This window comes from Blennius ocellaris, assembly GCF_963422515.1.
Source record: "Blennius ocellaris genome assembly, chromosome: 2".
Taxonomy (NCBI): Eukaryota; Metazoa; Chordata; class Actinopteri; order Blenniiformes; family Blenniidae; genus Blennius; species Blennius ocellaris.
The window spans coordinates 16,845,054-16,968,725 of record NC_137651.1 but is presented as its reverse complement, the minus strand read 5'-3'; the positions used below and the strand labels follow the sequence as shown (position 1 = coordinate 16,968,725).

The window sequence follows — 123,672 nt, the reverse complement described above, 5'->3', positions numbered from 1 at the left end:
TTTTTTTTTTAATGATATACAACAGGGTTCTTGAAATTTTAGGATCAAAATTGACATTTCAACAAATATTTCACTAAATAAAATTTATCTTGGACATGTTAAACCTTGAACATAAAGCAAAGAAAGATGATAAGCTTCAAAAGTAGTTTTTGCTATTCATATCAAAGCTGTAGTTTGGGTTGGAATCATAAATTGAAATACCGGCTAGCACAACAGGCCTATCTAAGTCACCTAGAAATGACTGCCTGCTACTGGAGTGCTTGGTGCTCTCACCTCACTGTAAAAAATATCCATCCATCCATCTTCTATACCGCTTATTCCTGTATAGAACCGTGGGCCGCTAGAGCCAATCCCATTTACTTTTGTGTTTGTCCTGTGATGGACTGGGGACCCGTCCAGGGCGACCATCGCACACAGTGTGCCGGGACTGGCTTCACTACCGTGCTATAAGATGGATGGATGGATGGATGATTCTCTATGTTTCGAGAGGTCAACAGTAGGATGTCGACGCCTTGCTCCCACTCAGTGTCTTTGTCCTTGTAAGGGTGAAACCCATCAGTCATAATCAGCTTCTTCACAAACTGCTGCCTTTCAGCAGGGTTCAGTGTTTGACAATAGTCTAGCATACATAAATGATAAACTGTCTCGAATAACTCATTTGAAATAAAGATCACTGATAAAACAGCTGCTAATTACGTTAGTCTTACAATATGGCGACACTTTTTTTTTTTTTTTACTTGCAATAGTAGTGCTTGGATTTCTTCTCATGGCTCAAAAAGATGTTTGACTTACTCAGTCAATCTAAATTTCCCATATGTGTGAACGTGTGTGACTGTCACTCAGGCAACATATCACCTGGCTTAAATTTAACCCTCCAAACAGTGTATAAGATGGTATGAAATGACTCAAACAAATAGAATAAAAATTAGGCAAATTATGAACAGCCGTTTTTGTAATAAATATAACTTAGAACCTTGGATGTTTTCCTCAGTTATTCGTGTACATTTTTAAAACGTTTTTGAAATTTCATTACCCATGCCTCGATACTCATAAAATATACAAATAGTGAATTTCTCTTGGAGATCATTAAAGTATTTATCTATCTATCTATCTATCTAAATAGCAGCTGTAATCAGCTTTTGATTCTTCTAGCTTAACATAAATGTGGAAGGCTACATCCAATCAGTTGTCATTTTAAGAGGGGCTCACCTTTTTGGCCTTGTGTGAGACATGTGTCAGCAGCACCGCTTCTCTCAACTGCAAGTGCGACACGATTCTGAGCAGGATGTCTTCGTGTAAATGATCTGGTGTTTTCCAGGACCCACTGACTGAACAGGTCGAAAAGACAAGGCAGGCAGGCTTTGTATCAGATTCTCTCATAAGAATGCAAAAAGCTACAATGTCTTGTGACTCTTGATGGATATAGAATCAGAAAAACGAAGAACAGGGCTGCAGTATTGCCTAATGGTTTGATCACCAGATGGATACACCAGACCAGTTTTACCATTATAACGGTATCTGAGTTCTTTAGTTGGAGACAATCATAGACGTTTACATCCTTGAATGAAGACAGGATTACATTACACTTTCATCCATATTTTCTTAATCCTGGTGTGCAAAATAAGAACTCATTCAAAATAAGAACGTTGACTACAATGTTATCCTACAATGAGTAGTACTCGTATCATTGTTTATAAGATAATAGACCCAATGTTGTGTTTATTCTGCAGCCATAGCAGACAATTCTACGAGCAAACAGTGACTGGACACATTAGCATTTGGTCTCACAACTCACGGCTAACACAAGTTAACTTAATCTTATGTTTACTTTATTTTATATTTAAAAAATGTTAAGACATTAATGAGATCACAATTACCTTGTGAGGTGAACCACCAGAGCAGGATGGATGAATGTGAGTGGTGCTTTAGTCAGTGGGCTGCTCTTCATTGCTGGCAGGTGAGAGCTGAGCAGAAAATCGTCCTCTCTTCTTCCTCCTCTTCTAGTTCTTCCATCAATGATGAATAAAATCGCAGATGCACAATATTTTACCCCTATTTCTTCGTTGCTTTGTGTTGACTCTGGGTTAAACCAGATGATGTGCAAGGATTTTGCCCCAACCAGTGATGGTCAGAATGTCACACGTGTCAATTCAGTTGAAACCAGAAAAATACTGTAAACTACCGTGAGATGTTACGGTAGCTTGCTGTAAAAAATGTTTTATTGAAAACCATTCAAATGTACAGTATAAAATTGTATTTACATAAAAAGGCATTTTACTGTACAAACGATGCCGTATCTTAACAGCAATTTGTTACAGTGTATGTGTGTGTGTTTCCTCTCGGTGCACATGGTTTCCTCAAACAGTCAAAAAACGTGCATGCGAGGTTATCTGGTGACCCTAAATTGCCCCTCGGTGTGAATGTGAGTGTGTATAGTTATCTTTGTATTTGTCCTGTGGACTGTCGACCTTTCCAGGGTTTATCTTGCCATCGCCTCGATTGGCTCCATCAAGTTGTAACATTGAACAGTATCAAGTGTTAGAAAGCATGGATGGATGAATCAATCTCAATTCAATTCAAGATTATTGTCATATTATGCGCATCAGAATTTTTATTGTACAGGAGAAGCATGTTCTCTGATGTGCATATGACAATAAACTTGAAGTCACAGTTTAGGTTAGGTTTCACATAGTGTGTTTTATATGGGAAAACATTGCATTTCACCTGTTTTTTTAAATATTTTTTTTTTATCTGGAGTTGGAAGAGGTCATCTGGTGGAAGAAGGCAAGGACGCCATTTTGGACGCAGGGGCTGTAACCATGACAACGGGAAAAGCCACTAAACCAAAGCACTTGGCCCACAGCAGAGGGATTCCGGTGACTACTTTGTTACACCTTCATGGTAATAATAGACATAAGGTCACGTCTCTTTTACTCTATAGATGTTTATTTGTTTTTTGTTTTTATGTCTGTATATTAAAATGAGGGGGGGGGGGGGGGGGTCACGACCCAGCGGATTGATATTTAATCATTTGTGACAGGCCAACCTTACCAATGATTTCAGTGCTGCGGCGATTGTCTGCGTTTGCACAGAAATGTTTCTTCTTTTTTTTTTTTTTGTACGATGGAATTGTGCACAAAGCTAAGAATCGAGCCTCGTCGCAGCTCCCGCTGACTGAAAAAAGGAAACAAAACAAAAAAACAAGCTGATGCAAAAAAAAAAAGAAAAAAAGAAACAAAGTAGTCCCCCAGCGGATGAATCACGCGGATGTATATTGCAGTTATAGGCCCCTCAGCTGATGTGAAACTAGCAGGGTTTAGAGAGAGAAAAGAGGAGCTGGTGCACTGTCTGTTACAACTACAACACTGGAACAAATAGGTAACAAATATTATGCCAAAGCTTAGAAATGCTCACTGACAACTCAGCCAACTGTCTATTATAGTCTCGAAGTTAATCAGTGTCGAAATATATGCGAGGAATTGTGATTGTATGTGTCGAAAATCTTGTCGAATCCCGTTGTTGCTTTCCTGTTTTTTTGTGTCTAAAAGGTATCAGAGGCCATTTCTTTTTTTTCCTCTGTACTGCTAAGCTAGCGTTAACATGCTAGCTACTAGCTAAACAACTTGGTGAAATGTTCGCTGTATTTGACAAAAAAAAAAATCAGAAAATAGCATTAAAGACTCCGAATGAGTAAGTGGAAACAAAATGTGGAGAGCTCGTTCCATCCTGCCAAGCTGGCAAAAGCTTTTAGCCAGCGACAACAAGGCTGGCTAGTGGTAATTAGCTCGCATGCCAAGGTTAGCTGGTAATAGCTAGAACGCTCTTGTTTGATTTAACGTCAGCTGCGTGACTTGTCCTGCGGAAGCTAATTCCTTGTTGATACGGCCAGTGGTTTTACCGTCAGCCGGACAACTCTTTCCATCAGTAAGAAGAAGATTTAGCTACTCGTACGGGTATCGACGACGTGTTTATTTTTGTCAGCTTAAAGTGTTTGCGGTCATTGCAGAGCCGTTCGCTGTATAACTTGGCTAAACTAGCACTTAGCTTGCTAACGATTGCTCCGTTCCTCTACGTTTGACCTAGATAGTCACCGTGAAGAGGCTATTGAGATTTATTCGGCATCTTTTATGACTCGACGAGCCTGGGCCGTGTGTTTTTATGCGGACGTTTGTTCGCCACTAACTTGTTCCTGTCGGCTATCTGAAGCTAAATCGCTGGCTAGCGCTTGAGTGAGACGCAGGCATTTGGCCTGAAGTGAGCTTAGAAAACATTGATCCTCACGGTTCGGTAACGTTAGGTTAGCTGTACTTTGGTCCACCAGCGGTCGCGTTGACAGTTGCTTAGAGAGCTGCCGTGTCTGCGTCGGTACCTGCCGACTTGACAGCTGTGTATTTCGGATTGGATCGGGCCATCACACAGTATTTATTAGAGAGGTGAGCTAACTTACGTGCGAAACATGTACGTATATTTTTAAGACCCGGACTGTCAGCCAGATACATTCCAGATTTCCATGGCAGTCAGGACACACAGTTAACCAGTGGCTGGTTTACGGGTAGGTTGCTAGTTTTATTTAATCAACGACTGGTCCAGTCGATGCTGCCATTTTCGATATGTAACTAATCACAAGTGAATGTGATCGTTTGTTTTCCAGTTAGGAGGCCGTATTTGCCATTTTGTACCACATCTTCTCATTGTAAGGGTTCGTACGCTGTGTGAATTTGGAGGTTGGTTTCGTTGCTACCTCGCTAAATAGGTTGTCACACCGGTAAGCCAACTACGCATTTCCATTGAGCTATCGCTACGGTCGCTCGCGTTAAGCGTTACCATCCTCTGAAACTGCGTTTTCTCACAATTAGCTCCCACATACAGCAGCTACAAGGTTCGTATTTAGGTTGTGTCAGTATTCAATGAAGCTATGTTCGTGACTGGGCTACTGTCAAAATGCACGGGGCTGGCTAGGAGTAGCTAAACATGCTAACGTCGGTCTGTGGCGGTAGACAACTACGTCAGAAATACAGGCCTCTCTGAAACAGGGGCAACAAAATTAGATCCAGTCGTGGCCGTGTGTCGTGGTGTTGTGGAGAAAAACAAACGTATCTGCGGCCGTTTGCGCTCGATTGGTACTGGATGTGCTTAACAGCTCGCGTCATACACTGAGTGTGATGCACCAGTTGTCAGGACAGACGAATAACAAAGACGAGGATGCACTGTCAGTGCAGGCCTAACATGGCCCTGTGAGCTGGACAAGTGTGGCGTATTTTTGTCATCAATATTCACGATATCGCCGTTTAAATCCCGATCAGATCAGCCAATCGGTGATTTTTATTTTGTTCACAAGGTGAAGTGTCGAGATTGCAATATATTGGTCTTGTGTAATAAATTATTTAACCAGGCTATTTAAATGAGTTTTCACCACATCACCAATTGCTAATGTCACTAATTCACTAGTTGCATAAAGCTGATGCCATCCTGTGTATTCCTCCCCCCTTTTCACCAGCCTGGTCGGACCTGTTTCTTTTTTCTTTTTTTTTTTTTTAAAATTCAAGAATATCTTCTGGTTTTAAAGATTTTTAGGCATGTAAAGGTAATCTTATATTTTGGGGTTGTTTCCCTTTGTTTCCTTTGGTATGTTTAATCTGCTTTCCCTTTTGTTGTTGTAAACTTGGATATACTTTTCTAATTAATTGTAGTATGTTCAAAATTATGAACGTCTATTTAGTAGACAAATCAGTTCGTGCTTGATCATGTAAATTGTATTTTGGTATACCGTTTGAACCTATGGACAATCATCTTCTTGTGGATGACAACAATAACAAGATTACTTTTGCATTTGGTCAAAACTCTTCTTTGCTCCCCTTCTCTTTGATTCCAGTGAATGGTAGTGTCTAGAAAGGGTATGTCCCTTCAGGAGAGAGGTGCCAATGTCCAACCGGCCTAATTCCAATCCAGGGGGGTCACTGCGACGTTCACAGAGGAACACTGCTGCAGCCCAGCCACAAGACCACACAGTCACGGAAAGGTGAGTCCAGTTCTGCATTAACCAAACTTGAGTTCATTAGAGCATGTGGGGTAAATCATTATTCAGGCTTTTCATCAAATGAGTGTAAAATAATTATTTAGTGGACTTAAGTTTGTACTGAGTTCATTTGGAGGGCTGTACATCTGATAAAGTTCAATTCTAATGTATCTTATGTTTACCGCAATAACCAAGAGAGTAGCTTATCTATTGTTCTTTTAACATTGTTAAAGAACAAATAGTAATGAGGTGGGTTGAAACTGTTGATGGTGCTGCTCTGTAGGTGTTAATGATCACTGGATATGTAGATTTTATCAAGCAAAGTGATGGGAGGGGGGGGGGCGGGGGTTGTTCAACTCTTTCATGTGGCTTGATTACTGAAACCCGCACTGTTCCTTGCTCTTTAATTTCCAACCTTACAGGTTGCAGTCAGAGCAGGTTAAACATAAAGCAAATTCCCCTCCTGAAAGTAGAAGACCTAATTCTAAAGCTCCCAAAGCCACAGCCAGCTCAGCCACTGGCCAGTCCAGAGGGCACAGCTCAAGAAGGTATCCCCATTTTCTAGTTGTACGGTGTGTGTGTTTGTGTGAATGTGAAAGGTTACTTTTTCACATTTGTGTAATTGCAGTCACTGGTGTTGAGGACTTTACTAGTTTCAAACATGTCCTGATTGTTGTTTCCTGTTCCTTCCTGACAGAAGTGGTCTCACTCTGTCCGTGGCTTCACTTGTGCTGCAAGACGAGTCTGAGGCTGCAGGAACATCCGAGCAAGCCCGACCGGGACACCAGTCCAAGAGCGAAGGCACTCGAGGGTTGAAGCGAAGCGAAGCTCCCGACCAAATCAGCACCTTTGGACCCACCCCAGCAAAGAAGCCCAAATCACTCCCACCATCCCGCGACAATACCTCAGAGACCAAGAAAACCCCAGCCAAGTCCAAGAAGCGGTCCCTTGCTTCAGAAGCGCCTCTGCCGTCGGGGCGAGGGCAGAGTAAGAAGAGCGTGGCCGCTGGGACCTCATCAGTACAGAAACGGAAGAAGGTGGACTCTCTGGCTGGTCTTAGTAGCACCGCTGGGTCCCTCCCCAATCATACCGAGGGCAGAACTGCAAAACTCACCAAGCTGGCGTCTAAATCGGCCGCCTCAGCCAAAGCTGGGTGTAGCAACGTGACAGACTCCTCCTCCTCAGCCTCCACTTCGTCGTCCTCCTCCGCCACAGGCACCAACAGCGCCGCCACGCAGGGCGCCCGAGTCAAACAGGGAAAAGACCAGACCAAGGCCCGCCGCTCTCGCTCAGCGTCTAGCCCCTCCCCACGCCGCAGCACACGGGACAAGGAGCAGGCCAAAGCCGCCAGCTCTTCAAAGTTTGAGTGGCCAGCTCGCTTCAACCCCAAAGTCAACCTGCCAAAACCCAAACTGTCCCTGCCCGGATCCTCCAAGACTGAAAGCTCCAAACCCGGGCCATCAGGATTACAAGCTAAACTAGCAAGTGAGTCACTTTCTGTCAAGTCAACTGTTCACGTGGTTTCTTCACAAATGGTTTTTATTGAATGGAAAGGTTACATTGACCACATTAATGTCTTCCTGGGAATTTGCTGTTAATCATGTTCAAACATTGGGGGTTTGAACAGTGCCGGCTTGCAGAGTGTCAGCAAATTCTTCTCATGTGCTGGGTTGGAGCTTCTATCGCTGCGATTAAATGTCACAGCACCGGTGATCCAAGTGGCATCACAGCATCAGTTACAAAACCTCACTGCACTGCCGAAGCAGATGTGTTTGCAACCGTCACCAGCTACAGCACAACGTAGCGCTCAATCGTTATAAAAACTCCATATAGATTAATCAGATCGAGTATTTCACAAAGACTTTCTTCAGACATGTGTGCAGCTCACACTCTGTGCCCGTCTCACACATAAATACGGTGAGTGTCACTTTAACACAGTACGTACACAGCCCTATGTTTTGCCTGGAATATCCAGTTCACATGTGAAAGATCCTCCTGAGCAGGCTCACATTTCACACTAGAGGACGAGCAGTCCCACCCCGGAGAAGAGCTCCAAACACAAATACTACCAGGAAAACGCAGGATGTCAACTGGATGTTTTCAAGAGACTCCAGTCACAGAGCAAATCAGCCTTTTATAGTGCTTCTATAGTCTTGTCACTATTGATTTAAGAATGTAGTCATGATTGTGTTTCTGCTTATAGTGTGATAGCACAGGTTTGAACTGTTTTCAGTGTGGTGTTATATGTTTGGATCATCTTAACAAGGTTTTACAGTTAATTCTGTAAGCATTTTTTATTGCAAGTTTGGATTGATATTAGCAGCGGTTTGCCTTTGTTACAAAGTGAATTTAAGAGATAACTTGAGGTACTATTTTACATTTTTAAAGGCCAACTTGTTAGATGTTACAGAATTTATTGACATGAGTAAAACATTTTAGATTAATTACATTTTCAGTGTAAAACCTGTTGAAGTTGGTTCCCTTAGATTGTGTTTTCCATGTGAGTTAGTCTTTGTCTCCAAATCTATCCGTTGTACATGTTTCAGTTGTTGGTGAGACCAAGCAAAATTGACAGAGGTTCGAGAGGAGAGCGCTTTGCAAAAGGTTTTGGCTGTTCTTCTCTGCAAACATCCTGGAAGTCAAACCTGCACAGTGGCTGTTTTTATTAAAAAAAATCGCTTACTTTTTTATGGCTCCGTCTTATTGACAAATCGGTAGAAGCGGTTCCAAATGTCATGATCTATAATGAGAGAGAAATATTCTATACTTGAGTACCCAGTCGCTTTGATCTGTCGATATTGTACTTGTTTGTACCATACTGACTCAAAAAAGCTTAGATCAGCCATGCTTCAGCTCTAATGTATTACGATTACCACATTGAATGAAATACAAGAAATCCATCCCATTTTTTTTCCCTGATAAATTCACCAACCCACACCATGTGCAATTAACAGTAAATGAAACGGGAACATTTAACCAGGAGCACAATCAGTTATCAATATTTGGAATCACAGCCATGAAGAGTTAAAACTTAATGACATTTAAAGATGGTCTTACACACACGTGTGACAGTAGCATTGGGGGGGGGGGGGGGGGGGGGGGGTGTGGAAGCTGCTCAGGTCAGTATGGGGTCAGGCTGTCCTCGCCAGGTGGCAGGGTAGTAACTGGTGGGACCGGTGCCACAGGCCCGGCCCCTCCTGTCGTGTGTCAGCCCACCAGCTGACCACCGGTATGTTTGAGGGCAGGGAAGGACTCGTAAGCCACGAGTGTCCAAACCAACCACCATCATCACTCTTATAGAACCTACATCTGACCAACCTCTACATACACTATTGCTCTCCGCTGGAATGGTGAGTGGACACTGACAAAAGGTGTTGCATGTGATCCAACACTTGTCATTCATTCACTCAGCTTTGATTAGTAGCACAGATACTAATCAAAATTAAGAAAAGGATTGTGTGTGTGTACTGACTGACGCGACTGTTTTTAAGGTAAATATTTGGTCTGGTGTAATTCAAGATCAAGTAGGAAATGCGGGACAGAGAGAAGTTTTATGTAGATTGTTCTTGTATATTTGTTTGTTTCAGTTGATCAGTTTTTTTTAATGTTTATTTTTGTACTACTGAATTATGAGTTGCAGATCCAACATGAAGGTTGTCCTGTCATGGAGCCATGGTTGTGTTGCTATAAATACCCATCCGGTCAGTTGTACAGAGCTCTGAGCAGTCAACACCAGAGCCTTCACTGTATGCTGAAGTCAAACTTTGGAACCAGTGTTCAGCATCAGTCCGTCCTCTGTACCTCTTTCTTTCCTATTTCAACTAACCTTTTGAGGGGAAAATACAAACATCCAATCATTTAGTGTACGGTTGAGTTCATTCCTCCAGTTTACCTGATCATGGTGCTCAGGTGGGGTTAGTGGAAAAAAAAGTTGCATATCATTTGACATTTAAATCAATACAAATATCTTGCTGTTTTTGATTTGTATTGTATTAAGTACATCAAGTAGTCTGGAGAATTTGATACCAGCATGAGTTGGCTTGAGGTTCCTATGCTCCTTTTTCCACTGCAGGTTTGAGGAAATCCACTAAGAAGCGTAGCGAGTCTCCTCCAGCAGAGCTCCCCAGTTTTCGGCGGAGCACACGCCAGAAGACCACGGGCTCCTGTGCCAGCACCAGGTACAGATCACTATTATGAGCTTTTCTTTAAAATCAGAAATGATCAGAAACTTTCGGTTACTGGGATGGCCACTGTGTCGTCTCTGTGTTTGGTCAGAGCAGGTGAACTCAATAATGTAGCAATGTAGCACCGAAATGTTTTCTACGGCAGTCAATTAATGGAAATTTTTGTGTGATTGAGGATTTCTTTCATATTTAAAATTTCGTCTTTTGAATGGGACATTATTTTAAAGTCTTTTGCTCTCCCAACATGCTTTGTCAGTGCAAGGTGGTGTTTATGGATTGTCTTCATTACAAGGTTTTAGAATAAATATTTCAAAGATTTTTTTATTGCGTGCATGGATAGAAATAATTTTTCTATGGCCGTGTACAAATGAGATTCAAAAATGCTTTAGTTGCCCCCTGATCTTTGAAGTTTCCACAGAAAAAGGCTTCGACAACGGTATCGGTAAATAAGTGTTGTGGTCCATGCATTTGGAGAAGAAATTCGTTGTAGTGCAAACGGAATGAAACGGACTCCTGTTGGCTTCCTCTCAATGCTCGGCTTAACGGCAAACTACAGCTACTTTTGGTGCCACAGCAGCTTTTGAAAAACTTCACGTTAATGACCAACTGGTTTAAGTTGCAAGACGCATGCATGGAGCAGTGGGAATTGAACATCTGTGCGTTCACGGGTACCACGTAGTGACAAAATGACTATTTCCCATGAAGAAGAAGTGGAATCGCCTGGACCCAGTTGACATGTTAACAAACCATGTTGATCTGCTGCCACCCAAATATTAGTTTTATGCTCGCATGTTAACATGGAGTTAAAAGTCTGACAGCCCTAAGGTTTTTTCTTTCTTTCGTGGAGTGACACCATTATAGTGCAAATAATAATTTGTAATTTTTTATTTTTTTATTTTTTATTTTTTTTACAAGTTCACATCATCCGTGTGCGACAATATAATATAACATCTGTTTGTATTCCTGTTCCAGTCGGCGGGGCTCAGGCCTGGGCAAGCGCGGGGCAGCCGACGCTCGCCGACAGGAGAAAATGGCCGACTCTGACAACAACCAAGACGGGGCCAACTCATCAGCGGCTCGCACTGATGAGGCTTCACAAGGAGCTTCAGGTACTTCTAATACCTCACTTATGTTTGTATAATCCACGCCCCAGATGATGAGAATGGTAGTAAATTAGGGCTCGGCTGAAAATGACCACAGATCGGTTAAATTATAAGGTTTGAGCCTCAGTGGAGTCACTTGTGTCCAGTTAGATTTGCGTTCAAGCAGGTAATGTGTTTAAGCAAATCTGATTGAGCCAAGCTGCAGGTGTACCTTACAGTCCCAAAAGTCATTTGAACACACACACTACGTGAACACACACACTACTCTGAAGCTACACTTGGAATGAGCAGTGACTTATATTATCTGTAGAATGATGAATCTGATCATATTTTCCATCACGAAACTGTGAAGTCCGCTCAGTTAAAGTCTTTCCTGATCACATGGAACGTTTCCAATTTGACAGTTGTTCTTTTCTTGTCCGTTTCTAGCTTCAAGCTCAGTTGCTGGAGCCGTGGGGATGACCACCTCCGGAGAGAGCGAGTCTGATGACTCTGAAATGGGAAGACTTCAAGGTATGTTTGAACAAACTCTTAGGTTTGTATTTACTTGATTGCAGCTCAGAGAGTATATTCCCCAAGAGGTGTCCCGCAGAAGAATGATAAACCATCCACAATTACTTTTCTCCATTACTGTTTCATGAAGGCCAGGCCCGGCTGAGAAGGAGTGACCTGTCATGGTGCTTTCAACTTACTTCACTAATAATGATAATAATAATAATGCATTGGTTTTATATAGCTCTTTTCTTGACACTCAAAGACTCTTTACATTGCGTTATTCATTCACTTGATACTCAACTTTTGGGATTCAGTATCTTGTCTATGGACACTTCGGCATGTAGATAAGCAGAAATGGGAGACCCATGATGTAAAATGGAAACAAGAGCCATGTCTCAAAATTGAACCTCTCTGTATCACTTGTAAGGAAACACAAACTGGCCCCAAACAGATTTCTCAAATCTGCAATTAGCCAACAATGGACCACTTGAATTTGTATCAGCTTTTATATGAACCAAGTAGTGAAGTTGTAAGTGGTTTTATATGCTTATTTATTCACCTTCCTCTTTGAAAAGATTTAAAAAGAGACAAAAAAAACATCTCTGTCCTTGTGTGGCAGCAGTTGGATGCACCAGTGACGTTCAGGCTGGAACGAAACATGCTGCGATTGAAATCAAAGGTTAAATCAGATATCTGGTTTTGACACTGTTTCATGACTTTGATGCAGTCAAAAAATTCCATTTACACTATCTGAATGCAATCAAAAAAGCGGTGTGTGAGGAGCTGGAAGACCAGTGTCAAAATGGCATCTTGAACCCAGTTTTGGTTAAACGCTGGACTTTCAGTATCTTTGCAGTATAATATGGACAACATGCTGATCCATAGGCAATAAATGACACACTGAAGCTGTCCTCTCCAACTGAGTCAGCTTGTTTGCCTCCTGGCTGCACACCACTGTTGATTGCCATACTATTGAGAAAATAAGCCTAAAGCTGCCGGCAATCGACCTTAATTGTGTCACAATCCGTATTGACATTATTATTTTTCACAGTCCTACTTTTCATGGATGAATGGACGTTCTTCTGTTTGACTGTGGAAATGGTGATGATTCAAGCAGTGGCGCTGCTCAGATCTTTTGCCTGCATGCATACCGAGCCACGTGTGGTATGATAAAGGATGTGCCTTTGCCTGTACAGAGTTGAATGTTGGAATCCAGCAGGTCAGAGGCAATAGGCACCATACCAAGAGATTTCAACACCATCACAGCCACAACTCATTTAACTTTTTTTTGAATAATTTAATGAAAGAAGTTCCATGAAAATAACAGCATTCAGTAAAATAAACCCAAGTTAAATAACTTGATGATTTGTATACCTTTTAAATCCTTGTCACCATTAAGTTCTTCCAAAAGCCTTTTTTCCATTAAATGTAACGTCAAAATTTTTTTAACGGTAACAAAGAAGATGTTTTATTTTTAGAAAAACAAAATGTAAAGGCCTCTTTGGCTGCCTGGCTAACTGCAGACAGGAAATCACAATGGAAACGTATTCCCCTCTGCTTTCGTGGCGCTGGATCACAGATAACGTGATCGAGAAAAACTGGAAAGTCTCGCTTTATCCATGTTTTGTGAACCACCCCAAACAGCTGCTCACAAGCCTGTTTGTTTGTAGCCCTCCTCGAAGCACGAGGTCTCCCTCCACATCTCTTTGGACCCCTCGGACCGAGGATGTCGCAACTGTTTCACCGGACCATAGGCAGCGGAGCCAGTGAGTTCACTTCTGTGACTCTTCCAGAAATGTGGCATTCAGCGTCATATCAATGGAAAGTGAGGGCACCAAACATCCCACCTGTGTTTCCAGGCTCCAAGGCTCAGCAGCTCCTGCAGGGCCTCCAGGCTACAGGCGATGAATCTCAGCAGCTCCAAGCTGCCATTGAGATGTGCCAGCTGCTGGTGATGGGCAATGAGGAGACACTCGGGGGATTCCCGGTTAAGAGCGTGGTGCCCGCTCTGGTAAGTCTTGTCCTCGGACATTATTCAGGATTGTCTTCCTTATTATCACTGTATGGAAATGCCTTCAGTCAGTAGAATAAGACATTTTGTTGAATGACTGCTGATCAGATTGCTTTTCTTCCGCAGATTACACTGTTACAAATGGAGCATAATTTCGACATTGTGAGTATGATGAACTTTTCGTGATCTTTTTGGGACGCTGGTTCTTTGCTTCTTTTCTAATGTATGTCGATGTCTTTGCTCTCAGATGAATCATGCCTCACGTGCACTCACTTACATGATGGAGGCCCTCCCTCGATCGTCTGCTGTTGTGGTTGATGCTATTCCTGTCTTCCTGGACAAGGTGAAAAACGACACTCTATTTGTCCCCAAATCACTTGCCAAATTTTCTATAGTGGCCTTCCGATATGCTAATCTTTCGCTCCCGGTTCTCGACTGCAGCTTAAGGTGATCCAGTTCATTGACGTCGCAGAGCAGGCCCTAACAGCCTTGGAGATGTTGTCAAGGCGACACAGCAAAGCCATTTTGCAGGCCGTAAGTGTTGCACTCTTGTCTTTTCTGTTGTACCCTTAAAATTGCCCTCCGTCTCCTCTGACCACAGTCGTACACCCATGTAACGTGAACATGTTGTCCCTCACAGGGTGGGCTTGCAGACTGCCTCGTCTACCTGGAATTTTTTAGCATCAATGCTCAGAGGAACGCTTTGGCCATTGCAGCCAACTGCTGCCAAAGCATTACTCCAGACGAGTTCCACTTTGTGGCATATTCTCTGCCACTTTTGACTCAGAGGCTCACGCACCAGGTATGTTATTCAGCATAACGGTAAACCTGCAAAATGTGACTTGATGTGAACAGTGTTTATTTTTTCCAGCAACAAATTCAACACAACAGGAATTTAATTGGCAACATTAAGCGCAATGAACATTTTTTATTGTCATGGTAGTTTGAACTTTTTTTAAATGTCTTTTCAAAGAACTAGCAAATAAAACTAGTTTGCAGCAGATATTTTCTTATAAATTAGGATATACATTTGATATGAATTTTGTGACAAATGCGTGCCACACCAGTTGTCTGATATTGTTGGTCTATTAAGCTAATACTGCAGGAATTTTTACAACTGAAAAATGAATTTGCAAACTTGTATTTCTGTGTGCTGTTGCAGAAGCTGCGTGAAAATGAGAACTACTTTTCATCAATGGGAGCATTTTTGTACCAAAGACATGGTCTCATACTCAACTAATTTCTGCGGTTTCATTTTTTTGGAGATCAGCTATTCGATCATGCTGGAATGCTGTCTATAGTTTTTAGTTACTTGTTCTCTTAATGTGAAGGCTATACGATGTTACTCTGAGTACCACAAACTACATTTGCACAACTGTAGTTCGTTCAGCATCGCATTGGACACACCGAAATATATTTGCACCACTCTTTCAGAAAAATAATCATCCCACGTTCACAACAATTTTTACTAGTTTTTGCCACATTTTCCATTAAAATAAGATTGCTCTTTTGTATTTTAACTCTGGGGAAACATGTTGGGGAAACTCTGAGTTGGTCTCTTCTTACTTTCTTCTGTGCCAGGATAAAAAGTCCGTGGAAAGCACCTGCCTCTGTTTTGCCAGGCTCGTGGACAACTTTCAACATGAAGAGGTCCATACCCAATCCATCAAACACATCTTCTCACACCGTCCCTGCAGATTTCATTACTCGGTTTGCTTTCACAACCCCGGTTAACGTCCTTCATGTGTCTGTGACGATCTGTACAGAACCTGCTACAGGAGGTGGCGTCACGGGACCTTTTGACCAACATTCAGCAGCTGCTGGTAGTCACCCCACCTGTGCTCAGCTCAGGGATGTTCATCATGGTTGTGCGCATGTTTTCGCTCATGTGCTCCAACTGCCCATGCCTGGCTGTCCAGCTCATGAAGCAGAGTGAGTCATATCACACACACCTCTCACATTTATTCCAAGATTATTCCATTCTCAATACTTTGTTCCAGCCAGAAGTTTTATTTTCAGGAGTCAAGCTTATTTATTTTCGATTGTTGTATTGTAAAGGAAACGCTTCCTCGAGGCTAGCTTTGTTTAATTCACCTTTAGATTCACCAGAGCCGTCTGGTTAACGCCTATTAAAAATCTTTGGATTTCCTTTATTCACCATGCTGGTTTATCTGAATGGTTATTCGTGTTGCGCTAGTTTCAGTTTCCACTCTTGATGGCCCAGTGCAGCAGCTCAGAGGCTAAGCATGGACTATGTAGGGAGACAAAGAAAAACCTGTGGGGCATACAGATGCTCCACAGAGAGAACAACAGTTTTGAAAGTATGGGATCCCTACAAGCTAAATGGAAAAGAAAAAAAAAAATGCGTAACTGACATTCCTCAGCATCACATCCTCCCCGCAGACATCACACTTTTTATTCATGGTGGAAGGTTAGGAGGTATGCAGCTTGTCTCTTGTGTTTTGAACCGAGTCGGGCATTATAAGCTTAGACACGTTCCAAAAAGTGTTCTAAGTGGGCCTGTTTTGGTGTGAAAATGAAATTAAAGGATGCACTTGGCAAGATATTGGTTATTATGTAGTTACTTGTTAAATGTGAAAACGGCAAGAGAAGTTTTATAATTGTTGCTGTCAGCACTTTGCTGTTGCTGCTTCTGTTGTGACGTGTTTAAATGCCACGTGTTATTGCAATTTAAGCAATGAAAACGTACTTGGAAAAATGGTGACGTCATCCCCCCCCCCCCCTACATGGACTGTATGGATAAACACGGTCACTTTTGTCCTACAATACTTCGAAAGTGTAATTTCTTGAATAATGAGGTTTTTCACTTTGCATTCAGTCCTTTCTGGCGTTTTGTTTGTATGACGGGTGTATTGGATATTTTGGGTGTAGAAATCTCCTCTCAAAAGTAACTCCTGTAACGTTTGTTTCTTAACAGACATAGCAGAAACTCTGCGCTTCCTCTTGTGTGGGGCATCAAATGGCAGCTGCCAGGAGCAGATTGAACTTGTACCCCGAAGTCCTCAGGAGCTTTACGAACTGACATCCCTCATTTGGTAACATCTGTTTGCTACAGTCACACTTGGCTTCTGTGACCATAATTTTTTTCTTTTTGATCAACTCCAGGCTTAATCATTTGAATATAACAGTGAACGAAAATATATAATTTGTTTCTTTAGTGTATGTTGTACTTTGGTGAGCTTATTATGCAGCAACATCTGTCTCAAGTTATTAATTTCCATCTCCAGTGAGCTGATGCCATGCCTGCCGAGAGAGGGCATCTTCGCAGTTGACATAATGCTGAAAAAGGGCAGCGCTCAAACAACAGAGGGAGCTATCTGGCAGTGGCGGGATGACCGGGGACTGTGGCATCCTTACAATCGCATTGACAGCCGCATTATTGAGGTATGAATGTCTTGACTTGTGTTTCATTGACGTACATCGTTGGCCTACATTATGCGTGACATTGTGTGGCCTTGTTCTGCAGACGGCTCACCAGAACGGGGAAGATGAGATCAGCTTGTCAACCCTGGGTCGTGTATACACAATTGACTTCAACTCTATGCAGCAGATCAATGAGGACACAGGAACAGCACGCGGAATCCAGAGGAAGCCTAATCCTCTCGCAAACCCCAACACAGGTGACACACTTGCTTGGAATGAGCGATGTGTTTTATCACTTTCCCTGGAAATCGAAATAGATGGACGTGTTTTGATGCTGCTCCTCCTGACCTTTGTGTGGTTCTGGTATCTGTAATGAATAAATAAACTCACCTCATCATTGTGAATTTCCAGGGAGTCATCAAGAAGTTCGTCGAGAAGATGCACGAGCCCAGTTAATGAAGGAGGACCCTGAGCTGGCAAAGTGCTTTATCAAAACTCTGTTTGGGGTCTTGTATGAGGTGTACAGCTCCTCAGCTGGCCCTGCTGTCAGACACAAGTGCCTTAGAGCCATCCTCAGGATCATCTACTTTGCGGATGCAGAGCTGCTGAAGGATGTGCTGAGGAACCATGCTGTGTCCAGGTAAGAGATGACACCCAGCAGGCTCTCGGTAATTTCAAGAAAGTGCTCTTGTTGGTATTGGAGTGAAAGGTAATCCATGTGTTTGTCTCGTTCTTCAGTCACATTGCCTCCATGCTGTCCAGCCAGGATCTGAAGATTGTAGTGGGTTCTCTGCAAATGGCTGAGATTCTCATGCAGAAGTTGCCTGACGTCTTCAGTGTTTATTTCAGGAGAGAAGGTATTGTTGGTTTATGTGGGGAAAAACTCCATTCACATCTGCTTCTGCTGACCACAACAATTTCAGCAGTTGAAAATGTACAACAAAAGTCACACCAGAGCAATTGCCCTGATACTTCTTTCGTGAGACACAGTTTGATACTTGTCCTATCGTCAGAGCTCTGTGGTGATACCGGTCGTTGTTGTTTCACTTCTAGGTGTAATGCATCAGGTGAAGAACCTGGCGGAGTCTGAAAGCTTTCTTGTCACCAGTCCACCAAAGGCTTGTCCAAGTGGTACTGCCAGTCTCTGCACAACCACCATCAGCACTGCATCCACCACCTCTGCTAATAATGCAACTCCTGACCTGGGCTCACCCAGCTTCCAGCACAGCATGGACGACTCACTGGACCTCAGTCCACAGGGGTGAGTCCGAGGCCTTTGGTGCTTTGGTTTGGCTGTTTACAGAAAAGTTGTCAAGATCCATTTCCAGCAGAGGCTCACACTTAATAAATAAATATCATGATATAGGTAACCGCGAAACTGTATATAGCAAAAAATTAAAATGTCATGTTTGTGTGCTTAATCAGCAACGTGTACTCTGGTTGATCAGCGTGTTTGAACATTTAATTGTTTTTATAATGAACGAGCCAATACGTGTTTAACACAACGGCTGAAATGCATTTCTAAAATCTTATTTTCCACAATTAAGGCGGTTAAGTGATGTCCTGAAGAGGAAACGGCTGCCGAAACGAGGACCAAGACGGCCCAAATACTCTCCCCCAAGAGACGATGACAAAGTAGACAATCAGGGTAAGCGATTGTTTGCGTCTGTGTGATCTCCGATCTGTCACATTACTCGTGTAAGCACATAAGCTGTAGGTTTATCAATTAACTCCCCAACTGAAAATGGTGTTAAAGGCTTCAAACCACTTGCTCCCCTGTATTGATAAAATTGGGGAACAGCTGATAAGTTTTAAATGTTAGTTGTTATAATTGGATTTTCCTACTTTTTCCTGTTTTCTTAGTTTTTAATAACCTATTACTATGTTGACATTTAGTATTTCTTTGTGTTATTGATTAATATTGTTTGTCATTACTCGTCTGTTCAATCTACCACAGATTACAGAGCAGTAGATTTAAAGATGGCTCATGCCTTTTTCTTCTTCATGTAACCATCTTAATCATTTTATACGCAGCCAAGAGCCCCACCAGTACTCAGTCACCCAAATCATCCTTTTTGGCAAGTCTCAATCCCAAGACCTGGGGGAAGCTGGGTGCCCAGACAAATAATGCCAACTCGGAGCCCTCGCGCACAGCGGGGGTGAGTGGTTTGGCAAGGGCACCTCCAAAAGACTCGATCTCAAATAACAGGTATGACGATGAGAGGTTATCAAATCAGTTTTGCCTTTTTTTAAATATTTATTTCACCATACCACACCCATTGAGCTCTGCTTAGTGTTGTAGTGTACATATTGAATAATCAGTTGCTCACTAATGTTTGGATTTATGTATGTAATATGTGTTTTTTTCTGTGTGTAATCTTTGTGTTTAGAGACAAAATTAAGGCCTGGATCAAAGAACAGGCGGGTAAGTTCGTAGAGCGCTACTTTAACTCTGAGAACGTGGATGGCAGCAACCCTGCACTGAATGTACTCCAGAGACTTTGCACAGCCACCGAGCAGCTCAACCTGCAGGTAAGTCATTAATTCTATGTGGTGAACATTCAACATGACTCTCCGTGCTAGAAATTGTCTTTGCGTTGTTCCCCGGTATATTTGGGTCATAGAATGGTTAGTCATGCTAGTGGCTTTTTTACTTGAAAATTTCTAACATGGAATGGCTTCACTTCTTCGGATAAAGTGTTTCAGTGTTAAGGTAATGTTAAAAGTATTTCCATTTCCTGAAGAGCCGGTCTTGTAACTTTTTCTGACTCTAAACACCGTCATGCTGCATTTCCCACAGTGAAACTTCATACAGGCAGATGACACGAGCAAAGCTCTACATGCTGGAAAAACATTAATACATTGATTACTCTTAACAGGTTAAACTACAAGCAGCCATCTGGAAAGCTAAACTCTTCACTTTACCATCTTGATCTAAATGGATGAGGCCTTTTCTTACCACTTCTTCACAACATCAAATATAGCTTATGTGACTTGAGTTCTGCTGCAACTGGAAGTTAACGTTCCGCTACGACAAGATCGGTCATGCCAAGACTCATTTTTCCAATGGTACGTCTTTCAGGCGGACGGTGGTATGGAGTGCCTCGTGGAGATCTCCAGTATCGTCTCAGAGTCGGACGTGTCGTCCTTTGAGATTCAGCACAGTGGGCTGGTGAAGCAGCTCTTGGTCTATTTGACCTCCAGCACAGACAGAGACCTGCTGAGTCGAGATGTTCGGCTTAAGAGGTTCCTCCATGTGTTCGCCAGCTGTCCGGTGAGACATCGTCTTAAGTCCCCATCAAATTTTTTAATCTACTTCAGTCTTTATGCAACATGCTGAATGTCAAGACTACTGTTTTTTTTTTTACTATGGTTTATCTTGTAAGGCGGGGAGCTGTGCATGCATTTGGTGACCCGCGTCCCGTTTGCTGTCTATTAATTTTATCTTTGACTGTGTGGGTTTTTAGGTTCCAGGAATGGAGCCCGTCGGTCGGATGGACCCGTCAGTGAACCAGCCTTACCTGGCACTTGTGCACAAAATGAACAGCTGTCTGAGCCAAATGGAGCAGTTTCCTGTCAAAGTGCATGACTTCCCCAGTGGAAATGGCAATGGCAGCAGGTTTGTGACATAATTTTCCTTTTTTAGTCCTGGCTTTAAAGCCACACGGTCATTAATAATTTGACTATTTTCTCTCTTCAGGGGGTCTCAGGCACTGAAGTTCTTCAATACACATCAGCTCAAGTGTCAGCTTCAAAGACACCCAGATTGCACTAATGTCAAACAGTGGAAAGGAGGCCCTGTGAAGATTGATCCCTTGGCGCTGGTGCAGGCCATCGAGAGATATCTTGTGGTCAGAGGTGAGGGGCTGGTCACATGCTTTTAAAGAGGTTGTAACAAGGTTGTTTGTTCAGCTATTATGAATCACTGAAGGCATATGTCTTACTCCTACGTTCCCTTCATGAGCATGTTCCCCATTTTACTATTTAAATCTTGTTCTTCTAGGATATGGTCGAATCAGAGAAGAGGATGAAGACAGTGACGATGATGGTTCAGATGATGAAATCGATGAATCATTGGTATGCAATTTTATCTGTGCCGACAAGGGATAGAATATCGATTTGTGCACATATAATCCTCTTGATTTTGATCTTCAATTTTTATGTAATTCCTTGGTTTCTCAGGCAGCACAGTTCCTGAATTCTGGCAGTGTCCGTCACAGACTACAGTTCTACATCGGTGACCACCTGCTCCCCTACAACATGACTGTGTATCAGGCTGTGCGGCAGTACAGTCTTCAGGCAGAAGAAGAAAGGGAGTCGACAGACGATGAAGCGAACCCGCTTGGACGAGCTGGCATCTGGACTAAAACGCACACAATATGGTGAAGATACTCGTTTTCTTGTTTCAAGCATGACTAGATTTGTATTAATTTGCTTCGGGCAATAACTCTGAGGACATTTGGCACAAAACGGCAGCTTTTTGTCTCAATTTCACCCACATTTTGAACAGAGTTGATGTGATTTGATGTAATGTTCACAACCACATGCACACCACGTTCAGGTGCTGAGGGTCAAATTAAATTGCCGGTTTCTTTAATCCTTTTGTGTTCTACCCATTAGGAAGCACACTGTTAGTCTTGTTGCGTGGAAGTCTGAAGTGCTGATCAGGATGAATTGTGACAAAATGTTTTGTCCAACAGGTATAAGCCTGTGAGAGAGGACGAGGATGGTAGCAAAGACGCTGTGGGTGGAAAAAGAGGCCGAGCCCAAACCGCTCCCACCAAAACCTCACCTCGCAACGCCAAGAAGCAAGATGAGCTGTGGCACGGTGAGGATCTCTTATTCACGCTCGGTTCTGTACCATTTCATAGCTCTGAAACGAAAGGCGAATTTTTACACCGGCCTTTTGTGTTTAGAAAAAAGAAACAGCGAGAGAGACTGTTTTGAGTCGTATAGAAAAAAAGTATCCATTTCCTACATCAAGTGTCAATATTCCAAGTGTCATCACTGTCTTGACTTCCTGTTTGTCTCTTCTTGAGCCTTGTGTGGATGGTGGTTTTCATGAAAGCTACTGGTTCCTTTCAGATGGTGTCTGTCCCAGCGTCCTCAATCCTTTAGAGACATACCTCACTTCGGAGCCACCAGAGACCATTACCTTCGATGACCCTTCTTTAGAGGTCAACCTGCTGCTGAGGGTCCTGCACTCCATCAGTAGATACTGGTTCTACTTGTATGATGTAAGTGTGCCACAAAAACGAGAGAATGCATACAACAAAGGATGCCGCCTTAACCGGACTGGATTTGTGATGTTAAATGCGTGTCTGGTTGTTCCAGAATGCTGTATGTAAGGAAATCGTTCCTACCAGTGAGTTCATTAACAGTAAGTTGACAGCCAAAGCCAACCGTCAGCTACAAGACCCGCTGGTCATCATGACTGGAAACATCCCAACTTGGCTCATTGAGCTCGGCAAGACCTGGTAGGTGTTTCAAACTGCTAAAGGCTGAGAAAAAGAGAGGTGTCATGTCGAATAAATTCATGAAATAAATTGGTGGTCACCTCTCATCCTCTTCATCTCCACAGCCCCTTCTTCTTTCCCTTCGACACCCGGCAGATGTTGTTCTATGTAACTGCCTTTGACCGCGACAGAGCCATGCAACGTCTGCTGGACACAAACCCTGAGATCAACCAGTCAGATTCTCAGGACAGCAGGGTCGCGCCACGTCTCGACAGGAAAAAGGTAGTGTGTTTTGGGGGAAAAAGGCGAAATGCATTGCATTATTGGATCATGTTTATACATTGTAGGTGACCGACATCCATCAGCGTGCTGATACTGTAACACTGAATCCCCCCCCCCCCCCTTTTTTTCTTTCTGTGCTTTCAGAGGACGATAAATCGCGACGAGCTGCTCAAACAGGCCGAGTCTGTAATGCAGGACCTCGGTAGCTCCAGGGCAATGCTGGAGATTCAGTACGAGAATGAGGTATCGTTGAATTTCAGTTCTCTCAATGCTGCAGTTTTTCTACAGATTGTCCTCACTGTGGAAAATAATTCTAAATTGTTTGTCCTCTCAGGTCGGAACAGGTCTTGGACCCACTCTGGAGTTCTACGCTCTGGTGTCTCAGGAGCTCCAGCGGGCCGATCTTGGCCTTTGGAGAGGCGAAGAGGTGACCTTGGCAAATCCTAAAGGTACAGCCTCACACTTCCTCTTCTCACTTTGTTTACTCACATAGACGAATACCATTAGGATGTAGCAAATCCAACATGAGCTTATCTAATTTCGATGATAAAATGTCTTTTTGTTTTGGTGTGTGACACTTCTCACCTGTTTTGCTCGCTCAAACACTGACTGCACTTTTCGTCACATTCAACAGGAAACCAAGAGGGGACGAAGTACATGTTCAGCTCCAGAGGACTGTTTGCTGTTCCCTTCGGCAGGACAACCAAACCAGCACACATAGCCAAAATCAAAATGAAGTTCCGCTTCTTAGGAAAGCTCATGGCCAAAGCCATCATGGACTTCCGGCTGGTAACGACTCTCTTTATTCTCACTCTACTCATTTTTCGATTAGGTCTATTTTGGAAGTTTTCGGATTTGATTAGACTTGACATCAACCACGTTTCGTAGCGCCACTCAACCAGTAAATGGTTTCCCGCTTGTCTTTCCAGCTGGATTTGCCCCTGGGGCTGCCGTTCTATAAGTGGATGCTGCGGCACGAGATGTCTATAAGCTCCCATGACCTGGTGAACATTGATCCCAGCGTGGCCAAGTCCATCCAGCACCTGGAGGACATAATCCGCCAGAAGAAGAGGCTGGAACAGGACCGCTCACAGGTTTGTCTTTTGGATGGGTCCTGCTGGATCCTTGTGGTTTGGCTCACTTTTTGAAAGCATCCACCTCAGGTTGGTAAATGTACTTTGCTTGTGGTTTCTGATGACCCCTGGTTTGTGTCCAGCAGACAAGGGAGACCCTGCAACAGGCTCTGGAGAGCCTCAACATGAACGGCTGCTCAGTGGAGGATCTGGGGTTGGACTTCACTCTTCCAGGATTCCCGAACATTGAGCTGAAAAAAGGTGGCAAAGACGTCCCAGTCACCATCTACAACCTGGAGGAGTACCTCAGGGTATGTGCTGCAGCTTCTTTTCACCTCCTGCTGCCGTTTTCTTTCTTCATACATTTACCCTTCCTGCCACTTCGTCTTTTTCTCTCAGTTGGTGGTTTACTGGACTCTAAATGAAGGCGTTTCCAGACAATTCGAGTCATTTAGAGAAGGCTTTGAGTCGGTGTTCCCCTTGCATCACTTGCAGTATTTCTACCCAGAGGAGGTGAGGAATTTCATTCTTCTACTTTTAACCGATTCATAAACAAGTCTGAATTGTTCACGATTGAAACTTTAAGTGTTCTTGCAGCAGCTTATTTATTTCTAGTAATAAAGTCTTTACTGTTCATTTTGTCAAACATAAACACTTTGTAAATACTCCTCTTTAGTAAAGCGGTAAAAACAGCAGTCCTCAGTCTTGTTTCACTTTACCTTTTCGGTTTTCTCCAGCTCGACCAGTTGCTGTGTGGCAGTAAATCAGAGACGTGGGACGTCAAGACGCTGATGGAGTGCTGTCGGCCGGATCACGGCTACACACACGACAGGTGAGATGAAAAGATTGAAGCACCTTCAACAAAGTACAGGTGTTACTTTCGCCTCTGCAGTTTACTAAATTCTCACCGAGTGCAGCACTACAGAGGCATTTTGTGACATTCTCAGACTATAATCGGACTTCGGTAACGGCAATGAAGCGTTTTCCAAAATAAGAGCATTCTTAACTGTTTTAACAATAAACTGACAGACTTTGGGTTGAGCCTGATGTTTGATTGCGTGTGCGCAGCCGTGCAGTCCGGTTCCTGTTCGAGGTGTTGAGCAGCTTCGACGCCGAGCAGCAGAGACTCTTCCTGCAGTTCGTCACAGGAAGCCCGAGACTGCCTGTCGGAGGTAAGTAGCCTCACTTGCGCTCCTATTCAAACGTAGTCAAAGTTGCTGTGTCGACGTCGATTTGCTGCATCCTCTCGTCGTCGCTCTTGCCCGTTAGGTTTCCGGAGCCTGAATCCGCCTCTGACGATCGTGAGGAAAACCTTCGAGTCGACGGAGAACCCGGACGACTTCCTCCCCTCAGTCATGACCTGCGTCAACTACCTGAAGCTGCCTGACTACTCCAGCATAGAGATCATGCGAGAGAAACTGTTGATTGCGGCTCGCGAGGGCCAGCAGTCTTTCCACCTTTCCTGATCTTGCCACATGTCACATTCAAATGCCTTCTACAGCAACTGATTAAAATCATAACTTCCTTCTTAGTTTTTTTGTAATCACATACATTAAGGCTCCGTGTACAGCCTTCTTGTTAGAGAAAGCAGCTTGCAGAAAAACTAAGACTTTAAATATATATTTGCTGCCCCCATCTCTCCAAAAAAAAATTTAAAAAAGGAAAAAAAAGTGGAAGGGTGTTCCATGACTCCAAACTTAAACTATAAAAAAAAGAGAGAGTAACACTTATATCAGTAGTTGAGTAATGTTAAAAAGATGAAAACATCTGGGTGACATTTTAATTGCATTGCTATGTGATATTTAAAAAAAAAAAGAAAAAAAAAGGGATGTCTCCTCTCCAGAGTGGTGGACAGCATCTCTGGGTGTCGGGGGAGGAAGGGGGGGAGGGGGTTGGGGGGGGGGGTTCCATTGAGCAAGCTAGGTTTACTTTAGCTCCAAAGATCATTTGTACAGACAAATTTGCAGACTTTGCTCATTCTAAACACTTGATAGAATAGCTCTTTGTTTTCATGTCTCCTCCCCCTTCAGTTCGTCTGTTCGCATTTTGTTCTGTATTATATTGGCCCCAGTTCATGTGTTGCATTTTTGGTTTGGCTTCCCCGCCCCTCCCGCCGTGTGTCTTTGCTTCAAAGTTGTTCAAAATGAGAGTTGCAGTTGGTTGAATGCGGGTAGTGATGAGCTCATATTATCTTTTATTTCCACCTACCCCCCCCCCCCCCCTCGAGTTGAGAATGTGTTCTGGCCTCCTGATTCTAGAGAGCCTCGGCTCAACCCAAGAGTTGTAACCAATGTGTTGATGAGGTAACTTTGTTTTTGCTCTTGTTTTCATAGAGTTAGCGTCTTTCTGTTGGGCCCTACTGGATGTGTAGGGTCATCTTGGCAGACCAAGCTCTGAGCAACCCTCAACACGTAATGTAGCTGGGCACAAATTTGGCTGGTCTCATTTCATCGTTTCATGGCCAGATAGCATTTCAAGTTCATTTATGGAATAAAATATATATGCAGTTTCACACCCTGTTTGAGGTGGGAATGTCTGCTTTACCTTTTTTTTTTTATTTTATTTTCTATATTGTCTTTTATTTCTTGCTGTAGTTGAGTTTTTTTTTTTTCTTTTCTTTTTTCTTTTCTTTGCACTGCTGGCTTGGAACAAACCGTGGTGTGCACCTGCAGTCTGTGGCCAGGGGAGGGCGCCACTGTATGCTCTTCTGGCCCAATCGTTCATGTGCTGGTTTCTAAGATCTGCAATAATTTACTGCATCAGGTTCATGTTTTTACCTGAACATAAATAAAGTAACTGTTTGACTCATGTGTGTTGGTTTCTCTCATTTCTCCTCTGTGTCGCAGGAGCTCGATCACTCCACACACTCTTTGATTCCCACATCTTTGTCCATCTGCTTCTCCATGGGAGTGGACTGAGGACAGGGTTTTAGCGAGGTGTCGTGGAGATCGCCACGGTGGCTCTTCATCTGGCTCCACTGAAATGTTGCTCCGTCGGTCTCAGCATGGTTTAATAACATGACTTGCTCCAGCGGGAGCTTTACTCGCCACAGTGATGGCAAACCTGCAGGAACAAGTGAAAAACGGCGTTGCATAAAAATCTGAGTGGGTGTTGTAATAACCAAAGCTAAATGATGATAATCCTGTTCTCACCAGGGTTTTTGTTTTTGGCTCCAAATTGCAAAGCACTAAAGAGCATCTTCTGAGTCTTGTTGCATTAACTTCTTCAGATCCATGGGCTCCACAGGTGTAAAACCTGCTGAAGAAACCAATAGTGCTTGGGAGAACATGCAAACTTAGCCTGACCTTAAATCAAACCCAGGATGTTCTTGCTGTGAGGCGAGACTTCTCACTGCTGTGGCTTGAGGGCACACCTATCAGTAAAAGTGCTCTTTACAAACTAATCCTAATGTGATTCCTTAACCACATTTTAATTGCATTGTGAGCAGCACGCTTTCAATTTGCCCGTATAAATCATCTATAATACCTGAGGTCAAAGCACTTATCATACATATGACAGTTTGTTTTAGCAAATGTAGATCTAAAGCTGAAATCTTGATTACTAGAATTACTAATTGTAATTCTTTGTTTTAGTATGGTGACTTAATATACAAATTATAACAGTTTAATTTGTACTTCAGTGTGAGTAAAATGGCACATAGATTTCAAAGACACCGAAATACCATCTTATCTTACTGCATCTGAGTCTTTAGTTATTTGTACGTGACGGCGACCTCAATGCAATGTCTACATTTCCCATAATGCAGTTCGGTAGCACCTGTCCGTGATCAGCACGTGGGCGATTGTTTTGGTTTCTAAATGTTAGAATGTAGCAACCCAGGTATTTTAGCTTTATTCAACCAGCTAAACGGTGAACGAGAAAGTAAACATCTTCAAAGCTGGAGAAACAAACGAATGAAACAACTGAGTGGTGAGTATTGTTAAAAAAAAAAAAAAAAATCCAGTTCGTCTTCCTTCACTTCTTTACCCTTCCAAGTAAGTGATAGAAATAGCATTTGGGGTACAAAGATCTTATCAAATGCAAATTTTGTGTTTAAGATTTTAAACTAAATGGACTGCAAGTATAAAGAAAAAGAAACCCAATGTAGTTTATAGTGAAAATAAAATATAAACCAAAAAAATACCTGTGAAAAGAAGTAATTTTCCCCTTTACCTATTCTCAGTGTTAGTTACTGCAGTTTACTTCTAGTACATATTTATCACCCGCTGCATAGTTTGGTCCACATCATGAAGCCATAATAATCTAAAATCATCCTCAATTCATCATACTTCAGTCATCCAATCCACCAAATGACACTCAACCGGAAGAAATGGGCCAATTATTAATATGCACATCCAAAGATACATTGAAATCAAAAGTGTTTTCCCATCAGAAAATCTGTAACACTGCATCATATAATACGTGAACAACTCTGTGATCCAAGTCAAGTGGAAACAACTCAATTCTAAAGAGACATGAATAGAACAATAAGAAGGGTTTGTCTGAAGCTGATCATAATTGCTCCTGCATTCCATAGGTTTAAAATCAATATGTGTTGTTTTAAATACGTGGCATCAAGTCAGATATTTAGATCTGACAATTATCAAACGGGAAGCATGACTTCCTAAGGTTCCATACATTTGATAAAGTATGCGTTTGTCATCCTGACTTCCTTTGTACAAGGCCCAAAATACTGTACACCGTGGGGATTCTCAATTTCTTGTACCCTTCTTGTTTATCATGTTGGTTTAATATATACACGGACAGCTACTTTAATGTTCATTGACCTGGAGGAACTTCTTCTCTGGGCATAGAAGATATTTTAAACTCCACTTGGAGAACTGCGTCAAATTCGACTTGAAGCAGTTATCAAAACTTCTACTCCAAAACACGGTTCTCTTCCAGTTCCGTTTTTTTTACAAACCATTTTCACTTATACTGATGAACATGAGTCTGTTGTTGCCAGACTCTACCTGGTGTTGATGCAGCTCTTATATATAGTATATATAATAATGGATGTCCTTCTCCATCATCAGTACTGCTGGTAGAGGAGCCTCCTCTGTGTATGAAGGTGGTGTGTGTGTGTGTGTGTGTGTGTGTGTGTGTGTGTGTGTGTGTGTGTGTGTGTGTGTGTGTGTGTGTGTGTGTGTGTGTGTGTGTGTGTGTGTGTGTGTGTGTGTGTGTGTGTGCGTGTGTGCGTGTGTGCGTGTGTGAGAGAAAGAGTGTCGTCAGTGATCATCGTCACTGTGGCTCGGAGACAGAAAAGAGCTGAGAGCCCTCCCTTTCTCCTCCCTTTCTCCTCTCGCATCCCTACGCTCTCTCCCTCTGCCTCCACTCTTCAGTCATTCTCCTCCCGCACAGCTGAGGCTCAACATCCTAACAGCTTCCTCCTCCTCCTCCTCCTCCTCCTCCTCCTCCTCTCTCACTCTCTCACGCTCCCTTTCTCTCTCTCTCTCACACCTCTCAGTTGCTGCTGAGCCCAGCCAGCACAAACAGCAGCTCTGAGGAGGAAGACACACAAGAACAGGGAGAAGAAAAGAAAACCACACTAAGAGGATGAGGGCGAGTGTGTTGAATGTGCCGGCAGCGTCCTGCCACCATCCCGCACAGATCGCACGGAGCTTTGCGTGCCCCCTGCATCTCCTCCTCCTCCTGCTCCTGCTCCTGACCGGCAGCGGCTCCAGCAGCAGCATCGGGGCCGTCCCCTCTCCTTTCCAGCTGGCCCCGGACACCCCGGCACCAGCCGAGCCCACCCCGACCCAGGCAGCACCTCGTCCGGACCCCTGCGAGGGCCGACCCTGCCTCAACGGGGGGCTCTGCCTGGCTCTCGCCTCGGTCGGCAGGCCAGAGGACACCTGGGGGTACTCCTGTACCTGCAGCCAGGGCTTCACTGGACGCAACTGTGAGGTAAGAAACCTGCTTTTACACCTTTCATCGGTGGACAGTGGACGGTCTCTGTGTGCTGTGTGAGGTTCTACTGGAGTTAAAGAGAACGTCAAACATACTGGAGTGCACGGCAAAGGACGAGAAGTCGTCAGTGTCAGGCGGTTTTGTCTTGAATCCACGTGTCAAGAAAGAAAGTTTCACATTTTTCTATCCTGAAATAGATTAATTCCGTTTTTTTTTTCTGACTGAATCACATCATGGTGGGGATCCAATTTTAATTTAATGTGAATGGAATTTTACTGCCACTCCAGGTGGATCCCTATAAACTACCTTAATTTATCTATTCTGATCTTCATGCTTCCCATACAAGTAGATGATGGTATTCGCATTTTTTTTTCTTCCCCCTCTGTGTTGCTTGCGGATGTTTTTTTAATGGGAGCATGTGCTGTCTCTGAGACATGGAGAGGAGTGCTGCGTTGCTGTGGCAACAGGAAGAATGAGCAGCAGCGGAGAGATGCGAAGGGGAACCTGGAAAAGCACACAAGTAGAGTCAGTACATGAAATTACATCAAAGCTTTTTGAATGTTATTCTCCCCCCCTCCCCCCCCCCCCCACTCAGTAGCTACTGAGTAACTACCAAAAGTAGTGCAAATTTACCGAACATTCTGCAGGATTTGTGAAGTTATCTATGTTGTGCTGAAGCCCAGAACCAATAAGATCACTCCATTCCCTGAGTACATCTGAACATCCATCTTCTTCATCCATCTTCTTCATCCATCTTCTCCACCGCTTGTCCTGTTCAGGGTCGCAACTGAACAATCAAGAATAAAATCTGTTTATGACCACAGTGTCACTACATGGTCTTAAAGTTCTGTGCAAAACTATCGTGTAAGTGAGATTTTGTCATAATTGGTGAAAAAAAAAAGAAAATGCAGCAATATAGCTGATATTTGGATTTCAAACACATGTTAAACCCTGCCTTTTGAAAGAGTACAAGATAAAAAAAAAAGAGAAAAGAAACCTTTCTATTACATGTACAGATTATTTTATTACAATTAATTGTTCATATTTTAGGTGTCATTGTTGACTCCACATTCGGCCACAAGCAGTGATGTTTTTCTCTGCGCTTCATGTTCAAGGACACATAAAACGACTTAATTTTAATTTAGCACTTTATTGATCTTCACATAAAGCTGCCCTGATGCTGGATGGCATTCATTGGATGTTTTTAACACAAATGGACTATATATGGCCGAGCATCAGTAGAATTAGGCTCCGAGTGCAGCCAGGCCTCTGAGTCATTCATGCCGGGGTGAATGAGAGCATCCGCCAGCAGCTGAGTGGAGAAATGAGACCGCTGCAGCAACACGGAGTGAAACAGCAAGGTGACTGGGTGAACTTTAGCAGCATGGCCAACAGGTGGCAGCCACATCCCCCGCTTTGCCGTACACGCATGCTTCTGGACACTGTGCGCAGTATACCTGGGCTGAGAGTGTTGAGTTATCCAGGCAGGTGACATGCGTCTCCCTGGATGTCCTGGTTTCAACCCCCAATAAAAAAAAAACCCCAAAAAACAGCTGCAGTCGGTTTCCTCTGCCGGCTGCTTTGCCGCTACCTCACTTGAGGCCACAGAGGATGGTGTCGTCACGCAGCCCGAGCCGAGCACCAGAAGAGCAGTCCTCTCCTGCTTCAGCATGCTGTCCACAGTTCACGTCTGCCACGAAATAACAAGGCAACAAGCGTCCGTCGCAGCTTTATTCATCTCATGCGCCAAACCTCAGGTCCAGCACAGGCCCCTGGCCGGGCCCCAGGGGGAATCATCGATTTTTTTTGCCCCACTGCTCGTCTCGGGCTGGTCGTTTCTTCTCCATGGAAACTGGAGCAGCAGTCAATGGAGATTCGGTAAATGACCTGACTCGCAGAGCGTGGGGCTGGTTTACATCTTCTGTCCTCCGTAGGTCTGACAAACACAGTGAGCGAAGGGGAGGAGGGATTGGAAAGTGGATGAGGAGAAATAAGTTGGGTGGAAAAATAAAAAGGACTCCTTAACAGAGAATAACCTCTTGTACATTGGGCAGTGATGGGTCAGAAGTGAGAGAAGTGGATTTGGGATTGGGACGTTGCAGGTTTGATTCCCGCAGGTCACCACTGTGGCAGTAAGACCCCTTGACCCCCATCAGCTCCCTGGAGTAGCCTGATGTGGCTGCCTACCACATCCTAGAAATAGGATGACGAAAGTCCGGGAAAAGGAATAAACCCAAGGGGATTAATCAAGTATGATTACTTTAGTTTATTCAAGAATCCATAAACCTGTAAATGGACTTCACTTATTTTCACTGCTTGAGCGCTCCCAATGCACTTTATTCCACGCATGCTTTCACACAGCCACATGTGGACAGGGTGAGATCTGAACACCAACCATATGACAAAGGCAACAAACTAAGACAAAAACACTCGTGTTCCGTAGGGAAAAAAAAGAAAAGGAGAAGTTTTGTACCTGTTGGTTTTGGTATAATTCACAATGTTTTTTTTTTTTTAAACGATCAGACTGAGCTGCTTAATCCTGCTTTGTGACTTCGCTCCTGGGCTGTTTTATACTGCAGGAATCAAAGCAGCTTAATACAAAACCACAGCTTGCGCACCGCCGGGAAAAACAAAACCACTCTACTTGTTAAACTTGCTGCGTTTTAATATCTGCCTGCAACTTTTTCCTAGTTGGCAGGCCGTAAGCCGTCCTGTTGGAATTCATTGCCACTGGCCTTTTTGTGAATTATTAGTTTTTTCAGCCTCTCGCTTATTTATTATTGAAAGGCCTGTTGTGCACCCTGATGGATTTGGTGGCTTGGTCTGCAACACAGTAGGGCTGTGGCGGCACAAAGCAGCCATCCATTATGAGCCAAGTTCAGGGAGCTCTTGCTGGGTTGTGCAGCCACTCCCTTATATGAAAGCAGTGGATCATAGCTGGACTTCCACACTGAACTCAAATTTACAGCCGTGACACCACGAACACAGACTGCATTTTCATGCCACTGTGATTTGCAAGGGAGGATGTGGGACTCGTGAATGAGGCGATGCGTCACACAGACGTCATCTAGCTGTTTCCCCAACAGGCAGGTCTGAACTGTGATGATTTAGAGGATTTCTGATCCTTGTGATCTTCTTTTTTTTTTTTTTTAGATCTCAGTGGAGAGTTGCTCTGCCTCTCTTTCATCACCTGGCCGTACTTTTTCACTCATGAATCTCTCTGTTTTACACTTCCATAAGCATCCTTTGAGTATTTAGACATCTCGCTGAGATTTTCAGATCTCTTTTCCGCCTCCTGTGGCTTTGAGTTAGACCACATTTAAATCCTGTCAAATCCAGGGCTACAGCCAGCCTGTTCATTTAGGTTTTCAATACTCTCTCAGTCCGGTTTTGATTAAACATAGTACATATCATTTACACATTTGAATTAAATGATTCTCAAATGTTGCGGGAGGCTCCAGTCTATCTGAGTGGACAGCAGGTATTGGCAGGGTACGTCCAGTTCTCTATAGCTCAAACACAAAGAGACAATCACACTTACCTGGAGTTTACAGTCTCTAGTCAAACTGACGATGCATATTTACATATATTATATATATTTACATTTTGTGGGGCAAGAGGGCTTTAAAAAACACGGGCATTAACAACACGCCAACGCCACACTGAAAAAGGGTTATACCTAAAAAGTCCTATATTTCACAATTTACAGTTTACACAACAGCGTTCTCAAGTAAAAGCGTTAAACTTTTGTGATGTTTTGGTGTCCATTTACAAGACAGCATTGTAAATGGTGTCCATTGACAACTCAGCGTTTAAAAAAAAAAAAAAAGACTCTCAAGGTGGAACTTTTGGAAAATGTTTTGACTCCGTCTCTTTGGAAACGGGGGGGAAAACACGACGTATTGAAAATGCTACGACTGCACATGTGCACCATGGCCGTCGTAAATAGTTCTTCTACACATATGCAAGTTGCTGGACAATAACAACAATGGTGGCCTCTGGTGTGGCGTGACTCCCAGTCCGTATTCTCCTGGGACAGCAATCTAACTTTGTCCTCTGCACATACAAATGTACTTGGACCCGCCATTGTTAATGATTATACAAGCATATTGTCCTCGGCCTGCAGTCTCTCTGCTCGCTATGCTAACTCTTCAGCATCAGCATTATCTTCTTATGTCAAATTCTTGCCTCCTAAAAAAACATAATAATAAAAAAAAGATTTGGTCCTCCAGACAACAACATGAAGACACATTCAAAACTTTAAATAATTATTCATTCTCAATAAAATTGTGAAAACTTTATTTTCTGTGATTTGGATTCTTTGAACTGTGTGTTCATCCCTTTAAATTTAGCTTAGGACATTTACAAATCCGCATCAACGTCAAACTACCTGATGTATTTCAGGCAACTTCTTGAAATAACTTGATTTGCATTGGAGGCAAGTGGAATCATCACCAACTTCTTCTTTCTTTCTTTTTTTTTTTTTTTTTTTATCTCGCAGCAGTCAGAAACAGACACAATATGTTGAAATGTTCAGTGTGAGAGCAGTTGAAAACCATCTCTCACTTACAGTTCCGACAATTTCAAAAGCCTCAGGGAGAGAGTGACGATCCTTTGATATAACAGTACGTGTGTTGTGTTTTTCCAGTGTGGTTGAATTTAACAACCCTCCAAAGCACGTGCTCTGTGCATTGAGGATATCCCGAAGCTTCCCCCGAAATGTGAGAAAGTCTGTGTGTGGTCAGCTTGTGTCTCTTTGGAAAACTGACTGCTGCAGATACCAGCAGAGCTACGACCAATTAAGCAGAGCTCAGATCTCGTCACCAGCCTTTGATATTGCCGGATTGTTAGACGGAGAGAGGACGGAAGCCACTGAACCATATTAACAAATACAGAGTTCATATCGTCCATCACAGGGCCTCCTCATATTCTCAAATCAGAGCAGCTTCATATTATTGCCTCATATGCATCTTTTCCTGACAGCTAATAACTCAGTTTAATTAGGTGATGGCTGTAGGTCAGTGGGTGTAGCAGGTCGTCTCCCAGCCCAGATGTCGTGTAAAAGTGTACTCAGACACTCCTGCATGACTTTCCAGTCTGTGTTATCTGTTGTACTCGTTATCAACGCAGGTACTCATAGCCACTAATAAAAAACAACTTTAACGTATTATATCCGATGTTTTGCTATATCTATATCTATATCTATATCTATATCTATATATATATATATATATATATATATATTTTTTTTTTTTTTTTTTTACTCAAAATTTAAGTGTCAGAGACATCTTTAGTTCATAGCAGAAGGTTTTTCCATTGTGTGACGAGGGTTGGTGATCTTCAGTAGGGGCTCAGCATGGGGAAGCTGTTCATGTGTTCACTATAGTCTAGACATAGTCAACGCTGCTAAAGGCCGATATATGTTCTACATGTCATTCCTGGAGTTTCATCTTGCATTTTCACAATCAGTTTTACAAATTCACCACTATTGTATCGACACCTTTTCTGCCTCCTTCCCTTGTTCCACTTGTGCACATGGCCTCAAGTCGAACAAACCACAGTCCCATCCAGACGTCACATCATGCAAATGCAGGCAGAAAATAGACTGATCTCCAAATGACGTGTAATTATTTTAAAGAGCCATTCTCTCTCATGTCTTCCTCATGAATTTATCATTTGAGACCCACTCTCTCACTGCTCTACTCTTTCTTTCTTGAGGAAGACGAATTTTAAGACTTTTGAAATATTATCCTTCGTCTCTATTTGCCTCATCGTTGCTCAGATTTGTTCTTTTTCATCATATCTAATAGTTGGAATTTCATAAATGCTCAGTTTACCGTTAACATGTTATCTTTGTGGTGAAAGATAAAAAGTGTTCAACTCTGCAGTGTGATAGAAATGTGAATTTTTGGATCTTGAAATATCCTTTTTACTAAGTTGACATGTTGGCCTGAGGGTGGCACAAGAGATGGCTCACGAAGTGTCAAAAAAACAGATCAACATCTTCAAATCTCTTCAAGGCAACGACAAAAATAGAACCAGGCCTTTTTAAAAGTAAGTCAACTGTTGGAAGTTCTGGAGTTTTATTAGCAGAGGGGAACGTGCAGCAGTTCTAGATGGACGGATGAATGCTGGTTACCAACCAGCCAACAGCTTTGATTCGGCAGCTCGGCGTCGGCAAAGTGAGGTTTCTTTGAGCTATCATCACCGGGCAGAGCTGCAACTCATGCTGATGTCCCTGGATTTTACAAGGGAGCCGCGCTGCCTTTGAACAGGAAGGACTGTGGCCAAACGCTTCGGTCATTTCCATATCACACATCACCTGCTCTTTTGATCTGTGGGTAGAACATGAGGGTGTGCTGTGGTGAGATGGGTCCGTACATATGGATGAAACCACCAGTCTCAGGTAATTAAATCCATTTACTCAAGTGTCTTTTTTGTGTGTGTGTAGATCTGAGGAGCTTCTCTTGAGTGAATCCATTAATGCTACTTTACTTTCACTGCATGTTTTTATAGCTTTCAATGCAATTAATTAACCTTTCATCAGTAGAGGGACTTTATTGGGTGTTTTCTTTACATTTCTTCCAAACTTCAAAGAAGAACAGTCACAAAATGCATATTGTAATAAATAGTTGTGCATTGTGATGGGTATAATTTTGCTCGTGTTGTATGAACGTATAAAATGATCACAATTACTGCTTCAATTTTATTTTGTCCAATTTCTTTGACTGAAGGATCTCGTACTGACTCTGAAAGTCCCACAGTGAGATAAACATTTGTTGTTGAAAGCAATATCTCTTCTCTATTGAATGAGCTTTCCTTTGTAATGTTCCCACAGGTCGTCAGTCTGTCACAGGACAAACAGACAATTACAGTCATTCAGATGATCCATTTGGAGTCACCAATTCATCTAATATGCATGTCTGTGGGAGAAAACCAGAGTAACTTGACAGAACGGCCCACAATAGTAAAAAACGGAGAAAAAAAACCACACAAAAAAACCCACAAATACAAAAAAACTAAATGTCATCTTGACACATTGAAAACAATAAGCCTCTCGTTCGTTTCTGTTGTGACTTTTCCCAAAATTGGGCTTTCCTTTTTGCTCTTGTGTTGTGGTGCTTTTGCATTTGTGTTCTCCGTTTTGCCTTGCGTTTGGCCTTCAGGGCCACCGTACAAATCAGATATTTCTCACAGAAAGCAAAAAGCCGTAATCACCCCACCACAATGCAGCTAATTGACACGCTACCAGCCTGAACTAAGATAAGAACTTGGTAAACATTATACCTGACACTCAGAACCTGGAGTATTGTCTCTGAAAACACAAAAGCACGCAGACATAAGGTTGAAGCAGAATTGGAGCACCAGTGACCAAATACGTTCTCTGTGACGGTACTCGTGTGTCATTGATCCAGTTTTCCTGGCGTTGTATTCTTGTTTCCTTAAAATCTTCACGGCTGCTTTGCAGTTTTGCTCATATATCTACAGCACTTGTCTCTCTACCTCCTTTTATCACCCCTGCTCATCATGTACAGTGCTCTTATCACAGTGTCACTGGCTCTTGAATTTGTATTTTTTTTTTTTTTTGAGACTGCCAGAGAAACTTCAGACTCTGTCCTCGATAGAGAGGAAGTCATTACATTTCTCCCAGTGGTTTGGTTTTGATGTTTTTTATTGCATTGTGCCTGCCCTGATTTCTATTTTTATCTGTTTTCATGGGGCAGAGAGTTATGTCACAATCCACGGTGACTTTACCGAACGGGAAGAAGAAGAGCTCTTAGTCAGCTCTCATGTACCCTGATAATAACCCTCCACACTGACACCATGGTTGTGCTGTCACCTCTAATGATTAGGATTCGTTGTTGCTGCCATCAACATAACGAGTGCACATGGGAAGTCTGTGTGTGTGTGTGTGTGTGTGTGTGTGTATATGTGTATATTTGGACAAGTGTGACAAGACGGTTTTGTTTTTGCATATGTGTATATTATTGATGATTCAACTGGCAACAATGTGTAGGAACTAGGAAGGGACTTATTTCATCATTAGCACCCATATGTTAACTCATGCTTGTGTTGTATGGATCCTTTTGTTTGTGTGTGTGTGTGTGCAGACATTGTATTGTTTATGTCTGGTTATATTATGGGATAAAGCTGAAGCACCCAATGGAAAGCCACACAGGCAAGCTCCAACCCTAGAATACCCGCGAAGCGACAGCAGCGTTATTATTTTTCTTTTGGTTGCAATGGGTATTCTCAGGTGCTCTCAATCACATAATCTGGCTTTAGAATGTGAAGCCAAACTACACCTTTACATATGAGTGGTACAAGTGACAAAAACTTCTGTGTCAAAGTCTCCTTCAGGGTAGCGTCTACATTTATGGTGCACTTACCCGTTAAGAACCAAAGCACAAAAGGAAATATATAGTTTGGTTTCAACCAAACCAAAGCTGACATCAACATTGTGAAAGTCCGTTCCACACTGTGATTGTGTGTGAGAGGGGGCAGCAGAGGGCTGCAGAGGGAAGCACTCTCACCTCTCTGCAAGAGGACTTACAACACAAAATGTACTTCTTTAAAGTAATCCAAGACTGGGATTGTTGGTGTGTTTGGATTTTTCTCTATTTGACCACATTAGCCTGACGATGGAAGGCTGACTTTTAACGAAAAGCTTGGTAGATGGATCATTTGTGGTGATAGCAACTCTCAAGTGCATTTATGCAAACTGTATATTCAAAAATAATTAAACATATGCAGTTTTCTTCAAACTAATTTGGTTTGTTGAGCTCGTTGGTGTTGATTCAAAGCCGTTCCTCCTCGCAATATGTGTTTTTTGCCTCCAGGCTTTGCGCGCAGGTTGAGAGATGCAGCCCCGATCTGTCCAAATGTGCAAGTGCTGGAGGAGAGAGTGGCAGCGGAGCGAGTGTGCATATCGTCATCAGCTCTGTTGGCCTTGTTCCTCCAAATGATGGTGACTCAGTAGCAGATGCAGAAATGAATCCTACTGCCTCCTCCTCACACACACGCGCACGCACACACGCACTCCAAACTTGTCACTAAAGTTTATGTGACAATATGTTATTTAATGAGGCCAACTGGGAGAGGAAGCAGCACACTGTGGTGTGTTTGTGTGTATGTGCGTGTGTGTGCGTGTGTGTGTCTACTGGTGTGTTTCATGAACATCTTCTCTCAGCTTCAGACAATAAATGCCGCCTTAATCCTCCCCAAAAATCCCTTGAGGAGCAGTGGAGCACCTCCGACAGAGAGCGGAGCGCGGCGCAGTCGCCAGCTTCGGGCGTCAGACGCAGAGATTAGCCCGTATTAACAGCCGGGCCAGTCTTCCAGTTCAAACGAGAGACTGTGGAAATATGGCTGCATGTTGGGGAATTTGGTGGAAACGTATTCACAAAAAGAGTGAAATTCACTAATGATTGCACTTTTGATAAGATTCGATAGGAAAGATGCGTGCATGTATTTGCAAACTTGCAAAGTTTATCAAACAAGTGCATCTTCAAAGATAAATATTTTGTGTATATTTGGTGTTTCCACACTCATACAGACTAAAATACTTGAGTATTTAAAAAAAGAAGAGTGTTTAGAAGAAAACAGAAAAAAACAACTTTCAATGAATCATTTTCAGGTTCTGTATTTTAAATTTTCACGTCTCATAAGTTAATATTAAGACTTTAGGCTCATCTGTTTGGATTTTCTTTAAAAGCATGAAGTGATTATTTTTATACTCCGTGTTGGGGAACCATTGAACCACAGTGCATGTTGTACTGGGGTTTGAGCTGTAGGGGGGCGAATCAGGATTTCTGCTTGGAGGAATCAATGAAGTCTGGAGTTTCACCTCCTACTGTTTCATCTGCCTCCAACTGTTCCCCCTCTGATCACATGAGAAGTAGCTGATCAGCAGTCAATCACGGTTCGTCGCCGGAGGGCTTTACACATTCATGAGATTGTATCTTCCACAATGACGTGAAACTGAAAACAAACAAGATGGAGTTTGAAAAGCAGAAGCAGGAAAATCTCGCACAGAATGTCTAATTGGGTTCGTATCTCAAACTCAACATTTCACACTTTTTATTTCGATAAAAGCCTTTTTTCACTCTCTCATCAGTGTCCTGTTGACTGTGCTGAGTGAGGACGAGGGACGCTTGAGCAGAATCCTAATAAAGTGGTGTTGACCAGTTGTGTTCCTGAATGGACCACGGGCAGTGAGACAGAAAGACACATTTTCAGGGACAACATGTGAAAGAAGTTAAGTTGCTCTCTTTGACATGTGGACTAAATCTTCTATCATTTCATCAAACTCTCCTAGTGTCTCTTCAAAACCTTTTCAGCAATTAAAGCAATAACAAGCAGTTTCTCCTGCATTCTAGAAGTTATCTATCCCTGGTCTCTGGTGCCGCCTTTGGAAGCTCCGGACATCTCGTTGGGAACCACTGATGTATTGGACTTCAGGTCATAACATAAAAAGAAAGAATTTCTATGAATCAAAATAAAAATACATTTAAAAAGATCCTGTTCTCATTATGTTTTATAAGAATTAGTTGAAGTTCATATCTTCAATTTTAAGAACCCCCCTGGTGAACACAGAAAGCCCCTTTTCACTCAACCTACAAGGTCGAACCTCTCCGTATTTGGATATGTCGGTTCAGATTTTCCGTTTCCCGCCGTCCTCCGCTCTCCGTCTGCCGTCGTTCGAACCTGTTCAGTAGGCGTGTGTTGCGGATGCCTCAGATGGCCCAGAGCTGCTTCTAAAAACATTTTCGTGGCTCCGAAAAACATTTTCTCCCTCTTCAGGGACAATTGCAGTGGGAGGGCCGCGATGATACATGTCCAGTGTCGCCTCCTACTATGAGGCCCGATTCTCATCGCCGTTCCACTTCTCAGGTTGCCATGGCAACAGAACAGTGGCGACGGGAGCCAAAAGATCAACAGGTGGACAGTACATAACACCGAGCAGAAAATGTCAGCACTGCGGCCGCTTCACATTGTCCAGAAGCTCCTTTTATCGTTACTCGGTCCGTCATCATAAATGGTTTTAGCGCGCATGCAGAAAGCAGCACGTGGTTATGATTTCACCCCTTTGTAAGAAACACCCTCGTGAGACAGGGAGCATGACTGGTGATCATTTACATCCCTTCTTTTTTTGTCTGACAATAGGAACAGGATGTCCTTCGTCCAGTGTTTCGGTGACTGTAATTCCCTGTGGCAGCAGGACCCTCCTCCAGTCCCATTTTTAGTCTCTCATGAAGCAAAGAGGGAATTTTTTATTTATTTTTAAATCTGCTTCTATTTTAAACAATAACATGATTTGCTCAATTTTCAAAATGACAAAAAAGCAGCAACAACAAAAAGAAAAGAAAAAAAAGCCCACGAAGACTCCCCGTGCCTCAGATGGAGCTTCAGAGGCTGTTCTCTCTTCATGCCAGCGTGTTTAATCATGACAGCCTATAGGTGTCATATTTTTTTTCCATCAGCATAGATATCTTGTTTTGCAACCAGCCCTCTGTGTATGTAGGTCAGAGGGAGCAGCCGACTTGTAGATAACCACACAGAATGACACCTCTCGAGACCAGCTGTGCCCTGAGAGACACACACACACACACACACATACACACCTCTATGTCACCTATATTGTGTATCTCTTATACAACAAGAGATTTATACTTAACAGAATACCCTCTTTACACCCCACAAACTACACACCGTTTATCTTGAGTGCTGTTGGACTAATTCACCATTATGTGCAATGACTGATGTTGTTCCTGCCTCTTTTGTAAGCTGCATCGCAGTGGGTACCGACTTTTTTCATGCAGAAGGCAATGATGAAACAGCGTGTCACACAGAGAGACAGCTTAAAAACCAGGAGGAGGGCTTCTATTCAAATCCAATCCTTCTGTGTTGCGCAGCAAACTCGGCATGCCATTTAGCAGTCTGAAACAGGTAGCAGAGAACAACACACAGAAGCAGCTGCTGATCTCGTTGTGTCATTCCTGTAATGTCCTTGAGATTTAATGTACGGGTGATAAACATACATCACCTGTCAGACCAGTGTTGTCACAGAGCTGTGAAAGACAGATGGAATTGCTGTTGACGAAAAGCGCCTGCAGCAGAACCATCAGTGCGACCACGGAGTGTCTTTTTAAACATCCTCACATTGAGAACGAACAATGATTTATAACAAGTTTCTTCTGAGAGAAGGAACATTGTGATGTGCTGGTGGTAGATGTGAGTGGAGTTTTTTCCCGTACCGGACAGTCTATTATGCCGCAATTCGGTTTGATGTCTGTTCGCGTGAGCTGCTGTCAAATATGGACGTCTCAATTCTGGTGCGTTTTCTGTTTGTGCACGAGAAGAAAAGGAGTAAAGGGAAAGGCAGCGCTGCACCGCATGTGATAAACACGCTGTCCTTCCGCATGTTGTTCTAAGCACTGGGTGACGTGCTGCTATTTGTGTGACCGCTCAATCCAAGAGGGAAGCATTAAAAAATAGACAGTGAAGCAATTCGCTATACGCAATCCCAGCATCCAATCAAACTGGTGCTTATTCCCTGTAGAACCGAATACAGAACAGTGTGACTGTGCCTTTGTTGCCCCAACTAATCCTATGAACTCTAACACTGAGCACAAAGTGCTGACTGGTGCTTTTGAAGTGTCAGTGCAGTCCTTGTGTATGTAACCGCTGTCACCTCTTGCTCGGACATAAACATGTACTCGGGTCTGTACACAGACTGGCGTGTTGGTCCTGAAGTGAGGTGTATAAAGGCAAAGTTGTCTTGATGGGACGGAAAACATGGCAAATAGAATTATTTTAATTTAATTGTTGCTGCTACTGGAGTACTGTGTGCCAACACACACACAGACAGACACACACTCTCACTCACTGGCCAGTGGCCACTTTGTTAGGTACATCAGCAAATAGTTGATTGGCCAATCGTACGGTGGCATCTGGATTTATTTAGGCACACAGACCTGGCCAAGAGGGGGGGGAAGGTGATTTATGTGAGTTTCAACATCTCATTTGACAGATAGGATGCTTTGGGTTGGTCAGAAACTGCTTTTCCACTGGAATTGCCACACAGAATCATCTCTCGAGTTCACAGAGAAAGGTCCAAATAAAATAAAAATATCGAGTTAGTTTCAGTTCGCTGGGTCAAAATACCTTGTTAATATCAAACCTCAGAGGAAAACAGCAATGGAATAAGATCATTACAATAAAGCTCTTTGGATAGAAAATTTTAATTCAATAAAATAATCACTCTCGTTTCAAGCCTGACTGAACAAATGGCCTTTAATAAATAAAAATATGACATATGATACTATCAAATTGATATGATGAATTTGGATCTGTAATGTCGTCCTTTCTATTGAAAAACTGTCCATTCTGCAAGTGCTAGCATGATAGCACTGCACCAAAGTGTAAATATACATAAAAAGGATTAAGCTCTACAATTCTTAATGGTTCATTTGATGCCTTGCCAAGAGCATCCACAACCCTTCTCTCATCGATCTTCTTATACCTGCTTTATACTGAGCATGAAGCGCTGGAGCCCATCCCAGCAAACACTCGCTGAATGAATGATAGGGCCGAGTCAGACAGGACGACACTCACACACACAGTGAGCCTATGAACAATTTAGAGTCACGGGGAGACCTGACTTTCAACGTGCAGGAAGGACCGCAGCAGATTGCAACCCAGAATGATCTAGCTGGCAGACAACAGTGCGAACCACTGTACCACTGTGCTGCCTTAGAATAGTTGCATTGGACCTAAAACAACAGCAACATGCACCGACGCCACACAGTCTTCAGCAATCGTGGGTTTAAGATCAATGCAAAATATTCACTCTTGTCTCTCTATTCGCAAATTTTCCATAACTTAAAATGAAACGAGATCAAAACAGCACACAGAATCAACTTTTTTACCATCCAAACGAGCATTTCAGTGCGGCGTACCTTTAAGAAAGCGAGAGGTTTATCATTCATGCAGGCCTATCGATGGACACGGAAGCGCGGCGGCACCAAGTTCTGCATGTTTGTGGCCACGTGTTCAGCGAGAAGTCGAGAGGCGAAACACACGAGTCAGTCAGTGTTTGTTAACGGTGTCGCCACCTCCTCCAAGCTGCGATTGAGCGGCTCTGCGTGGAGGTGTGAGAAGCAGCCAGGGACTTTAAGCGAGCGCCGCATTCCCAAGTCTTTTTCAGCGAGGCTGTCAGAAGTTACTCGCCGTTATCCCGATATTAAACGACGATCGCGTCTCCTCTGTATCTCTGTGCCCCCCTGACATCCCGCCCTGTTGTTGGATTCAGTCCCGTTTGAGCTGAACTTGACTGTGCGTCTTTCCTCAAATGCTTCCCGCTTGGCTCGAGCACAGAGCCGCCTGCTTTTCTCGCTGTGTCAGAAAATGAATGAAAGGCCAACTTTTTTAGATGACAGGTCCAAATGAAGACACTTTTAACTTTTTTTTTTTTTTTAACCTTCCTCATCTAAATTATGATTGAGGATGTCTTTACTAAAGGGGCAGGTAAGTGACTTTAGTGCTGATCCGCTGAAGGTTTGCACTAATCTACTAATGAAGCGCACTGCGTCGGACGGATGAACGAAATAATGTGTCTTAATGGGCTTTCGCTAATCATAATACAATATTGAGTGTTACTGCCAAAGCACTGAATATACAGGGAGGACATTATGTTAATAGAATAATTTCAAAGACACAATGTGATCTAGCATGCCAAGAGTAAATTCCTTAAAATTGCGTCTGTATTTAACACGTGTCAAAAGGTTAATATCAGCTCACCTTTTAGCAGAGATCCTGTTTTTGTGCTGAGAGGCTCGTTCGGCAAGACAACCACCTGTTTTATCAGGGTTTCATCATTTTATTCTCCCTTTTCTTTATCTCTTCTAGTTTTGCCAAATTCAGATGATCAAATCTTATTTTCAAACACTCATAAAAACGCTGCAATCGTTGTCAATCAAACGTCTGCAGACCACAATCTCTTTGCCCGAGCGTGCAGCGTTATGCTCCTTATTTGTGGATCTTTGTAAATCAGGCCCTGCGTACAAATGAAAAAGAGTAGGCTGAGTAATCTGAATACAGAAGCAGTGTTTCTGTGTTCTGGATTTGACACCTTCAATCACTCTTGGTCTCAGCACTGACACGAAGCTAATAATAAAGTCGGAGCTGATCATAAATAACTGAAGTGTTGCAGTCTCCTCCCCGGCAAACGTCGAACAGAAAGTCGATGACAAGAAGGGGAAAGAAGAAAAAAAAAGGCTGCATACGGGAGACATAACGCCAAAACAACAAATCTCTATTCGTCTATCTGTCAATGCGTCTGCTGCAAGAGCAGGTTCTGATAATTTCACAAAGTGCTTGAGAGCTCCTGATCTGTTTTAGTGCCTGTGTGGTGCAAAAAGAAGACAGACAACTGTGTCCCGGTCCTGGAGAAGAGACGACTGAGTCCCCTGCAGCCTCGGCTCTGCTTGGATCGGTATAAATAGAGTCTCGCAGCACCTCAGATCTCAAATCGTTCTCATCTCACTTAGTATTCTCCTTATTCCTCCCAGCCTCCCACTGTACTTGGTCTCATTTTCGAGCGTCGGCCCCTCCCCCTCCACCGCTCTGTCTGGTTTGGCATTTGCCGTATTTGAGCAGTAACTGTCTTTAGAGGGACGGCAATTTTGAGGGATTAATGTCAAAAGTGAGAGCCTCCTGCTGCGGTCGGGCGCTTCCTTGCGGGCGATAATCATGCAGACGTGTTGGAAATGGAAGTGAGTTATAGAGAAAATTTGGTCTGTGAGGGGGGGGGGGGGGGGGGGGGGGGAGTGAAGGGATGTAAAATTTACACTGAAGCTGGAACTTTATGAGCAGGGATGGCAGTTCCTCCTCGTTAGCGTGTCTCCCTCCCATCTTTCCTCTGTGACCACATTTACATCTATTTATGCATCAAGGCGAGATTGAAATTTATCAAGGTGCTCGGCAACGTTTGTGTAGGCCTCATAGATCCAAAGTTTGAAAAGAGGAGGTAGTCTTTGAAGCTGCGGGGCCAGGAAGTGATGTGGAAGTTTGAGGGAGGGGGAGAGAGAGAGAGAGAGAGAGAGGGAGACAGAGAGAGAGAGAGAGAGAAATGACAAGCACTTTGATGTGCAGAAATAGATAACATTAAAGAACCACTGACAAAAACATACTTTCTGGCTCCAGCACAAGCTGTTTTACTGGATGGTGCCACAGCTGAGATAATAATGAAGAGGGCGATTGTTGCAAATGGCTTTTGTGTCCAAAAATAATTTGAGTTTGGGTTTTTGGAGAACACAATGAAACCCTGACAGCTTAATAGTTTGAGGGGGGAAAAAAAGATTTGTCCTTTTGTTGAATGAAAACATGGTTTACATTCATTAGAAATCATAAAATTGCTTCATTTCTGTGGTGTTTGTTGGCCATTCAAGATGGCAACACATTATTAAATGTGCTCATTCTAAGGCCTCACATGGCTCAGCCTCATACAGGCAGATATAGCAAGAATGTTTTACACAAAAAAACAAAACAAAAAAAACAAACCCAAAACATTTAATGAGGTTTAGATTCTTCTCTTGGATGCATGTGTTCATATTTTTGAGCCTGTCAACAGATGGCGCTTAAGAGTAAGTATTATATATCATCTTTATGTGACTCTCTCTGCTTTGAATAGTAATATTTTGGTTTTAGGAGAGCACATCAAGGGCTTCACAAGCTTTAAGGGTTTCTTATTTCTTTAGACTTGATGTTGGGTTTTTTTTTTTACTACAATTTATGCATTTACATTTTGGTCCACATCAAATAATTGTCCTGTTCCACACTAACAGGTACAATAATAGTTTTTTTGGAGGGTGGACACAACTAATTACCACCTGTAATACTAAGTATAAAGTATCTTACAAAACAAATTTGCCACAGGGGAAATATTGTTTTAAGTTGGGTGTTAGTTGCTGATGGGTTGCCAGAAAAAAAATATAATGCACATCTTTTTTAAGGTATGAGATAAGTATATGAGTAATGAGAAAAGATTCAATGTTGTGTTGATCTAATATCTAATGATATAATATAATATAATATAATATAATATAATATAATATAATATAATATAATATAATATAATATAATATAATATAATATAATATAATATAAGTGTTTTTGAATGAGTGATAATATGATGAAAAAAACAATGACAAATTAAAAGCTTTATATATATATAATCTATACTTCCATAGGCGTTAAACAAATAATAAATATAGATTTGATTAACGTCAAAGCTTTAACATAGCGCTCATCAAGTCTTCCATAGTTTTTCTTGAACATTTGTGAAAGTTGTCAAAACATGATATTTCCATTGGAAAGAGAAGAATTTCAGCATCAAACTAAAAACAGCTTTGGACAGAGACTGAGTTTAGATTGAATTTATTTAATTTGATCTGTCTGGTCATGGCCGCCATGGTGCCTGCATGCTTCCCACAATCACTGGTAAAGATTTTGTAAACATACAGAACCCTTATAGTCTAAATATGTCTAAATATTGGCCTCTCAATAATGAAATGACTACCATTCACACAATAAGACATCATGAGGCATAATATATGGGAACCATGACTGGACTCTTGAGTACTTTGTTTGTGGAAAAGTTAAAATTCAGAGCTACAAGAACAACCAACAAAGGCTGTTCTTGTAGTGATGTGAAGATTCCTAATAAATAAATAAGGAGTCATTCCATTCAGGCAATGCATAAAGAGGTTCAGCTGAATAGCAGATCCTACTTCTTAGCATCTGCTGCAGATACATCAGCTCTCAAGTGCCACAACTATTCTATCCACAATAACAATCTACACAACATTCAATTCACATCAATTTCACATTGATGCACCAATACCGACATGGTCATCTCAAAGTGCTTTTACCGAGAAAGTCCAACTGTTCCACATGAGAAAGCATAGCATAAGTGAAAAAGAAAAGAAAAAAACTCCTTTTAGCAGGAAGAAACCTCTGTAGGTTCAGAGATGGGAGCTTTCTGCTGTTCTGTTCATCCGACAATAGGCTGGTTGTTCGGGGGGGGATGAGCAGACCACCTCAAAGAGTGGAGAAAAGAGCCCGATGGCAATCTGCTCTGACTGTTACAACACAGAGCAACAGGGAGAATATCTCTGCCCTGAATGGTGCTGCTGCGAGTCCGGCGAGGGTCTAGCAAATTAATGAATGGACTCAACAATGGACGTCTGACCAAGCAGACTTGAATGGAGTGATCTCCGAAAGGAGATGTCACACTGGCTAAACACACACTCACAAAAATAACTTCTTTTGTGGTTGTTGAAAGACGACTGTTCAAGTGGTTGTGATTGATGGCTGCCTCTGGACAAGCTGTCACCGGAGATCGCATCAGTTGGACTTTTATAACTCTTCTAGCCACGACTGCAAAATGTTTTGGATTCACAAGCTATAATACACTGATCACCATCCATTCATTTATATGCCCGTGTCTTGTATTTCATGTCTGCCGTGGTCTGATTCACTGTGAATATAATAAGATGATAAGTTCAGCTTGAACCTGTCAGCTGGCAGCTGCTCACCGTGTGAGCGAGCTCAACACCTCGTCCCGCTTTGGTTCTGCTTTCTCTGACTCATCAATCACCTCACAGATAACAGGGCTGACGGCTGACACTCCTCATTTCAGTTTAACTTCATTCCCAAGATAAAACCTGATAAAACACACTGAAACAGGCCAATGATATATATATATAAAAACAACAACAACAACAACAACAACAACAACAAAAAAACACCTCCTGCCTCTTTGAAGCTTGTGCAGATGAACATGCGGTACATATCTGTTCTTGGGGAGCCGTGGTGTTTACTTGAGGGGATCAGTGTTGTAGTATTGACAGTTCATGATGTTGAAGCTGAAGAGACAGATTTTCACAAGAACTGCTGCTGCCGTCGGTCCTGCTGGCACTCTGCAGAAACCCGGCTGAACTGTGTGAGAAGCACCTCTGAGCACCGTTTCTTTTCGTACCTTTTCCCATTTTCCTGTGTTATATATTATTGATTGCACTGACAAAGAAACCCGAAAAGAAACCTTGGCTTGAACAGCTTTTGACCTTGTGTATTTTTATTCTCAGCTTCCTTGTGGAGATCAATGAACCAAATACTTTTTTTTTTTTTCACAGCTCATTTGAGAAAGTTTGCTTGAGAAGAAAAATAAAAGTTTCCAGTTGCAGTTCCTGTTCTCCACTTTTTTCCAAAACTCTCCCAAAGCTTGTTTGCACCTCTGCTGTCACATCTCCTGACAGCTGTCACTCTCTGCAAAGTTGATGTTGTGATTCATGTCTCTGTGTTTTGCAGGAGAGAACTTCAGTGCAGCGTATCAACAGAAATAAACCCATGGGTCAGGGGGATACCCTTTACATTTTTGAAAATAAAGCATTAAAATAAAGGGCACAGCCGTACCTTCTTCTAAAACAAACATCATTTGAACTGAGTTTATTGCAGGCTTAATAAGGTACATTCTTACATTTAGACCTCGCAGCCCCTGAACTGGGTCACTATTCTGTTTATTTGTTGTGTGTGTACATTATGACAGTGTTAATACATTTTAATGAGCTGCGGTCCCAAGGCAACATGTCAATACTGATTTTCATCAGCAAGATCAAACAATAATTATTGTTTTGCTTTCACAATATGGGGAGAAAAGAGAATCTATGCCTATTATTATTATCTGTGCTGATTATCTTGTTTTTCTTCCAGAAGGAACAAAAAGACTTCACTATTACTCAAGTGATAATACGGGGAATTGTAATAAGAGCGAACTGCTTCTTTATGTGAGAGAAGTGGATGAAAATGTCCAGGTGAGTGTTGAAAGCAGACGTGCCTTTGCTGACAGGAGCAGTGATGAGGATGGATCATGAACGGTTTTCATACTGGATGGGGTTTTATTTTTTGACTGATGGGTGTAATAAATCATAACACCAATAATGTCTGCTTCCAGAACTGACAGGAAGTCAGTGTAAAGCTGAAACGTCAACATTGCATCAGCCTGGCTTGGAATATTGTATATTTAAGTTGATATTGATGACAGGATGAAAGGTTGCTTTTTTTTCTTTTTTCAGTTCTAATCTGTCATTTACGTAGTTTGAGAAATATTCCTATTTATTAATTTTCATCCACAGTGGTGTCCTGCTCATGGATGACGTGACACTTTGCAGACACAGCCTCATATTGACGCGACATCCCAGTTAATGCTGTCAATATGTTTGTAGTCTCGTACTGTTTTACTTCCATCCAACCTCCATACTGATGATGTCTGTGGAAAACCTATTAATATTCATTTTATGCCCACTGTTGAGATCTATTCTCTTCAGCTAAACTATTTTTAACTTCAGTTTGTGTGGCAAACAGTTTTTTTTTATTATGACGTATACATCTTGCTTTCCACCCAAGATAACTTTGGGTTTTACACATAGTGACAGTAAATTTCTATAAATCCCAGAATAACATGTGATACGTCCATGTTCTCAATCAGGTGTCTCATATCATCGTCTTGTTAGAGTTGTTGCCTTTACTCTTATGTTCAGCAAAACAGTACTCCCACACATTTTGAACATTATTTAAACTTCAAATAGAAAAAAAAAAACATTTTCTTTTAGTAAACAACACTTTCACTTTGCAAACAATTAAATACAAACATAGTAGCGACACTATATCTCAGAAAGTGAACAATGAAACAAGAGTGTTCTCACAGATTAAGGTGAAATTGTGGATAAAGTACATGATTTGCACTACTAAATTTACCCATTAATTTACATTTCACAGACACCTACTTTTTATACAAACAAACACATGATTGTCCATACAACACAGGCAGATATCTAACCAGTCGGTGACACACAGTGGTAGAAATTTAAAAGGGATGCTTACGGTTGTATTTCCTGTTAAAAGCAGCAAACAATATGTCCACGTTGTTATTCTATAAAATTAAGAAAACAAAAAAGTCCTCTGAACTGTGCAGAAATTAATTAGGCTTTGAAGCATAAGACAATGACAGCAACCTTATGTAAGAGCTCGGACATGCAGCCTTTTTCTATTTAGAATTCATTTTCTTTCATTTTTTTGCGCCATCGATGCAGTTGTTCAACATTTTCCTCCCGACTTTAAAGCCTTCATAGCTCAAACTTGTTGAAATTAACATCAGCCACCTGCCAGAGCTCAAGTCATTCACAGTCGCTGTGACTCATCACTTTTCAATGGAGACTGGCTGTGACTCAGCTGCTTTGGTGGGTTTATTGAGAACAAGCAGAGATTAGACTTTGTTGCAGGAATGTTGATCCTCTTGCCGCTGAGGTCCGTGAACAGAAAATGTTTCACCGAGTCTTGCACTGCGATGAATAAATTCAAATACAAAAGTTTGAAGTCTGCTTGTCAGACATGTTGAATGTAAACAGCAAAGTGTATTATTATACCTCTTACCCCAATACTTTTGCACTCTGTGCTCTCATGTCACACACACACTTTCCCTCACACCACATATCGAAGGTTGCAGGTTTGAATCCCACTGTGAGTCCCTAAACAAGCCCTTTAACCCCAGCACGTAAAATAACGCTCACTGTGATGCTCCTTTGCTTTGCGCCTACGTTTGGATGTATTCCTTATGACCGCAGAAGGAACATACGTCCAGATTTCATAATGTTTGATACCCAGAACGATACGTGGGCTTGTATCTCCAAAGCTCCTGTGTCTTCATCGCCTACTGTCTGAGTCACTTTTTTTTTTTTTTGCTTTGTTGGTTCCTTACACTGCGGTTTATTTGTTTCTTTATGCCTCATTTGGTCTGCCTCTTCTCCTCGGCTGTACTCCCTCGGCCTCTCCGCTCATAAAGCACATGGTGCACGGCAGAAAACATTATCCTTGCTGTCTGGATGCTAACCCACAAGTGCTGTGCGCTATTCGTTTGCTCACCTGATTAAAACAGTTAATTACACACCAGCAGCTGTTTTCATGCTTTTCCGAGTGTATTTTCTTCATCTCTCTTTATTATATCGTGCACAGTCACCATAATGAGATCGCAACCCAAGGCTTAAACCTCGAGAGAGGAGACCGCGGAGAAAACTGTACGGGAGAAAATGAGTCTATTGAGGGATGATTTCCGAGTATTATTTTGTCACTATCATGAATTAAATATTTTGTTTTAGCTAAATCGCTGTTGCTAATTATGTGCTGCACATTCAAGATAAAAATTACTGCTGGCTATATGAAAGTTTAATTTGGTTCATGGAGCTAATTGCTGTGTGATTGATTATATAATTACGGAGTATTTGCTCCCTCGCTGGCTGTTAGAGTCTCATAGTTGTGGTTGCGATGTGTTTCACAGCTGCAGCTCGAGGGAAAATAGCGTGCGCTCGCGGTGATGGCTGCGTGGCCTCTAATGTTGCGGGGTTGTGTTTTCTCCCCGGCGTTACATTTACTTGTGTTTGCTCTGCTCCTCTGAGGTTATGTGGTGCAAAGAGATGCTCCAGTTCTCTGCCGCTCTTTGAATTCAGCAAATGGCGAGCGCTCGACAGACACGGGACCCCACTCCTCAAAAGAGGATGGATCTAGATCAGATGCATAAATTTTTAATAACGTGGCTCATTAGTAAATGATGAAATAAAGGCCTCTCGTAGACTCGTCACATTAAGTTTCTGCCCAGGGTCAGATTGCTGTACGAGAACAATTTCGCCCCGCTGAGATCCCGATCACGCCATTAGCAAGCAAGTGTTTTTATGAGAGTTTAATTAAGAGAAATACTATCTGTATGTGTTCGTGCCTCCACAGTGGGGTTTGCTGTCACTCTGGCCGAGGGAGGTAAAACACTGACAAACAGTCCAGATGAGGTTGTAAGGGGATTAGAAGACGGAATGTCTCTGCAGTGTGCTGGGACTCTTCGGGTCAAATATGGAGACAGTGCAGGATGGCTGGCGGGGTGGGGGTGGGAAAAACTGCACACAAAGGCTCACAACACCGTGGACCGTATTGTGTGCTAATTGCTCTTATGTTACTTAGCTACCGTTGCTATGGCAACACCTCCGATTATACCCGAGAAGCTGCAGAGTGACCATATGAGCTATTTATTGTGTCGGACCCACCTTCAAGTTATGAAAAGGCTAGAAAAATATTAAGTAATAGATGTTGCTCACTCTGATTTCCTTTCTTCCATGAGCCAACAAAACACCACCTTTAAAATTTTTATTATTGTTGTTATTATTTTTTGGAGCCAAGTTATAACAACATGGGCCACATAAATGAACTAATGAACATGTGAAAGGAAACATGTAAACAAAAGATTATTATGGGACTTGCAAGTGGCATTTGTTCCCAGCATCCAGGCAAGGTGTTTGGTAACTTGTGTATCTCATTGTTTTCTTTCAAACTAATGAAATACTGGACTATAAAAAAAATTAAATAAATAAATACATGGAGTTATGAGGATAGCCACTTTACACTAGCAAAGCACCTCCTATTCCCAGTCACTGCATCTTATTAATGCTTTTGTCAAATATATTGTTATTTATTGTTACATAAAGTCTACTAACAGTTTGCATGTTTTCCATGTGTGTGCCCCATTTTCCTCCCACTGTCCAGAAACATGCATGTGAGGTGAATTAGTGTGAACATGAGTGTGTGTGTGTGTGTGTGTGTGTGTGTGTGTGTGTGTGTGTGTGTGTGTGTGTGTGTGTGTGTGTGTGTGTGTGTGTGTGTGTGTTGTGTTTGCTCTGTGGTGGACTGGTGACCTGTCCAGGGTGTATCCTGCCTTCATCAGCTGATATGAGCCCTTGCGCCCCACAATCCCGCACAGGATTAAACCGTATATTTTTGGATGGATGGATAGATAGCTCCTCCTTTGGGGACTTTGTGTACTAACTTATATCAACTACAAACAAGTGCACAAATATTGGTCTACGCTTCAGCACATGCTGGATTTTGTTTCATATAAATTGAGTGGAGATCTATGATTGAAATATGTGCGTCCCCCGCTCCATCACACGCTGCATTCCAGCTCTGTATTCTTCTTATTGGACAATACTCCTTGTGACTCCGGCTATTGATCGTTTTAAAGCTTTACTTGCAGGATTATGTCCTGCTCAGTCACGCTCAGGGTATAAACAGGACTTTCACTACAAGCAGACAAGCAAATCAATTGCTGCGCTGCTGTTTTAGTATCAGTATATCACTTTTTTAAACCGTAGCCATTTTCCTGCAATGTTTCTTTTTGTCAACACCCAGATTTAGTACAACTCAACTGAGAACATGGGAACATTGATATGACAAAGTTATATTAACTTCAATTATGTGTGTGGAAAAGTACTACTTTGACTGTTTTATCTTTACTGTAATGAAGTGTTCATCCCACCCCTGCTTCGTATTTCTGGCCCAATAAAGATACTATTTCTCATTAATCTCACCAACGTGTAGAATAAAATCATTTTACAGATAGACATGCACCATATTGTGAGCATTTTTATGTCTGTAATCTTTTTCATAGCTTCAATTATAACCAATAATTTGGTGCTCGATTGTATTTCTTATCATGTATTATTGAAGTATTCCTTCATTCTTAAATGACCTACCTCACGGCATACTTTGTGTAAAGGAACATATAACATTGGTACCACCAGTGATAGCTACACTATACTGTTGGTGTTATGGAAATAGTAAACAGCAACTAAGCAATTGCCCTAGCAATGATATACTGTACTTGTTCAGATTTATTTTTTTTAATTTGGTTTCTGCAGTGAAACGAGAGGATTACGTTTAATATATACTCATATACTTGCGGCAATAACAGCACAGACTACTTATGTTTTACAATACCATCATAGCTTCTTTTCCTTGTTGTAACTTTTACCACCTCAGTAAAGGTTTTTTCCTCTAATATCATCGGTTGAACTGTGTGTTCGTATGTCTTTATAATTGCCAACCGTTACTATTAGCTTATTGACAGAATGAATCATGTGCTGTAGGTGGGTGGTTGTTGTCAGCGTGTGAGTAAAATCATTAATAAACCCTAACCTTCTGTTTATTCAGTGGACAAGTTGTGCAAGTTGTGCGGTGCACAGACTTAATATCCTCTGGAAAAAAACAAATCACTGCTCACTTCACTCAACCTGAGACTCTCAACACAGGACTTTCATTTTAATTATGCAAAAAGCTCAAAACATATGTACAGCAGGTGCATTCTCTTCAGCTTTACTGAGCCATTTGTGCCCATCTTGCTTATTAAATTATGCATGTGTTGCCTTCTCCAACTTAATACCATAGCCACATGTTTGGCTTCCACCGCCAAGTTAAATTATCCATTATATTCAGTTTAGGTTTAAAATAGATAAACTCGCAGTTCCCTTATCTTGTTTTAGTGATTTTATGTTTTCATGCACATGTTCTCTGTTTTTTTTTCCCCCTCTCACTTCTCACCTCTTTATATCTAATCCAATTAAAACACAATGAGCAGGAGTGCTTAGGAAAGTGTTGAAGTGCAAATGTGTGTGTGTGTGTGTGTGCGTGTGTGTGTGTGTGTGTGTGTGTGTGTGTGTGTGTGTGTGTGTGTGTGTGTGTGTGTGTGTGTGTGTGTGTGTGTGTGTGTGTGTGTGTGTGTGTGTGTGCGAGGTTCCTCCATCAGAGCAAATTGCTCATGCTAATGCTTAATTAGCATTGCTATTTCTCTCCCTTCTCTGGAGCTGATGATGGGGTGGACATCTTGAATTAGCAAATTAAAACGAGTGACTTAAATCGGGATTAATGAGCACTCTGTGAAGATGAAAAGAACTCATTGATTTTAAAAGAGTTTTAAGATAAGGGCATCACAAGCAGATTTAATCAAAAAGACCTATCACCTCTCAACAAGCTCATATTTCATTATGGACAGTTAATATATTTATATCTTTGGATCAGTGGGGAAAACATCGGCACATCCAAAAATGCACGAGCAACTTTTTAGGAGGAAGTGGAAAGTCTTAATGCGAGATATGTTTAAAGTACACCGCCAGATCTACTGTGGTGGTTGTGTTTGTTTGAGAAAACCATAGAAGAAGTTGTCATATAAATGATCTGTCTGCATGGTTTAATCTAGTGGGTGTCCAACTAATTTCAGCTGAGGAGCCACATGCAGCCCAATTTGATATTAATTGAACTCAGAGTACCTTTTTAAAATATTCCCGTGGTAATTTATTTATTCATTTTCTTTACAAAACCTAAACATGAGTCAGTATATTGAACACCACTGGAGCACACCGAGAGAATGATTTGTTTGATTTCTTCTGGGATCACAATCCATCCATCGACCATGAGGGTCACTACATGATTTTATAGGTTTGTAATTTAAATGAATGACATGCTACAAGCTTTTAAGTTACTACTTTTTGCTTATTAAACTGCTCAGATCAAAATGTCAGTTCTCATCATGACTTCATGCACTCATCTTCTAAACCAGTTTATCCAGACCAGGTTAAATCACCAAAATTGAACAGAGACAAATATAATCCTCTACTCATACACCTCTGGATAGTTTTATTCAAATTTTTAATCCAGTTTTATTGACTATCACATCAACAAACGAAGCCACTTGATTAAGACAAATAGTACAGACAGCTAGTGACATTTAATGGTATTGTGGAGATGCCCTGTGCCGAAAATGTCTACAAGTAGTATAAACCTATAGAAAATGTAGCACAAGAAAAATGCTCCAACGTGATCTGAGCCAGCACACAAGTTTGATCAAATAAAAATGTCTTATTTTGATTCAGTTATTGCAACTTGACAGTTTATGTGAGAGGAAGCGAGATACCCGAACCCATGCAAGCACAGAAAAAAACTTGCAAACTTTAATACAGAAAGTTCATTTCTCCAGTACAAACATGTTCATTACCTCACTGGAATACTTTGTGTTGTGTTTTACTTCCTTGAGTATTTCTCCTATCCGCAGGATAGCAGCACCTTGTGAAGCAATTACTATGGCTTGGACGATCTCTTTGTTCTGTTCGGTGGTGTGTGAGGAATTTAGATAAAGAGGCTAATGTGGGTTATTATCACCTGCTTAGAAGAAATTGATTCGCATGGTTTGCCAAAGCCTGAGGCATTTGAGCTCCTTGGTAATGTGAGTGCATCAAGCAAAATGAGGCAAAATAGGCTGAAATTCTAATCGCGTGTACACTGTGGAATAATGCAACAACAAAGGATCGGATGTCAAAATAAATTGGTAAACGGTCTCCTGCCACATGTGTTTTCAATAAAATTGCCTGGTTAGTGTGAAGTTTGCCGAGCTTGGGGATTTTGTTGGTGTTCACCATCATCAGCATACTGCATAAGGCGGAAAGTTTCATAAAGAGAACTTGAAATAGACTCTGTGTAGGATGAACCTACGTGATGATAGTTAATCCTTAAAGTCAATTAAGTGTATTTGATGAAAGGAATGCAGAAACAGATTGTTTTCATGGTAATGCAATCTAACCAATCAAGGTTCCTCCCACGGTCAAAAGACGTGTAAAAGTGAAATAGTGTCTCATTAATTGATTTTACGTTTGAGTGTGTGGAGGATTTTCTGTCTCTGTTTGTGATGGACTGGCGACCTGCAGCGCTCCGGCCCCCCCGTGACCCCAAACCTGATAAAGCGGTGTGGAAGATGGATCGCCGGGTGTTCTTGATCCCGTTTTGTCATCCTTGTACTTTATTCAGGAACATTTTGTGCTGCTCTGACAGCGACTGTTAGGAAGGGTGTGTGTGTGTGTGTGTGTGTGTGTGGGGGGGGGGGGGGGGGGGGGCAAGAGTGACTCATGAAAAAGGTCACGATCTGGACTCGAATGCTTCGTTGAACTTGGCCCATCTGGCACAGCCGTTCTCTAAAGTTCTCTAAAACTGGATCCCAGGTGCTGTTTCAGTGGATTTGAGACTTGTGAGGACCTGAAAGTGGACTGCTGGGACTGCTCAAGCTTTTGCGCCGAGGAGTAGGAGGAAGAGGTAATAGAAGGAGTTCTCATGGAGAAAAAAATTAATAAAATCTTGAGATAGATTAGTTCTTATGAGCTGTGACTTTGTCGTGGTGAGAGCAGCCTGCAAGCAACGCTATGTTGTTCTGCTTCTCGCTGTTTCTCTCACATATGTACAGTCACACGCTCACATCTGTATGCACAGAGGGATTCAGTGTGAGAATCATTACCGACTGTCTGTACGCTCTCTGCAGCCTCAGTTTGTGTGTGTTTTTTTTTTGTGGTTTGTTTTGTTTCCCAGCTTTATTAAAACTGAATCTGAACACATTTAAATCAGACAGCTGGGGATGAACATACTTGAGGATGTCTCAATGAATTCTCAAGGTAAAAGAAAACAATAGAAAATAAGAGGCAGGGGAAATTATAGATGGTTTCAAGTCTAAAACGGCTCGGAAAGTAGGTAAAAAGCCAACCCTGTCCTACAATGAACTTCAAAAGCATGGTCTGCCCTCTATCACCTTCACTGAAAAGAGTTCTCCAAATACGATCAATTATTGATGGAGTAAGCAGCATGAAGAGAGCTGTCAGGGAGCATTTCTATCGTTGCAGCATGACAGGCCGACAACCGGACTTGGGGACAAAATCTGAGTATGTGACTAAAGGTGTGTTTTCATACTGTGGCAGTGAATAAAGGGAAAGCGAGAGCCACTCCAGGATTTAATTACATCGCATAGTGAAAATATAATGAATGGGGAGAGGCTGGAAATGTGAAAGCTGATTCAGAGAGCTTTATTGCTGGAAGTCGATTTTGAGAGCGAGATGATCACTGAATTTGTACTTGTGCATTGTTTTGTTTTAAGGACCCGCTCCATGAGCCCATTTCACTAAAGATGACTCGTCCACTGACGTTTTGACGTTTCTTTGTCGAAATTAACAGTGTATTAAAAGACGAGTCCCGGCATGCAGTGGACGGCAAAGAAACAGCTCGATATCTATTTTATTATTCCCTTTATCATTTGTTTGTTTTCTCCATTATCGCAGTTTTTCACAGACCCCTGTGCCAGCAGCCCCTGTCTCCATGGAAACTGCAGCCGGAGCGACGGCGGGGAGGAGGTGGGGCCGGCGTACACCTGCGAGTGCAGCGAAGGCTACGAGGGGGAGCGATGCGATCAGATCCTGTTGGACCTCCCGGCAGCTGATTGGGAGCCCGCCACCCCCGCTCCTGAGCTGGCCACCCCCGTCGCCTCCACCACGTTGGCAGCCACCCAGCCGCCACAACCGACCACCGTCTCCTCCTCCACCACGCCAGCACCTCCCACCCTGCCGCCATGGCAACCCAAACCGGGGCAGAGGCTGCTGGTGGTGCCGTGGGAGGCCGACAGAGTGAGATGACTTCTTTAGTGCTGAATTTAAATCTCGTGAAGTTGAACTTTAAAAATGTTTGGGAGAAAACACACACTTTGTGTGTGTGTGTGTGTGTGTGTTTCAGGTGACTGAGGGTCTGCACTGTGTGAGTCCCGAGCTTTGCGAGCTCACATCAGGAACGCTGACGATGTCTCTGGAGGTGCCCGAAGAGACGGCAGTAAAGTAAGAGCTCTTAGTCTCTTCAAGCAGGGTCAGATTATCCAACAATAGAGCCACAGGTCCTCATTTAAGTCTGATCAAGCTTTTTTGTTGTTTTCACTCTGTATCTATTCACTCATCACTACAGTTTACTCAGCAGACTGCGCTAGAAATTGACTAAACCTTTTTTTTTTTTTTCATCCCACCAGAGGTTCAAAAATATTACTGTTCACACAACAAACAACTGTCCAAAAATACTTTTATTTCGGATTTAGAAGTTGTTTCTCCCAAACTGTCGACTGGTCTTCAATCGAGCTGAGGACTGTGGATTCTGAAGACACTTTTCAAAAACAAAAAGTGAACTGAAAGTGCTATAAATACACATTCATCCATTCATTAATTCATGTATAAGATATTGGCACAGAAGACAGATCATTTCCTTGGTTCCTTCTCTGTATCTCGACATTTAACTGGGAGCACTTCCTGATCTTTCAGATATGTTCTTCACTCCTGCTTCTTCCAGCTGCTCCCTTCAGGAGGAGATCATCTTCATTCATCTCACCTTATCTCCTGCCTCCTCTACTTTTACACCAACTGTCTCCACCTCCTCCTTCACTCCATCCATCAATCTCTGAAGTCTTCTTCCTCTCTTCCTGCCAACGTCCTTTGTCCAATAAATCTTATTCATGAAAATTGCATAATCTAATCTGCGCATTACTGTGTTAGAGTTCCTTTATGATTTTAGTCTAAATCTAACATTACTATACACATCAGATAAGCTCCCGTTGTAATGTTTGCCACTATTACAAATAAATGAATGATGAAATAGTAAAAGTGTGGTTCAAAAGCACTGCTCACGTTGTTATACGTATATCTGAAGTAATCTGAAGTGTAAAATTGAGTCTTCCGACTGTCTCTAAATGCACAACATATCAAAGTATGTGACAGCAGCAGAAAACCACACAGCTTGTCACCTTGCCACGCATGGAGAACATGCAACAAACCTGAATGTGGCTTCTCATTGTTTCTGCCTGAACAGCATAATGTGCTCATTGCATTGCTTCGTGGTTGTAAAAGTGGACTCAGGAGTCAGACAGTAAAGATACAGTTGCAGTAGGATGGTAACATTTCTTAATTTTTCCTCCATATTGTCTCTCATTAAATGTAAAAAAATATGACCCCAGCCAACAATTAAGTGTGGATCCCATTCAGCACAATTAACAACAAAGCATGTTCTGCGGTTTGTTTCCCGCATAATGAATTCAAAGAAAACAAAGAAACGGAATCCACTCGGCCAGCGTTTTATCTGCATCGCGCTCAGCAACTGTGCTGCAGAGCCTTTGTAGCTAATAATCTGTCATTTGAATCCTCTCGCGATGACCCACCTCTGCCTCCGGAGCCTCTGTTTTACAACAGTGCAGCTTTATTCCATCTTTTCAGAGCGTGTTTGCTCATAAACAATATTACAGTTGCTCAGCAAATAAGGGTCAATGAATTATGCAGAAGAATTGGTCAAGGTGAAGGTAGGTTGTTCTTGATGTTGTTCCTCATTATGGATGGTAGGCACGACTCAAGGGCCCGACCACGATGGCAGACCGGGAGCTGCGAGCTAATCAGCTGCTGCTGCGTTGTTTTCATTCAGTGTAATTACACACGGCGCCTTAACGCACAGCCAGACACAGACACTGAAGGACACTTATGCAAAACTCACAGGCACCACTTTGCCACGAAGCAGTGATCCTAAAGTGAAATCCGTTTAGAGATGATAATAGTAATATAATGAGGCCGGTGGGAGTAATACTGATACCTCTACAGATACTCGCGCGTGTGTGTGAGTATCACTCGTGACAATATTTACTCTTTAATCTGATTGTTTTGTTGTCATTAAATCAGATTTTGATATCCGTAGCCTTCCGAACACATAAAAAACATTGTTCATTTCCACAACTTTACTTTGCCTAATTTAACTTCGAGAAGCAGAAGTTCCCCAGATGCCTCAGCTTCTCGTGTTGGCCCTTGGGCTCCAGCAAAGGAAAGCTAATTTCGGCTGCAAGTTTCCTGTCCACCTTCTCATTATTAAGCTCTCACAGCCTCCCCTTGAGGCTCAGCTCCCGCTGTACCACTGCTCTTTGGGACGGACGTCGCCTTGATCTTCCTGCGATGCTCAACCTTGAAACATCCTGAACATGGTCCCCGAGACTTTTGTGTTTCTTTATTTGTTTGAATAGAACATTTAAAGCGTATCTTAAATGCCTGCTTTTAGTTAGGACTCACTTATTATCATTTGATCTATTGTAAAAACATTAAACACCATGACTTTTTATTTAGAAAAACTCAAGCAGTTTGTTACTTACTGATTCCAGCTATCTGATTATTCTTAAACAATATAAATACATTTTTCATCTCGCACAACCCAACATCTATTTTAAATCTGTGAAGCCTTTTTGAAGCTGTGTCTCTGTATGAAACGTGCTCTGGGGCTAATAATAATTATTGCTCTTGTAGGTTTCAGGGACTCATTAAAGCTACAGTACGGCGAGGGCTGAGAGGATAATCACACACCGTTTTATTTGTTTTTGTTGATGTGGAAATGATTCTTTCAGGTGTGGGAGTGAGGTTAGACGGGCGCACAGAAACATTAAAACACGAGGAGCCTCAATGACGATGCAGAAAATTCCACTCACAACCCTCATTGGTGGATTTATAGTAAACACGATGTATTATATCAGTATTGACTGGAAACCACAGAGGCTCCAACAGCTTTGCATTTTTAGCAGTCCTGTGGGTTTATTACCCGATGCGTTGTACGTTCGTAAACTTTAGTGTGGCTGTAAGCTTGAGTGCATCATGTCAAACTCCACTGAATCTGCCTTGAGTCAAAATGGAAGGATAAAAACTTTGTTCTGTAAATATTTCAGGTATGCCACCAGGGCTTCAGGAGAGAGATAAAATAAACTAATTTGGAACAGAGTTGTGTGCTAGTGGCATTTATACACAAGGAAAAAGATGGGTATTAAAGTAGACTGTGGATGACCTGCCATTTTACCTTCATGGGAATTATACTAACTTCATTTTGGGTGTTGAACGAGTGTCGCATTGTGGAATATTTAGTGCCGCATTTGTATCCGTTATAAGAAGGAGTTAGCAGCAGTCTCTCTATGAAGTGTAGTACGGGTCGGTGTACAGTCTGTGATTTCCCCCTGTCCCAGACTAAAAATGAGCCATTACGATGATATTGTATCATGGCCTAAAAAATTGTGATCCAATGTACGGTGAAAGGAAATTGTGGCTGTGCGTCCATAGGTAGCATAAGCTCTGTACAATGTCTGAAATTCAATCCTTCCCACTCCACCGCACCGTGGAACATTTAATGACCTCGGACTTGCTGACTATGTCTATTTCTGCACCTGAACATAAAAAAAACGACGGTCCTTTTAAATAACAAACCTTGATTCTTGGTTAACTTTATTGACTTATTCTTTTAATACACTGGCAGAATAGTGTAATGTTGCACAGGATAACAAACGTGGTAGTTCTTGCCTCCGGTTCAGTCGAGGTTGAAATTATGCTGCAAAGCTTTACGTCGTACTTTGAGAAGTCCGCGTCATGCAGCAGGTACCAAATTCACAAGATTACTAAAAGCACACAGTGTGCAGGAGTCCACAATACTCTTCTGACACTCGTGAAATGATCTCGGGGCATTTTAAGTCTATCAAGACGCCTCTCGTTGCACCACGTAAGATCAGAGGATTCAAGCAACAACAAATGTTATAGTCACGATTGCTGATCTTTTGTATGGTACAGGCCAAACAATTTACTACAACAGCTCATTGCTTACCATGTTTAAATTCATGCGGTAAGAGAGAAAACCGCCTCACCGTATTTGTGGGAAACCTGTCACAACACAAGTCATTTATCTTTCTTGTGCTATTGTAGCTTTCCAGTGATTCTAGTTTTTATTGTTTGTGTCATGTTTGCATATCTTGTCTCCACATTTCATACATCTCACCTGATTGCACACAATTATTGTCTCCACCCGTGCCTTGTCCAACGTTCTTGTCATGCTCATTTTCCCGCTTCGGTCCTACGATGTCTGTTTTTGTTTCACCATTCGGATCTTTCTGTTGGAGGTCGTCATGAGAGATTGCTTTATGCTTTTGTCTGCCTTCCCCAACAACCACACTCGGCTCGTCTTGGCTCGGGTCTGCCCTGCATCTTTAGCCTCAGCAGCTGGTGGAGTCAGAGTCTCTCATTGGGATGTAGCCTGCATTGTTCTTCTCAGTCCACCCAGAGGAAAACTGAGGACAGAATTTTTCCAGATAAAATTATGAGCCCTATCAAGAGGCTGTCTTTGGCAGCGAGATGCTTGACCACAGCAGAGCTCCAGAGAGAGGATTTGTCCTCATGGTCCGTGTCGTTCTTGGCTTAGCTGGGAGTGAAACGCGGCGTGAACTGTGAATCTCCGTGTTCCCTACAAATACATCGCCGGCAGAAAATATTGATTATTTTATAAGTTTAGACAAACTATCTGTGCTCCACTGAGCTATGGATTGAGGCTAGATCTATTATTGATGTTTGTAATAAGACTACACAAAAACACAAACTCGTAGCATCGTGTAGCATAAAGAATCAATAAATGTTTTACTATACAGTATTTAACGTCAAAACCCATGTAAACACAGTGTTTACGAGCTTCTTTTTTATTATGTAAATATCAAGTTTAAAGGTATACATTTTATAGTTATTTGGATATTTGATGCATTTTGTAACATAAAGTGACTTTACTCTCGCTGCATGTTATCAGCAAACAAAATTAATCAATTGTCAAAGTTTCAACTTGAAATGTATGTATGCAGACCCAGTACATTTTGACAGGTTAGTAATTATATAGAAGGAAAAATAAAAAAGAAGGAAAACAAAACAATTATGCCCTCGAGCTGCAGCTTAACTTATGGTCTTATGTGTGACTCATCTGAATACAATATCAGTGCTACTTTCTGATGTAAACACCCTCAACTGTAATTTAGTGTTGTGATAATGTGAGTGCCTCAATGTCTACAGATTCTCATCAGAAACCACAACATGAATGAAGATGTGCAAAGACACTTTTTCACAACTTTTTACATGAACGTTCCTGTCAATTATGAGCACAGTTTGTGACATTCAGGAGTTCATTACCCTTTAAAGCCACACGGTAAAACTAATGAGGCCATACTGTGGCAAAAACAAGCATCAAGGAGTTGTTTTGAGCATTTCATTGCATTCCGGATCTATAGGAAGAATATTTACTAGGTTCAAAGCTCCTGTGATTGTGTAAAAAATAGCTTTCTCTTTTACATATAGTTAGAATTTAATATAAAGATATGTGTTTTTTCGATATAGTGTACATTACACATTTTTTTTTTTTTTTTTTTAAATGTTAAAAGTCATATTGTTAAGTTTAGCACAAGTTCTGGCAGCCATTACTCCGCAGATCTGACCATGATGCAAGACTGGTGTAACACCCGTGAAAACAAGTCCTTTGATGATCAGATACAAACGTGGGACACAGTGACCTCCACTACAACACTGCCTGTTTGCTTCATGACTACTAAGCTGCTGCTGCTGACCACACTGTGTACGACAGAGGAGAACATGTTATCAGGTCTCAAATGGGAGGATTTTTTCATCATAGATTATTTTACTGTCTGGTGGCTTTACAGTTCTGTTTGATTTGTCACTCAGTGAGGAATGAAGTCATCACAAAAGCGGTTTGCTGGTTTGTGATATTTGTGGATTCAGTGTGTTTCTTCTGGCACAATTCATTATTTACTCTCGGAAGGCTGCAAACCTGCAACTCAAGCTGAAGCAGCTGCTGAGATGCGTCAACCAATTAAAAGTGGATCATGGTGATGGATGAAAACTTGCAGGCAAAACTGTCTCCAGAATCTACCAACATCTTCCTGATTTTCCCAAACTTCCCTGCTCAGTCTTCTTCACTTCCTCCCTCTTGTCCACTCAGGGTCGTGGTGAATGCCAGCGGAGCTCCGGTGCTGTGGCGGGTGAATGAAGACGGCTTCCTGCGATCCTCCATCATGAACGGCACCACCACGTGGTTTCTGCAGGCTGCTGATGGACTGGTGGTCGCAGACCACTCTCTGCCCCTGGGACAGAACTACTTCCTTAGTAAGTCTCCAGTTTCTTGTAGTGCGCTCTAAACTAAGGCCCCCGTTTACAGCATTTGGACAGACGACAAAGTTGGATTGCTGTTCCAGGAGACTCAGCTATATAACTACCAAGTCCCAGGAGAATGTGGACTGTTGTTATAGTCCATCTACTCAAGCATGTGGAGAAAAAGTATTTACTACGGTCGTGATGCATATGCGCACTGCCAGCGTTTCAGAAATGTTGCATTTTCCCCCCCGTTTACATTGAGACGTAGTCTGAAGCTCTTTCAAAAAACCGTTAACTTAAAGTATATCAGTTCCTGCTCTGCTTCATTTATATATATATTTCTAACACCACACAGTTCGGACAGTAATGAAAGGCACTGTAAAGTCCTTTTACATGCCATACCGTTGTTATCTTGTGGCTTTAAGCAGTCAAGTAAATGCGTAATAATAATACTAATAATAATAATAATAATAATAATAATAATGATAATGATAATGCTCTGTCATACTTCTCTCTTTCCTGTTACTCTCACATATCGTGTGCATGACAGTTGATCCAACCTCCTCAGAGGAGCTGAGTGGGTGAATGGGAAACATTTTGAATTACCTCCAACTCGCTCATTTATAGGCGAGCCAAAAAAGATCAGAGGATTAATGAATTTAAATAACTTCCAATTACCGCATTTATTCTTGACATGTCACTGGGGACAACAACACAGCATTTGCATACATGAGTCAGAATAGTATATTTGCATATCGAAAACGACGCACTGATGCTCATATCTGTATTCAAATCTTGAGTTTATTGCACAGCACGAGTGAGCATATTGTGAAGTGAGTAATTGATGTCGCAGTTGAAGATCTTGAGGTTTTTTTGGGTTGGTTTTTTTTTTACTGGATGGCTGGTGTTACATACCTGACGCTGTCGCACGACACTTCCTGTCTGTTGACCTTGGCATGTCTGCTAACTGTGTGGCAGCAACAGCTTCTGGGAAGGAGGGGATGAGGGAGGGAGAGAATGAGGGAAGGAGGGGTGACATTGGGGAGTTAAATCAGAAGGGTGAGAGAGGATAATGGAGGGTGGGAGAGAGGGCATGTGAGATAACGAGGGAGAAAGACGGGAGGAAGAAGATGGGAAGACAGCAAAGGATTACAGGGCAGGACAGAGGAAGCAGGAAGAAGAAGAAGAATGAAGGTCAAATTGTGAGCGAAAAGAGGAAGAAACAAGTAGCTTATATGTGCTTTTTGTCGTTAGAGACCAGGTTGCGTTGCGGAAAGCGAAATTTTGGAACCACGGCACGCTCACATTTACACTTAAAGTGTGTCTTGTGTCAGTATTTTACTTAGCATGCAGCAGTCTGTACATGCAAGGTCAAAGATGTTACGTGACAGAAATGCTGCACAAATGGTCTGTGCAGAGAAATGACTGTGCAGGTCTACGGTTTGATGTCATCGGGCGTGACAGAGAAACATGCGCCCTGTTTTCTGTGTCCTGACTGGCTGGGAGAGCTTGCATCACCGCGCTCGTCACCGGCGGAGATACAGTGAGTTGGCTCAGATCAGGCTCTTTAAAAAGTAGCACTTAATATTCACTACAAGGCTATTTTTATCTGAGGGCCCGTGTAGCTGTCAGCTGTGATTGAACGTACTGGAGGAGATGGTCTGGATTAATAGATCCAGAGAGAGGGTTGGGTGGGGTCGCTTTAATAGCCATCCTACATGAACTCTTTTTTTTTATTAACCCTCGTATTTATTGCTTATTCTTTTGGTATCTTTGCGTCCTCCTAAAACCTTCCTCGGACCTCCATGAGGCTGATCAAACAGATTGAGCATGTTCAGCATTAATTTTTTCCCCTATATTTTTATCTAAAGAATTGTGTGTATGCTTACAGTACTGATGGAACAAAGAAAAATGATTAAGCAATCAAGAACCAAAACAAACAAACCTCAACTCAATATTGGCCTCAGGCAAAAAAAAATAAAAATGTAACTTGCAGAATGTAGAGATAATTAGGAGACACATAATAGAATAACACAATGGATGGACAGACTACTACACTGCTTCACATGAAAAGTTAAGTAATTGCCAGAGTCCGAGAGGATCAATAATGTCTTGATAAACTGTCGCTAAATAGACTGATATTCACGGATTGGGTTGAACGGTGGTGCAGTGGGTTGCACTCTTGCCTCATAGCAATAAGGTCACGGACTGAAATACCGGGCCTTTCTGTGTTTACTTTCCATGTTCCCCCCGTGCTGGGGCTTCTTCCAGGTACTCGGGTCGGTTTCCATAGATGTGAGTGTGAGTGTGAGCATGTGTGGGGTTTCTTTCTCTGCACCTATGATGGACTGGCGACCTGTCCAAGGTGCATCCTGCCCTTGACCTTGCTATCAAAATATACATTCTGCTTCTTTAGTGAGAATACTTGAACAGTATCTGAGGTGATCTTGTCTCCTGTGGCAGGTATGATCCGTGTGGGGGCTCCCACAGCCCCCGAGGTCACCCTGCGTCTCAACCTGACGGTGAAAGCCAGCAGCTGCGTGGAGCCGGGCAGCAGCTTCAGCGACCCTCAGTGCTCCGGCAAGGGCAAATGTATCACACAGCCCTCTGAGGTGAGAGTTTGAGAAACATGAAATCCTTCTTATCTTCCGTCAAGAGGCCCATTTCACCGCTTTTCAAATCCTGCTGCATCCTTTTATGCTTCAATAAAATAAAAACCAAACAAACAAACCAAAATAAATCAACCCTGTAAGCTCAAACACAATCCAATTAAAGTGAAGTCGTCGGGCGGCACATCTGAATGGAAACATGTTTTCAAAAGCACAATTTCAGCAATCATCCACTTCACACCTCACACACATCCCAACATCAGCAAAGGTTTGCTTTTTAAAAACCAATATTATCAATGAGGTTGTCAGCTATTTTTAGTATTTGAAAGCTTCTTTTCATCTTTATTCACAAACTCAGTGGAACTCATTAAATCGCAGCCGAAGTGTTGCGGAAAACAAACAATGCAGCAAATTATAGCTCAACTGTGATAAGAATATATTTCAAAATTAAAACCAGGATGAGCATGGAGCTCCGATATCATGCTGTGAATAATTGCATGGATTCAAAACTGTGTCGCATTCACACAAGAGTCAAATCGAAGCTCTGTTAATCGGATAAGATTCTCCAAAAAAAGAAAATATACAACCAGTTTTGTGAGATTTGATAAAAAAAACCATTGTGCTTGATTACAGTTAATACTCACCAGTTACTAACACAAAAATAACTTGTGAGTAAAAAAGTACCTGATTTGTTGCCTGTACCTCTGCGAATTAGTTTGTTTGAGTTCTTGAGTTATCTTTAAAGTCTGACATTCTTTTATCAGAAAATCTTCCACTGCTGCAAGTCACACAACAACAAAGCCACTGAAAACACAACGTTTTGAAAATAACTCCCAACTGTTTGCAAAACACTCCGACTTGTCTTCATGGAAACAGGGGGAAATGTAACTTTTTGTAAACGCTCCAACACCATTCCTTACAGTCGTGTAGAAACACAACTTTTCTGAACAATGTGCACGACAGCGGAAGTACATAGTTCTTAAAGAGACAACCGCTCCAGCGTTGCTGGAATCATCTAGAAGGATTTCATAATTTTCAATAAACAAATAGTCATAAATTGAATGATGAATGATGAATGAAAAGTAAATTTTTGGGGTACAGTTAGAGTTTCAGTGCCAAAAGTTAAATTTTTCTGCATTCAGTTCACAGTGCTTTTAAGTTCACGCACACATGTTTTTTCATCTGTAGCTGAAATGGGCCGAGGCAGAAGCAAGGGCTTATTTTTACTTATCCCTTTAAAACCCATAAAGTTACTCAGGACACCAGTGATACAAAATAATAATAATAATAAAAAAAAGAAAACAGAAAAAAAAACTAAAACTAACAGAAATCCTTTTTTATTATAACCATTACTTATTTTACTTTTTAATGTTTTTTTTTTAAATTGTGTCTTGTTTATTACGAAAAACCGGCATATTACCATGAAAGCTGTATGTTCTATTAATAGATTTGAGCTACATGTAATGTGAGAAAAAGGCAGCAGCAGAAGGAGCCTGCAGCGGAGACCCTGAGGTCCCTCGACATCCACACTCTGACAGAAGCAGCAGGAAGGACTCTGAGCCTGAAGAGAGCACAGAGAGTCATGATGTCCTTATTTCCTCCCTCATTATAAACTTCCTCGCTAGTTGAGAGCATCAAATTGTGTCACCGTGGCTCATAATTCCATTGTTGTGTTGCCTGAATAATCTTTTACAATCTGCAATCTCATTATTTGTGTTTGGCGAGTTTTCCCTCCTCCGGGTCGTGTCGCTCCGAGGCTCATCCATTCCGCACGACCAACTTACTTGCAGTTGTTGATCCCGCAGAGCACTTTCTTCTGCGAGTGTGAAGACGGATACACGGGGATCTTTTGCGAGGAGTTCGACGCCTGCCACCGTCGACCGTGTCGCAACAACGGCACGTGCAGTGACGTCCGACAGGGAGGGGAGGGACACAACTTCACCTGCAGCTGCCAGCCAGGTGCGCTTCTGAACACGACATCATCACAAACCCAAAAGCACGTGAAGATCTGAAAATGTGTTGGAGTGGTCTGGTTGGTCCGACAAAATGAGAGTCTGTATATTTGTTTCAGAAAAAAAGATCTGATTATTAACACAGAATCGGGAAGTCTAACAAACCTTTGATCTTACCATATTTTTTTTGAAGTGACAGGCTCTTTGAAAAAAGAACTCTGGTGGCAGTTTAAAAGCTGAAGATCACTTTCTCATTAGCACGTGGCGCTAACAAGCTCTGTCTGAAGAAAAAGAAGAGAAAAGCTGGGACAGAAATCAGCAAAGTCAAATGTAACTTATCCAGTCTGGGCTTTTTTTGGGGGGGGAATTAGTGACTTGATCATGAATTAGATACTTTATTTTAGCATTCACATGAGATATGATCCTGCTTGCATTGGTACTTTATTGACATTTGAACCATTATAATTACTGCACAGATTTGTAAACGGTCAGGATAAGATAAGATATGATGGGTTTTTTTATTGTAATAAAGTCACATTTCATTTCATAGAAAACTTAGCAAATGTTGACTTTATTTTGCATTTCGTGGCAGAATACACATTTCAAATAAAGAAAACCAACTGAAAGGTGAGTGATAACATAGCTTATAATTAATAAAAGCAGTCACATTAGAAAACACAACAGCAATACAATAAAAAATTGTAAATTTTGTAATCCTAAATATTTGTGTCTTATAAGCTATCATCAGTATTGGGTATTACAAGCCTCTTTCCAAATCAACACTTCATATTTTTAGAAAAAATCATTTCATAAATTAATAAGCAGAAGGTTAAAGTGCTCATTGTTCTGCTAAATTACAAGTTCATTCATTTGTTGTGTCATAGAGACAAATTGAAGATCCCAATGTATAACAGTTATGACAGTTGCAAACGATAAAACATTTAGTTTTTACTGGTTTGGAATTTTACTGGTTTACTGGTTTAAACCAGCTCAAATATCTGAAAAAATTATAAATAAAAATGGCACGACAAAAAGCAAAACCAAAGTAAAAATGTGTAATTACACCAGTCCACCTGTACCATGGAGTTTATGGTCCTCCTAGTCATGTGACTCCTCTTATCTCGTGATCAGAATTGGTATTACATGTTTTATTTTTCCCTCTCTGCACTAAGTTTTCAAAAACATGTTGTCATTTTTTTTTTTTACAATTTTTATTGTTATATTCTTTTGTTTTCACTGATGGTCATTTTCCTACAAAGTAAACACCATTCCTAATGTGATATAGACTGATATAGACACTAGGGATAGGGACGTATCAATACTGACCCAGAGCTGAACAGTAGGGGGCATCATTGCCTGAAGTAATGCAGGTTTCTCAGCATTATTATTATTATAATTTTTTTTTTTTGCAAAATAGCAAATAGCGAAAGTAAATTTCAGAAGGTACTCAGAGTTCTTACAATGATACATAAGGAACATTTTATTGTCATGGTTCAGTTTTCTGTGCTTTGGCCCCAGTGAAATCAAACTCGGCTGTATGTGGCCCCTGAGCCAACAGCATTTTGTAATTTAAAGATCAAGTCTATATCTGATGAGTTAGTTGCTGAAACTATCAGATTGTGTGTTTGTCAGGTTATGAAGGGGAGCGCTGCCAGTTGCTGGTTGACCACTGCGTCTCCCGGCCTTGCAAGAACGGAGCCACTTGTTTCAGCAGCCTGGCCGGGCCGCGGTGCTATTGTCCTGAAGGTACACTCACACACTCCCCACACACTGGAACCTGTGTCTTCTTCACTCATCTTAGTTTGATGTGACGGTTGCTTATGAAAGAGTCTAAGATAAATTGGTAGCATAGGATTCGGTTTGTGCGTCCTGCAATGCTGTGTGCATTTTTCACTCGTCTAATCCCAGTTATTATAGAGCGTGCGAGCTGGCCTGCATGTCGAACAGTATCTGTGCCACTGAGATGCTTAATTTAAACCTTCCTCCTTCATTCTAATTAGTCTTCATAGCCTGAGCGACCTGCATCAGCCTCTCTGGGGAAATACGTGGCCGCGAAACTGCTGCCGAAACGGCATCTCCCAACAAGAGCACATTGGTTTGCAATTAAACGAGACCATGTACACAGAGCATGCGTGTCCATCTAAATCACAGGGATACTGTTATGAAACAGTGGACAACAACATTGAACATTTATTTATTATTATTATTATTATTTATTTATTTATTTAATTTATTTTTGCATTAAATCTTGCTAGTAGGACAATGAATTGAGTTAAAGAACTGTATATAGTTGTAATGCATTGAAGAGAAATTAAATGATAAACTACACTGGAGTGGAACAGTATGGCATTTCTTAAAGGTTGTTCACAAAAACAACACTCCCATCAGACTTTGTATTGCTTTCAAATCAATCTTTAATAATAAAATGATACAGTTGTTATGAAGGGGCAACGTCAACAAAAAGCTCTGTTCAGTTCTGAGTGTAATACATCATGTAGTTGAAAACAACAACAAATGAGGCAGTAATCCTCACTCACACAAGTAAGGCGGTGTGTTTCACATTGAGACAGCAGTTTGAAATAATGTAGAAACTCAGTAATCAGTGAATCACGTACTGATAAATTGCAGTAGGAAAACACACGCCACATCAACAAACATCCTCCTTGGTTGACTGGTGGTTATAGCAGAACTGAATCCAGCTGTTTATCTTAATATTAGGTTTCTTTATTTCTCTTTCTCTCTACTGATGTTTTTTTAACAAGTTATTTAAACTAATACAACATATTTCATGGTTGCGTTACACATTTAAATCTCTTATCAAAACAAGGCTTTCATCCACACTACATGTCCAAGAATACTTTTCATACCCTTCGTGTGAAATCCTTTCATACGTTGTGTGCAGGAGTGAGAAGGGACAAAAAAAAACAGAGGAATATTTGTAAGTAGAATTATATTTACGGGGGTTCTTCCACCATTCATTTCCCTCTGGACGAAACCCTTATTTCTTTGTTTGGAGCAGAAGTCACGCATCCTTCTCGGTCTCTCCACTTGTGTTTCTTGGGACTCTTGGGTAGAAAAGCTTTGTGCTGCATGATAATTGAGCCTCGACTTGTATTCAAGTGTCCCCAATTGGTGAAGAAAAAGTTTAAGCTCCCTCAAACATATTCACATTATTTCAATGCTGCGCAGTGCTTGGCCCGGACCTTCCCTCCCTCCCATACGCATAAATCACCTCCAAGTTTTCCTTCAGTGTTTCAGTGGCACCAACGATAAATAAAATGATGGCTGGCATGACAAACCTAGGAGCTGTCATCAGAGATGCATCAGCTTTGTGATCACAAGGCCAGGCCTGACAGCATGTGCTGCATTTTTATTTTTGCTAGATTCACCCCGCGGGGATCAAGATATTTTCCTCCGTGCTTGTTTTTTTTTTTTCTTTCTTTCTGCTGCTTTTCTCAGAAACCCACAGATTTCCTGGGAGAACAGGAGCAGAGGAGCAGCTAAGTAGACTAATGTGGTGTTTTGAGGTATCCGTCCACAGGTTACTGGCTCGATGCCGCAGTGATGAACGTAATGAGGACAGGGGCTTGATTCTGACGAGTAATTTTGCAATCAACATGGCACGTCTGGCGCCTGTTACTATCTTACTGAGGAAGTAAATACCACACATGAAGTCAGTAATAAAGTATTTTTTTAACCAGAAAATCTGCTGCCTTCAGTCCCCTCAACATCAGGCATCTGCATATACTTACAACATGAATGTGACAACAGTTAAATGAGGTAAACTCTTCAGGACACTTTATCATACAGCTCATATTTTAGATTGGAACAATACACTGTAAACACTAACAATGGCGAGTAGCGACACAGACTTCGCCACTACGAGTGACCCTCGACTATCACACTACCAAGTCCCAGGAGAATATGGAATTCTATTCATGTCACTCTGGAGGTTGCCATTCTGATTATTGTCCATCTATTCAAGCTGTGTTTTCCACGGAGATGGAGTCTGAGCATTTCCGACCACCAGTGGCCCAAAATGCAATGGAAGTTTCCCGCTTTTGCCATCATTTTACTTTCATTTTATTCAAATTATAAAGCATCATTGAGGAAATTGAAACAGTATTGTGTTATTAGGTCGTACATGTACACACACCCCTTTTTGTTTCTACAACGCTGAGCCAAATAGATACTATTTATATCCTTAAATGTCCCTCCACCTAACACCTTGATGTAATTTTTGATTAATAAACAATAACAATAAAGTGTTTGTGTTTGCAGGTGTCTCATACCTGTGCTTTTCTCTGAAGAAGTAAAATGCAAATTACAAGGTCAAATCTTGTGTGAGTAAAGAACGGAGTAACAAACGATAAAGGACTGATTCTGCAGCAGCAGGAATTTTATGCTCAATACAGTGCAACATGAAGAAATACCAGCCAGGGCCAACATGAAGACACCAAGACCCGCTCTCTTATAGATTTGGGGACATCAGGTTCAGACAGATGTGACGTTGACATTTTAAATGTGTGTGAAAAATGTGGTTTCGAGAAGTCTCTATTCTCAGTTCAAGGTGAGGTGATGAGGAAGTCAACCCTGTGTGAAAATCATTCGGAATTTGAATTTCATGCATGTGCGTGACTTCATTTTGCAGTCCGGCTCCTCAGCCGAGGCTCACAAATTCGTTTTCACTTGTACAAAGTGACGGCGCAGTGCGAGGTGTGAATGTGGGGACTGTGGTTGCCTCCAGTCAGGAGGAGAAGAGGCGGAGGAGTGAGCGTGCCAGCTAAATTTAAACTGTTAACTCCTTGGCAGGTTCGAATGCCCGCAGCAGAAAGCAACAGACTCCTCTCTTGTCAGCTCGTGTCACGATGCATGTGTACGTGCTTTGGTCAATTTTGAAAGATGTGGACACTAATAGGCTTAAAAGACAGAGAGAGAGAGAGAGAGGGAGAGAGAGAGAGAGAGAAAATAGACCAGCTCAAGTTCTTAGAGAGAGCAAAGGAGCTGAATGTAGGGGAAAGCAGGGGATTAAACCATGACAGAACAAATACAAATTGTAAAATTAAATTCATGCATGTGTTAGCATCTGTGTGCAGGACAGTGCCTAAGATTAAAGAGTATGTGGGGGGGTGGGGGGGTGGGGGGGGGGGGGGGGGGGGGTTGAAGAGATGAGGTGGCAGAGGAGCAAAGAGGCGAAACAGAAGCCTGGGTGAGAGTTTCCCCTGACTGCCGCACATTACTCCGTTCTCTGCTGGATGATAAATGTCCCCCTCACACACTGAAGCAAAGTCTTTCAGATCAATGGTTGCTTACGAGAGATCTCTTCATTAGTTCAATGGAGTGTGCACTCCGGTGCAGTCAGCACAAGGATTTACAGCGTTACTGTAAATTACAGGGCCCACATGTTACTGCTCTGTGCACGCATGCAGCGGACTATTCTTCCCTCTGCGGCACACAATGGCGCCTCTCGTGGGAGATGAAGACAGAAGAGGAGATGGGTGAAGAAAGGAGTCTATTTTTAGAAGTGGAAGACAGGTGAAGGAAGCGGAGGCTCGGGAGCTAATGAGAGGAGGTGAAGAAGCTGGTGGGTTTTGCACAGAGAGGCCAGGGAAGAAAACGAGACTCCAGCACACACACACACACACACACACACACACACACACACACACACACACACACACACACACACACACACACACACATCATAAACTGAAGAGGAAACACATCAGCCCACCTCCCATAAAAGAAAAAAACAAAACACTGTCTCCAGCAGATCGGCTGGACCCTCCTGTCAGCAGTATGAATTCAATTCCTCCTAAGCCGCTTTCGCTCTGTTTGTCTTGTCTCAAACAACAGTGAGCGACAGTAAAACTGCTCGTGGCAGTGATTTTCACCGAATCCAACCTATTGCTCTCTTTTATGAGGAAGCAGATGTTTCTTTGGAGCTTCAACTGTTTAAATCCAAGATTCTGTTTCCACACCAGTCTCTTGTTTGTCCCAGATAATAAAAAAAAAACAATTCCTTAGTTGCTGCTAAGTTCTTCCATGTCAAAATATTGCGCATACTAGTTAATTCCCGCTATAGCTACATAGCTCCCCTTTGGTATGTATGTCTATAAATTAAACACATTTTCTTGATTATTGAGCGATTGATTTGTGAGATTCTGTGCTGCTAATGAAAGCATTTTTAAATTCAGAAACAATCTTCTAATCTCATCTTGAGCATTTCAGCAACTGGCAAATTCTCCCTGCAAGGCAACGGGAATCCATAATCCTTGTTGGCTGAAATTACACCAGGATGCCTCTCTTTACTCGAGTGCAGGACTTTAAGAAAAACTTATCTAGTTAGGTTATTTTGCAAAAAGTGTATTTGGTGTCCTGATTATCTTAAATGTGCATCAAGTAACATATAAGTAAACCCTTTTTGATCAATAGGTGGCAGTAGTGAGTCACTCCTGTTTCTATCAGGGGTTGAGCTCAGAATTAAAAAAAACAAAAAACACTATCCCTTTATTATTTGCCAACTTCTGTTCGATTAATTAATAATACTGGTTATTTAAATGTCATAAATCCATTATTTATGCCATGCTTTACTGAAAAATCTTCATCGTTCTGTATTTGAAAACATTGGAAATTATATCTTGTTCAGGGTACAAAAAAGATTTCTGTTTATATTCAACAGTTGTCTTTTTAAGGGGGCAGTTTATTTTAGAATCACGTAAAGTGAGGCTACAGTTGTGTTTCCGTCCTGGGAGATAAACCGTGAAATGGTCTTAGTGATGGAAATAAGTTCGGTTGCTCTCTGCTGACCTGCAGAAAAGCTGTTGAATATAAAACAGCGACAACAGTTTAAGACAACGACAAAGAATGGAAAAATAGTTATGAATTGTTTTTTATTTGTATGATATGTAAATTGCTCATATCCATTCATTGATTCATTCATTCATGCTTCTACTCAATGGTTGTCCTCTTCCATTGAGGCGTCACTCTCTCTGTGTAGTTATTTTAGTCGCTGGTTCTATGGTGATACGTCTAATTGGGGCAAGTGTATCTGGGATGTGCTCAGTTTATTCCTGTCGCTGTAAATGAGGCAAATCATTACAAACTCATCAGCTGAACTCATCAAACTCTGCCTTTTAGAATTGGAAGTCTTTTTTATACTTGTCTGACAACACATTGCAAATTCTGTGTGAGCTCATTAACATGAGGACGATGTCTCGGGCATAAGGGTGGGTGTGATTTTATGCCAACACGAATGTCACATATCTCTTTTGCACCACCCAATTTACATAAACACCAGCCCTGCAGTTTCACTATCAAAGTGTGAAAGTGGGTTAATGTGAGGTTTTCATCCCCATTTTGCCTCCAAACCAACAAGCTCTACTTCACCGTGTGCAGGTGCTGTTTTTCTGAATCGTGAATATCAATCACTTTAACCACTTTCTGTGACCTTCGTGAACTTTTGTGCTTTCCAAGCTACTTCGCACAAATCCATGATTTATTTTCTTTCTGTCTGCCATCTTTTCCCCACAGGCTACCAGGGAGCTACGTGCGAGCAGAAGGTGGACCCGTGTGCCTCCGGCCCATGCCACAATAACGGGACATGTTACGCTCAGGGGCCCGGGCCTCTGGGGTTCGGCTGTACCTGCACGGCAGGGTTCACAGGCCCTACATGTGCGCAACTGGTGGACTTCTGTGCCCTGAACCCTTGTGCCCACGGGGTGTGCCGCAGTGTGGGGAACAGCTACAGGTGCCTCTGTGTCCCAGGTGAGCCACACTGTCTCACTTGACTGATGCATTGACGGGGATGAAACTTATTACTGGTGCAACTGGCACGAAGAGCCGAATACACTTATAGGTTTCACAACTCTTCGCTACGGCGTTTACTCGTCTGATGTCATACTGAAACAGAGGAAAACACTTCAATCCACCCTGGAGTTTTGGTTTTCACCTTGCAGGAGGATGAGCTCACAGATCTTAAACCACATTGTGCGTCACACAAGTCTCACATCCCCCTGCATGTTTTGTTTCACTCCAAAGAGTGATTTCTATTTGAATGGAAGACTTCTTAATGGTTTCACAAAATAAAATATCAGTACTACAGCTTTTTCTGCACATTTCTTCTCATGCTTTAGTCTTTATATATAGTATGTGACTGGCACAATTATTACAGTTAATTTTTTGCAGTAAAATATTGTAGATTTTAAAATTAGGGTTTATAAATACATCTAAACTATTTGAGAATAGACGAGTATATCTGTGATTTCTGCTTCCCCCCCACTATAACATGTAGCAAAAATCACAATAGTACTTCTACTTTGGAAATATCCTTTTAACTTGTGTTTTAATCTGACATTAAGAAAGACTTCCATGCTTTCCAAATCCTGTTGTTTCCATCAGGTCCGCTGTAAATCAGCTTTACAACCACCACATAAAGCCTTGTGAGACATAAAAAGATGTCACACGGGCACAGACTAGGGGTAGAGGTAAAAATGGTCTCAGGGCAGAGTTATACTTAGAGGAGGTGATTGTGCTGCGGGTGCTGATGCCTCTTGATCGACTCAATTGAGTGGAATGATGACTTGTCATTATCATTCATTGTTGCAATTACCTTTGTGGGCTGGTGTAATAAATGATGTTCCCAGTGGCCCATCACATTGGTGATTTGATACTTTAGTCCAACTACTCAGAGTTTTTTAGCAGTCACCCTCTTCATCTGATTTCACATCCATTGTCATCATCCTGCATCAACATCTGCTCCTTTTCCAGTCTTTGCTTGGCAGCTGATGTTAATCATATTGCTTCTCCGTTTGGAAATGTTGTCATCCTTTGACAAAAACACAGAATGAAGAATAATTAGTTGCTTATGTCATTCACGCACAGATTTTGAAACACTTCGGTGTTTTTCAAATTGTGTTACTCTCCAGTCTGTTTTCATACCTTGAAGCAACGATTAAATATTTGAACTCTTTGAATTTCTTTCTTTTTTTCTTTTTTTTTTTACTCGAGTGGATAATCCTTCCTCTCATCTCATTCCTTGTGTTTATTCAAACAGTGTGACTCCCGCTGTGTCCTGGTGCGGAGCACGCCTCTGCTGCTTTCCAACTGCTCGCATAACTTACTTTGTGTTCAACACAGCCCGGGTTGAATTATTTCTCTTTTGCTTTGCAATCCTTTCATATTTCTTTCCAAAGTGCTTTACCTCTTGTCCTTCTAAATATTGATTGTTAAATTATGATACAAATGAGGCCAGGTTGGAGTCAAGGTTCAAGGTAGTGGCGATGTTGTGGTGAGCCAGGGAATCTATCCTGTCAAAGACCAGGCCCCACATTTACTCGTGTGTGTGTGTGTGTGTGTGTGTGTGTGTGTGTGTGTGTGTGTGTGTGTGTGTGTGTGTGTGTGTGTGTGTGTGTGTGTGTGTGTGTGTGTGTGTGTGTGTGTGTGTGTGTGCGTGTGCTAGTGTTGTGTGGATGTGTGTAGCTGTGTGAATGCCCATTGGCAGTTTGAAACAAAGCTGATATGTAGATGGATTCGTCCTCCAGTTTCCTGTAATCCAACTCAGAGGCTGCCAGCCCGCCAGCCCGCCAGCCCACGGAAAGCAGATAGATCTGGAAAGGCACTTGACATTTCAGTGGCATTTCACAGAGAGGACCCGAGAGGTCCCTCATTAATTCTCCTTCTCTTCCTCCCCAAACACAAGTCAACTGCGGCACGGCGAGGGTTAGTTGAACCCACACTCAGGATTGTAACCCGAATGAGAAATATCATCAGTCAAAGTTGGAATCGAGCTAATGAAAACAGATTGCTACAGTAGTCATGAAAGAGCTCAATTGGTCCTCCGGTGCTTTCAGATCTCTGTGGTCGATGGCAGAACGGTCTAATAAAATACTGAGTTTCCACCAGGTGTGTGTTCATGTGCACAAGTAAACATCGCAGCTGTCTATCTTTCGACTAAGTATTTGGAGAGAGACTCATAAAGTCTTTAGTCCTGCTGGTTTTCTTTTCCAGTCTTCATCACCTGATTCTAGATTCGTACCAAAGACACACATTTACATAAAAGGTCACTAAAAGTATATTTTCAAACATATTGCACTTTATATTTGTCCTCGTTTTTACCTTGCTAGTATGATGGGAAAAGAAGGGAAACACAGCATTGTAGTGTCCACATTTCTTCAGTCGATGGCCTCTTCTGTCTCAGTACACAGCTGCCATCCTATGGAAAACACAGTGCACTGCATGTCTTTGACCTCACGTCCAATCCCACTGAAACTCAAAAGCACGATACCTTGCAAGCAATTCAAAAGAGCTGTGCATCAAGGTTACTATTCATACTAGTGGCCTCATTGTTGCCCTTGTCAAAGATGGTTAATATCAATCCATCCTCCATATTTTATACAACTTCACAGGGAGCAACCAAACTGTACATACATGCTTTTGGATAGTGGCAGAAACATGGAGTACCTAGAGAAAACCCTCATGTACGTCTTCTCTCTGTGAGAGAGAGTGCTAATCACTACAACTCTGAGCACCCAGTTAAAGTATAACCAAAGAATATCTTTGTCTCTATAGAGCAAGAAGAATGGATAAGGAATTCAGTCTTTGTAATGTGATGGCCCCTTGGTGCCCTGCAGTCGTAGTTTAGTAGTTTCCTTTTTATACATTGAAGTGCAAATAAGATGAAAGTCACTACTTGAGCTGCTGTTATGAGGAGACTCCAGCCTTCAGGTTTCACTAGTAGTTTCTCTGTCTTTATTCCACATACACAAAAGTCAGCAAAGTCTTTCTTTGATAAATAAAGGTTGCAACGCCCTCACAGGCGTGCATTAATAATGTAACAGTACCAGCAGGTTTAAAAGAAGGTAACCCTAGTAAACACTGTGTATTTGTGTGTCCCACAAAGGATATCATGGCTTGTACTGTGAGGAAGAGTACAATGAGTGTCTGTCGGCCCCCTGCCAGAACTACGCCACCTGTAGAGATCTCATCAATGCTTATGAGTGTGTCTGCACGCCACAGTTTGAAGGTACGTGTGAGCATGTGAACAAGCCTGAATTACATTTTCACAGATCTAAACATGCAGTGCGATTAGTTTCCACACCCCTCTCACGAAGCATATGTGGATGTGTTACAGGCCGACACTGTGAAATTTACAAGGATCCATGTCTGAAGATGCACTGCCAGAATGGAGGGCGCTGCGAGAGCGCAGGGCTTAATGCTTCCTGTGCCTGCCCACCTGGATACCTGGGTGAGTGCAGAAGCCTTGAACATCCAGGACACTAACTGCAGAACTAGGATTACTAATCACAAATTAAAGGGAGGGACAAACAAATAGGCTGGGGAAAGGCATCCCTCTCACCTCCACATTTTTCCAGCTCTGCCGCCTTTGGATAAATCTTAAACCTTGGAGGAAGAAAAAAAAAACTGTCGAGGAGAAAAACTACGACCCATCTGATTGTTCTTGGCTGGAGTTGTCATTAAATGCAACGCTATTTGTCTGATCAGGGGAGAAATGCGAGGTCGACATCAATGAGTGTGAGAGCAATCCCTGTCACCACGGAGGCACCTGCATTGACCAATCAAACGGCTTCACTTGTCACTGTCCACCTGGGTGGGTGGGGCCCTGCTGTGAGATCTGTAAGTCAGCCTGTCACAACGCACGTCCTTAGCCATTAATCTGAGCTGCGACATATACAGATCTGCATGCTTCTGTGTGTGTGTGTGTGTGTGTGTGTGTGTGTGTGTGTGTGTGTGTGTGTGTGTGTGTGTGTGTGTGTGTGTGTGTGTGTGTGTGTGTGTGTGTGTGTGTCTCAGATCTGCAGTGGAAGCCAGCACACACTGAGAACACCCTGACCAACATGCCCCGCCACTCCCTGTATATCATCATTGGGGCTCTGTGTGTGGCCTTCATCCTCATGCTCATCATCCTCATCGTGGGCATCTGCCGCATCAGCCGCATCGAGTACCAGGGCTCATCACGACACGCCTACCAGGAGTTCTACAACTGTCGCAGCATTGACAGCGAGTTCAGCAACGCCATCGCCTCCATCCGCCATGCCAGGTCAGTCAGCGAGCATTCAGCTAGATCTGGATGATTTTTAACACTATATCAGTAGAAATTCATTTTTGACTCCCAGAAAGTAATCAGACCAACACATTTAATCAATGTCAAACTGTCCAAACTTACAAACCTACACACAAATGAAAACATGGATATTCCATCATGGTTTCTTCGTTTTACTGATGGCAGTTGAGGTGATAAAATTCATTTGCTGGATTTTTGATGCGTTGATGTTGATGGGATTCTGTGAAGACAGGGTGAAGGGAGGAGTTGAGATGGATTGTTGAGCAGATGTGATTTGTACCGGTATGATCACAAAGACTTTAATCCAACGTTTTTGTTGCGATTGACCCCAGACTGAAATCCTAGTTTAATGTCAATCTTTCAAATCATTGAGTACTTGTTGAAAGCAGTTAATCTGCCGGGATTCTTTTCAGCAATCCGATTTCCAAATGATATGTTGAAACAAACAAGGATTTAACAAGCAGGATCCAAAAACAAGTGTTTTTTTTTAAGACATATTCTAGGATACCTAAAATATTTCTGCCATGCTTGACAATTGTGTCTAATGTTGCCTTTTTTTTACACCTTGACTCTCCAAATATTAAACACTGCAGCACTCTTTTTGCAAAATTTATATTTTTGTCACCAAAGCACTTTTTTTTTTAAACATCTATCGATATTTGTTGTTTTTTGTTGTGGTTTATTTTCTCATCAGATTTGGGAAGAAGTCCCGGCCTGCTATGTACGATGCCACTCCCATCGCCTACGAAGACTACAGTCCTGATGACAAACCTTTGGTTACCCTCATCAAGACAAAGGATTTGTAAAACACAACCTTCTGAAACAATCACAGGCTTTCCCACGGCACATTGATACATGTGCATACACACACTAACACACTCTCATGCATATAAGTCAGTACATTTATGAAAGTATTTCCTAGAATATTAACTGCAAAATAAAAGTGAATGTAAAGAGGAGAAATGAAAAAAAAAAAAAAAAAAAAAAAAAAACAACCCCAAAATGTATTCTGTATTTTAAAAAGAACAAACTGGGAATTTGATACATCTATTTTCCTGTCAAAGTCCACAATAAGGCTTTATTGTAGCATAAGGGCATACTTTGCATTACTTAGGTTATCGATGATGGACAACACTACCAGTAACCTCTGCTGTACAATAGAGTGATGACTTTAGTCTGCACCAGACTGTCTGTCTGTAGGTGGGGCCAGAAACCCAGGAGCCCCCCGTCTCTAAGTGTACACTCAGCAGACAGTGGTGATAATAGTCCTTACAGGTGTTCTAGGAGTAGGCGCACTTCTCATAGTGCATACACCGTATTTTTCTTTTTTTCTATATCTTCAAAAGTAAAAAGAGCATATGCAGTAGGTTGCCTTACTTCGTGCATGGTTAGATTTGATGTTCTCTCTGCAATATTTTAATACCCTTTGTACTTAGTTGTTGGTTGTTATATTTTTTTTTCATTGCTGTTGTATTTCTCCCCCGTCAATATTTCGTGGATAGTAAATACATACATATATACATGTATAAAACTACTACTCACATGTTTTTTTTTTTTTTGTTGCCTTTTTAAAATGCATATTGTCCTGTTCTTCACATGACAATTTCTCAGTGGTGTGTGAATAGTAAAGAAAGTGGGTTTGCAGGAGTGCTGTGACCCTACCATCCTACTCCATGTATTTCAGTGATGTTTAGGATAATAGGTAGGTATATTTCTCACTGCACAGAAAAATAGTCAAGTTATACTCAGTGTACATGTTATTCGCGATGTACAGATCCACCTGTAGTATTGACAGCTGTTGAATCGTTGCTAGGTTTTTAGCCGTGCCAGCTCTAGATTGGAAAAGAAGAGAACCGAGAGGAGGAGACTCAGAGATGATGTCCACTCCGGAATTCTATGTGCTTCTGTGTTCTGCCAATGGGAAACTCTCTGTCTGTGCAGCTGTGTCGTTCCTCTCAAGGTCAAGCAATGTTTTACCAAGTAGGCTCAGCTTAATCCTAGCATTTCTTTCTCTCATTTTAAACACATCAAGGACATAATTATCTACTATCTATGTTGAATTATGTAAACAATAAAGATTCAAGTGAAACCAGATCTTACTCATTTGGAGTCTTTTGGATTTTTTCCCCCCATCAACTCAATATTTATTGAATTGATTTGTCTTATGAATACAAATAGAAGGACATAGAAGATAATCTCAGAGTCACTATGACCTGAGAAGATGCCGAGCTCTAAATACCACCATTATGACTAACCTGTACATGCTGTAGCTGAGGCTTATCGTTTTACTTTGGGGATGTTGTAATACTGCGCAACAAATATTACAACAGGCAATATTGCAACTGAAATTTGAAATATAAATAGAAAAAATGTGTCATACGACCCACCTGTAATCCAATCTTTGAATGGAATGTACTATTTTGATATTAATAATTATTTTCAAATATCTCACTGTGATAGAATTTTTTTTTTTCCATGTAGCATGAGGGCGAGCTTGCATACTGCCACAGTTTCAGATTCAAAGCCAAGAACACTTCATCCTCCACACGTATCGTATAAAACAGATATGAACTGAAGGACCAGAGCAGACCTGAGCATCATGAGGCCCTGTACCTTGAGTGGCCCTTAGAGTGGCACCGAGAAATTAAAATGAATCAAATTAAAATGATTGTTATTATTACCTATAGAATTGTGACATTTTTCACATTATTGGCCATTTTTGCAACACTGGTTGTGTCGAGCACCTTGGCTAGCTGAGTTAGCAATTGTTGCCGCACAAAGTGAATGTTTCACTGTGGGAAAAAAAAGATTGATAGTGAAAAAAATACTGTCTTTAATTATTTATTGAGGTATAAATTGAGAAAAATATAATCATGATTTCCAGACAAAAGTTGGAAAAGAAAAAAGTGATGCAGAAAAAAAGTGGCTCATGAAAATCGTGTCCTAAAAAAAGTAAATTGCTAATATTTCAGTGGGCACTGAAAAGGGAAATTAGTTGCCCACCCTTGGTCTCAAGGATCATCATGCTCAGCGGTATTAGAAGAAAAAAAAAAGAAAGAAAAAAGATATATCGGCATGGTGGTCTACAAAACAAATTTCAAATTGATTCAAGTTCAACTTAGGTATAACGAGCTAAAAGTGCAAACAAAACCCAATTAACCCAACCCTAACTGTAGCCCGGGAGTCATTAAACTTCTAATGAAAGTGTGGATCCTGCCTGTTTGCAGCCTCTGTTTTTCTATCTCAAGGTCGCACCCAGCAGACTGAGCCTTCCGGCGTGGGAAAGACCTTTTATGGCGTGCTGGCGATGAGAACATGCTCCGTGACCTCAGGCTTTATCCAGATGTTCCGCCATGTAAACATCTCTAAATACAGAGTGCGACTGCGGAGTCGTGTCACTCAGCACACCTACATAGATACTATTTGTGCACACAAAGCCGACGTAGTGCAGGACCAGCAGATGTTTTTGTTGGCTCTCACCTTTGCTCATGGTCTGTTTCGGCGGCCCTGTTCTTGACCTCTGCCCTCTAAATGCTTTGTGGGGTCAGACTTGTTTGACTTGTTGCCGGTCCCACAAGACTTGGCCTCTCAGAGGATTTGTTGAGCTCTACCCTGATGATCATTAAACTAGATGAGGTGTTGGTTGCTTTCTGACAATGGCCAGACATCGCTATTTGGATAAAAAAACAAACACTTCCCAGCACGTCTTGTTTCGAAACAGCCCATTGGTAAAACTTGGATTTAGGAATTTTAGGAGTATTACTGTAAAAATGTGCGGGCACATCGTTCTTTGTTCTGCCTTTGTGAAACTGGGAAACTATGAGAATGAAAGCAACAACATCAAACAATGTTGTTACTGCCACAAGTATGATGAGGTTTTATATGGTCATTTTCACTTGATTGCTTTCTTCTACAAGGTTTCTACACACGTCTGGATGACTGATATTCTCAGGCCTTCAACTCATCTACAGTGTGTCATGGCGCTCAATGTCAATTGTTTTTTTGCCTTTTGGTCTTCAGCCCTACAATGTTTCCAATTTAAGTTTTGCACTCGTACTCGCTCAAATGCTTCATCCAGACAGAAACAAAATGCACACCAATGCTGTGAATATATTCCACAAAAGAGCTTTTTTGATCATTTTACAGAACAAGCTTGTCAATAATAACCCATTCGTTTCGCAAATTGAAGCAGATGTTTATTTGTTTCCGCACTAATATCAAGTGGATTATATATTTTCTGAAGAGCAAAACCACTGAAATATATGCATTTTGCCCCAAGGCTATTAGTTGATCAATTTATACCAGTAAGTGTCCAACTAACAGGCTATATTCAACTATCCAAGATGCTTGTCAAAGCCTTCCAAATTATTAGAATGTGCCCAAAATTGTAAGGTAATTAAAAACAGTTTGCTAAAAAAGTCAAATCTCTCCTGAGTTGAAAAGCTAGTGTGCTGTTAGTGACATAATACATGGCTTGGTGCAGCTTGAAGGGGGATAAGCTTCAATCAAACGATAATATGATAGATCTTGAGATGTAAAAAAACATTTAAATGACTGGCTGCATGAAGGACACTATGAATACTCTTACATTGAAACCACCAACTATTTTTTACATTAACAATCCACTGACAGCCTGAACTGCCTGATCAAATATAGAACGAGTGAGGAGTTGCCCATAGAGAACAACCAGGGGAGTTCCAGCTCACTTCATCAGTATCTTAAAAAAAAAAAAAAAAAGACTTTTTTCTCATCAAAAAGCCTTTTTCTGGTTATTGATTTCAATGTATTTTTGTTATACACTGACAACCTGCTGCTGTGTTCTAAATTAGTTTCATTTTAAATGTTACACTTTTATATTAGTCATTGCTTTATGGGATATGCAACTTTTTCTTTTTGCCTTTGTGTTCAGATATTCCTCTTTGATTCTTGTAGTATTTCCTGTTTGTACAGACACTTTATAATGCTGGCTTTGAAAGGTGCTCTATAAAAAAATCCATCCATCCACCCTCTATGCCGCTCTATCCAATTCAGAGTCGATCCTTTGAGTGAACACAGAACACACCCTGCGGGCAGGTCATTGGAGCATCACAGACTGTGGAGGGAACCTGGAAATTTGTAGAAAACACAAACATGGGAAACAATAAAACTCTCAGAAATGCTCTTGGACTCAAACTGACTTCTGGGAGGCCTTAGTACTTGCCATTAAGCCCTATTATATATATTATTTACTATTCTTTCAAATGACACACCTCATCATTATCACAATCATCATCATCATCATCATTATTATTATTATTATTATTATTATTATTATTATTATTATTATTATTATTCAGTAGCTTCACATAAAACTAATGCAAGTAACTATATGACCATTTCCCTAATATTTATGCACTTTAGTTGGTCATATTTGGGTTATTTTCAATATATTTATATTTTAAAGTCCAAGTGTGGTTTTCATTCAAAGTTTGGCTGGACCAGTAAAATGACAGCGTAGCAATCTATAAGTAACCTAAACTCTGACTGCTGTAGTTCAAGTAAATTTAATGCTATATTATTTTACAAAATGTGAAAAAGACACAACATTTCAGCTCCATGGAATTTTTAGTGATGCCTCAAATTAACATGTCCTGGTCAATCTTGTTGAAACTAAAACTTAAACAGATGACTTTGTCATTTATTAGGATCAGATAAGATGTATTTGTGTTGTTCCTGTGGAGAATTTTTTTTTTAACTGCGTGGAGCTGCGGAGCAGCAAAAAGCACCGTTTGGTTTTTTGCTATAGTAAACATGACAGTTTGTCTATTCTGTTCTGTATAACAACAGAGACATACTTAACATAGAAAATATATACATGCAGTGGTGTGGCTTAGAGGCTAAAGAACGGGATCTGGGAGGTTGTAGGTTCAATTCCCACAGATGACAGGTCACCACTGAGGTTGACCCTTTGACCCCCATCACTTCCCTGAACCATCTTAATGTGGCTGCACACCACATCCTCAACACAGGATTGGTCAATGTGTAAAAATAAGAATTTCCCCAAAGGGAGTTATGAAGTTTAATCAATCGAGTAAAGTGGCACATTAATACTTGATATATTTCATTTCCCCAGCTATTTGAGGAGCGTCCTTTAAAAGGTTAAATCGTAAGGCTCTCGTGATGCTGGATTTTCCTACACCAATGAAAGCATCATCCGTGCAGCCAAGAAAGCAGGCGGGGTAGAGAGGGCGTCGCCCCCTGCTGGCCAGCGGGAGGACTGCAGCCAGGCGGAGCAACACATCACCCATTACCGAGGAGTCCGGACGGAGGAGGACAGAGAGGCTGTGGAGGCGAACAGATGTGAGCCGGACTGCGAGAGCACGACGAGCTGTAGTAAACAACCTGTGACTCTGCTAATATGTGGCAACCCGCGTCGGAGCGACTGCAGGTAGGACTGTGTGTGTATGTGTGTGTGTGTTGGAGGGAGGGGGGGGGTTTGTCGCCCCCCCTCTTTATTGTCGAGGGGGGCGACAAACGGCTCCAAGCCTATGACACCCGCCGAGCCGTGCGGCTCCAGCCTGGACACACGCTTCATTTAGCGGCTACAGATGTTTTGTGTGCGCCGTCGTTCACTCCGACGCGTTTTTTTTTTTTTTTTTTTTTTGTAATTTTAATTTTTCTCTGTTCTGTTTCCACGCGAGTGTTCTGGTGGTTGTGCACCTATGTTCACGTTATTAAGCAAGTCGAGGGGGGAACCGTGCAACAATGTCTGCTAATGTACCGAGGAGGAGCGGGTGGAGGGAAAGAGGCTTCTTCTTTTTTTTTTTTTTCTTTTTTTTTTTAACGTGAAACACACACACGTTCCGGTGTGTGGATGATCCATCGTGGCCCCAGAGGCCCGCTTCTCCCACTGTGTACCTCCACATTAACCCACCGGAGTACAGGCCTCCTCCTCCTCCTCCTCCCCCCCCTCCTGGTGTCACTCTTATTTTCTCCTTCCACATCAGGATGCTTCTCCACTCCGTTTTAACCTCCGGTCGCCAGGAGGAACCTGCGACCCGCTCTGGCAGTAAATCAGTGCTGGAGAGCAGCTCGTTGTTAATGACACGTAGTTTGATATCCAGCGGTAAGCCGTGCACCGACCCTGGCTTCACGTCTCCTGCACACGTAATGCTCTCCAGATGTTGGCCTGTGTGTGGACTGCCTGCCAAGTCCACTTACACAATCTTCTTCTTCTTCTTCTGAATAGACGATCCCCTGAAACATGCTTCATTTCAAAACCCCCTGCTGAGGAACCACCGGCGACACCGAACGTGTCGCCTAGCAACAGTGTTCCAGAACAGCGGGGAACTGTTCTTCCCCGTTTCTTATTCCCAGTGAGGATGAGGATGATGATGATGATGATGATGGTGATGATGGTGGTGGTGAGGAGGATGATGGATGAGATCAACATGTGTTGAATGTCCTATATGTTCATCCCTTCCGGTGTTGCGTGTGAGCGAGTGAATCTTGGGGGGAGAGAAGCAAACTTTTAAGGAGAAGAAGTTGGAATCCTGGATCAGGCCTCTCGGCCGCCATCGGGTCCCCTGAGCGCCTCAAGGCGGCTGCCCAATTTCCCCCTGTGGGTCAATCCAACCCTTTAACAGCCTTCAATCATTTGGTAGAAACACGTTTTCAAGTTTGTTTTAAAGAGACCATCATGTGTTCTTCAAATAGTCTACTTCAAAGAGGAATCATGGTGTAATGTGATGAATTCAAGTCCATTTTTCTTGTTTTTATTTAAGTTAATTGTATTTTCAGACACTTTACTGAACTCATTGCGGGAGTTACTTCTCTGCATTTAACCCACTCTATTCATAGTTAACCTGAACACACAGTAGAAGCTATGGACTGTTGCAGTACTGTGTCTTGGGAGCTGCTGCGGTGGCTTTCAAACACTACTCCCTGTGTCCGTAAGGAATCTGTGAATACTGTATATTTTGAAGAGGGTGGAGTTAAAAGACTCAAACTTCTATTTTTTTTTTTTTTGAAGAGTCCAGAAGTGGTTCAAAAGGTCCACCACCTCATTTGTTTTCACGCTGAGCTTCTTGGCTTTTTTTCAGAATGTTAAAGGGTGAAAGCCATTCACACAATCTGACCTTTTATGAGTTCAGTTTCACAGCAGCTGATTGATGAAGTTATTCATGTTCACATATGGTTTCACTCTATTTCATGCAGTCAGGGTGAAATTTGTTGAGTCCAATAGAATTTTGGCTTTTTTGCATTTTATTTGATTTATAGATCAGTATATAGGGCGGGTTTTCTTTCAGCTGGAGGGTTCCAGGTTCAGTGAAACTGAAAAATGTGAATATTCTGGCAACCCTCCGGATATGAGTGAACATGTTGATTTGTGTCAGTACAACTTTTCAATAGTTGCCTTCTACTTTTATGCACTTTTGGTGGCAAAATGGTGTATGCCTGTTCATCACATTGGCAAAATTTTTGCAAAGTTTTGTGCTTTTTTTTCTTGCTACTTCAGTGACTCACTCCACCATCTCCTGGTGTAAAGTGGTAATGCAAATTTAAACAAGCTTATCTCTTTGACTAGGTAATCATGGCAATATAACATATAAAAACCTTTGTGATGATAGGATTGTTGTTTTGTGTCGAATGTTCAGGTGAGAGTACAATTTATCAGGCAAACAAATTATATATAAAACCTACAATATGCACAATATTTTTGTTTTACAGGTCAACGATGAGTCAATTTTGATCAACTGAAGATGTTGACGCTACATTTTGTCGACCTAAATGCAGAGTAAATTTAGTCTGACGTATCGAAATGGTAAAAAAGAAAAAAAACAAATGCTACATATTCCAGTTATCAAAACTGTCGCGGCACAGAAACTTTCAGAAATGTCTAACATTGTGGAAGCACTTTACTCATCTTTAAAGTCTCAGCTTGCAATGTATTGACTTAATCGGCCCCAGTTGAGTGGATTTTCTAATTACAAGGTCGGTAGTTCGATCGCCCATGTCACCATGCCCATGTGTCCATTGAAAGACACTGAACAAGTTGCTCCCAATGGTGTGTGAGCAGCAGTCACAGTTTGAGTGTGTGTGAATGGGAGAAGTCGACTGGTTGTATAAAGTGTGTAGAAGGAATCTGCTAGAAGTGGAACATCCATTTGGAATCTTCCTGAGGATTAGTGCTGAAGTTTGAAAAGTTGATCATGTTATTAACTTCTCTCATAGGGACACATGTACACACTCAGTAATACAGGCTTTAAGGGCTTCGCATCCAATCAAATGAACTTCTCTGCTGATTTGATGGTGCTGGATGATCATTTCTAGTGTTATTAACGCCTTAATGCTCATTGATATGTCTCATGTATGAAACTGTCCCAACGTCATCACATTGTATTCATAAAGTGTGATAGAGAGTGCTACAACACAGCCGGCCACAATTTCAATATCAGTGCTGTTGCAGCAAAAAAAACCCCCAGAAAAACCAAAAAAAAATCAATACTGACCAGGAGACCCTTTTCAGAAACTTGTTCTACAAACCTGGAGTGTTTAGTTTGGAAAATAGTCACATATATGTCATGTTAAGCAGTAACCCTAAACTCCGACAATCTGATCTATCAAACTAAAGATTTCATAATATGGAGGCGCTTGCAAGTTGAACGGAGAGGGATACCTCCTGCCAGCTGGATTATTCTGAGTTACGTCGTGGGACTGGCAGCCCCCAGCTTTATGGAGAGCAGTAATAAACCGCTGGAGGGAAAAAATTGGGTTTGTGTGTTTAAAGAAATCTTTTTTTTCGATAACAGGTACTTGGCTCGTGTGAGCTCTCACTCTGCAGCCCAGCTGCTGTTGAACATTGACACCAGAGTTTGGCAAGTTTCTCCCGGCGCTTTCGAAACTCTGAACCAATCAGTGGCAATAGTTAACGTGATGGATGACGGATTATTTCCATTGGCAAAGTGTGTGCAGGTGGTTCTGTGCTCGTGGTAAGGAACCCTCAGGAATTACCTACTTGGACTATTAGGATCTTTTGGGTCTATAAATAATGTTTTACAGTATGAAAGAGACTCGATTACCCTTACGGTGAAAAAGGAGTTAGAGAACAATAGCAATGCCTGGACATCGTCCTGCCTCGTAACCATAACAACGCCGTCTTTTAGACTAGTGTCCTTCACCTCATTTAAATCAGGAATGGCGGAGTTTACCGAGCAGAGTCTCTCCGTGAGCTCATGCAGAATTCACCATCCCTTGTTGTTGTGTTTTGTTGTTTCCCTTCAGTATGGCATCCATCCATATTATTCCTCATGCTGTCCTCTGTCGCCATAGCAACACTTGGTGTCATACTGCATTTTTTTTTTCCGACACGCTAAGGCGGGAAGGGGAGATGTGGGATGGGGACGGGATGTAGGTTATGTGGGCGTTAGACACATTCGTGGCAAACTGCTGTGTTTCGGTGTGTGTTGCTGCTGTAATCACACCTCCTTTGTTTTTTTTCAGTCCTCTGACCACATCCCACCGTTGAGTTTCTGGGGTCCTTCCTCCCCAGATTTCCCAATTTGCACGCGTCTTGGAACAACTGCACATATACAGTGGTATATTGGCCAGCAGGTTACACATGCATTCACACACACACAACGGCGTGCTTCCTTTTTTTTTTTAATATCCTCAAAGCTACCAGACGTGCTCTTTCCCACTGTCAGCAGCTCTTTCTTTAGCTGTGGTTTCAACTTTTGACACGCTAATGTGTGTGACTCTGACGAACAGGCCCGGGCAGATGGAACGATTTGGACCTGACAAGGTCAAACCGGGTCAGAACCAGCCTCCGGCTGCGCATCTTTGCTTTCCCTGTGGTTATCTGTATCTGCCTTTATTTGTGCGTCTTCTCCGTTGCTTTGTCTGTCTGAGGTCGCTCTGCAGCCACAGTTATTTTGCCGTGAGTGCAGTGTGCCTCGCAAAGACAAGTTCACAAGCAGACTGGCACAAAATTCCCACGGTTCACGTCTTTATTTTAGCCTGAGCGTGCTTCCTTTTTGTAAACAACTGGCTTTTTGGCTCGCTGATGTCGCTCTGTACTTGATGAGTGGGCATATTTTTTGGGTCTTATTTCCTCATTCATTTACCAATGACAGAATCTGATCCCTCGTGATATTCAAAATGGATTCATAGCAGTGTAATACAGTCATTTCTTTCCTTTTTGTTGCCACAATATTTTTATTTAACTTTTCTTTTTTTGTTATTGTTTTTTTTCCTTTACATTAACAGCTAATACTTTCTGTTACGTGTTTGCTATTAGGCCGTGATTTTAGTTGAGCTGTGAACATTCTAAGTTACACATTCAGGACATTCATATTAAAAAAAAAGTGTAGAAATCTCACCTCAAAGATAAAGATAAATGATTATATTTATGAAATAGCCCAGTAATGTAGATTGACAGAAATTAGGCTTCTCCTTCAAGAATCAAATAGAGTTTAAAGAAAATGTACAGCATATTTTTTGGGGGGATTTTCAGCCTCCTGACATTCCAGGAAATGTTTGGTTCTTGTTGAACAGATAAAACTGGAGATATTGAATGGAAATAAATAGTTTTTAATTTTGACACATTGTGACTTTATTCAAGTGAAAAGGCAACAGTCATTAACAATCTAAATCATAATGTTAACAACAGAATTTGAAGTCTACATATGTGATCTGAAACTCTCAAGAATGTCCCTGTTTTGCAAGGTCATTCTATTATTTTAATTTGTCTCTAGTGTACTTGAGATGACTTTAATTTAATTTACTTTAATTTGTCGGAAGTGTGTTAATGATCTTTTTTTAATCTATTATGTTCAATATAAAATAAAACAAACAAACAATGTGAGATATAACGAAATGTTTAAACCTCCGCATTATTTCTAATCAAAATTTAAAAGAAATAAAATCATGCTGGGAAAATATTCCCTCTTCATCCCAAGCACTTGTTCTGCTGCTGCACTTCCTTGCAGCTCTCTGGTGTCCATTACGCACCATTGATAAAAAAAAATCTTGGTGTCGGTTTTAATATTAAGGTGATACATTTTGGAGATTAAAAAAACCCAAAACAAAAACCTTAATGGTTATTAAATTGTGCTGGATTATCTTGTTCTTGCCCTGACTCACCACCTTGATAGAAGGATTCTAATCTTGATAGGACATTGTTGTGCTTTGGAGGTTAGAAGGAAACAACAAGCTGATTTAGCTACATTGTAAGACAGGTTCAATTCAAAACGCCTGTAAGGATTTAACTTGATGCATGTGCTGGCTGTTTGAGATATAATACCACAATTCATCAGATAAAGTATTCCTGATAATCTAAAGGTTTTCTATATTTTCATTCATTTTCTGTGCCTGCTTTATCCAAACTTAGCTTGTGGATGCTGAAGAATGTTTTCCAGTCCAGGGCCAACATGCAAACTTCATGCAGAAAGGCCCTTTCTTGCTGTGTGAAAACAATGTCAATCCCTTCAAATGGGGTTGCGCTTTCGTCCTGCAAAGTTGATGAACAGCATCGGGAGGAAGTGTAGCGGATGTCTGATGAATGAGCCAAAGCTGGAGCAGCCAACACGCTATTTACCATTGAAAGGGCTTGTAAAAGCCTGTTAGAGGTGTGTGAGATGACCTATAATGAAGAGGTGACAGATGTTGCACACTGCACACTGTTTCTACCTGACAGCCAGTCAATATAGCGGCCCTCTTTGTTCCCGACAGCGGGCCATGTTTTCTGTCATTAACAGGTCCTGGCTCTGCGGGGACCACTTAAGACGTTGCGTTTGGTTCTTTGTTTACGTCAAAGAGTTGTTGATGTTTTTTTACTGCCAGTTTGCCGCCCTCAGGCTCTGAGGTCAGGGTGCTTTAATACCCACGTTCTCCTGCAGGAGCAATCAACCAATCGCAGCATCCAATCCCAGGCCTTCTCCCGCCTACACGTATAAGTGCTCCAATCATTATTGGGAAAAATAGGTCCTCTTCTGCGTGGGGACCTCCCACAGTCCAGTCTGGGTTGAGCTCATTCAGACATATTTCCTCTCGTAAACTGTCCCGAGATGAGAAGCGGAGGCTCTAAACACACTGAGGGACATCTTAGAAAGTTACAGAGCTTCCATCTTTACCATGCAGGGAGCTGGAGGGATGCATCTAACTATTGGCTTTAGGAAATAACTGCCAAGACATGCCCCACTCCCCTTCAATGGGTTTACCGGAGGACGGATGTGTTTGTGTGCGTAAACTGCATCTGAGGCACAAACAAAGGCAAAACTGCGCTGATTGCCAGTCCAGATTTACGCAAGATTGAAGTCTCAAAATGAAGTCATGGTTTGAAAGTACAAGATGTGTTGGTTCAACTAATGTTATTTTGAGGAGCACATTTCTGAACAGTTCATTCCATGGGCAACAGTCGCTCATGTCCTGTGTGGCTACCACCAAGAAGAACAAGTGGACGTTTGAGTCCTGTATCACATATGGCCACGGTGGTCTGGTGTTTGTTGTTTTTCTTCTGATTTAGTGGAACATTGTGACTCATTTGGCGATAAGTCCCACACTTGAGCAATGCGTGTACTAAGAAAAACACTCATCGAGAAACAAACCTTTTCTTTTGAAAATGTTTTGTCCAGGACTAAAGCAAAATATTTATTGGGTAATTATGGTCATTTTAGTATTTGAGCTTTCCTTGTGAAATAGCTTCTTTTTTTTTTTTATTAGCGACCAGTTCTACCTTCTACAGTGTACCCTCATTGCTGATGTCCATGGCTCATGTGAAGTTAATATCTTTCGGTGTACTGCGAGCCTTGGGGGCCTATAGAACCTCAACTCAGCCAGAATAAGAAATGCAGGGTACTTTACCAGGTCAACAGGTTTCCTTATTCTTGTATTTTTATTTTTCACTTATTCAAATTAGGCCTCGACCGATATGGATTTTTTTTGTGGGCCAATGCCGATTCTGATATTTGGGCCAATATATTAGCCAATTTTTAGTGCATCGACACAGTTGATTACATAAATACACCGATTAGCAATGAGTAATGCATTGATGGTCGCATGAAAGATGGCGACGTCCATTCAATGTGGCAGCAGAGATAAAAGCATGAATAGAGAACTCGATGATAAAAAATCTCACCCACAGTAGTCTCAATCTGCAAAGAGTTCCAATTATATTCTTTGCCAGTGAAGGTTTTAAGCCTCCAAGCGACAAAGTCGCCATATATGGGCAAAATAACGTCGGGTAATTTTTGTAAATTTCGGTGTCGGTAAATCTTCAGTTTGTCGCCCAGGCCTAATGAAACCTAAATGTGAAGATTGGTGTCAATTGCCAATAATTCTCTAATGCCTATAATCTGCCGGCCATATAAATTGGGCAGAGGCCTACTTGAAATACAGTGTGAGGAAAGCCGAATAACAATATTGCCATAGGTCAAGAAGAATTAAATGAATAGGATCTAGCTAATGGCAATACACACAGGGAACCTTTTAACTCAATCGGAAAAAAAACGTAAGGCTGGAGACTGGATTCCAATTGTGAACCAAGTGTGACTTCACACTTGAATGTGGGGCCGTTGATTGTCTCGTGGAAATGAAAAGATGAAGAACAGATGCTATGACAAACACCAGTGAGCTCGTACTGTCTCGCATGTTGGAAGTTATCAACAGTCTACAAACAGCTGCTCGGCAGCATTGTGCCCCCTTCCTCTGTCCTCCAGCTGCATGTTTGTCTGGGCTGGGTTATGCTGATGCATCTGACACCTACTAAAGTTGTCGACCTGCTGTCATGGTCTTGAAGTCTGTGTTAAGCTCGCCATGGTACCGTGGCAAACCAAGCGCTAAGTTTGTCAGACGAACCAGTAGCTTATAGGCGTCGTTTTGATGCCTTTCATAGCTTTGGAGACTGACGTCTCTCCGCTCGGCTCCTGTCGACTTCTTAACACCACTTCCAGCTGTTTTCTTGCACTTCTTGCCATGATCACATGCCCGTCACCCCGACTCTGTGTGTCCGAGCGGGTGTGGCTGTGTGCCTGCTCTCACCCTGTTTAGCAGTGTCTTACCGGGATATTGACCCGAGAACCTCTTTTCTGTAAGAACTCTCCCTCCGGGGGGCCGGAAGTTTAACTTACCATCTGTGACCTGTTAAGCTCATCATGCCGCATTCAAACTGTGCAAGACTCTCTGCGAGGCCACAATGAAGCCCTGATTACTCATACATGTCATTTTTTTAAGTACTCCTGTGTATTTTTCCATATTTCAAATACACATTTCAACATGAATTAGTTGAAGGAACATGAAGACAAGCATGTTCAACTTGGCTTGATGACATTTGTGAACAGCCGTTCAAAATTAGGTCCAGATTTGACCTTGGTTGTACACCATCATTTTAATGGCAGCACATTTCAATAAGGCATAAAATAAATTAGATTTGCCAGCAAATATTGTGAAATGAAGTTGACCCACTCAATTTACGTAAATGCATATTTACCTAAATCAAGAGTCATAAAAGTATAACTGAATCATTGTAAAGTCACACCGAAGGACTACTGGCAGTATGGAGCCCTGTTTCTTTTTACTGTAACTTGTTACCATTACAATAACACATTAATCACTTGCGTGCAATGGCAGCAATGAGTCAGAGTTGATGCTTTTAGCATTGCAGTCATTGCTAAATATGTGAAACATTGCTGTTTGACACCGAATGTCACAACAGGCAGACAAAAGACAGAATATTAAGTGGCAATGAAAGCAGGTCTGAAGTTATATTCTTGATATACTCAAGTATATACAGAGGCAATAAGTGTGGGGTACCTTAGAAGTATGACACAATCAAATAATCAGATGTCTCGCTATTGGTCTGAATGTGACTATAGTGTCTGCTGCTACAAAAGTGAACTTGCCATCAACAAATACTTGCATAGTGTCATTTATAACAGAGCATTTTTTTGTAGGGTATTCTGAGTGACAAAATTCGCAGCTCAATGTTCAGCCGGTAAAAAGGGGTTTGATGAAGTTAAACATTTCCATAGTATGTGAGGTCTGGTACCTGCGGGATGGCTCAAGTATCAACCACTTGGTTTTCAGTTCTCAAAGAGGACCATTGTTGTGAGATTTGATGTGTTTTTGTGACAGTGCAGACAGGATCCTCGCCTCATATGAGCGCTAAACTAACCAAGCCCACCCCAACCCTCGCCCAATGGTAGGGAGAGAAAAGTCGCCTGCTTCCAAGTTAAAGCCAGAAATAGAATCAATAACAGCAGTAACTTGACGAGGAGACTGTTGGGACTTGAGAGATTTCAAAAAAAAAAAAAAAAGAAGAAGAAGAGAGAAAACAGTGAATTTCTGTGAAAATATTGTGAGTAGGAATTCCATCGTTTCTCCGCCAGCAGCCCTCCGCACAGGCCTTTTGCTCCTGGTGGGGGGTGGAGGACTCGGTTATCCCGCCACCCCGCTCCCCCTCCCCTCTTGCGCCGTACCGGGGCCAACCGCAGGAATGCGAGCCGCTGTCAGGAAGCTGTAAAGTGCTGACGCGGAGGTCATCGAGCGTTTACACACATGTGGCTTTACTTTCACAACTCCATCTTGCTTTTTCTCCTTTTCTCCTTCATCTGGGCCCGTTTTTTTTTTTTTTTTTTTTCTTCGCCCTGATCTTTCTCCTGACAGGACCCTCCATCCCTCTCTTTATTATCCTTGTTGGCTGTGGAAGGAGCATACAGGTTGGGTGTTGAGGACATAATCACAGAATGAGGCTCAAAGCTTTTATTTAGCCTTAATTGTGAACAAGTAACAACAGCTCGTAATATTTTAACGTCGCCGTTCTGCAGCGAGATGACAGGTATGTGTCGTCTCATTCACTCAACAAAACCCAAGGATATTCAGTTTTGGATTTCGAGACTGGACACCAGAGTTGTTTCTCAAACTTTTCTGAGGATGTTCTACTTGGCTTCACCAGAGCAACGACGAAGACTGAATGATAGCCCATATTGGCAGGACGGGCTGTTTTCATCGGCCGAAAATGTTGACCATCTGTTACAATAGAAAAAAAAAAAAAAAAAAAAAAATAGCCTGTGTGCAGTCCAATGTGGAAAACAGCTTTTAAGTCTGAAGGAGAACAGGAAAAAAGTTAGTGAGACCATTTGTAAAAGTGATCTGTGCTTAACGAGAAACCCCACGTTACTTTTTTTTTTTTCTTCTGTAATGCTCATAAGCGCATTCATTCGTGAAATACTATGCTAACTGAGGCGATTGTTTCAACAGAACAGATTATTAACAAAGTCTGCTCGAACCTCTCGTGCGTCTCCTCGGAGTTGAAAGGTCAGTTGAGCGCATTTCTGTGGCTCTTAAGCATGACTCAACAGCTTTATCGACATAAAGCACAGACATTCCTGGTCCTCAGCTGGTGAATCCCGTCGGCTTTAGGAGGTGGTGAACAGCTGTTGCATGGATTGATATGATGAATCATGAGCACTCCGACGATCCCCTAGTTCTCGCTTAGCATCACGGCCTTTTATTGCTAATTAGCAGCTCCGATCATGCGAACATACTAAACTAATGTCATCAGCATTGTATGGCCGTTAATCTTCTTAACATCGGCATGTGAGCTTTCTGGTGTCAATCAACGCTCAGATCCACAACGTGGCCAGAATGACGACACGGGATGTGTACCGTGTTTAAAATATCGGCTGCAGAAAAATCGCGAGAGAGAAATAAAATGAACGGCATACATTAAACTGGAAAGAAATGGATTCTTTATGTGGCAAATCTCGATTCCAGGAGGCTAACATGGCTCGTTAAATTTAATCCATGTGACCATTATATAAAATCTGTTGAAACTATTTTCGCTTCAACGTCATCGAGAGAAGCTGCGAAGACGCTCAGAAGCGAAAGTTGGCATTTTAAATGATTCTACCCAAACACCAGACGGGCTTCTCGAATGTTGTTGGAGAATGTATTTTCAGGAGCTAAATGAAATTAAAGAAGCGAGGGTCAACTGCAGACACACGTGCCTCAGCCCCCGGACGTTCCTGCCTCAGTTACGAACGTCCTGATTTCATTAGCTGCTCGCTTGTGTCTCGACAGTTTCGAGGAAGGCCAGAAATTCCACAGGGCGCGATGCACAAGGCCAGATCCACCATGTGGTTCTGCTCGGCTTCAGGAAACCCTGGCTGCGATTAGGCCGCCTCGCTTGTTTTGATGGAGAAGGAGACGGCAGAGCTCCCTCCACTGACTCCTCGCGTTCCACCAGGAGCTGATTAAACCTCACAAACGTCCCTTTCAGCATGCAGCAACCGAATTTACCATAGAAGCGTGTTTTCTATAGTGATGTCTTTGCTTTAGCCCTTCTCTGCATAGACTGACTCAATACATTTTGATTTCATTGCTGTGGATGATAGAAGCTGAGTTATCGGCCAGCTTTCTTAAGTGATCTGGATCAGTAAAATGACAACCTGCAAATAACAAGTTGGCATTTTAAACCCAGATTTGTCCATCATCATGCCATGTTTTATTTATTCATGTTAAAGGTGCAAAATTAATTAAAATATTCAAAAACCAGTGTCCTTCCCTCGTGGCCAGTGACTTTGTTTTGCTCTTCACATCTGGCAAAGGATTCAAAATTTCTGCTGCCATGTTTCTCGGGATTATCCATTTTTGTAAGGGGACAGTGTAAAGATATAAAGACTTATATTATGGCTCAAAACCAAAGGTTTTTCAAACGCTCAAATATCGAGCAATTAACCTATTTTTTTACGCGTCAATGCGAGACTTGTGTCGGGTTATGATGACGCCATTGTCTCCATACAGCAGCCTGCTTGTTGACCAACTGCTGATGTTTGTGATGCTTGCACTTTTCCGGAGCCTCCAGCGGTGTTGACGAAGAAACTGTGAACGTTAACCCGCGGCCGTATTTAGCTCGCAGCTGCTTGGTACAGTTTATAAGTTTGCCTAAAGCACAGTGTGTCTTTTCTTTCTCTATCAGCACTTTCAGACCATGCTGAAGACCAAGCTGAATGTGCTGACGCTGAGGAAGGAGCCGCTGCCCACGGTGATCTTCCACGAGCCCGAGGCCATCGAGTTGTGCTCCACCACGCCGCTCGCAAAGAGCCGGACCCATGCTGGATATAAGGTAAGATCACATGAGCGGAATAATCCTCAAATCCTGCCCCGTTACCGAACACTAAATCTGTAAATAGCATTATTAGAGCCATAATCCAAATGTTTTTCCCCTTTCCTTTCTGGTCACATGAGTGGAATTATTTTCAATAATAGATTTCCAAACACAGGGGGAGTTCGAGAAGTTTCTAAGTCTGAATCACAGCTTTGAATGAGTTTCTTACTTGTGTGTGGGCACATGTGTGCGTGTGTTCTGGCATGGGTGTGTTTGCCCCCCCCCCTCTCCGCCTGGCTGTACTAAGTGTCAGATGTGGAGCGTGATCCAGTGAGCTGTTTAACTTTCAGTCCTATTCTCATTCCTCTGTCCTCAAAACAGAAAACAAACGGGGCTACAGATTAAAATAGAAGCTACGGTCTGGTATTACACATTACAATTCTAACCAGTGTGTCTTTTGTGTATTTACCTTCCTTTGCCACAGTATTGTAAGCATAACAAATCGACTGAAATGTCTGTGGGCACTTGCAAAACAACTTCAAGGGCCTGTGTGAGAATGAGAACTTTGTTTTGCGAGTTACATGTTGTTTCTGGTCACTTTGCAGCATCATTAACAAGTTTGTTGGAGGAAGAAGGAGCATTCCTAGCTCTACCCAGCTAAAATAAACATGTCATATCTGGCAGCAGCCGGGAAAGAATAAATTCCCCCTGGAGATTTTGCCAAGAAAGACACATGTGGAACACAGTGCCAATGCTTGTTGTTATTTGTCTGTGTGTTGGATCTCCAGGTTGTCTTGAACTTCTCACATGGTGGAAAGAAACACTCAAGACAACTCAGAAGCCAAATGTGCTGAGTCGTCTTTGGCACTTCCCAAAAGTTTGATTGTAACATGAAGTGAAAGTCAGTGAGATGGCCTTTACTGGCAGAGCAGAGATGACTTCGTCAAGCTCGGAGAGACTCGTGAGATGTCCAAGCTTCCTCAGCCATGTTCTTTTACTGCCCTAGAATGAATTACAGGCGGCACGAGATGCAGTGTGACCCGTGTTGTACTATGTTGTTAGAAATCAGTGGTAAATCAGAGGAGAAACCTGAATGTTTGACCTCGAGTATGACGACAACTGCAGGTTCTGTAATGCTGATGGAGTTGTTTTGCTGGTGCGGTTTGGGTTGTCATGTCCCCTTTTTGGAAATGTCACAGTTTTCTTTTGAGTGATGACCTTTATTCCATGGTACAACGCTATTGTCCTGATTAGAACATCTCCTCTAGATTATAATATCGAGATTATGGTATGAGTTGGCGTTGATGGGCTCCACTTGAAATCGGCAGGCCGTAAGATATGTCCCTGCATTTCAACGTGTCTCTGCTGGGATAGGCTTCAGTTTCTGCAACAGTAACTTTGACTTACCTTCTTCTCTCGTATCTAGTATATTGTCTAGTATAAGTCTTTTCACGTTAGAAACAACAGTATTTATTTGAAAGAAGAGTTTTTGGATTGTGGCGATGAATGACAGGCTCATTATTTCTTTGGAAGGAGACAATATATAGAACATTTGGGAGAAGTTAGTTTGAACATCTGTTGGAGATTTGTGTTGTCGAGTTAATGAATGGTTTCCATTATGTTTTGAGCATTTAGCATTTTTGCCTTGATTATTTGTAACATGTCCAATGTGTAAAATCTGTTCGCGCGCTCACCACCATCATCAAAACGCAAGGAAAAATACTTTTGGAGAGAATATATATTGTATCAGTCATTAGATTTTACAAGCTCCAATACTATTGTTTGGCACCTCACTGACATGCAGCTTGGTGGTTGTTCCTTCAATTTGTCATGTGTCTATTCCAATGCACACTTTACTCTCTTATCATCAAGTTGTTTTTTTGGGGGGGGTTTTTTGAGTTCGCCCCAAAATTAGTAGATTAAAATATTTTGTTCTTAAACAGACTTATAAAGCAAATGCAACAGGAGAGAAAATCTTGGATAATGTATTTTTAAGCCTGTGCTACCTGCAGTGATAACTGTGCTGCAGGTTACTGGCTAATAAGTATCCCGGCGTTCACTGCGTCATACCTAATTCCCAAGTCCGCTCATTGTTTTCAAATACCACTCATGAACTGGCAACATTTTGCACCGTGACAAACCGGCTGGTTGCCCTGAAAATGTTTTGATTCTTCACATGGTATCCTCGCTGCGAAGACAGTGAGCAACTTTTCAGTGTGAGGCAAGCTCGCAGGGACAAATAGCAGCTTTCTGTTTCATCTTGTTGGCACTAAATATTGGCCTCTCGCCTCGGTGAACACTGCACCCGGCTTTAATCGGTGGCCCTCTCCATCTAGTGTGAATCCCGGCATGCACTTGCTGCCCGCTCCTTTTTCTGTATTTTGCAGGCCTGCAGATGATGCCAAATCCAAGTTGTTGTGGATACCACGATGCCTTTGCAGCCAAATACCAGCCACACAAACACTCACACCGGAAAATATTCTCTTATTTGTCTGCAGCCTCCTTACATGCAAATCTATCTGCCTCACCGTCTGCACCTGTTGGCTTGTGTAACTTCCTGTCTGAGTCACTACCTGCCTGTCTGCATATCTGTCTGCCCACCTGCTGGAGCACCTCTGCTTCCATTGTTGTTCGTCTCACATCAGGGCTTTCTCATGGAAAATCAAGTCCTTTTGTATTCTTAACTGCTTGGCTCATGCACACAACAATACCGCATGATGGCATTTATTATCGTCACTGAGTGTTTCGCTCCCCCCCGTTCATAGCTCTACTGTGCAGTTCATACCCCCCCCCCCCCCCCCAGTCGTGCTCCCAGTTTACAGGCAGGCAGAGGATGGCCGCCTGAGGGCTGCTGTCTGGCTGCCAAAGCCAGCAGCCAACGAGAATGAAAGGCCACCTCTCATTGCCCTGCCGTCCCCGCTGCCGTCAAAGAGGGCCACTCTACATCCAGTGAGAAAATGTGTGCAGGGCTCATTACAGCTGTGTTGCACCCCGTGAAAATAGTAATAAGAGTCCGATCGAATGTCAGAGTCAGTTGTTTTGTTTGCTTTGTGTTTAAATGTTCATGTACCAGCCACATTTGAAAAAGCTATGTACAGTATCATCAACGTCCTTTACGTTTAACCTTTGTATAGTTGGTGTTTACTGTTATCGCTTGGTTCTTGTTTGTCCTCGGACTAGATTTATAATATACCATTCTTCACAAGAAGCAGTTTGTCAAAAAAAACAGTGAGCCAAATTTGTCAAGAATAGATATTATACCATGATGTATTATGTAATAAGACATATGCTGAGTGTTAAAGAACCTTATTTTACTTTTTATATTTAGGCAAAAAATATCCCATGATTGTTTTGTTGACTTAAATTGTGAAGATTTTGTGATGAACAATTTGTGATGAACAGTGAGAACAGTTCTCTTGAAAAGTGCTCTTAAGTTTGTTTCTTATATTTTCTTGAAAGTGAGTGAAGCCCAGCTTAACATAAAGCATTTTCCAATATAAGAAATAAACTAAATGAACTGCAGTAAAAAAAAATATGGATGAATTTATTCAATATCCCAAATGATGTAACACAAAATCATAGTTGTTCCACTGTCCACCACTGGGAGGTAGTACCAGGAAGTGATTTGTTATGAATAAAACTAGTTATGGGTGAGATCCAAATAAGCAACATGAGCTTTGGAGTTTTTGTGTCGAAAGGCTCATTCTGAAACCGAAAGATTCCAACACAAGAATGAGTTTTGGCAGATCTCTCCCGGGGTCCTTCCTTCCTGGCGCAACCTGAGCAGTTTGAAGTTAAGGGCCTTGTCCAGGGAACCACAATCGTGACCTGTCAGCACTGGGAGTCAAACCTGTGAGATTCTAGTTGCAAGCATACTGTGATTATGTTACGCCGTAGGTCAGTTACACATGATCACTGCTTCTTCCGGTAGGTATAATGTCACTCCTGTGCAGTGGGTTCAAACCTGTGATAGTGTGTGGTTCTCCCTGACTGATGTCATTCACGCTTGGAGCTCATGCCGGCCCGCCTGGCCCCACTCGGCCTCTATCTAATCTCTGAAGCAGAGAGACCTTTTTGTCTATCTGTGCTTGGTATTCTGATGTCAGTCAGTGAGCGTGCTGGATGAACAACCTCTCCTCTAGAGAACAGAATGCACAGTGATGACATTTTCATGATTAACAACCTCCGGGTTGAGATGACCAGTGCTCCCAGTTCTATAAGGAATTCTTGTGTGTGTGTGTGTGTGTCTTGTTGGGTTTTGTATTTATACATGCATTCATGTACGCAGTCGTTGACATGCTTGGGCTTTTTGTGTCTGGACTGTGTCTGGTCGTGTCTCCAAAAGTCAGATAGTGACTGTAATTTGTCCTCCGACCTCATGGCAGATATGCCAGATGTTGATAAGCGCAGCAGACATGTTTCTCTTTGAAGAAGAGGAGGCCTCATTGTTTGGCCACAGGTGTAAGATACATGTTCCAAATAAAATAGAAATTCACATTCTTCGCTGTGTCACATTATGAAATATTATTTCTAAAGGCTGTTCAAATCCAAAAGTGATTAAAATTGTTCGGCTATTACTTTTAAATCTGGTATGCCTTTATATACAGTCTGAACCCTCAGCTAATTTATTTTTTATCTGATATTCTCAGAAATTCCTGTTCGAAAAGTAGTGTTTGGAAAAAGCATCCCCGTGACCCACCAGGTTTCTGCTGCTGCTTTTGGGAGCCTTCAATGATTCGCCCTCCACTTTGAACAAACTGAACTGAAGATTTACTGTTAAGCTCGAGACAAAATGTCTTTCCTTGGAGGCAAATAGATCTGCCGTGACCTCAGTGCCTTCACTGTCAGTGCCAGTATATAAAAAGATAACCCGCTTGTCCGAATATAATGTTTCACTTGCTGAATCACCAGTTGTATCTGTCTAAATGATGTTTGTGTTATTTGGCCAAGATAAACAGAGATGCAGTGCGAAAACACCATAATCTCAATGTTGAGCCTCTCAGTCCGTCTGTTGCCAGCTGTACTTCACTGGTGTTGGCAGAGAGGAATAGCGAAGCAGAGTAAAGGATGTGGACCAGATTCTTTATTATTGGCGGGTTTTGCTCCCCAAACTTTACACTTTGGATTCCCAAAACCTCCAGTCTGAGTTGCAATATAGATGGCAGTAGTTTCTAGATAGTGAGAAAGAAGTAGTTTGGAAGAATTAGTGTGAAAGGTGCTAATTGATATCTGGCCTGAAGACTATGTATCGCTGTTGTTTGTTGCTAACCATTAGCCCATGAGCTAATTAACCTAGCCACCATGGGCTAAAAAGGTGGGACTTCCGCTTTTGGTCCAGACCAAACAATGAGCTGTGGTTTTTGTTGTGTTTTGTTTTTACTTCCTCTCTGGTCAGTGTTTGTTTCTGCAGCTGTTGTAATTGTATTATTTTTTTCTAGGAGGTTTGATCCGCTCTCTTTTTCAGCTGGAACGCAAACCAAACCAAACCAAACCAAACCCGGAGTGAACTGAGTCCCGGACTATTCCAATGTGAACGTCCCCTCAATGTGGCCGTCAACTACAATGCTTATCTTCTGCTGTTATCTAAACTAATGCTGTGTAATCTGCCATTAAAACAGATTGGCCTCAGTTGATGGCTGTGGCTGAAGAACAAGGTTTCGACCTTCACAGCAGCACCTGACGGCCGTTTCACGATGCGCTCTTTATCCGAGAGAACCACTTTGCTCATTTATAGCAAGCTACACTTTGACAGAAAGTTGTTCAGAAACCATATTCATTTCTTCAGCAAGTTAATATCTTCTCAATGCCACTAAAATGTGTTCACACTCGTGTAACCGGCATTAAGGTGGAATGAAACTTTTTAAGTGGTGCGTAGTAAAGTCGTTGAAGTGCCACTCTGCAGGAACTGGAGTAGTGTGGGGCTCATGCACAGTACTTGCAAAACTTGTACATCATTTTGCACCAGCTTTGCATATTTGTTCAGGCGTGACCATAGTTTGTGGTCATAATTTGGCAACAAGTTCACTGCTGGGGGAAAATATATGTCTGGTCAGACCAATTTTATGTTGTGCAATGGTATGCTGAATGGTACATGTGCAAGCTCCCTTCATGTACACTGAGGTGCTCTTGGAGTTGAAACATCGAGCCTCCATCTCACGTCACAAACATGCAACCATACGCAGCACTTAAGAGAAGAAGAAAAAGACCTCATCCATTTTATGCATGCCATGACAAGCAAAGCCAGCTGTACTGTGCTGATTCAATACGTTTAGAGGAATGTTAACAACCTCCACAGGAATGCTGCTTCCCCAAGCTGTGGATTCCCACTGGGGGATCCAGACGTGGGGGTCTTCTGAGGGAGGACAGCCTTCATTTCTGACAGTGTGACGGCTGTGTGATGTTGGTGAGTGACTCAGGGCCTGTCCACACGAGAACGCCGTTTTACGTAAGCGCACGGTTTATGGCCGGTCATCCACACGGATGAAGAGCCCAAAAACAGGCTTTTTTAACACCGGTCCCAGTGTGGGGAAATTCTAAAATGCCGGCTCAGCTTTGAGGTGTGAACAGTCAAGACACACATCTGCAGAAAATAATGATGTCACCCCCACCCACCCCCACATCACCATGGTGACCTAATAACCATGAGGAGTTGGAACACAGACCTATATAATGCCAAGTTATATAGACGTCTTTGAGCAGGAGTCGACTTCTATAGTTCCATGTTTTCCATGTCTTCTTTTGTGTTTTTGGTGTATTTGGTGAGTCACAGTGCCCCTAAAGGTCTGGTATATATACTACATGCCTTTAGGCCTCGTGTTGAGCTGCATTCATAGTGACGTGTGGACAGAATAATTTTTTTTAAATGCCGGGGAGAAAAAAGATTGTTTCGGCTCATGTGGACACGGGCTGAGAGCTCGTTCTGGTGTGGAGGATTCTGATTGGGAATATTTAGGGCCAGTACAGGACAGATGTTAATATGAAGGCCTGTGGAAAAAGAAAATCTTTTTAACCAAGTTTACTTGGTTAAATCAATGACCTCAGCTCCACAATTACTTGAATCAACTTACTCATCTGCTTTCCTCCCAATGTAAGGCTCCATATAGGAGACAGTTACCGCAGTGTCATACCGAAACTAATTACTTGTGTCTGCTGATAACCGGGAGTTGGTAAAATAGCCCCTTCCTGATATCGCCTGATCCTGGTGTCTCATTTAAAGTCTCTGTGAGTTTATATTTTCATCTGACTATCACCATGTAATAAGCTTGTACCAATCTGTGTAATTGCTTGAACATGTGAAAACATCCGGAAGCAGTTTGTGGTGAACAGAAACTTTTCTGCTGTCCTCTTGACACTAACCTCTTCTGAATCCATCTTCTCTAAATTACCCGCTAGTCTCAGTGGAAGTTACAAGTTTCCTTTCTTCTGTTGATACAATCAGGTATTTTTCAGACTTTTGGCAGCCAGCATTGCATCACTGCTGCCAGATACAAATCTGAAATGTCTCCAAATAGCCAGCTATTATCTGGACTAAAGCAGTTGTAGTTTCCACACTCAGGTCTCATCTCTTGCCATTTGGAAAAGACTGAACAATCTCGAAGGAACAAAATACATGGGGTTGGGGGGGGGGGGGGTGAGGGTAGGGGTGGTAAATAGGCACAAGCTGGGTGTTTTGTCTGCACCACCTGTTTGCCCTTGTACCCATTTCTGGGAAAGTGCCCAACGAGTGGATGGCTGGCTGTTTGTCCCCCTCACAACACAGCCTGTTCCCAGACCTTATCCAGCAGGATCCACACTGCTTTCTTCAACAACCGCCTCCTTGTTTGTGTCTTTTTTTTTTTTTTCCCCTCTCCCCTCTTCCTGTCATTTCGGTCTTCTTTCCCCACGTTCCCAGAGCCTCTCCGTGGGGACAGGTATCTCTTCATTGACTCCTCCGTCTTCCTTTTCCCATACCTCCTCCTCTTCCTCTTCTCTTCTCATCCCTTCGGTTTTTGAGCTGATAGCCGAACCAGCTGTGGCTCCGGCAGGAGCAGCTGGCCCAGCTCTATAGCTTTGCCTGTGCACTAACTCTCACCGACACAGACAGACAATGCGAGGTGTGCGTGGGTCAACCAGGATGTTGGTTTCTCTTCCCACCGGCTCACTTGCTGGGCCGCGGATGTTTTTCCCCTGTCTCCCTCGGTGTATCCCTCGCTTTCTTCCGTCCTTACTTGCGTTCGCTTACTTTCTGTCAGCCGTTATCCCATCTGTTTCCCTTTCTTTTCGCACGCCTGCCTGTTTGTTCTCTGCCACTCCACAATTAACTTGTTTTGTTTTGTTGTTTTCCAATCTGGTGAGTCATCACAATTGTAAGAATGTGTTTTGCTCATTGGCACCTTGGACACAGAAGCCGTGGCCAGTGGTGGAGGAGTGCATCACACACTATATATGTTTTTTTGTTAAGAAAAAAAAATTAATTCTATGAGTAATAGAGGCTGAATGTGCAAAAACAACACAAATTTAACAACATTGCACAACATTTCTCAAGGTGACAATAAATGTATTGGAAGGGATTTTACTCAAATTGCCCTGGGATGTTTTCAAATCTGCTTATCACCCCCAAGAATGGATTTATGGCCTTAGTGTGGTCAGCAGTTAGAAGGAGTTAAGCAAGGAGGGGTGATGAATTCATAGGCAAGCTGTTTTAAAGGGGTTTTATGGGCATAAAATCATGAAAATGTGCACCAATAGCATATCTGGAAAAATTAGTTTTGTTCTACAGTAGTCGTCAGTGGGGGTGTAATTGTTCTGGGAACCCACAGTTCAGTTTAAACCTTATTATTAAAAAAACAACAGTTTTTTTTTCTATGTTTCTTTTTCCCTATTTCCTAGTATATTATATATTAAAAAAAGAAAAAATACATGATGGAAAACTAATAAGTACATACTAAAATTAATATTCTCTTGATTGAAACACTTGATAGACCTGAATGTTATGTCAAATTAAGATAAATTGAAATGATAAAATCAGCTATAGAAAAGACAGAAGCAGGCCTTTCTTACTCTACAAGGATCTACATATCCCACTTCTGTTTTCTACGTAAGTGGAAGTCTCTCACTAATTCACATTTGATAGTGGTTTTTTTTTTTTTTTTTGCCTTTACATCCTAATAAAGTTGAACCAAGATTCAGGAAGACAAAATACATGTCTAATCCAACGTCTGGTAAAGCAAGGTTTTCGTTCAGAGCTGTTACATTTTCTCTTCTGAATATAGCATCAACAAACTCTGGCTGGAATCGTGCAGGTTTTTTAAAATCTGAAAACTAATTTCTGTTGCTTCAACAATAAAGAATGGCACTTCAAAAGATGTGGAAAAATGCTGGCCGCATGCAAGTCTGCCGTTTCTGTTTTTCTCCACTGTTTTTATTTGAGGATTTCTGCTTTGACTGCAGTTAAATCACGAGGAAGAGTTTTTTCAGAGGTAAGCAAAAGTGGAAGTTAAGAATGGTTGACATTGCTCTGTTGCTGAAATGTGTTTTGTTGTTGTAGACGTTGCTCTGGTGATCAGCTCAACTCAAGAGTCTGAATGAATGAATGAATCTTTTTAACAACATGTATTAAATATGTAACTATTTGTACATACAAAAGAAAGAAAAAGTAAAAAAATAAAATAAACAGAGCCAATATATAACAAAATACCGCACATTGTTCGAAAAAGTCTCTTACAGTATATGGTTTGGTGAGATGAGCTTCAGTCAGTATCATGTTGTTTTTATTATACATTCTGGGATATAGGTCAGATACTAGAGATGCACCAAAATCGATTCTGCGCCAAGTGCTTGTGAGGAAGACTTTTACATAACTGGGGACTTGATGGAAACATTTCAAGCTCTCAATATACTTTCATTTCAAGTGTTCCAAAGTGATACAAACAATTGGAACTGAAAGATAGGTGTTGTCCCAAATGTAAAGATAGCCATGCTTGGTTAGCCTAATCTTCCTCAGGGTCATATGCCAAGTACAAAAATCATGTGGTATACAAAAGTAGCTGCTTTTGTACATGTTTTGTCTCACGGGGAACAACATCTTATAGTTGTTCTTATTGTCTTAAAGTACAAGAAAAGCAGAGCACAGCCCAAAACGCACTCCAGCTGTCTCTGTCCGTCATGTGACCTTTGGCTTGCAGGTGGTCGCGGGCCACCAATCGTCTCCATTTGTTAGAGTGAGTGAAAGAACAGAAGAGGACAATGCCAGCCATAAAACAAGAGTCACTAATAGTGACCACATGTCTCACCACACATGCAAATGTTTAACTAAGCTCCTCCTCTCTCTTTCTCTCTCTCTCTCGCTCTCTCTCTCTCTCTTTGAATGCACAGCTTTGACATGAGCTCGGTGCTCGTACCTTGTTTTTTCCTCTCCATTCCTCTGTTTTTCTTCTAATGTCAGCTTTTTTTGTTGTTGTTGTTGCTGTTGCATTCCTTCGTCGCAGCCCTCAAGGCCGGCCTTTATTTCTCTCTGCGTAGCACTTCACTTGAGTCGTTGTTTTCTGCCCGATGGTATACAAAGGTTCACAGTTGGCCATACATGGGAATGTGAACGGTAAAAAGGGGAAGTGAGGATAGAGGGAAGGTGGGGGAAAAATAAAGAGGGAGAAACATGATGGAAGTTTCGGGGGGGGGGGAACAGGTGAAGGAAAGAGGAGTGAGTTGATGGAAGGAAAGACAGGAGTTGAGGAGAAACACATGGAAAGTTGAATCGACGGGAGGAGGAGGAGGAGGAGGAGGAGGAGGGGGACTCTGCGGAGCTCTGGAATGATTTAAGCTGCACGCTGGATTTGCCAGCGCTTGAGACGACTGGCGAGCAGGCTGCCAGAGAGCGGAGGACAGCAGATGTGCTCTGGTCCGGGACTGATTGATGGATTGACGTGTCCACAGCCTGATGTGTAGGTATCTCAAGCAGGAGCGTTTTCATGTGGTTCACAACACTGATAAAGTCCCTGGACAGACGCTTTGTACTTTGACGATACTGAAAGGGCCGTCAGTGAGTCCAACCTGAGTCACGTCTTCTTTCCGCTTATAGAGTTTATTGATCAGTTGAGTCCCACACACACACACACACACACACACACACACACACTGTAGCTGTTAAAAGTCACTCACTCGCGTGTCTTCCAAGCACACAGTTTGTCTGCGTAACCACTTGTCCTTGATTTAGCATTTGAGCACGACCGCTGCTTAGAGGCTTCATATTTCAGCCAGGCATTCAGATAGTGTTAAAAATGTCTGCTTTCGATTTTAATATGATCATTCAGATCCCTCTCTGGTTTCTTTTAGTCTCCGTAAGTATAATTTTTCTTAATATTTGCCTGCAAACCAAAGTAAATTAGGTTTTTCTTCCATGAGGGGATTTGGCTTCCAGCCTGAAGAAGTCTGAAGTTCTCCCTAACAAATTACTTGACATGTTTCCGCGACATGATTCTTGGTATCGTTCGGAACGACAGCAGCCCAGACTGAACGAATTCTGAAGTAGGTGCTCTCTTTTAGTTTATTCAGCCATCAAAAATGTGCTCTCTTTAGGCCGCCTCTGTCAACTTTGAACACGATGAAGAGATGCACAAAGACATTTTGTGAAGGAGCAACCTGGTAACACAACTCTTTCACCTCTTCTTACCTGGATGGCAATAACAGCTCAGTTTATCGTAGATTTGCTTGTTGACTAGACTCTGGGAGTAACTTGTTTTTCTATAACAAACGTGATAAAAACTTCATGTCCCGAGAGTGCTAAATAACTTTAGGTTTGTTTGTTTTTTTTGGTTTATTTTAATTTGATTAATTTTGTTTAAGCTGAGATTTACAACAAATATATTTTAACTGCTACAATGTGAAGAAATACTGCTGTTAAAAAAAAGCACCTATTTGTTTACAGTGTTAGCAAACCAGATGTTAAGTGCACTTTTTTTTTCATATAGCAGTACTTTTAACAGATAAGCTAGCAATACAGCACTTTTGAATTTATTATGACAATGAGCTTAATCGCAATGAAAGTCACGTGATTAACCGCAATTAAAAACATTGAATCATTGTCCAGCACTAATTTAAACATATGAAGCACCACTTTTGTAATAATTACTTTCAAGAAGTTAATATTTGAGTAGAGCTCTTATTGAGTCTCACTGTAGTTCAGGGACTATTACTGCTTTTACACCGACTTGTATTAGATCCATCCATTGTGTGACAAACGAGTTTGAAAAATATTACCAGATGCGAGACAAAACTCTGACGTCTATTCATGTTTGAGTACTTTTCTAAGGTTTTATTTAATGTCCTAATGATGTTATGGGAACTGAGTTTCTCCAACATTTGAGGTGACAGGATTAGTCGTTGGTTATAGATGTGTGTATTTTAATGGCACTCGCCTCGTTGCTCCAGTACTGCATGTCCACACAGCTGTACCTCATAGTAAATGTCTTGTCGGCTCCAGAGGGCACAATTATCTGGTTTGCGACCATTTTTGTAGTGGTTGTATTTCTGCCTACTGTGACGATATTTTGGCATCGTGGCCAAACGTGGTCTCTCAGTGTGAAGCATTTGACTGTTGGCTTTTGCTGAATCTGGCGACTCCGCCGTAATTCCGCAAAACATCACATTAAAGACACAATAGTCTTGAGTTACAGCTTTCGTTTGTTCTTTTTTTTGTCGGTTTTCCTGCCTTCCCAAAGTAACTTGGGCCATATTCAGCCTATATCTCTTTACTAATAAAAACATAACCTGTTAACTTTTTAGTCAGCCCATTGCCATCAAACCTGATTAAGCCTACATTCAGTTTCACATTCGGTCTCTGTGCTCTTCAAGGAAATGCACAAACGTTCAGTTTGCCCCCCTACAGATGCTAAATTCACCTACAGACTACATTTTAACCCCAGGCGTAAATGGGCTCAGTGTCGTCTGAGGAAAAAAAGCTCAGTATTCTTGAAATGGGCGATTCATGTGCTGCAAACCAGAAAATCATGCACATCCAGAGTTTTACCAGTGGATTTGTTTTTTATGAACACTGCTTTATTGAGCTGCATTTTTTCCTCTTATTTCTTTCTATCCCCCATCTCTCTGCTGGAGCAATGCAACAATTTCCTCTTCAGCTGCATGTTTGATTTAGACTTTGAAGAAACAAACAGGAGTGTTTGCTTAGTCTGGTGACCTCTTCTCCTCACACACTCTTCACTTATCTTCCTTTCCACCTCACATGCACACTTATCTGTCTTGCACTGGTTTATCCCATCTGTAAATATTTCTTGGGAGTATGAATTCCAGTTTTTGACAAAGAAGTCGCTGCTTTGATGATGCAGTGGTCTTTAACTAAATGCTACACTTTTGATCTCTGCTTAGCTCTCTCTCTCTTTTCCCCCTCTTTAAGATCCCAGAGGAATAACGAGCTGAAGTCTTTCTCTTTTCTCACATCTCTGTGAAGTCTGAAATCATCTAATTGCACACACCACAGTGTGTTGTCTTGGTTATGGCAAAATCAAAATTTCTCCACAAAGAAAAAAGCCAACAAGAGCCTGAATTCTTCCCTTTCACTTTTAATATTATGATGCGGCTGCTCCTCACCACCTCTCTTGGCTCTTCAGACCACACTGTGACATTAACTAGATTACTTCCTAATTTTCTGAAGCATCAGCAGACCTGTGCCAGCAAATCAGACATATGTAGTTCAAAAGAAAACATTAAATGTCTTTCTTATGCCTTGGCTCATCATTAAAGCCGGCCATGCAGCCAGTCTCCGTTTAACAAGGAAGCAGGCAATCAGGACAAACAAGCCTACTTTAAACAAGTAACTCAATATCCAAATAGGAGACACAGACAAAAGAAGCCTGTAATAACACTTTATTGCTGTTTGACGCACAGACAGCACACTTTGGATACTTGATGAATCTTGGCTCGGTTTGTTGGCTGGCTGAGTGACAGAGCGCCTTTTGGCTGCTGAAGGGTGTCAGTGTGGTCGGCTTTCAAAACCGCCCTGCAGACCTGTGGTACTCAGCTGAATGATGGATCCGGCGCAAAGGCTTCATGTCCCACCCCGTGGTCGCCGCTAATGAAAGCCAGGCGTGAAGAAGCAGCTGCTTTCACTGCCTGAGAATCAGTGTTCTATTGTGTACCAATGTATCTCAGGGAGTAATCCACCATTGTGATTATTCCTTGCTATAATTTAGCTGGGTTGTTCTACCTTTAGAGGACAGTGTATTGCAACAGTTAACCTTGGACTAGGGATACAGGACTCCTTTTGTCTTACTCTGTTATAGAAATGCTCATATTTGAAATGCAATATGAGTCAATGTCTGCTTGGACAAACGTGGCTCATTTGGCAGGCTCAGGTTGGCAGTTTGATTCCCATTTCTCCAAGACATGGAGCTACAAGTTGCTTGTAATGGTGTGCATGGAGCCACCTTTATCATTGATGGGAATGACTGTGTATACATTTCATAATGGACAGTATGCTGAGGCAGTTGAAGTAGTAAAAACACAATATGTAAGTAAAATCCATTTACGTTAACTAATTTCTAATATGTTGATGATTATTGTTTGTAATTCATCTGTTATTGGGCTGTCATAATAAGAGCAGACAAAGATTATATTATAATCCACTGTGAAGAATAAAACTTTCTGTTTGTGATGAGTGTGAAACAAGTATTGGCAGTTATCGGCCCAAATCCAACAGCTTTTCATGAGTGTTAATCCAATACAGAGGTGCTTCAGAGGTGTGTTTAGAAAGAGCACGGTGAGCAGGTCTTTGATTCAGGAGTGTGTGTGTGTGTGTGTGTGTGTGTGTGTGTGTGTGCGTGTGCGTGTGCGTGTGCGTGTGCGTGTGCGTGTGCGTGTGCGTGTGCGTGTGCGTGCGCGTGTGCGTGCGCGTGCGCGCGTGCGCGTCACTGAATTGCTCAACGTAATATTTCTTTCTTCGATATATAATGGGGTTTAACCAAACATGGTTCCTCCTGCTTCAGCTTTACCATTTTTGCACGTCATTATTAAATGTTACACCTGCCCTACATAAGAGACGCTGAGCGAATGCCAGCTTGCTTCCGATGCTGACGCTCATTGGTCCCATTCAGTCACTGTCATAACAGAGAATGAGGGTCGGTGGAATGCCAGTTGCAGACTAAACAAAACTAATGACAGCCAGTTCATGTGATGACCAAAACATTGTTTGTGCTTATTTCTATTGTCTTGTCAACTCCATGGCAAACTGGCTCTTATAAACTATTTTCCTGTGAGACTGAGAAAAATGTGAGAAATAAACTAGTCATATGCTCTGTGGGGGTAGCAGTTGGAAAGATTGCCCCAGAGTGAGAATATCCCCAGTTCTTATGGTGTGGCGTTTGCATGTTCCCCCTGTGTGTGCATGGGTTTCCTGCAGGTGCTCCGTATTACCCGCAACAGCCCAAACGGCCATGTGCGAGGTCATGTCTGTGCAGCCACATGCATGGATCCGCCTCCTTTTTTGCCTCCTTCTTGAAGAATTTACATCTCAGTCTGGTTCTACTCAAGGCATTGCACATAGGCCACATGTTTTGTAAATGTTGACTGAAGAGATACACATCTTTCCATCACATTACCATGTATGATTGCACTTGTGTTATCTGCAGCCATGAGTCAAATCCATGCTGCATGGAGACCGGTCTTAATGAACTCTTACGAGTTCAGAGTATTCCCCTGCCACTGAATAAACACAGACAGAAGTGAAAAATCTTTGAGTGTTTGACTCGTAGCAGGCTCCTCCTCTGTGTATTTGTATAAAGCCATAAAGAACAGCATGTAGAGAAGAGCACAAGTCAGCCATTATTCCCAGGCCACACTCCCCGGCTTTGTCCCCCCCTCTCTCTCCTTATCCCACGCCGTCTCATCAGTCTATCATTCTCTTGGTATGTGGTGTCAAAACTACGGTATTCTTTTTGTTATTGTTTTCGCCATAACTCAACATGGTGTCTTTTTCTTATTGAGAGACTTACAGCACGGAAAATTAGAACCAACTTCTCACCGGTTGGTTGGTTCTTATCAAAACATACAGTACCCTTCTGCACAAGGAAATATTCAAATAACATCCCATCTTCCTCCTAAATGTGGACACCAACCACTGAATTGATTAAATGTTTCCCATTGATGTCAGTACGTTTGAAGTACTTTAAGATTAAATTTTATTATGACTAGACTGATGCTCTAAAACAGGAGTGTTAAACACAATTTTAGTTCAGGGGCCACATACAGCCCAATTTCATCCTTAGCAGGCCTCTTAAGAAATTAGTTTAAAAATAAAAATTTTCTTTGAATTTTTTACAATTTGCTTGGTGGTTTTGGTTGCCAGGTTGGAGCACTTTGCAGGCTGATTTTGGCCCACGGGCCCTATGTTTGATCCCCCTGCTTTAAATATTATTAAAAGGCTTGAAAACATTGACATAGCTCTGATACAGATCATATCAATAACTCAAACTAAATCAAAAGTGAATCAGTCTCAGTTAAATTACTTGCTCAACTTGTGTTGTTCATGTCACCTGAGTTATCCAGTAAACGATCGCATGGCTGCATCAAAATTAAATTGAGTTGTCAATGTCTTTTTTTATAATCCTGAAAGCAAGAACATTCTCTGAGAGTACAATCATTCCGAAGACTATAAGCTCTTACCAAATATGTTGAATTCTCAGTTTCAGCAGTATATAAACCTATCAGGAAGTTTCACAACCATGAAACAGCTTTTTGATGTGGCGCCTGTGAAGTTCAAATCAAATTGAGGGGAAAAGACAGACATCTTAAGAGCTTCAGGCTGAGCTGGAACAATCTGGAGCAATGCTTTCTGTCAGAACCATACACCAACAAACACAAAATAATTAGTGTTCTGTGGAAAAAAGTCAAAGAGTACACCAGTAATGACAGAAAGGCAAAGAAGGCGAGACTGAGGTTTGTGAAACCTGTCATAAAAAAAAAGCCAGTCTCTCTGGGATAATGATGTATGTAGCAGTGAAACTAAAGTAGAGCTCTTTGGGAACACAGTGAATCCGTCTGTTTACAGTTGGCAAAATTATGCCTATAAGGAAAAGTACAGCCTGCCTGCTTGAAACTGGGTGGAGCTTCTGTAATGGTGAGGGGATGCTTGGCTGCCTCGGGTACTGGGAAATACCAAAACATGAAGTGAATGATGAGTTTGAAGACTCAGTGTTGGGATGGAAGTTGTGCCTTTGGGCAGGCCAAAGCACACATCCAGCAGCCCCAATGGCTGTGCCAAAAGGAAAAGTTGGATAGATGGTATTAAACAAGTAAGAGGCATTTAGGAGGTGTCGATGCTGTCACATCCATTATTATTGAAGAGCTCCAATAAGTTCGAGTTGAGCAATCCATGTTTGCAACGCTTACTTCAGAAATAGAAAATGTTGAGGAGTCAACCCTCATTGTTTTTTTCCGTTTGTCTTATTTGCTGCAGGTGGCCTATCTGGGCAAGGTGACCATCTCTGGAACCCAGTTCCTGTCTGGCTGCACAGAATCGGCTGTGGTGGGGCTGGTGGAGCGTCGAGCACAGGCCCAGCAGCAGGGCACCTGCCCCGCTGGCAATTCATTGCTGGAGATCCGGCCCTTCCAAGTACGCCTTCACCACCTGGATGAGCGTGGCGAGGCGTCGGTAACCATGGACACCTACCAAGTGGCGCGCATTGCCTACTGCACAGCCGACCACAGCGTCAGGCCCAACATATTTGCCTGGATCTACCGGGAGATCAACGACGACCTGTCCTTTCAGATGGACTGCCACGCGGTGGAGTGCGAAAACAAGCTTGAGGCCAAAAAGCTGGCGCACTCGATGATGGAGGCTTTCCGCAAGACTTTCCACAGCATGCGTAGCGACGGGCGCATCCACAAGAGCGGGTCAACAGACGACTTTACCGAGGACTCGTCCACCCCCGAAGACTTGACTCCAGACGATGGTTGAACTGGAACTCACTCCCAACTCCTGATCCCCCATGCTGACAAAGCGAGGGGTGACTGGAAGGATGGACAGATTACCTGCTCTCTCTCTCTTTCCCTCTCCCTCCCTCTTTCATCCTCCCCTATCTCTTTCTGCTGTCAATTTGGAACAAAATTAACCAACCACGTGAAACACTGCACCCAGGGTAATGAAGTAGTTTTCAAATACTGTAGAGAAGGAAGATTAAACAAAGTTACAGTTGTATCCAGAGATAGCTCAGTTCTGCCACGTTGAGTAAGTGACCCTCAAAGACCCACAGTGGGTTTTACACTCGGTCTGTAATCACCCTCAAGAGATTCACCCGGCATTTTTATTTTCAACCACTGTCACTCCTGCACCTATCAGATGAGCTGTTAGGAGTTTCTCTGCCTTTTCATTTAGAAAGCAAACCAAACACACGTTAGCCTTTGTTCTTCTAAACCCAACTCTTAGCACCCTGTTGCTACTCTTGCCATGTAAAGGACCCAGCAGAAATATGCTTGAGACCTGCTTCGGGTCCTGACTCAGAGTTTATGAGACTGTTGGAGCACATAAATTCTATAATTGCTTAACTATGTGGATCTCTGTTACAATGCCTTTGACCCTGGTAAAGCAAATGAGGACGTGACTGTAAAGCTAAGCCTTTAAGCACTTCTCATATCTTCACTACGGTACCTTCGTCCGACCCCGCAAAATTTCCCACCGAACACGGCTGGTACAAATTGAGCCAATGTAGGTGCTACCCCCGTCAGCATTTAATGGGTACTCAAAGTTTCCGAGTACAAAGAAAGCACCCGAGAGAGTGTAGGTGCTGTTACATTGTAGAAGTTCTCACTGGGCTAATAGCCTGGGCCTGTCTGAGACACCTAAATCATCCACAATCATCTTACTTCTGTTTTGAGTATACCAAAATCCAGACCACCTTCGGTCTATCAGATTATGTGCCTCACTTTTCCTCTCACATTAGTTTTTGTCTCGTATCCAGGTCCCAGAGAGTGTGTGTGTGCGTGTGTGTGTGTGTGGCCATGTGTGCTTGCCAAACCTTCATGTTGATTCTGTGTGTTTAGATGAAACGCTTACTTCTGTACTGTGTGTAAATGGATATACATGTGAGTGCGTGCGTGTGCAGAAGAGAAAAGTTAAGAGGGGAAAATTACGGTGGACTTCTCATTGCCCCAAAGCATCCTTTTTCGATGACGGCGGCGGCATTTTTAAAATCAGACATGGTACTGTGATTATTTGCCACGTTTTCTTACTTTTATCTCGTACAAACGGAAAAAGAGGAGAGTCTGAATGTGCCAGTCGCTGAGGTCGTAGGAGCCTAAAAATCACAGCCATCCGGAAAATAGCACCTCCTGACCTCTGCTGAATGTATGAGCCCAACATACTGTGAGCACCTTACAGCATCTCCGGTCGCTTCAGTCTCCCACAATCTCCTCATGCTAGCGCGCCACACAAGCTCCGCGGGAGCCGCTCGGCCCCAGAGGCAGCGGACCGGTGACCGGTTTGCTCTGTGCCCCATATTGCCTCACCAAGTGACTGAGGCTCCATTTTTAAGGGGAAAATAAAGCCTTTCCTCTTTTCTAACTGGACAAACGTGAACAGACTGAACACCATCAGTGGAAATGGTCATCAGGCCAAGACTCTTAATGAAATGAATGATGAACGAGTGACTGTGGTCAACACACACGCAGATATAAAAAAAAACACACAAAAAAAAAAACTTCATACAACTATACATATGTACACACACATTGTATTTGAATTTCGCTCAATACGCTCATGTAAATACAAAATGTATCACTTTCCAAATATTACAGCATAAATGTTGATAGCTATTTTAAATAAAATAAAATATTGAGAACCATCATACCATACATAAACAGTGTTATAAAGCCTACTGTGAATAATAAGTGGAGAACCTGATAGCGGTGACTGAGTGTGTGTGTGTGTGTGTGTGTGTGTGTGCGTGTGCGTGTATGTGTGTGTGTGTGTGTGTGCGTGCGTGTGCCAGTGCGCCGCAGTGTCTGTTTGGAGACTGGATGTCGTTTGGAGTGGTGTGTATGGCCGGGCCAGGGAGAATGTTTATAAAGCTGTAGATTTCTGTGCCATGTCTGTCTGAAAGCTCAGACACGCTTTAAATGTTCCGGGGGGAAAAAATGTTACCTTAAGTGTTTTCTATACAGTGTTTGCAAAGATCAAAAAAGCAGTTGCATATAAAGTATTTACCAAGACCAAGTGTTTGGCAGTGTGTTCTGTTTTGTCTCAAAATCCACATCACATTTCTCCACTTTCCTACTTTCATCCACAGTCACCAAAAAGACGGATTTTATTCTTCAAACACGGCTGGATTTGAACCTAATGGATTCCCTGCTGCGGCTGCGTGTGGGAGGATAAATACAAGGCCTGTTCAGTTTGGGAACAAACAGAACGGGTAACCAGATGATGTTCTGACAATGTGCCAGGACAGATGTAAAGCATAACCACACTGCCGGCTTGTCTTCTATATACATGTATATATACATACATATACATATGTAGCTGCACTGTGGAATGAGGTTTTTTATTAAAAAATTTAAAAAAAAACACTGATATTATAAGAACCATCCTCCAAACTATGGAACGGTTGGAGCGTCTCATGCCATTCGTTCACTCCTCCATGTGTGTGGTAAGAAATACCAGCTCATCTACGTAACTTTACGGTATTTCCAAATGTGTTCCAGGTTGAAGTGTGATACGGGCCCAGCTCTGTCTATCTTCTGAAGGAGCTTCTGCTCCTCCATTCCTCACATTCCTCTGACTTCCTCAGATCTTTCTTTTATAGTGTTGTGCTCCTCTCCTCTATGGAGGGCTGACTGTGGCAGACCCCCCCCCACCCCACCCTCTTTCTCTTCAAAGTGCCCACATCAATAACAAGATAACTGGTTGCTCTCTGCTTCTATGGCTGGCGATCATTTTGCAGCTTAAAGAGCTGCAGAGAATTGGATGCAAAATGGATGCTGTGAAGAATGCGAATGAGCGCTGAAAGGGAACACTGCCTCCCTCTGGCCGGAAGCGCCACTGCTTCTCCTTTGAACTTTTTTTTTCTTTTTCTTTTTCGAAGAGGTCTTTTTACGTTGTCACAAACAGTCCAGCCCCTCATGAGGGTAATTCTTACTCAGTGGATTTTGAGAGAGAAGCACATATTTATGCTGTTATGTTTTAACAATAAACCTAAAATAATTCTGCTTCCTACTCTAAATAGGTTTTAATCATCTTGTACTTAAAATCAGACTATGATTTGATACTACCCTGATGATCCGTCACTTCAACTGAGGTTTTATAAGACTATTGACTAATCTTCCGGTTCACAGGCTCCTCTGTTTGGATGCCTCTTTGTCTTTGCTCTGCACTGAGCGTTCACCCTCCAAAAGGTTCCTCTCCACTTTGCTCGTGTCCGTCTGACCCACTTCCAGCAGAGCGTCGGCACACGGGGGCTCCTGCGGGGCCCAGAAAGAGGCCACCTCAGCAGCCTGTGTCTCTGCTCCACAGAGGCGTCAGTCAGTCAGTCAGTCAGCTCACAATACCACTCTGTTACTGCTCCAGCTGGCCGCTCCTCCTCCTCCTCCTCCTCCTCCTCCTCCTCCTCCTGAGTCCCAGAACTGCCTGCCTGTCCACCCGCCAAGGGCCCACAAGCTTGAGGTCCGGCTGGGGGAGGGAGCAGTGCCAATGTGGCCCCTGATCACACTCCTCGTCTTCCCTCACTATCTCTGCCTCATTCTGTTTTCCTCCCTGGCTGCCGCTGCTTCCCCAAGCAGGGGGCCAGGGCCTCTTAGAGAGCCAGTGTGGTGAAGTACTGTAAACATATGTGTCTAACATATGTGTGAAGTGGACCAGGGATCGTGCACATTCTTTCTGTCTCTGGCTGATAAAGAACACTTTTCATTGCATGAGATGCAAAGATTTGAGTGGTGCAAAATAGTCAAATATTTCTTTTGCAGGTCAACAAGTCACAAGTCTTCGTGGAAAGAAGAAGAAAAAAACTAGAATTAAAAAAAAAAAACTTTTAAGAAAGGGTTATGTGCATGTATATGTAAAAGTAATCTATTTAGTGTTTGTTGTGATTCATTATTGTATTATACAGAAAGAAGACTTGCATGGCGAGGTAGTTATTAGCACCCAGATTTGGAGATTTTGCATGTTTTCTTTGTGGGTTTGCTGTGGGTCACCAGTTTCTTCCCATTGTATGTAGGCATTTGTTTGTGGTGAATTGATCCCTTGAAATGTTGCCCCGTTTACACAACATTTCAAGTGACAACATTCATTCATTCATTCAACTCCTAATCCGTTAAAAAAAGGAATGTGTTTACACTGCAGCAGTGGATAGAGACGGTGTA

The 123,672-nt window shown here is 42.1% G+C and overlaps 3 protein-coding genes across 6 annotated transcripts; all 3 read left to right on the top strand.

The window, feature by feature from the left end:
- Positions 1-3,325: 3,325 nt before the first annotated feature.
- On the top strand, positions 3,326-25,873 carry trip12 (thyroid hormone receptor interactor 12). Of its 4 annotated transcripts, none has more exons than XM_080508098.1 (42): positions 3,326-3,378; positions 5,873-6,019; positions 6,439-6,564; positions 6,714-7,501; positions 10,089-10,194; positions 11,173-11,309; positions 11,733-11,816; positions 13,469-13,564; positions 13,658-13,809; positions 13,936-13,971; positions 14,057-14,152; positions 14,251-14,343; positions 14,450-14,611; positions 15,391-15,459; positions 15,576-15,741; positions 16,748-16,865; positions 17,058-17,214; positions 17,297-17,450; positions 17,605-17,833; positions 17,932-18,050; positions 18,247-18,454; positions 18,741-18,841; positions 19,228-19,402; positions 19,584-19,725; positions 20,276-20,467; positions 20,661-20,812; positions 20,894-21,051; positions 21,197-21,270; positions 21,376-21,575; positions 21,894-22,021; positions 22,279-22,430; positions 22,528-22,670; positions 22,775-22,931; positions 23,076-23,174; positions 23,266-23,380; positions 23,566-23,720; positions 23,861-24,025; positions 24,151-24,315; positions 24,404-24,517; positions 24,742-24,836; positions 25,073-25,176; positions 25,274-25,873. In XM_080508098.1, the coding sequence occupies exons 2-42, from the start codon at positions 5,922-5,924 to the stop codon at positions 25,468-25,470; spliced, it is 6,177 nt and encodes a 2,058-aa protein (XP_080364224.1). In that variant the 5' UTR covers positions 3,326-3,378; positions 5,873-5,921; the 3' UTR covers positions 25,471-25,873. The 4 variants fall into 4 exon arrangements, with proteins under 4 accessions (XP_080364224.1, XP_080364222.1, XP_080364223.1 ...); XM_080508096.1 differs by having other exon boundaries at positions 24,148-24,315; XM_080508097.1 differs by lacking the exon at positions 3,326-3,378 and adding an exon at positions 4,362-4,433 and having other exon boundaries at positions 24,148-24,315.
- Positions 25,874-29,560: 3,687 nt separating this feature from the next.
- On the top strand, positions 29,561-84,270 carry dner (delta/notch-like EGF repeat containing; the record flags this gene model as incomplete). The annotated part of the gene is made up of 13 exons (XM_080510355.1): positions 29,561-29,911; positions 58,936-59,277; positions 59,384-59,481; positions 65,459-65,622; positions 68,074-68,222; positions 70,025-70,178; positions 71,804-71,917; positions 77,705-77,938; positions 81,072-81,194; positions 81,303-81,416; positions 81,674-81,805; positions 81,983-82,229; positions 82,948-84,270. 13 exons carry the CDS (start codon positions 29,561-29,563, stop codon positions 83,057-83,059), a joined length of 2,334 nt encoding a protein of 777 aa, XP_080366481.1. The 3' UTR covers positions 83,060-84,270.
- A 4,282-nt stretch (positions 84,271-88,552) lies between these two features.
- On the top strand, positions 88,553-121,528 carry pid1 (phosphotyrosine interaction domain containing 1). The gene is made up of 3 exons (XM_080512551.1): positions 88,553-88,680; positions 101,209-101,355; positions 118,781-121,528. The coding sequence occupies exons 1-3, from the start codon at positions 88,651-88,653 to the stop codon at positions 119,279-119,281; spliced, it is 678 nt and encodes a 225-aa protein (XP_080368677.1). The 5' UTR covers positions 88,553-88,650; the 3' UTR covers positions 119,282-121,528.
- Positions 121,529-123,672: the final 2,144 nt, after the last annotated feature.

Bases quoted from the DNA above. Each gene is read 5' to 3' on its own strand.
- trip12 (XM_080508096.1), top strand. From the start codon at position 5,922: ATGTCCAACCGGCCTAATTCCAATCCAGGGGGGTCACTGCGACGTTCA. The intron at 18,842-19,227 runs GTAAGCGATTGT...TTTTATACGCAG, and splicing joins TGACAAAGTAGACAATCAGG to CCAAGAGCCCCACCAGTACT. The intron at 21,052-21,196 runs GTGAGGGGCTGG...TTGTTCTTCTAG, and splicing joins GAGATATCTTGTGGTCAGAG to GATATGGTCGAATCAGAGAA.
- pid1 (XM_080512551.1), top strand. From the start codon at position 88,651: ATGTGGCAACCCGCGTCGGAGCGACTGCAG. The intron at 88,681-101,208 runs GTAGGACTGTGT...TTTCTCTATCAG, and splicing joins CCGCGTCGGAGCGACTGCAG to CACTTTCAGACCATGCTGAA. The intron at 101,356-118,780 runs GTAAGATCACAT...TATTTGCTGCAG, and splicing joins GGACCCATGCTGGATATAAG to GTGGCCTATCTGGGCAAGGT.